This window comes from Hyaena hyaena, unplaced genomic scaffold (assembly GCF_003009895.1).
Source record: "Hyaena hyaena isolate Hyena2069 unplaced genomic scaffold, ASM300989v1 scaffold_30, whole genome shotgun sequence".
NCBI lineage: Eukaryota > Metazoa > Chordata > Mammalia > Carnivora > Hyaenidae > Hyaena > Hyaena hyaena.
The window spans coordinates 4,923,524-5,061,837 of record NW_024080662.1 but is presented as its reverse complement, the minus strand read 5'-3'; the positions used below and the strand labels follow the sequence as shown (position 1 = coordinate 5,061,837).

Here is a 138,314-nt window from a genome sequence, read left to right as displayed (position 1 = left end):
CGCGCTCACACCCTGGCAGACACCATGCCCAAGCCCTCCCAGGGCCAGACACCAGGCCAGCCAGGAGGCGACTGGAAATTCCGATCCGCCTGGGCTCCACAAACACGGTCTGGAGACTGCGCCCGCAGAGCCCATGGCAGGGTGGGGGAGCACGGTGGCCAATGGGGTAGTGGGATCCCCACCCTACCCTGCCTGGCTCTGCCCTCCCGACGCCTCTGCCCTGACGTTTTCAGTGGAATTTTCCATTTTATGGAGAAACCGCAGGATTGGGAGGGGAGGAGAGGGAGATGTTCTGAGCCCAAGACCCAACCCCTAGCTGGGCCCCCAGCCCCTGCTGGACATTTTCTCTCATGCTGAAAGGAGCCTCTCTGTCCTTTGAGAGTCACCTCTCCTGTCCCCTCCTCCAGGGCATTTTCCTCACTCCTCTGGACCACAGGTCTGCCCCAGTTCTGACTGCTCAACCCCATGTCCCCACTCACAGCAGGGGCTGTTCCAAGCAGGGCCATGCTGAGGCCTCTGAGGGGCACAAGGAGGGGATGTCTAGGCATCTTTGCTGAGTGACTGAGTGGAAGGCCCTCCCCAGGAGGGAGTGAAGAGGCTCCTTTCTTCCTCTGCCTCCCTGTGTCCCCCAGGGTGCAGCTCCAAGACCTGCAAGTGCCCTGACCACACCCTCCTGGGCTCGGTGGTCACCCCATCTGGGCGCCCACTACCAGGAGCCAGGGTCTCCCTGAGAGGCTGGCCTGGCACTGTGGCCTTCACCGATGCCCATGGGACCTTCCGGATGCCTGGAGTGTGTGCCAGCAGCCGGGCCAACGTCAGTGCTCAAATGGATGGCTTCTCTGCAGGCCTGGGCCAGGCCCAGGCCAATGGCTCTAGCTCTGCAGTGGTCACTGTTGTCCTTAATAAGTTAGGTAAGTGCCTCAAGGCAAGGAGGATGAGGAGGCTGAGAAGCTAAGAAGGAAGCTCTGGGTGACTCTTGGGAGGATGTGGTGCAGAATGAGGTCACTGGGGAAGAAATAAGATGTGATACAGCGACTGGAGAAAGCAAAACAAATAAACTATGAGAATTTGGAGAAGGCGCAATGTAGCGAGGTGAGACAGGGACTTTCAGGGGGAAACATCAAAACAGGGCACCATCTTGAGCAGCCATGGGGTGAACTTGAATGGGAAGATCATCAGAAGAGCGGCAGGTGAAACAGGGCATCCCTGGAAGGGAAAGGATGGGGACCTGCCCTTGAAAGATCTGTGGGGAGAAGCTGGGATGGGGCGGGACCTTTGCCACCTTTGCCCTCAGAGAAGCCCTACCTGGTGAAGCACCCTGAGTCCCGAGTGCGAGAGGCTGGCCAGAATGTGACCTTCTGCTGCAAAGCCTCAGGCACCCCCATGCCCAAGAAATACTCCTGGTGAGTGCCCTACTCCATGCCCAAGGGTCTGGCACCCAGCTTTGCGGTTTGACTGGATTTTCCGTAATATGTGGTGCCTCAGAGACTGGCAGAAAGCTGCTCCTCAACCTCCCTGGGCTGCATGCGGGATGAGGGACAGATGCAGCCCCTTCCCTGTGCTGAGGGCCCCCTGGTGTTGCCCACCTGCCACCCAGGTTCCACAACGGGACCCTGCTGGACCGGCGAGAACACAGGTACGGGGCCCATCTGGAGCTGCGGGCACTGCGCCCAGACCAGGCAGGCACCTACCACTGCAAAGCATGGAATGATGCGGGCACTGTGCGCTCGGGCACCGCCCGGCTTACCGTGCTTGGTGAGCACCCTCTGCCCCCCAACCTTGAGCATGCCCTGAAACTTGGCTGAGACCTTTCACCAGCGAAAACAACCCCAAATGGAGCCCCAGCTTCAGACTGCTCTCTGACCTTGCTGAGTCTGATCCCAGGCCCCCACTGAGCCCCTGGGTGGAGCCCCTGACCCCAACCCAGGCCCCCAACCTTGGCTTCAATGGAGCCCTTACTCTGATCTGATCTGTTTCTTGCCCTGCAGCCCCGGGCCAGCCAGCCTGCAATCCCCAGCCCCAAGAGCATCTGATCAAGCTCCCAGAAGACTGCGGTCAGCCTGGCAGTGGCCCCACCTACTTGGATGTGGGTCTCTGCCCTGGCACCCTCTGCCCCAGCCCCGCAGGCTCCAGCTCCCGGTGTGGGGACTCAGGGTCCCGCTGCTGCTCCGTTCACCGCCTGGAGAGCAGGGAGATCCACTGCTCCAACTATGTCCTCCCGATCAAAGTGGTGACTGAGTGTGGCTGCCAGAAATGTCTGCCGCCTCGGGGGCTGGTTCGGGGACGCGTGGTGGCTACTGACTCAGGGGAACCCCTGCGCTTTGCCCAGATCCTGCTAGGCCGAGAGCCTATTGGATTCACATCTTACCAGGGTGACTTCACCATTGAGGTGCCACCCTCCACCCAGCGGCTGGTGGTAACTTTCGTGGACCCCAGTGGGGAGTTCATGGACACTGTCAGAGTTCTGCCTTTTGACCTTCGAGGCGGCGGCGTGTACCACGATGTCAAAGCCATGCGGAAGAAAGCCCCTGTCATCTTAGATGCCAGCCAGAGCAACACAATCCCTCTTGGGGAGCTGGAAGAGGAGGCCCCGTTGGGCGAGCTGGTCCTCCCGCCCGGAGCCTTCCGCAGAGCCGATGGTGAACCCTACACCGGGGCTGTGGAGGCCCGGGTGACTTTCGTGGACCCCCGAGATCTCACCTCGGCCGCCGCCGCCCCCAGCGACCTGCGCTTTGTGGACAGTGACGGCGAGCTGGCCCCGCTGCGCACCTACGGCATGTTCGCGGTGGACCTCCGAGCCGCGGGCTCCGCGGAGCAGCTGCAGGCGGGGCCCGTGGCCGTGCGTGTCGATGCCGGCCAGATCCACATGGCGGGCCACGTGGAGGCCCTCAAGCTGTGGTCTCTGAACCCTGACACAGGTTTGTGGGAGGAAGAGAGCGGCTTCCAGCGAGAGGGGTCCGCAGCCCCTCGGGTGCGCAGGGAGGAGCGGGTCTTCCTGGTGGGCAACGTGGAGGTCCGCGAGCGGCGTCTGTTCAACCTGGACGTGCCCGAGCGCCGACGCTGCTTCGTGAAGGTGCGCGCCTACGCCAACGACAAGTTCACCCCCAGCGAGCAGGTGGAGGGTGTGGTGGTCACGCTGGTCAACCTGGAGCCGGCCCCCGGCTTCTCCGCCAACCCCCGTGCCTGGGGCCGCTTCGACAGCGCCGTCACCGGCCCCAATGGCGCCTGCCTCCCCGCCTTCTGCGACACGGACCGACCGGACGCCTACACGGCCCTGGTCACGGCCACACTGGGCGGGGAGGAGCTGGAGCCCGCCCCCTCCCGGCCCCGCCCAGACGCGGCCACGGTGGGCGTGGCGCAGCCCTACCTGGACAAGCTGGGTTACCGCCGCACCGACCACGACGATCCCGCCCTCAAGCGCAACGGCTTCCGCATCAACCTTGCTAAACCCAGGCCCGGCGACCCTGCCGAGGCCAACGGACCGGTGTACCCGTGGCGCAGCCTGCGAGATTGCCAGGAGGCCCCGGTGACCGCCAGCCACTTCCGCTTCGCGCGCGTGGAGGCGGACAAATACGAGTACAACGTGGTCCCGTTCCGCGAGGGCGCGCCGGCCTCCTGGACTGGAGACCTCCTGGCCTGGTGGCCCAACCCCCAGGAGTTCCGGGCCTGCTTCCTCAAAGTGAAGATCCAGGGCCCCCAGGAGCACATGGTCCGCTCCCACAACGCTGGGGGCAGCCACCCGCGCACCCAGGGTCAGCTCTACGGGCTCCGGGATGCCCGGAGCGTTCGAGACCCCGAGCGCCCCGGCACGTCGGCCGCTTGTGTGGAGTTCAAGTGCAGCGGGATGCTATTTGACCAGCGTCAGGTGGACAGGACGCTGGTGACCATCATGCCCCAGGGCAGCTGCCGCCGGGTGGCGGTCAACGGGCTCCTGCGGGATTACTTAGTCCGGCACCCCCCAGCTGCCCCAGCTGACGACCCTGCTGCCTTCAGCATGCTGGCCCCACTGGACCCTCTGGGTCACAACTACGGTGTCTACACGGTCACCGACCAGAGCCCGAGGCTGGCCAAGGAGATTGCCATCGGCCGCTGCTTTGATGGCTCCTCTGACGGCTTCTCCCGGGAGATGAAGGCCGATGCAGGCACAGCTGTCACCTTCCAATGTCGGGAGCCACCAGCCGGCCGGCCTAGCCTCTTCCAGAGGCTGCTGGAGTCTCCAGCAACAGCGCTTGGTGACATCCGCAGGGAGATGGGTGAGGTGGCCCGGGCACAGGCTCAAGCCACAGGTCCCCTCCGTACCCGCAGGGGCAGGACCCAGCAGTGACCTGGGCTCACGGCCTCTCTCCTCTGCCTTGCTCTGGACTCCTCTGTACCTGGGACGTCTCAGCCCTCTTCCCCAGATGCTCCCCCTGCCTAGGTTTCTGGGCCCCCCTCTCCCTTCCCCTGCCCAGAGTTCAGAGTCAAGACGGGAACTAGGAGCGTCAGGTTGTGGAGATGCCAGGCAGGGGACTGTTGCTGTGTGAGGCAAAATGGGCACGAGCAAGCATCCTGGGAGACCACTGGGCCGCTGACTGAGGTCTGGGGGGAATGGTTCCCGGCTCGCACGCTGGCTCTGATTCTATGTGTGTTTTGACCCTGATTTCAGATATTCTGCCCCTTGAGATTGCCGGCCTTCTGCCTGAAGCCCCCCTCTGCATGTCGCTGAGCTGGGTGCTTTATTGGGTCCCCTGCCCCAAGCTTTGTTCTAGGGGTTATTTATTGAAACAAAGCCCAGGGGCTGGTCATGGGGGTTAGAGAGGGGGTCCAGGCCCAGGGGAAAGTCACAGGCAAGGGCTTCTTGGTTCTGGGGCTGAGGGGCACAGTTCTCACATGTTTGGTGCTTGGAGACCCGCCAGGGGCGTTGGGGCAGGGAATCAATTAAAGATGCTTCATTTCCAACTCATGGTGTCAGTCTTGGGGACTGAAAATGGAAGCTGGGGCTGCTGGACCCAGACCTTGGCAGGCGGAAAGAGGCCTGGAGCAAACACGGACATGGGTGTGCAGGTGGCTCAGAGGCCTCCACGAGGGGCCGGGTGTGCCTCGGGCTGGTGTGTGGGGCCTGGTGGAAGCACACAGAAGTGTGTCTGTGACACGTGTGAGGAGACCCGACTCGTGGGCAGCCCGAGCCTCTGTGGCCCTGAGCACTGAACACGGTAGCGGCTGCCCCGGCCTCCTCTGAGCCTGGCCGGGTGCCCGAGGGCCGCGGCGGGCGGGGAGGGGCCCTGGCCGAAGCACATGCCCCAGGCGGCAGGAATCGAGCCTGCTCTGGACTTCCTCAGCCAGGGTCACGCTGCCCCACCTTAGGCCCCACCCAGCGGAGGCCCGGCCACGCCTTGGCCACATGGTGACCCGGCTGCCCAAGGCCGTGGCCCTGGGCTGTCTACCTCACCAGGACTCAGTCTGGAGGCAGCAGAACATCGCTTGCTGGCACTCTGAGTGCGTGGCTCCTCCTGGCCACACCCCCACTTTTCAGACAGTGGAAAGTGAGCCCCCGAAAGGAGAGGCGAAGGGCTGCCTGGGCCCTGGAGCAACTCCCTGGATGGGCCAACAGCCCCCTCCAGCACATGCTTGGGACCCCCTTGGCCCCAGGAAGGCATCAAAGTGGCATTGCTGGGGACCTGGGATGGGAGGCATTGTGTCCATCACCCCAGGGATGGGGTGACAGCGGAGAGTGGGGGTGCGGGGTGTTCCCTTAACCCAGGGCGCTCTGCACACACCCTCATCCCCCCACCCACTTACCTTTCTATCCCCCGCCTGTCTGCCCACCCACTGCTGTCTCCACCCCTCCCGTCCACACCACCATGTGCCTGTCCAGCATTTGGAGGCGTCAGCTCTGTGCCAACGTGGAGAAGGTCTGGCCTTGGCAGGGAGGTAAGGTCACGCACAGGCCCCGACACAGCTGCTGGGCCGCCACTGGGCCGCTGGCTCTTACCCAACTGGAGGACCCTCAGTCTGATGACTCTCAACCCCGCCAGCTCTCATGCCTTTGCTCAGGCCATTCCCTTCGTGGGAACCTCTTCCCTTGCCCAGCGGGGAGCCTAGGGGGCCTAGAGGGTCAGGGAGAATCGGACAAACCCAAGGGCTTCGGCCCCAGTCTCAATGGGTGGGCCTCAGAGCTCTGCTGGGGTCCAGGTTTGGGAGGCCCCGGGTGCCGGCGCCCCAGGCTCTCCCCAGATAGGCTACAATGCCCAGGAGTGGAGATGCCTTGGGAGCATGCGCGTTTATCCAGAACATACGGCATCTAGTCTACACCGCTAGCTGACAGGGAGGCTCTGAGGGGGAGGTCTTGCCCAAGGTAACCAGGGCTCGGGGCTGCCCAGTGGGGTCCTGGGGAACAGCAAGAGCCAGGGGGGCCTTCCCCCCGCAGCCAGCGGGTAAAGCTGGCTTCCAGGCTGAGGGTGATGAGGTGTCAGGCTCTATGGCCAAATACCTTTCATTGAGAAAGTGTTGGGGCTGTGGCTGCTGCCAGGCCTGGGGCAGCTGGGTTTGGGGCGGGCAGCTGGCCTCCCTCCCCTGGGGTGGGGCACGGGTGGGTGGGCATCCTCTTGAAGCCCCCCCCCCCCCAGATACCAGAGCCAGGACTGAGAGAGGCTCCCAGAGGGAAGTGGATCAGGGAGACGTTCCAGGGGGAGGGCACAGCCAAAGTAAGTGCTTGGCACAGGGCAGGGGCCGCAGCCTCCGCTCCTCCGCACCCCTGCCCACACTGTTTAAGAGGACAGCACTGAATTCCAATTTCCAGATGAGGAAACTGAGTCTCCAAGACAAGGAAGCCGTCACCCTGAGCTGACAGCCCTATGCCTCTTGCTGCTGCCTTGTGACCGTGTTGAAGCCAAGCGGGTGTCCAGCCTCACTCCCCCACACCCCCCCCTGGAATCTTGGCCATCCGCCTCCTGGTAAATCCATTGCTCTCCCCCCAAACTGGGGCTGCCAGGCCACACCCCCTCAGTCTGGGTAAGTTGGGGGCAGGAGCCCCCCCACCCAGAGACCCTGGCTCCAGCCACTCTGGGGTCAGCTCAGGGCACAAGGACGCCCTTGGTCCCGCCCACAGCATTTGAGACTTTTATAATTTTAGAACCAGGGGTTCTTAAAATTCCTAGCACTGTGAGTGGGAGGAAAATCTTGGAACAATGCTTAAAACAAGAGAGTCTTAAAACCGCAGAATCGAAGAGGAGGAAGATAATCATGAACGCACATTAAGCACTGACTGGATGCAAGCCCTCCCTCCTCCCCCAAGAACTAACTCACTTGAAGGGCATTTACTAGTTTTATTAATGTTTATTTATTTATTTTGAGAGAGAGAGATAGAGAACATGCGAGTAGGGGAGGGGCAGAGAAAGGGAGAGAGAGAATCCCAAGCAGACTCTGCACTGTCAGCATGGAGCCTGACGTGGGGCTCAGTCCCACGAACTGCGAGATCATGACCTGAGCTGAAATCAAGAGTCAGATGCTTAACCGACTGAGCCAGCCAGACACCCCTCACTTTAAGGGTTTTTAATGTACATTTATTATTTTGGGGTTCAAAATAGACTTGCAGGGAGGGTAGTTTTCACATACACAAGCCCCATTTCACATCTGAAATTTCCTCAGGGTCACAAAGCAAACAAGGGCACTGTGGGCTGGGGGTGGGGGAAGGGCAATGTTTCCCAGAGAAAGGGACATAAGCGCTGGGTCTCAAAGGATGGTGTAGGAGTTTGCCCAGCAGGTGAGGCAGGAAGGGCATTCCTGGAAGCTAGAAATGTGTCTGTGAAGGCTGGAGGAGGGTAACCTCAGGCGGGCATGGAGAGCAGAAGGCAGCACAAGGGAGGCATGTGGGGGAGATGAACGGAGCCTTGAACGCTGAGTAAGAAGCTTAAGCTATCTCTAGCAGGTTATCGGGAGCCCAAGAAGGTGCTGGAGCAGTGGAAGTCTGCACGCTTTCTCCTAACAAAGACTCCTCTGGAGCTGGTGCGGGATTCAGCTTGTTGGAAAGTGTTTCTTTCATGGGGCCGTAGTCTGCTTCTTCCCACGTGGCAGCCCCTGTGGGGTCCAAACGCCGGTGCAGTCCAGCGCCCCCTCCCCTTCGGCTGCCTCCTGTCCTGGCTGAACATTGCTGGCTCCTCCGCCGGGCCCGCGTGGACCTGGCGCGGCCACCCACCACTTCCCCGGCCCCGTCTGTCTCTCTCATCAGCCCTCGGAGTTGGGTACGTCCCAGTCTCAGACCCCAAAGACTGGAGCCAGCCTGGCGGGGAGACCTGGCTTCCGGCGGCTGGGGGGATGGTGGAAACAGAGGCAAAGCGCCAGCGGAGAGAGCAGTCCAGGTGAATGCTGCTGTCCTGCTGCCTGACCCCTCTCCCAGGGCCTGGGGCGGGGGGTCTGAGCAGGCAGGAGTGGGGAGGCCCCAAGGATGGGAGAAGACAAACGTCTATACGGTGTACATGCAAGGCAGCACACCCTGTCCCACCCACGGTCACAACCACCGTGTGACACAGTGGAGCCAGTCTCCCTCCTCATCAGTCCCAAGGTCACACTGTCCTCATCACCCCCTGTCCCTGTCCTCCCCAGATATGCCCTCCCACTGGGGACACCTTTTCGTCACCCATTTGGGTGATGCTGTCGCTCTTGATTATAGCCCCACATGCTGTCACCAACCCCCCAAATTGCAAGTGGTTAGACTTGCCGGATGTGCTGAATACACCGGACACACACCCTTACCAGCCCCCCGGGGGGGATGCACCCCCGACACGCAGGCACACGCCGCAGGGTCATGTGACCATGCGTGCAGCCAAGCGCACCTGAGCGCCATGTCGCATGGACACCCCACAGTCTCCCTGCACCCCCCTGCACTTGGGGGTGCTCTGACCCCCCAGACGGCTGGACGTAACCCCCCTCCCATGACCACAGTTCAGTCCCTCCAGGCACACTGGACCACAGCCGGACACATGTGGCACCTCCTACCCTTTTGGAGCCCCGGGGAGGCCGGGGGCCGGGGGCTGGGAGCTGGGGGAGCCTCAAGGTCCCAGAGGCCTTTCCTGGGAAGTCCTGAATCCCTCCCTGCTGACTCAGCCCTGGGGGCCAGCGGGCCGGGTGCTGCCAAACCTCAGGTATGTCCTCAAAGGCTGCCTGGTGGGGCCTCTATCAAGGCGTGGGAGGAGGGCTCCCACTCAGGACTCGGCCCTTCCCCAGATCCCGGCCTCCCCTATTGCCCCAGATGGTGCTTGAGCGTTAATGGTGGAGCTCTCGAATCGGTGCCAGCGTGGTGGGGGCTGAGGCCCGCTGCTCATACCTCTGGGTTTTTCTGGTTGAACGTTGGCGGAGCAGTGAGCTCCCAGCCGAGCCAGGCTCCCTCATAAGGGGCCCCTGCTCAGCCCACTCTCCCTGGCTTGTAAAGACGTGGCTGTCTCAGGTGGTCTGGGGGAAGCTGGCCTGGCTGCTTATCCTGGGACACAAGCATGCGCGCACGTGCACACACACACACACGTGCTCATCTATTCCTGTGTGATGTGTGATGTCTACATGCAGACCTGTGGATACAAATACGCTTGATCATGCATAGACTCAGCCCCTGGAATGGCCCTCACAGAGCCCCATTCTAAAGAACAAGGCCAAGACAAGTTCAAATATCCCAGCCTTTGCAGCCAGGAGCTGGGAAAACCGAGAGGAGCACCCTGGGAAGGTTTTCTGGGGAAAAGAGCATTTACTATGGACTTTGAAGGGTGAATAGGAGTTTTCCAAACCCAGATCAGATGTCCAAAACTCTTGAATACTGGTTTTAGAGTTTATGTTTTGTCCGTGAGGATTTTAAGCAGGGGACTGACACAGTCAGACAAGCCCCAATTCCTGACTTCTTCTTGAGGACCCGGCCTGGGCCTTCAAGGGAGCTCTTCAATCAGACAGGGGAGGCAGAGCCAGATCCAAGCAGGAGGAATAGAAGAGATCTCAGGTTTGTGAAGCACCTCCTCTGCATTGGTTTGGATCCTGTTAATAACCCTTCAAGGGTTCCATTATTATCCCCATTTTAAAGCTCAGGAAACCAAGGCTGAGAGAGGAGAGTACTTTGCCCAGGGTGCCATAGGGAGGTAAGGTGTACATACACTACCCTGGCCTCCTACCTGAAACTGGATGCTGACCTGGTCCCAAGCTGACCCAACAGTCTGAAGGACAGAACAGTGAGGCTCAACTAAGTCAGCTTTGCCAAGGATCACGTGTTTGCACCTGGCCAGGGAGCTTTTTTTTAAAAAAAATATTTAAAAAAAAAATTAAAAATTTTTTAAACATTTTTATTTATTTCTGAGAGAGAGAGAGACAGCATGCGCAGGGGAGGGTCAGAGAGAGAGGGAGATATAGAATCTAAAGCAGGCTCCAGGCTCTGAGCTAGCTGTCTCTAGCTAGCTGTTTGACGCGGGGCTCGAACCCACGAACTGTGAGATCATGACCTGAGCCGGAGTCAGACGCTTAACCGGCTGTGTTACCCAGGCACCCCTTAAATTTTTTTTAATGCTTTATTTATTTCTGAAAAAGAGAGAGAGAGAGAGAACGTGAGCAGGGGAGGGTCAGAGAGAGAGGGAGATACAGAATCTGAAACAGGCTCCAGGCTCTGAGCTGGCTGTTAGCACAGAGCCCGACATGGGGCTCGAACCCACGAACCGTGAGATCATGACCTGAGCCGAAGTCGGATGCTTAACCGACTGAGCCACCCAGGCTCACCAGGCTCACCCACTCATGGCCAGGGAGCTTTTACATATAAGCTTCTTCAGTAAGATCGTCCCCCATACCTTGTCATTTGGCTGCTGAGTGGCTTTAATAGGGGGCTTCTAGGCAGAGGGATGTCCAACTAGAGGCCTGAGGGTGCCCCTCCTCCCTTCTGGGAGGCCTGGGCCCCTGGCCTTGGCCCCCGTCTGCCGTCTGGCCCAGCTGAACACAAACACTTGGAAATGGCAGACCCAACGGAATCTAGGTTGTGGTCAGGCTGTGGCTAAAGAAGCCACTGGAAAAACACGCAGCCCACGGGGCCAGGCCCGGCTTACGTTTCACCGAGCAGGAGTGGCCTGCTGGGCGCCTAGAGCCGAGGAATGCTCCTTTTCTAGTTCTTTGGAACCTGTCATCTGAGCAATCTAGCTGCTGGGTGGTACCGCCCTCTGTCTCGTCAGGCTGTGACCTGCCTCCTAAGGTGTCCTTGAAGAATCAGGTCTCTTGGGTTGGCCTCCTGGTCCAGCTGCTGTTGAAGACCCCTTGTCTGCTTGCATGACCCTGATGATGGGGAGTTCACCCCTTTACGGCTATTATGCTCTGCAGCCAAGAGCCTGTAATTGGGCAGATTTCTCACAGGGAGCTCTGGCTCCCTTGACCACACAGAGGGGAGGCCAGGCAGCCTAAGCACCCCACACCTATACCCCTCTGTGGGTCCAACCCCTTCCAGGCCTCTGGATGACCCCCAGGCCCTTTGGGTTCAGTGTGGCCCAAGGGGACCCGAGTGTCTCTCTCCAAAATGTGCTGCTCACCTTGTGGCCATATTTCAGTGCTGTCTGAGCATCCCCCTGTCCTGAGCCACACGAGCCGGGCAGAGGGCCCATGCATCCACTGAGCACCCACTGCTGAAGCACTTTACTTACATCTCTTCTCTGATCCCTCCCAGTGAGGCTGTTTCTGTTACTGCCTCACTTGACAGGTGGGAAAATTGAGGCTCAGATAGTTAACTGGGTGTCCAGAGGCCACAGGGGCGGATACTGGACGTGGAAGCCTGTTTCCTACTGGCACCAAGATAGGAGCCTGGGCAACCTCGGCTCTGGGGCTGAGGCGCCCCCTGGAGGCCACAGGGGGAGCAGGTGGGCCTGAGTGTCTCCAGCTTTCCAGAAGCTCCGGTCACTCCCTTACTCACACACCCTCTACGACTCCTACGGTCCCTCTCATGGGGTTGGGGACTCTGGATGAACCCTTGCCAGGTCACCACAGAGACCCCTGAACACAAACCTTGAGTCAAACCTAGGCCCTGTCCCCTGTCAACTTCGCAGTCCCAGTTTCCCTCAGATGAAGAACAGCTGACCCAACAACAGCCTGTGCTTTTCAGGTCTTAGTGAACACAAGCTGACATGCAGTAGGTGCTCACTAACTGCATTCTCACCCTCAGTAAGTGTTCCGGGCTCCCCTCCCTCGGCTACAGCCACCCTCCAGAGCTTTGCAGTGATGTGGAGTGGGGGATGTTAAAACTCCCCAAAGCACCTAAATCAGGGTCTCAATTTCCCCACCAGTGTCTGAGAGGCTCCCGACTTCCAGGGCTCTGGTGTGGAGGGTCTTGAAACACCTCCTGGAGTTTTAGGGGAACAGAAATCTTTACTAAGGATTGGATACAGGCCCCCATCAGGCACTGGACTTTCTATCTTGAAAGCATGCGGGGACCATGAAACTGCCACAGTGCACTTAACTTGAGCCTGGATATACCTCTGCAACCTGGACTTGGGGAGCCCTCTAAGTCTTCCCACAAACTGGCCCAGGGGATCTGGAAGTTTCATCTAGGGCTTGGGCATGGAGAGCCTCCAAAATCCCGTGTGTGTGTGTGTGTGGGGGGGGGGGGCTCAAACCTCCTATTTCAAGGATCACATCCTTTGCGGAGGATGGGAGGCTGTGGCCATTTTTGGAGGCAGGAGACTGGGGCACGGGGAACGTTGGAGGGAAATCTGAAAGAGGTTTGGACCTGTGCTCCTCTGAGCCCAGGGCCTGGAGGGGGTGGGAGTCCGGAGCCCGGGGCAGCAGCCACCAGAACGCCGGTCTCTGACCCTTCCCTCCGTCCCAGATGACCCTGACGGCTTCCCTGGAGATGGAGAAGGCCCAAAGCCAGGAGCAGCTCCCGCGAGGGGAGGAGCTTCAGAGAGGTGGGGGGGGGGCAGGATCCGGGGGCGGGCCCCCCGGTAGAAGCTGAGCCCAGGGCTGGGGCCGACGGCAGGAGGAGGGGGGCCAGACGAGGGGAGGGAAGAGACTAGGGGTCTTGAAAGCGGGAGTCGAGCCGAGGTCCCTGAGAGGCGGTGGGTCAGTGAGGGGCGGGGTCTAGTTGGACAGAGACCAATTGCCTGCCATGTCCCCTAACTCTACCCCGCCCCAGGAGAGATCACGAAATTAAACCAGAAGCTGCGGGGAAACTTCGATCCATGACCAACGTGGGCTGATTGAAGTCGGAGACCTTCCCCCCACACAGATCCCAGCTCTCCTCACCCCTCAGCCCTCCCCAGGACTTCCCCATCGACCAGGCAGTCGTTAGGTTGAGGACAGAGAGGGGTCCCTTCCCCATGATTTCAGGGCAGTTACACCCCCCCCCCCGCCGCCGCTGCAACTGCTGGAATTGCCCCATCTCTACCCCAGAAAAGAATGAGGTGCAAGGCAGGAGACAGGACAACGCCCCAGTATCTTGGCCACCCCTCGCTAGACTCAAGTCCCAGGATGCTGGAGTCAGGGACTCTGAGAGATCAGGGTCTGGGAAGAGGGTCTGGGAGGGAGTGGGATGGGAGCAGAGAAGCGGTAGAGCAGGTAACTCTCGTCAAAGACGGGAAGAGAGGGCGGCCCGCCAGGCACTCAGTGCAAAGGCTCTGGGGGTGGGAATGCGTTATGGGACGGGTAATGAGGAGGTTGGCGAGGACGGAGATGACGTCGGAGATCGACCTTGCTGGGCTTGGGGGAGACAGACACAGGAGAGGGAATTGGATTCCGAGAGGGAAGAGAAGGGAAATCAGGTTAGCTAAGTAAATAGGCCGGGATCCAATTTACGTTGTAAGATCGCCCTCTGGCGGCCTCATGGAGAACGGGCAGAGAGATGGGGGAATCCACCCTTAAGTTTACTCCGGCAGTCACAGCCAGGCCGATCTTGGTCAGACGAGCGGCCTCCTGTCTTCCTGTCTCAGTGTTCCCTTCGGTGGAATGGGGACAAGATAGCCCAGACCTTCTGAGAGGGCTCCCTATGTGGACATTGTCTCAGCGCATTCTCACACGATTCCTACCTAGTCCTACTCTCTGTTCCCACTTCACAGAGGGATGCAGTGCAAGAGGCAAGCTGAATAGTAATAATAGTAAGAGTAGTGAATCAGGTCCCGTTTCTTGCCCTGAGCCCGGCCCTTTGTGTGGATCAGCCCTTGGACAGCACAGCCACAAGATGAGGGGGTCTTATGTCCTTGGTAGAGACAGGCGTCCAGACCCCCAGCTCTGTGCTCTCTGGCAGGGTCTGCGGGCCACGGCGACCCCTGGTGGTAGGTGGTGGGATGACTGGACCTCTCGCACCCCCACCCTTATCTCCTCTCTCTGTTGTGGGCGGCCTCCAGTTCCGTCTCCTGATGGGTCCCCTCTCAGATGAAAACCTTGATCATACACCTCCATGCCCTGTGATCACCCAGGTGGTGGGTGGGCAAATTCTGGCAGGGTTGGGGGGAGGGGTGCACACCTGGCCTGCTGTTGAGTGGGAGTGGGGTGGCCCCACCTGCGGGGAGAATAGATAGGATGCCATGGACAGAAGGTAGTTCAGCTCTGGACCATCAGGGTTGAGGTGCCTGTCACACAGCTGGATGTATTAGTTGTGTTCAGGAGAGAGAAATTTGGAAGTCCGGAGAAGACAGAATATGGCACAAAACCCAAGAGAGGATGTCATGGAAGACAGAAGGCTAGATTTCAGGAGCAGGAAAGAACTGCATTAGCATCAAGAAGTGACCGCCAGACGGAGCAGGGTGGGTTCAGTGGAACGATGAGACCACCGGCTGGTTCAAGAAAAAATCTGAGACTGGAGCACAGTCAGCTTGGGGGAGATTCCCAGCGAAGAGATGGCCAGGGGCCCGAGGATGTGGGAGGGAAGCTGGGGCAGTGGGCACCGGGGAAGTCTTAAGGGTGGGAGAGGGTGGGATACGCCAGGACAGGTTGTCTGGGCAACAGAGAGGTGTGAGGTAGAGGTGGGGGGTTTGGGCGTGGAAGACAGCAGTGACCAGGTGTTCTGAGGGACATAGACAAAGCAGCGACTTGCGCTTCCCAGCCTGGCACAGGAGCCCTGCTACGGCTTGGCCTCCGGCGCACGCGCGCCCTCTTGTGGCCATGCTCTGGGCTGCAGGCTTGGAGCTGGGTCATGGTGGGGGTTTTATATATATATATATATATATAATATATATAAAGCCACCTTCTCCAATGGGATATTCAATCATAAAAAGGAATGAAGCCCTGACTCACACTGCAACATGATGAACCTCAAAAACATGCCGAATGAAAGAAGCCAGTCACAAAAGGCCGCAGAGTGCATGATTCCAAGTTTATGAAACGTCCAGAACAGGCAAGTCCATAGTCACAGAAGGCAGATGGGTGCTTGCCAGGGGCTGGGGGAGGGGATGCGGAGTGACTGCTCATGGGGATGGGATGAAAGAACTAGATAGAGGTGGTGATTTCACAATCACACTGTTAATGTAATCAATGCCACTGAACTATTCACTTAAAGTGATTAAAGTGGCAAATTTTATGTTATATATATTTATCACAATTTTTAAATGTTTATTTTTATTTTTGAGAGCAAGAGAGAGCACAAGCGGGAGAGGAGCAGAGAGAGGGAGGGAGACAGAGAATCTGCAGGAAGCTCTACACTGTCAGTTTAAAGGCCAACGTGGGGCTCGAACCCACAAACCGTGAAATCATGATCTAAGCCGAAATTGGAGGCTCAACCGACTGAGCCACCAAGGCATGCCCCTTACCACAATTTTTATAAAGGGGACAGGGGCTCCTGGGTGGCTTAGACAGTTAAGTGTCCAAGTCTTGATTTCAGTTCAGGTCATGATCTCATGGTTGGTGAGATTGGGCCCTGGCTTCAGGCTCCGTGCTGACAGTGCAGAGCCTGTTTGGGATTCCCTTTCTTTTTTTCTCTCTGTCTCTCTCTGTCTCTCTCTGTCTCTCTCTCTCTCCCCCTATTCCCCCACTCACTCTCTCTGTCTTACAAAATAAATAAAATTTTAAAAATGGCCAGGGGGGTGTGAAGGCCCCTTTTCCCAGAGGCCAGCCCTGAATGCACCCCCCAGACTTCTGCTCCCATGTTTATTCTCCTTTTTCTCTAGAATGTAATTTCACTAGACCAGGGCCCCGGTCTGTCAGTGCTTGGGCTGCAGGGAACGAGGAGGAAGGCTGGTTAGACCTAGAGACAGGCACTCGGGGCAGGGGGATGGGGTCAGCTGCTACCTTCCAGTTGAAAACGATAGAAAACCCACACTGAGCCTTGCGAGGAGGAACGGCCACGGCTGCAGTGCGGGGCTGGTTCCCAGCTGGCACCTGAGCAGACCCAGCCAAGGTCAAGGGGCTGGCAAGGGAAGCCCACCTGCCAGTTCTAACCTCGGATGCCTCTCCTCTCCCACAACTGCCTGGACTGGCTGAGACCCCCACCCCCATCCCAGCTGTAGTTTCAGAGCTGCCCGGCACCCAAACAGCTCCAGCTGGCAGGGACGGGGTGAGGTAGTGCTGGGAGGGCATAGGGAAACCTCACCGCTAGCGAGAGGCCCCTGAGGGCTGCCCCTCGGCCACCTTGAAGCCTCGCAAGGCAGTGAGGGAAGAGAAAGGGCAGCTATGCCAGCCAGCGACTGCACAAACGCCTGGGGTGGGGGGAGGGTTTCCCGGAGCAGAGACCCCGAGCCAAGACGAGGGCCGTCGCAGATGTGCAGCAGCGGAAATGGGAACCAGCTAATGTTCCTGCCATGGCGCTTCCTTCACTGGAGGGAAATCCTGGACGCAGAGGCGGCGGCTGTCCCAAGCTGTCCCGTGTGGAGAGCAGCGGGTGCGCGAGGTGGGGACACGCACGCTGGAACACGTCACGGGCCATCTTGGAGGGATACCCTGCACTGGCTGGCAGAGGTCGCCGGTGGAGAAGGGGCCCGGCCTGGGCCAGCTGTATGCTTCCTGAGCGCGGCCTCTTGTACCGCCTGCACGCCAAAGTCACGTCCCTGCTCTTCAACAGCAACAGAGATGGAGTGTGGACGCGGTGTGGGGACGGGCCGGCGGCTGGGCCGAGCTCCTCTTAGCCCCCATGCTCGTTCCCGGAGAGGGAGGAGGAGGCAGGGGGAAGCGCCCATCCGCGGGCTGTTGCAGAGGAGGAGAGGGGTGAGGACACCCAAGAAAGTACTTGGGAAATTAATGGTCTTTGTTGACACGCCAGCTAAGAACGGAAGAACTTATGTCCACAGAGAAAAATACAAAACCACATTCCGGTAAGATGCTGAGCTCACAACAGACTTGAACAAAAGCACATGAAATGATACAGCAGAAGCCGGCGGGGAAGGCACGCGCACACGGAGGGACAGACTCACGACTCGGACACCGCGGGCTACCGCCATTGCCGGAAACAAATGTAGCGTGAACATCACCACCACGAAAAGAAGGCAAACGTTTTAATGGGGGAATTTGTGACAAGTCCTAGAAGAAACAAGGCACAGTCTTACCATAAAATTACTATTTAAAAAACCAAACTGAATTGAGAAAATGAGCAGCATCTCAGCTCATTTCGAATCCCAGCCAGCAAGCAATGGACCGCGCCCGCCATCTGCTGTTGGTTCTGGGTTTTTTGAGGTATAATTGGCTGCATGTGCAGTAGAAGGTTGAGAGCCAGCAAACTGTGGTGGGTCATGCAGTCCGCTGTCCTGCTCGTCCCCCAAACTTAAATCTGAGTTGATGCTGCCAGGGTCCCCGGAGGGTGAAGTGGTCAAGGCCGGGGGGGCGGCTCCCTGCGAGCTGCCCCTGGCCTGAGAAGACAGAGGCTGAGCGTCAGAAGGTCACCCAGGACACCGACGGCCCATCCCACCCCGCATCCCCGAGAACCAAGGAGAGGAGCCAGGAGACAGGGAACGGACCCAGGGGTCCCTCTTGGGTTACAGGTGGCCTCACCACCGGACCCCTGACGCGGATCTGCTTCCCTGGCAGAAGTGGCTTCCGCTGGTCACCTGCGGGACTCTGCTCAGGGACTGATGTGTCAGCGTGGCTCAGCTAAGGCCTCTACACATTCTGAGGGTGACGCAGACCCAGTCCAGCCTGGAGCTGATGATGGTCCCTGAAACTTCACGGCCAGATGCAATGAGCAGGAAGGGGCTTGGAACCCTGGCTGGACAGCGGTCTGGCTGGGCAGCCGGCAGGGTGACAGCCTCGGTACCAGGCCTGGGTCCCTGTCTGTGGCATGGGGACAGCCTCGGGATGTCTGTCTGCAGGGTCCCCTCCCTGCCATACGGAAAGCCCCACTGGAAATGGCTCTCCACGGCCGGCCTGTTCCCTGGCGAGTCCTGTTTGCAGCCCACAAGAGCAGGGCCGTTCCCTCTCCCGGCTCATGCTCTGGGGGCCGATTCTGAGCCAGCCGCTCCCAGGTGTGCAGATGTCACACCCTCCATGTGACCCTGAGTTCTAGGTCCCTCCTGAGTTGGCAGGAGACCACACAAGCACCTCTCCACCTTCCTCTCTCCAGCGTTTTCCTTATAGGCTGAGGCCTCCTGCTTGCACCCTCTTCCTCATCTGACCCCTCCAGGCACGACCCTGCCCTGTGCCCCACCTTGCTGCGCCTGTTTCCTCAACACGTGTCCCCAGGCTGTGGGCTTCCTGAGGGCACTGCCTCATCTGAGACATGGGGGTGCTCTGCTAAGAGCTAAGAGCACTGCTCAGTCTAAGAGCAGTGAGAACGAGGCCTGGGCTTGGGGGACACTCTGCCCTCGGACAGACACCCACAGGCTTGTGCTCCAGGAAGAAGGCCATGGGTGGTGAAGGGAGGGGTCCACTCGCAGGACTGAGAGGCAACAGACGTGTGCCTGGGTGTGGGACTGGCAGCCCAGACGTTCCTGGAGTGCACAGGGCAGAGGCGATGGCTTCCACCTGGGGGAGGGGGACTCAGCCCTTGACCTGCTCTCTTGGAAGAGCATCTGTGTCTGCCCAGCACACCAGACCAGACCGAGGACATTCCCACTCACTGCGTGGGGCAGATAGGACCCTGCCTCGTGGTCCAGGGAAGCCACGTTGGGACTTTGGCAGCTCTGGATCTCCTGGGGATGGTTCTAGGGGTAAGGATGGACCTCGTCTACCAGCTCCCCACTGGGGGACACCCACACCCCCATTCACTCTCATACTCACACCCCTTATCCTTGAGTCACTGAGCCCTGAGGAACACACAGAGCAAGATGAGGCTCGGCCACCTGGTGGTGCCAGAGCTCCCTGTTCAGCCTGGGTGCTCATTATGGGCTGTGGGGTTGCCATGGTGATGGGGCTGTACCACCCTGCATTAGGTCCTGCTAAATGGCTCCAGAAGGCATCCACTCCCTGCACCAACCAGGGGCTGGAGGTAAATCAGTGGAGGGCCACCCAGCACCACAGGGTACACCTGTGTGAAGGAAAAGGTGGGCGAAGGCCCTTCCCGATGCCGCACAGCCTTGAGCCTGCACGGACACATCACAGCCTCTTTAGGGTGACACTGCTTGTGGGCCAGGCCCTGGTGACAGCGGGATGCAGGGGAGGCACCAGGAGCCATGAGAGGGATGGGGCCCCCCAGTCCTGCCCAGCCCAACACACTTCCCAACACCCTGAGAAAGTTCCAGAGGGCATGTCTGAGGTGCCCATGGTCCCTGGCTCGTTCTCTTCCCAATCACCAAAACGGTCTGCACTCTGGCCTAGCTGGGCCCTGGGGATGGGGCCGCTGGGCTGTGGCAAGGCCAAGGCACGGACATGGTAGAGGGTCTGAGCCTAGTGAGCCTCCATGTTCCAGTGGTCAGGGGCCTTGTCTGCCTGTCCTCTCTCACCCCCTTGGGATACAGATATCCACTGGGAGGGAGGGCTCCATCCCAACAGCCACAGCGCTTGCCTTGGGCCCACTGCTCAGCAGCTACTGTGAGTGATGAATCCTGAGACTGGGAGTGAAGGGTACAGTCTTTACGAAGTGGGCCCCACAGGGCCCTGACCCTGAGGCAGCTCTGCCCGCCTGCAGCCATCAAGACGATGAACCAAGGACCCAATGGGCCCCTACCCGTTGCTGGGACCTCTGAGGGAGGCCTGTGGAGGCCGAGAGGCGGCTGGCAAGACGGCCCACTCCCAGGACCCGCCACCCACCTGGGCTCTGCACTTCTGCCCCAATATGGAGTTGGAGACCCCAAGGGCATCTTCAAATTGTGCCCTGAGACTCACCTGGGATTGTAAGCTGCCTCCCGCAGGGGCGGGGCGGAGAGAGGCCAGTGTCTGCAGGGTGACGAGCGTGTCCCTGGCACTGGTCAGCGGGAAGGGACCAGAGGAACCTGGAGGGGGTGGGAGGTGTCGAGACAGGTGTTCCAGCCCCCAAAGTGACAGAGACTCCTCAGGTGAGATCTCCCAGCCCCTCATCCAGGTAGGGGTGGTGGATGCAGCTCCCAGCATCTGGCTCCCCTGCCCCCCTCACCCCTCCCTTGCAGCCCCATGGGCACAGCCAGGCATGAAGTGCCTCACTCACCGGTGCTGGGTGCCGATGGGCAGCTGGCCTGGCTCCTCTGACCCCTGACTGCCATTTTAGTCGTATAAATGGTAGCCTCTTCTTGAAACTTCCCCACGTTCTTTTTATACCGAATTCTTTTGTTGCCAAACCAGTTGGAGACCTGTGGACACACAGAGAAAGAAGTCATTGGAAAAGTTGACCAGGAATCAGACGATGTAAACAGATGGTGGGTGCTGAGGTGCCTGTGCTCCCACTGTCCAGGAGGAAGGTGTCTGAGTGGCAACACGAGGCCTGGGGGCCAGTGAGAGGTGGGGACTGAGAAGCTGGCGCTGACTGAAGCGTGGACACAGGGCAGTGGCTGTAGCGGGTGGAAGTCACCCCGGAGCCGGCCTGCCCTATGGCAGAGGAGGGCCTGACAGCCAGATGCTGAGAGCCAGGGACAGGAAGTTGCTGGAAGGAAACAGGTACATTGGACACACGGAGAGACGAGTGTCCACTCCCTGCAGGAACAGACTGAATTCTGGATTCTTCTTCAGGGAACGTGGGACCCACAGAAACTCGCATCCCCAAGGACCCAGTAACCGCACCCTGGGAATCCAGTCTAAGGAAAGAACACACTGGATCCACAACTTATAAAAGGATGACACGGACAGACGACGGATGGACAGGGCACTGGGGAGGAGCCGAGTGCTGAGCTCAGTGCCTTCTCGCTTGTGCCTGTCGAGTCCTCAGGACAGCTGGGGACAGCTGGGGGCAGCCGCCGTCACAGCCATCCTAGAGAAAGGCAGTCTTGGCAGGCGGAGGAGCTGGCCCAGGGCCAAGTGGGCTGAGCCCCTCGGACTCCAAACCTGCACCAGGACCCGGCCAGGGCTCTCCCCGGGGGTCCTTCTCTGCAGCGGGGCTGTCCTGGGGACGGAGGGTGCTAGGCAACCTCCCTGGCCTCCGCCCACCCAATGCCAGTAGTGCCCCACCCGAGGGTTGTGACCATCACAGGGTCAGTGAGACCTGGGCCAGCGCGCCTTCCATGGAGACACACACAACTGGAAACACTTTAATATCCCACAGTAAGGCCTGGGGCCTGCCATGAAATACATGCGGTTTAACAAACAGTAATAGGGGCGCCTGGGTGGCTCAGCAGGTTAAGTTTCTGACTTCAGCTCAGGTCATGATCTCATGGTCTGTAAGCTCAAGCCCCGTGTCGGGCTTTGTGCTGACAGCTTGGAGCCTGGATCCTGCTTTGGATTCTGTGTCTCCCTCTCTCTCTGCCCCTCCCCTGCTTACACTCTGTCTCTGAAAAATGAATAAGCCTTTAAAAAAATTAAAAAGAAAAAACAGTAATAAACAAGTGAGTTACGGAGGCAGGGTTTCAATGACCTCTTCTCTATTTTTTAGTAATTTTTTTAAAAATTTATTTCTGAGAGAGAGAGAGAGGGACAGCATGAGCAGGGAGGGTCAGAGAGAGAAGGAGATACAGAATCCGAAGCAGGCTCCAGGCTCTGAGCTGGCTGTCAGCACAGAGCCCGACGCGGGGCTTGAACCCACAAACCATGAGATCATGACCTGAGCTGAAGTCGGACGCTCGACTGAGCCACCCATGTGCCCTGACCTCTTCCCTTCTAAAAGTTTATTCCTTTAATGTCCCTACATTATCTTCTGTGTTAACCATGAAAAGAAACAGCCCTGTGTGTGCTCCTGTCCCTCAACCAGTATCTCTTCCCTTCTGTCCCCAGGTGTGAGGGTGGCCAGAGCAGTACTTGCTCCCCACTTACCTACATGGAATGTGCTGGAACGGCTTTGTGGAACTAAGTTTGCACAGGAATGGCAGCAAGCAGTTTTCCATGTTAATTTAACTAGCAGAGTGCACTTCGTGTGGGGGCGAGGCAGGGAGGCTGGCCCTGTCCTGGGCAGAGAGGGGGCCCCGTGGCTGGGGGAGGAGCTGGTCCTGGGCTGGGGTCTGCACCCCAACCTGGGCACCTCAAGCACGTGTGGGCATAGCACAGGCTCTCAGATATCCTCTTGACCAGTGCAGCTCGGAGCCACCGGCCACCCCGGCCCAGTCCCTCTGGCTCTTTCGGCCAAGCCAGCTTCAGCTGCTGCCTAGGATTCCACAGTGCCCCATCTGTGACTCACCCGTGGTCCTGTTCTCCTTCCGGCCTCCTCAGCCTGCAGCTGCAGCCGGTTCTATCTTGAAAACGTCTGGGGCCTCACTTGTGACACCACTTGCCCTAATGGGGCCTCCTTACCTCCTCCTTGTGCCAACCTCACAGCTTGGACACCTGCATCCCGAATGCAGAATCCCCCATCTGTGGACTGTCAGCCACTTCAGGCCGTCCTGAGGCACGGAGGACCCGCCACAGTGGGGAGGGGCTCCTGGCACAGAATTCTGCTGCTGGCCAGCAGGAGTCACCAGAAGGTAGCCAGCGCTTTTCAAACTTTTGTTTGCAACTGGCCCTCCCCTCGGAAGAAGCCTAGACCTGAGACCCCTGTGCTTTCTGTAGGCGCGGGGCTCTGAACTGAGTCTGGCTGTCCTCCAGAAAACGGCACGAGGTGGCAAACCGGCACCTGACTTCAGCTCTGGCCTTGGTGCCGAGGACACGGGGCAGCTCCAGGGTGAACGCAGTCAGCTGTGTCAGCAAGGTCCTGCTGCCCGTGTGACCCTGTGGGGCTCCTGCTGGCCCGTGTCATGAAGTTGCAGCGAGGCTTAGCCCCAGGCCAGGGTAGAAGGTTCTGGCTAAGGGCACAGGCTCTGGAGGCAGCTGGCCTGGGCTGGAAAGCCAGGCCCTTCAACGACACAGCTGGGGGAGGGGCTGCCCCTGACCAGGGGTGGGGGGTGGGGGGTGGGGGGTGTGAAGCTCAGTGAGTTGGCGGCCACAGGCCACAGGCCGGGTGCTACCCCGTGGTGTGGCCTGCCCCAGCCCTGCACCCGTTAGCTGCCTGCACTCACCACTCCTGCTTTAAAGCTCCTGAGATGTTTCTAGGGCTCTCGTCTCAGCTCCACCCCCCCGCCCCCAATTCCACTGAGAACACTGGCAGTCCCGACCCCCAGGGTCTCCCAAAGTCATCCAGGTCGCACCCCTGATCTGTACCACCACTCCCTGTGTGGAGCCAGGTGTTGCCAGATGTACAACCCTGGCCACCTGGCCTGGAATACCAGAGAAACAATCCGAACTTCTCCCAGTACAGCTGAACGGGTACTTTGGCATGAGAGCCGGTCGGTCATTTTAAGTCCTAATTTTGCTCCCAGTTCTTTTTCTTCGCCTCTGCTTACCCCCTCGCCTCTCTCACACAACACAGGACATTCCTGTGATACAAGCATGATATTAGATGCTAAGGGCGCAATTCACCGAGTGCTACACTCTGCATGCCCCTGGCCTTGCGTCAGGGACCTCATGCACCACCTGTGTGCTCTGCACAGTTGGTGAACCTCCCTGGGTGTCCTCCTCCCCGAACATGACCTTCTCCCCATTCTATGTTCAGGGAGGCATGGCAGGCGAGGACTGTCACCTGGGAGACTGTGATGCCGCCCTTCCTGGCCAGTTCTTCTTTGGCTTCTTCGCTGGGATAAGGGTTGCTCAAATGGGAATAAAAATACTCATTCAGCACTTCCGTGGCCTGCTTGCTGAAATTCCGCCGCTTACGCCTGCAAAGACGGACATCCTCAGCCGGTGTGCATACACTGGCCTCTCGTGATGTCCCCTCGAGCCCGCCTGTGGTTTCCTAGAGGTTATAACAACAGCAGTCAACACTTCTAAATTGCCTCCTGAGAGGCTGTGTGAGGGCTGTGCCCACAGCCATGGCTGGAGCCCTTGGACAGGCTGGGAGGCCCCCAGAATTTAAACCCAAGCTAGCAGCAATTTCTTCTTCTTAAGAGCAGACCCTGGGGTGGCAGGCGGTGCTCAGGGCCTGACCTGGCATCAAGGAACCGTGAACGCAGGGTCATCACGGCCTCACAAGTGCTCTGCTTCAGCTGCATCTGGATGGCACTGAACTTGCCGTGGATGACACCGACCATGCGCTCGATCTCCCTGGGCGAGACGGGCCTCATCCTGCTCTGCTCCCGGAGAAGGTTGGTGACATGTGTGGTGAACTCACGGCAGGCCTGGGGTGGGGACACACACGCCAGCTTGTAACCACCAGCAGACTGGCTCGGGGTTCCATGAGGGACCAGCCACCTGCCGTACCCCCTTCCCCCCGCAGCCTCCAGCACAGGCTGGTTACAGAGACGTGAATGCAAAGGCTTTCCAGCAAAATTGGCCCCCTTTGCCATGAGGCCAAGTGCGTGAACTCCCTGGTCTGTGCCACCAAAGAAAGGCAGTTAGTGTTCCCTGTTTTGCTTTGACAAATGCGCATTCACATGATAGACACTCTTCCATGCAGAAAGATCACCTGTTCATATTTCTCTAGCTCAGAGTGGTAAATCTGTCGGATCTGGGACAGCTTGGCCCTGTAGTCAGAGTGCTCAAGGCTATTGTCATTTGAACAGCCACCTGGGGTTGCCGTGTTGGCCACTGCTGCTGGTCCTCCTCTTCCTCGCCTCTCAGGCCTGGAGACGCCCTCGGCCAGCAGCATGTTATCCAGGCGCATGAGCTGAGCGCTGGGGGGACATTCTTCTGGAATGCCATGGATGCTTAACACTAGATAAGAGAGATGGGACTGAGTCAGTGTCCGCTGTCAGAGCGAAAACAGTCACAACAGACTATCAGCACTGGCGTCCTATGTGAACACAGAACTCTTGAGGGGAAAGGAAGGCTTCCTTTTATCCGGTAACAGACACCGAGTCACCCACTTTGATAGTGGCCTGGGTGGGAGTCCAGCAGGTGAAGGCAGGCCACAGCTCAGGGCAGCCGTGCGGGCAGAGCTCAGAGTCCCCACCTGGGCCTGCATGGGAGGCCTGGACAGGGCAGGTTTGGGGTGGCACGCAGCACTGGAGAAGCCCGAACCGTGCCTGCAGAAGGGAGAGGAGGGCACGTGTCCAGATGCTCACACCAGGGGATGGACGTGACATTCACATGGACATGGGTGAGAATGCGAGGCTGGCGTCAGCGTGGCTGTGTTGGTGTGCCTGTGACTAGGCTGTTGTGTGTGACTGTGTGTGTTGGGGATGGGAATTGCTGCTATAAAGTCAGAGAGGAAAAGCTTGATCCAAAGGGTACCAGTGAAGATAATTAATCCACTTAGAAATTTTTTTTTTTTTTTGAGAGAGGGAGTGCACGCACAAGCTGGGGAGAGAAAGAGAATCGTAAGCAGGCCCCACACTCAGGGCAGTGCCCAATGCAGGACTCAATCCCACAACCCTGGGATCGTGACCTGAGCTGAAACCAAGAGTTAGGCGCTCAACCGACTGAGCCACCCAGGCGCTCCTCCACTTAGAGAGTTTAAGCAGAGAAACAAGACATTTGGCCCTGAAACTTGGAAGAGCTGTTCCAGCTGAGGTGAGAGGGTGGCCTGCTGAGGGGCAGGGCCAGCCAGGCAGGGGAGGCAGTGGGGAGAGCTGTCACCGTCCAGGCGGACACAGGGCAGCAGCAGGGCAGCTGGAGGGAGAGTCCTAGGATCCCCGACCACTGGATGTGGGTGTGAGAACAAGAGGCGGGGCAACTCCCAGGCAGTGGGTGGCACCACGTTCTCCCATGCGCAGCACGCAGAGTGGCAGGTGGAAAGGCTGACCCAGCCTGACCCAGCCCAGGTCCCTGGCCCAGGCAAGCACAGATATGAAGTTGCTGCTTACTGGGAGTTGGGACTGAGCTGACCAGTCTGGGCGGGAGACAGGTATTCGTGTGCCATCGGCACGTGGTGTGTTCGGGACATTGTTTGGATCCACCTGTGCCTGCACTTGTACTTAGGAGAAGCAGGCCACGCCCCCCGAATGCTGGAAAACCAGCATAAGGGACAGGCGAAGGAGGACATGGAAAGAATTATCAGGTAGGTGGAGGGAAACACAGAAGTAGTGATGGGGGTAAAATGCGGGCTAGGCGTTAGACCTCCGTTAATCTCTGCAAAAGCAGCTGTGGGGTATGGCAGGGGAGAATCTGACTAGAAAGTTCCAGGGGACTGTGGGAGCCAAGCAGTGCAGAGGGGAAGGCTGCTGCAGGGGCTGTAGATCCAGGCTCAGATCCAAGGAGGGGGGTCTTGCAGGACCTGAGTTTTGTTTCCTTTAGCCATAAGTATCCGTGGCTGCAGAGAAAGAAATAGGCGGGTGATCATTGCAGAGGTTGGGACAGGGGTGGGGGGGGGACGTCCTTGAGGGGAGGGAATGGGGAGGGAAGTAAGGATGTCCATCTAGTTCTGACTTTCCAGAAAAACAAAGTTTAAAGTGTTTTCTTAGCAGGGGTGGGGTGGGGGTGGGGTGCCTAGGTGGCTTAGTCAGTTAAGCATCCAACCTCATGAGTTCAAAGCACCACAATGGGCTCTGTGCTGACAGCTCAGAGCCTGGAGCCTGGTTCAGATTCTGTGTCTCCCTCTCTCTCTGCCCCTCCTTCTCTTGTACTCTTTCTCTCTCAAAAATAAATAAACGTTAAAAAATTTTTTAAGTGTTTTCTTGGGAACAGGCTCTTTTAAAACTATCAGCTATTGACTTAAGTGCTCAAATAAAAAAGGAATCAAGCCCTATCATAGATATTGTTTACATATCACGTGTCCCTCTCCTGGTCCTTGTTTAAAGGATTAACCTTTTCTGTCTAAAATGTACTTGTGAAAACTGAAAGAGCTTAGAAGATATCCTTGGAGGAATTTTCCTCGTGTGTGGGGACCCCTTCCATCTACTCAGTCCCACTGGGCGCAGTGGGGCACTTTCTGAAAGAACGGAGGGGAAAGTGACACCTTCATTGGTTCCACACTAGCCTTCCACTTTGGAGACCCAATTCTCTCACAATCTTACTTGATCAAGAGGCACCACATGTGAACTTTAGTCCCTGGGCTCAACCAGGACGGGGCTCACAGGGCTCACAGGGATGTCCACACCTGCCATCTGGTTCTTGCAGAGTTAACCTGCACTGCCTGGTCCTTGTACAGGGACCCCCCACCGGCCAATCTCTCCTTGCCCAGAGTAGGTAATGGAGGCCCTCCTGCTCAAGTCTGTTCTCAAATCCTATTGACTCCATCTCCTCAGTCAACTCACCATCCATCCCCTCCCTTAATGCCATTCCTAGGCCCTGCTGCGCTGACCCCTCTCCCTGCCCGCCATGATCTGCAGAGGAACGGCCTCTGTCTGGCCCATCCATCATGCACACCTCCAAGATGGGAACCTTCAAACACAGTGTTTGTCGTGCCAGTCTTTAGTTCGAAGACCTCAACAACCCCCTGGCATCCACAGGTAAAATCTGGAGTCTGACACTGGCCACTCATGGACTTGCCTCACATCTTTCCAAACTCACCTTTGTCAATGTTCCCTCTGTTGGGCCCTGCACGCGGCCCTTTGACAGCACGGCGGACACTGCTCCTGTCCCACGTTTATTTCACAGCTCCCCTCTGAGGGCCCGTGGCCCAAGCAGGGGATCGGGAGTGGGCCGAGAGGAACATGCAGGACCCAGCCCCTCCTCAGGGGACCCCCAGCACGCCCTGACGCCTATGGTGGAGAGGTCACCTCTTCGTCTTCCATTATGGCTTCAACTGAATTCGGGAAAAGATGGACGGGGTTGGAGCATGTGGCTTAGTGAAGGCATGTGTGTGCATGCAGAGGTGTGGGCGCACGTGAGGGTAAAGACGTGTGCACATGTGCATGCGTGACTCTGGGGTGATGCAGGGCGTGTGGTGATCTTCCTCACGTTCTTTTATTTATCTGACAGCAAGCAACTAAGAGCGCATCACAAGCCGGGTACCACACCTGGTGAAGAGTTTGTAAAATACACCATAAAAACATGGCACTTGCTGTTCTCAAATGAAAATTCTCAAATTACAGAGAATACCCAAGCCTTTTCTCATATCTCTCTATAGGTATGTATTTTCAATGTTTATTTTTTGGGGTGGGGGGAAGGGGCAGAGAGAGAGGGAGACACAGAATCCGAAGTAGGTTCCAGCCTCTGAGCTGTCAGCACAGAGCCCCATGCGGGGCTTGAACTCACAAACAGTGAGATCATGACCTGAGCCAAAGTCAGACACTTAACTGACTGAACCACCAAGGCGCCCCATCTATGGGTAGGTATTGATGCAGCCTATTTTGGAGCTGAGTTTTGAAATGCTGGGTAACATTGAAAAAGTACCTATCCTTTGATCTCCAAATTACTACCCTGAGGATGTATCCTTCAGGAACACTGGCACCTGCAGACGCCATATTCACAGGACGCACTCTACCTAGAGTGGCTGTAATTTTGAAAAACTGAAACCACCCAGATGCCCATGAACGAGGAGATAACACGCCTGTCACACCCCAGGCCTTGTGGTATTAACCATGCGCATGTCTTGAGGTCCTGCTTTGGTAAGCAATCACACACTATGGGCTTTCTTTCTTTAAGGCTGGACATTTTTGCAAATGAGTAAAAGCAAAACAAAAAACAAAAAAAGTTACCCCGCGCTTCGGTCACCATCGCCAATTATAGCTGTGGACATGGGCATACAGAGCACGTATGTCTGGCTTTCACTTTACCTGTTTGCAAAGTGCCTTTTGCCCTCCGTCAGCTGCCCCTCCAGTGCAGCTCTGTCCCTCCCTCAGCACCGAGCGTCTGTCCTCCCAGGGCCCGCCCTGTAACTGGCCTAATTATTGTCATTAGTTACTCATTACCGTCAATTACAACAAGCTCGTTCCCAGCAGCCCCTTCCAGAGCATCTCAGACGTGCTTCTCAGCTCCCACAAGGGCCCTCGACTGGTGCCTGGAAGGCCTTGGGGACCAGGAGCTTAGCTCAGGGACAATGTTTGTTAGAGGAACTTAGAAGAGGAGTAGGATCTCAAATAAACCCCCCAACACCCGCTCCCTCGCTGGGCCAACTGCCAGATTTCCTCTGTTCCCAACTTACTGAAGGTGATAAAAACCCTAGTAAATCGAACCATGAAAACTGTAATATTAACACGTTATGTTTGTTTTTTAAAGAAATACTATGGAACTGCAATGTTCACCTGGGGAAGCCCTAACTCTGGGGTGACTGTATTTGGAGACAAGTCCCGGGAGGAGGTGATTAAGACTGAACGAGGTTGGGGGGCATCTGGGGGGCTCAGTCGGTTAAGCGTCCAACTCAAGTCATGATCTCAGGGTTTGTGAGGCCCTCACTGTGGAGCCTTCTTGGGATTCTGTCTCTCTGTCTTTCTCACTTGCACTCTCAAAATAAATAAATAAAGCTAAAAAGAAAAAAAAAATTGAAGGAGGTTGTAAGGATGGAGGTCTCACCCTAGGCCTGTGGCCTTCTAAGAAGGAGAAGAGAGCCCTCCCATCCCCCCAGCCTCAGTCGGAGGAACAGGCGAAAAGGTGGCTGTCTGCAGGCCTGGAAGTGGCCCTCATCAGGAACCAAATCAGCTGGCACCTTGACCTTGGACTTCTAGCCTCCAGAACTGTGAGAAAATATGTTGTGTGAGCAGCCCAAGCAGACTAAGACAGGAGCATGAGCCCAAGTTGTTTTTAGTTTTCTCTCCTTAGGAGGGCAAAGGTAGGGCTGCCGGGGGAAGGCTCCGAGGGGAAGCCTCCTCGCCCTGACTCCCCCTTACTGCTTGCCCAGCCCGTGACCCATTCCTGAGTCCTGTTGCTTGGCAGCAAGACTGTATGGCAGCTTCCTCCCATGCCAGGGTAGGAGTCTGGGCAGAGCCACCTCTGGGACCCATACCCACACGGGAGGCAGGCTAACCCGCAAGTTGAGCCCCAGAGACCACCGATGCCCCTAAGTGGCCTGACCATGTGGCTGTGGGTGTGTCACCCTGCAAATATATAAATGAGTAATAGCCACAGCTCTCCCTGAGCACCCGATGGGACAGGGTGACACAGGACAGGCCTGGCCGGGAGCCTGTTGCCCTCTATGGGAAGGCCCCTGGGCCCTTGGAAGCCTGCCCCCCTCACCCACACTGTGGGGTCTCCACCCCCTCTGGCTGGCCGGCTGAGAGAACATGGAACTGAAAGGTGCCCTGAAGCTCAGTGAGAGGCAGCAACTGAACAGCTTTCTGAGGAGACTTTTTATTTTTTTAATGTTTTTTATTTATTTCTGAGAGAGAGAGAGAGAGAGAGAGCAGGGGAGGGTCAGAGAGAGAGGGATACACAGAATCCAAAACAGGCTCCAGGCTCTGAGCTGGCTGTCAGTACAGAGCCCAACACGGGGCTCAAACCCACAAACTGTGAGATCATGACCTGAGCTGAAGGTGGACGTTTAACCAACTGAGCCACTCAGGCGCCCCGTCTGAGGAGCCATTTGGTGACAGAAAGCCCAAGCCTGGTGTTGGGATGTCAGGGTTAGGGTCTCAAGCCCTGGAATCTTGAGAACACGCTCACACACTGAAGGAAGGTGAGGGGCAAGAGCAAGAGGTGGCCTGACTGTTTCAGGAGAACCTGAGTCCCCCACGTCCTTCCGAATCTGGCCCAGATAAGCTTCCTGACCTCCTCCATGGCCGCTTGCTCCCTTCACCCACTTAGCTCCAACCTGGCCAGGAATACCAAGCCCTTCCTGGCCTCTCAGACCCCTTCTCAGCCAGGAAGGGAAGATGTGCCCTCAGGCAGGTAGAGGCCTACCTCTACCTCCAGCCCTGATGCTGCACATCTGCCTCCGTGATCATTGTGTGAAACTACTCTGCCCACTCAAGACCATCACTGTCCTGTTTGCTGTTAGCACCCCAGCCCCTTGAGACATGCCTGGCTTCACAGAATCATGTTCTAGAAAGAGGAGCTTGTGCTAAGAAACCTCTCCCTGCAGGCCACCAGGCCATTTTATGGCTACCAGGCTCTCAAGGAAGACAGACCCCTTTCCTTCAACCAACCGCTTCAGAGAAGAGACCCAGGGAAAGCCACACCCACCGTATGCAGGCCTCAAGACAGGAGCTCACAAGTAAATCACGACCCAGCCCCATTCATGTTCAGACAGCTAAATGTCTAGCCAAATGACCAGCAAGCTGAAGCCAGCAGCATCTGTGTACATGTAGGTGCATAAATATGTGAATCAGAGCCAAGAGGCTTTATCTCTGCCCACAGGTGCTTTCAAACTACGTCAGTGTAAATAATCAGTGTAAATGAAAATCTATCAATGAAAGTCATCACAGAAACCTAAAGGAGAAAAACAGTAACTCAAAAGATACAAAAAGAAAAAAAATTGATTAAAACAATACCCACTAATGATAAAAACCCTTTGCAAACCGGGTGGCTTGGTTTTGGCTCAGGTGGTGGAGCATGTGGCTCTTGACCTTGGTGTTGTAAGTCTGAGCCCCACATTGGGTGGAGAGATTACTTAAAAATGAAATATTTTATTTATTTATTTATTTATTTATTTATTTATTTATTTATTTTTGAGAAAGTGGGGGTAGAGGAGCAGAAGGAGAGAGAGAGAGAATCCCAAGCAGGCTCCATGTCCAGCACAGAGCCTGATGTAGGGCTCAGTCCCACAGTCCTGGGATCAAGACTTGAGCTGAAATCAAGAGTCAGACATTCAACCAACTGAGTCACCCAAGGTGCCCCTAAAATAAAATCTTTAAAAAAAGCAACCCTCAGCAAACCATGAATAGAAAGAACCCTCCTTAACCTGATAACAAGCATCTCGTCAGACCACAAAGCACACTCAGACTTACTGGGGGCCTTTTAGAAGCACTGCTTCAAGTCAGACATGGGCCAGGAGATGTCTCCTCGGCTCTGTCCTCAGGTGCCAGTGGAGAGGATGAGACCAGGAGCCTGGGAGGGACAGACGGGCAAGGTAAGGACAAGAGACCAACTCAAAGGCTGAAGGATGTCCTTGTGTCACTGCAGTGGCCCAGGGACTCACCAACAACGGCCTCTCTCATCCCCCATCCCACCCATACTGGCCTCCAGGTTGGGTCTTCACTGCACAATGGCATTCTAACTGTCTGGCCACAGCTTGCCTCTCACACTAGTCTATCAAGGGCCCTTTTATATTCTTATTTCCTGGGGATAATGGCCCTGAGTTCGTAACTCCAAGTGAGGACACTTTTGAACCCAGCCTGTTGGGTTTTTTTGTTTTTGTTTTTTATTTCTGAGAGAGAGAGAGAGAGAGAGAGAGCAGGGAAGGGTCAGAGACAGAGGGAGACACAGAATCTAAAACAGGCTCCAGGCTCTGAGCTAGCCGTCAGCACAGAGCCTGACATGGGGCTCGAACCCACGAACCGTGAGATCATGACCTGAGCCAAAGTCGGACGCTTAACTGACTGAGCCCCCCAGGCGCCCCCAGCCTATTGGTTTTGAGACCTGCCTGCATTTACTTGTCAGGCAATGTATCCTTGGTCAGTTCATTTAAGCAGCACTCTAGATAAATCCTTACTGTAAGTCCCTGAACCTTCTCAGTCCCATGGGACCTTATGGAGACTATCCCTTTAACAAACACTCCTCTGAAATCATGACTGGCACACACACTAGATAGTTATCAAATTGAGGGAGTACGACACTATGCAAATCTCCATCGCTTCTAATGAATCCTTAATTAAAATATATCACAACCTAAGTGCTGAAGCCTCAACCAAGTAAGCAAATTAATTTTCATTTCACTATACTTAGGCATTTATTAAAACTCTACAGTTCTGTAGTAAACCACTATATGAAGTAAAAATGATACACAGCTTATTTAGGTTTGTGGCAACAGGCAAAAGGAAAAGACAGCAAAATACTATAATATACAACATGGCTAAGTTAAAGGTCTAGAAAATTGGTCCATGCTCTCCTATAGCGATAAGGCTTTGAGAACATTTAACAGCAACAGCTAAAAAAACCCCACTTCCTGATGATTTCTATCTACATTAAATGATTTCATTTTTTATTATTTTATTATTTTTTAAGTTTATTTATTTTGAGAGAGCGAAAGAGGGTGCACGTGTGAGCAGGAGAGGGGCAGAGAGAGAGGGAGAAAGAGAATTCCACGCCAGCTCAGTACTGTGAGCACAGAGCCCTATGCGGGGCTCAATGTCACAAACTGTGAGCTCATGGCCTGAGCAGAAATCAAGTTGGGATGCCTAATGGGCTGAGCCACCCAGGTGCCCCTATTATTTTATTTTAGGGAGAGAGAGCATGTGAGCGGGGGAGAGGGGCAGAGGGAGAGAGAGAGAGAATGAGAATCTTAAGCAGGCTCCACACTCAGCATGAAGCCTGATATGGGGCCCAATCCTACAACCCTGGGATCATGTCCTGAGCCAAAATCAAGAGTCTGATGTTCAACGGACTGAGCTACCAAGGCACCCCAACAATTCCATTTCCCATCCAAAGAAATGCTCCAATTTCAACTGAACAATATGTGAGCCATTGGGAAAGGCCTAGAAACTTCCAAAGCTATCACTCAAGGTATGATCTTTATTTTGCCGAGTCCTACATAGTGAGGTGACCAGCCCAGCGATATGCGCATCAACCACGTCCTACCCAATTTTCCAGGCTGGGAATCAGGTTTTGAGACCAGCCAAGGCCCTAATTACCCTAAAGGGAATTATCCCAGGAACTGATGTTAAGCAAGTTCTAAGTGACAAGACAAAGGAGTATTTTCTGTCAAAAAAGATTGGTCGTTCGCAAGCCATCACCATGTTTACTGATAGCTACTGGGAGCCAAGCCCCTGACAGGACTGGGCTGCACTGTGGGCACGCCTGGGCTTTCAGGGGCTGGCGTTCTGGCTCGGGAATCAGGAAACAAACCAGAAACAAAAGCACAAGATCATTTAAGTCAATGGCCACGCCCGAAGGAAAAACCTGAACAGGGTAGAAGACTCCGTAAGAAACTGGGACTTCACAAGAACCCGTGAGCTCCTGGCTCACTCTTCTTTTTTTTTTTTTTTTTTTAATTTTTTTTTTTTTATGTTTTATTTATTTCTAGGAGAGAGAGAGAGACAGTGTGAGCAGGGGAGGGTCAGAGAGAGAGGGAGTCACAGACTGAAACAGGCTCCAGGATCCGAGCTGGCAGTCAGCACAGAGCCCGACACGGGGCTCGAACCCACGAACCGCGAGATCATGACCTAAGCGAAAGTCGGACGCTTAACCGACTAAGCCACCCAGGCGCCCCTCACTCTTCTTGTAGGTACACCGGCAACCAAAACCCTTTAGCTCCTGAACTGGTTATTTTTTTAAAAGATTTTTATTATTTTAAAATAATCTCCACAACCAATGTGGGGCTCAAACTTACAACCCCGAGATCAGGAGTTACACACTCCACCGAGTGAGCCAGTTAGGTGCCCCAAGCTGTTTTGGCAACAGCTTTACTGAGATAGGATTCATGTGACATACCATCCAGTCATTTAAAAAAAATTTTTTTAATGTTTATTTATTTTTGAGAAAGAGAGAAAGAGACAGAGCATGAGCAGGGGAGGGGCAGAGAGAGAGAGGGAGACACAGAATCTGAAGCAGGCTCCAGGCCCTGAGCTGTCAGCACAGAGCCAGACACAGGGCTCAAACCCACAACCTGTGAGATCATGACCTGAGCTGAAACCAAGAGTCGGATGCTTACCCGACTGCACCTACCCATTTAAAGTGAGCAATTCAGGGCCCCTGGGTAGCTCAGTCAGTTAAGCATCCGACTCTTGGTTTCAGCTCAGGTCATGATCTCACGGTTCGTGAGTTCAAGCCCCACAGCTGGCTCTGTGCTGATGGTGTGGAGCCTGCTTGGGATTCTCTCTCTCCTTCTCTCTCTGCCCCTCCCCTGCTTGCATTATCTCTGTCTCTCAAAATAAATAAATACACTTTAAAAAAATTTTTTTTAATTAAGAGGCTTTTCACAAGTCACCCTGAAACTGGGGTACCAGGAAAGGACACTCCAAGCGACTCCCAGCTCTAGGAGATTCACTCTTAGCACAGCATAAGAAAAAGTACATGAGACTCGGCCTCGGGCACAGCCAATCAGAAAAGGGATTGGAGTTCCAGAAGAAGTCACACTGCAGTGTAATTGATAACGTGGCCTGAAGGGTAATTCACTGTTGGCATAAACCCAACCATAAGGCTGGACTTAACAGATCATGAATTTGGAATTGGAACAGACCTGACTAAGTGATGAGGAAGGGAAACAAAGGTAAAAAACCTGCCAGGTTAGGGGCACCTAGGTGGCTTAGTCAGTTGAGTGTCCAACTTCAGCTCAGGTCATGATCTCACGGTTTGTGAGTCCATTTGTGAGTTCGAGCCTTGCGTTGGGCTTGCTGCTGTTAACGCAGAGCTTGCTTTGGATCCTCTGTCCCCATCTCTCTGCCCCTCCCCCCGCTTACTCTCACTAAAAAATAAACAAAAACAAAAACTGAAAAACCCAAATAAAACCTGCTGGGTTACTCAAGCCTGTCAGCTCCTAGCCAAGCCAACAAACAGTGGTCAGGAAATAACAGGGTGTTCCCTTATGTTATGTGTTATTTTCATGAACTCTGAAAGGCAGCCATCTATGCTCCTGCAGCACAGAGGAGGCTCCTTGGCCCAAAGCAAGGCTGGCCAAGCCGGGTCTCCGGGACTTCTCATTCCTCAGGAGACAGTAAGCACAGAACTGACCAAGGAATAGACATGCACTTGAGACCAGCACAGGGGATGGTGACAGAGCAGAGAAGACAAAACAGGCCCCTCTGGGTGAAATGCCCACATGCCAGGTGGATTTTCAGTGCACTTCCTGTGCCCACGGGGTCTAACTTGCCTGCCCATCCCCAATCCAAGATCCCAATGCTTTTATAGAAGTTGGCACTCAAGTTCATTTGGAGGCAAAGTCTGACCTAACCAGGGTGTGAGAATGTTCCTGCTGTGGTGCTAAATGTCACCTTTGAAATGCAGGCTCTGCCTCAGAACTCAACACACCCGTGCCTAAAATCCCAGCTCTGAGTTCTGTGAAGCACGTAGACCCAAGGGCTTCAGGAAAGGGGCTGGGCTAGTATTTGGTCCTCTCAGCTAAATTCAAAACTCCAAAAACGGTTTATTTTGTTCTCTTAGGACAGCTCCTCTCGAGGCCAAGAAGAAGGGCTGTCTCAGGGAAGGATTCGGAAGGGAAGACGCATGCCTAGGGCATCGCTGGAGTTCAGAGGCCTCTGCGGGCAGGGACGCCCAGACACCCCTGACCTAGAAGATGTGCCAGCGCTCCCCCACAGGCCAGAGGGGACAGTGGGAGGCAGTGAGGAGGTAAGGTAGTGCTTCCAGGAATGCCTGCCAACACGGGGCTGACACAGAGGACGGATTTCTCTTCAGGATGATACCAAGTCAGGCCCCAGACACTTAATCTTCCCGAACCTCATAAAATGAACAGGATGAAAAGGACTTCAATTAATAGGTATCAGTCACCAGGAATAGTTCTTCATTCAGGAGAAACCTAAGGACAGTCCTAGAACACAGCACATCCCAGGGCCTGTGCTCACTGGAGGAGACAGATGGCAAAGGCCCACAACCATCATGGGTGCAGTGAGAGTGGCGGATGCACAGACGGCACTGTGGGACTGGTGGCTGCAGGCTGTGAGGCACAGGAAGGGTTCCCTTTCTGAGCCAGGACAGGGTGTGAAAGGGCGGCATGTGTCCTGGCTGTAGGTTACTGGGGTGAGATCTCCATAAAACAAGAGGAAAGTAAGCGTCTGCCCCGAGGCTGCTAGAAGGTTTCGCGATAATGCCGGGAAGCTTGGAGCTGCCTGACTGCCACCCATACTCCACCGATGCATACTGAGCTTTAAATGCTCTGCAGAAGGGGTGCCTGGGTGGCTCAGGGGGTTAAGCAGCTGACTTCAGCTCAGGCCATGATCTCACAGTTCATGAGTTTGAACCCCGTGTGGGCTCTGTGCTCACAGCTCAGAGCCTGGAGCCTGCTTCAGATTCTGTGTCTCCCTCCCTGTCCCTCCCCAGCTTGTGCTCTGTCTCCCTCTCTCTCAAGAATAAATAAACATTAAAATAATAATACTAAATTAATAAACAAATGCTCTGCACAGTTTTGGTCTTTGCCCTAAAGGCCTCTTGCAGACTTTAGCCAGAGGGGAATGTGAGGAATGTGGGTTAAATCAAGAAGCAGACATGCTGTGTCCCTGCATGAGGAGGCCCAGAAGGCCTGGCTCTCAGGATCACCAGTAACGTGGTGACCCACTGGTGCCAGGGTGCGTCATCAGGGCATTGAATAGTTTTCTTTGGGCTAATACTGGGTCATTCCTGTCACAAGGTTGGGAGAAGCTGAAGCAGAGCCGGGATCTTGTTTATTTTCCTGCCACTTGCATGTTGGGTGCACAGTGATCCCACAGCTGCACTTCCTGATCATGAGAGGAGAGACTTGGCCACATTGAACTTGACAACTCAGCCAGACCATGTGAGGTCCGGCTCATGGCAATTGCAGAAAGCTTGCACTTTCCAAGTTTGAGCAGCGCTGCCCCATTCTCGTGCCACCATGTCCCCAAACGCCTTATGCACCCCAATGTTTGAGCCAGTTGGTGGACAGAAAGCCTGATTTTCTGAAGAGTGCCCAGATCTGATGTGTGTGGATTACGCTCTGAACTCTATGGCCTCCTTGGGACTCAGCTTAGGATAAGTCAAAAGCCCCAAGCATGACCTCTGCAGCCTGGAAGGATGGATCAGGTGACAGCATGGTTTAAGACAGACACCTCAGCTTGTCCTGATGGCGGTAGGTATCAGTCCTTACTTTTTCTCCTGAAACTGTGGAGTCTGAAACTGATGGACCCCTGCACTCCTGTCCACACATAGAGAATCAGATGGAACAAAAAAGATGTGCCCAGATGGCACAGCCACAGCTCCCAAGAACTGGCTTCCTGTTCAGTTCCAGCACCTCACGGACGTGATAAACATCATCAAGAACTAAAGCTTCCAGGGGCGCCTGGGTGGCTCAGTCGGTTAAGTGGCTGACTTCGGCTCAGATCATGATCTCATGGTTTGTGGTTTCGAGCCCTGTGCCGGCCTCTGTGCTGACAGCTCAGAGCCTGGAGCCTGCTTCAGATTCTGTGTCTCCCTCTCTCTCTCTGTCCCTGCCCTGCTCATGCTCTGTCTCTCAAAAATAAATGTTAAAAAAAAAAAAAAGAACTTAAGCTTCCTGAGACAACAGTTGATTGAATTACTTTTAAAAGTTGTTTTGATTTCTACCAAATTCCATATTTGGAATTTAGCTATTTCACAGAGCTAAGCTGTTGTCCATTAAAACCCTCAGGGTCCCACACCTCCAAGGAGCTAGGATGGCAGAGCCAACCACTGGGGCAGCGGGGAGCCCTGGAAGAGCTTTTGTTATTTTTCCCCCAGGTTACAGGGAAGGGGACAGCACAGCCCAGCCCAGCAAAAGGTACCAACGCTGGCTGGTTTTTATCAAAGCGACCCACACCACACAATTCAGTAGTGCGGAGGAGCGTGTGACCAGAGCCGGCCTCCCAGGGGAGCGCTGGCATGTGTGGTTTCTTTCAGCCCACAGGACTCTCGGGCTTGTTGCTCATTCATTTGTAGGATGATCCAGTCGGTGCAGAACACAGAAGGGAGTGCTGTGCGGGCAAACTTGTTGAAACCCCTACAGAGCCCACCTCTGTGCTTCAGTCTGTAGGGTGAGGGCGCATCTGTGGGGGAGGGCGACCTGGCCCTGGGTGTTGGAGCCTGAGGAAGGCATTACATGGGAGCTGTCACAGCAGTGGCCTGGCAGGGGATGGGGTGAGGACTGAGGGGTGAAAAGAGGTCCACATTTGGGAGGAGGACTGGGTATACAGGGAGGGCAAGGAATAACTGATTAAATATGTAAAAGTACTGGGGCGCCTGGGTGGCTCAGTCGGTTAAGCGTCCGACTTCAGCTCAGGTCATGATCTCACAGTTCGTGAGTTCAAGCTCCACATTGGGCTGGCTGCTGTCAGAGCAGAGCCTGCTTGGCATCCTCTGTCCCCTTCTCTCTGCCCCTCCCCGACTTGTGCTCTCTCAAAAATAAATAAAACATAATGTTTTTTATGTTATCCTCAGTATTTTCACTTATTGTTTTATAAGTGAAACTTATAAACTTATAAAACTTATAAAACAATGAACTTATAAACTTATAAAACTTATGAAACTTATGCAACTTATAAAGCAATAAGTGAAAATACTGAGGATAACAGAAGCAGAAATCTAATTGTGAGGAAACAGCAAAATAAACATCAGATAAACCCAAATGGAGGGGTCTGCCTGTGATCTTCTAGAGGGTCAAGGTCATGAAAGCCAATAAAACATGGGTTGTCACACATGGAAAAAGACCAACATGACATGATGTATAACATGAGATCCTGGCTTGCATCCTTTTCTATAAAGGACATTATTGGGACAACTGACAAAGCTTAGATAAGGTCTGAGGATTCCATGCTAGTGGCGTTATCAGTGTCGTTCCCTGACTCTGAGGGCTGTCCCAGGGGGAATGCCTTGTTCATTGGAAACAAACACTCAGCTAAGTGTGCAGGGGTCATGGGGCATCTTGGCAGCCACTTATTCCCCAACAGTGCAGGAAGAAAATATATTTGCACTGTTCTTGGAACATTTCTGTAAATCTGTGATTTAGAATAAAAAGTTAAACACACACAAGCAACCTATGAGAACAGACGTACCCAAAGTACAAGGGCTCTGTGAGCCAAGCAGAAGAAAAACTTCCGGGTTACAAGTGCATTCGAAGGTAAAAGAATCAGGGATGAAACACAGCACAGATTGGCTTTTATGAAAAAGGAATGTGGTATAAAAACAGGAGAGAAAATGTTGACTGCTACCTGGGTTGGGAGCACCATGAAGAGCCACCATGAAGTATTTCTTTGTTTTTTTTTTTTGTTCTGTTTTGTTTAATTTTTTTTTTTTGTTTATTTATTTTTGACACAGAGAGAGACAGAGCATGAGTTGGGGAGGGGCAGAAAGAGAGGGAAACACAGAATCCGAAGCAGGCTTCAGGCTCTGAGCTGTCAGCACAGAGCCCGACGTGGCACTCGAACTCATGAACCGTGAGATCATGACCTGAGCTGAAGTCAGATGTCTAACCAACTGAGCTACTTAGGGGCCCCATGAAGTATTTCTTTGACCTAATAGGGTTCCCCACAAATGTCAGTCCCACCAAATGACCGAGCAGTTCTCAACCAAAGTGTGAAGGTTGTAGATGATGAAGAAAGACTGAGCCACAGATCAAAAGAGACCAAGGAAACAGGATGACAAAATGCAATGTGGGAGGGTGGACTGGAGAAAGGGCGTTAGGGCACAGACGGTAAATCTGAATAGTCTGTTGTTCGGTGGAAGAGCACTGTACCAAGGTTAACGCCTTGGTCTTGATCATCACGCCACGGTTCTCAAGGTGTTGGCACTAGAGGAAGCTGGGAGAAGGGTATAGGAGAACTCTCTTACTATTTTTCAACTTTCCCGCAAATCTAAAATTAATTCAAAATAAAGTGATTTTTATTTTAACAAAAGGATTTACAGTGGCAGGCGGCTTCCATGGGGATTACTTTGAATGCTTAAAACAATAAAATCATTATTACTCTACTTTTCTAATTCTATCATCTTTTTTAAAAAAATTATTTATTTTAAGAGAGTGAGTTGGGGAGGGGCAGAGAGAACAGGAGAGAAAGGACCCCAAGCAGGCTCAGCGCTGTCGGCACATCCCATGTGAGATGGGAACCCATGAACCGTGAGATGGTGGCTTGAGCTGAAATCAAGAGTTGGGTGCTTAACAGACCAAGCCATCCAGGTGTCCCTTATTCTTTTCTTTTTCCAAAACAATGGAATGCCACAGGCCTCTTAGGTCTCCCTTAAGAGCAATGCAGCTGCTTGTTACTTACTGGCAATAGTATTTCCAGTTACAGACTGCAAAATTAATGGGTGTAAGACACAACACCGATACACCAGAAAACAGGGAGCTGACAAGGCAGAAAGGAAGGATCTGAACCATCTACTGCCAAAGAGAGACGTGGAAGGCAAGATGGCTACATCAGGACCAGAGAGTGTGTGGTTGTCATGGTCCTGGAGCCACAAAAAAGTCATCTCAAGGGCCTACCTGTCTTTTCCTTGATCTCACAGAGCACACTGAAGAGAGCGGGCTTCATCCGATGGCAGTTCAGAGCGTGCTTTCTGAAAGAGAAGCAACAGAAGAGAGCGTGAGAAAGAGGAGCCACCCCGTCCAGGAGAGTAGAGATCCTTCATATGGACCCTGCCGGTTCTGTTGAAAATTGCTCTTGTGAAGTTACGGTACAAAAGCATTTATACGAATTTCACTTTGTAAAATTCAAATAGAGCAATGCACAAATATTCAAAACATTTCCTTTACATAAAGTTTTTTAAAAAAATGTTTATGTAGTTTTGAGAGAGAGAGCATGAGTGAGGAAGGGACAGAGGCAGAGGGGACAGAGGATGTGAAGTGGCTCTGTGCTGACAGTAGTGAGCCTGATGTGGGGCTAGAACTCAAACTGCAAGATTGTGACCTGAGCTGAAGTTGGATGCTCAACCAACTGAGCCACTCAAGTGCCCCACATGAAAAATTTTAAACAATGCAAATTTAAATAAAGCAAATAACTTGTCAAGGGCTATGAACTTTGGGGGCACCTGGGTGTCTCAATAGGTTAAGCGTCCGACTCCTGATTTTGGCTCAGGTCATGATCTCACCATTGTGGGATCAAGCCCCACGTCGGGCTCAGCATTGTACACAGAACCTGCTTGGGATTCTCTCTCCCTATCTCTCTTCCCCTCCCCCACTCATGCTCTGTCTGTCTTTGTCTCAAAAATAAACATTAAAAAAAATGATCCAGTGATTTCAAAGCTGTGTCCACACTACTGCCCGAGTGCGGCACTTTGATGCATAAGCAGAAACGCCAGCCATCCTACCCCGGTGTTGTGAGAGGTTAACTCAGTAGGTGTTTGCTGAGCAGCCACTATGTGCCATCCACCATTTTAGTGTCGCAGACACAGACAGATGAGGTTCCTACCTATGTGGCAGTCAAGAGGGAGGGAGCGAAAGACACCAAATGCATGCACAAACAAGACAACCCTGAGCCACGACAGGAGCTTTGTGGCAACCAACTAGAATGAGGGCTAGAAGGCCTATTGGAGTTTGCATATCTCTGACGTGACCTCAACGCTGAGATCAGAATGACAAGTAGTCAGGCAGGAAATGAGAGACTGAAGAGAGTAATAATTTAGGTGGAAGAAACAGCCAGTGCAGAGGCCGAGTGAGAACACACTTGGCTTTTTAAGAGACCAGGATGCTGTAGGATAAGGAGGGAGGGAGAGAGCCATGAGGTGAAGTTAGGCAAAGGGGGATCACCTAGAAGAGCCTTGTCAGTCAGGGGAACAACTCTGGCTTTTGTTTGCCGGTGATGGGGATTGGCAGAAGAATGGCCCCCAAAGATGTCCATGTGCTAATCCTCAGAATATGTTACACGGGAAAAAGAACTCAGTGGGTGTGATAAGGTTAAGGACCTTGAGTTGGGGAGATTAGCCTGGATTACCCAGATGGGCCCCATGTAATCACCCAAGTCCTTACAAGTGGACAACCTCTTCTAGCTGTGGGCAGAGAGAGATACGGTGACACAGAGTCAGAGACATTATGTTGTTGGCTCTGAAGACAGGGGAAGAAAACTACAAGCCAAGGAATGCAGGTGGCTTCCACAGGCTGGAAAAGGCAAGGAAATGGGCTCTCCCCCTATGGCCTCCAGAAGGAAGGCAGCCCTGCCAAGGAGAGACGCATGGTGGACTTGTAACCTATAGAAATGGCAAATGATAAATAAGTTTGTGTTTTTAAGTCACTAAATAGTGGTCATTTGTTACAGTGGCAACAGAAAACCATTACAGGAGTCAGGTAAGTGTCCAACTTGAGCTCACTGTCATGATTTCACAGCGCATGAGTTCAAGCACCACGTCAGGCTTGCTGCTGTCAGCACAGAGCCTGCTTTGGATCCTCTTCTCCCACCCCTCTCCGCCCCCCCACTTTCCCCCACTCTTGCATGCTCTCTCTCAAAAATAAACAAATGTTTAAAAATAAACAGAGCTGGACATTTAACCGACAGAGCTACTCAGGTGCCACAAGGAAATGCCAAACTTTTATAAAGTGGCTGCACCATTTTCCATTCCCATCAGCAACTAATTAGGGTTCCAATTTCTCCACATCCTCACCCACACTTGCTCTCTTTTATTATAGCCATACCAGTAGGTGTGAGGCAGTATCTCATTGTGGTTTTGATTTACATTTCTCTAAAGACTAATGACATTGAGCATCTTTGCACATGTTCACTAGCCATTCTTTTTTGGGGAAATGTCTATTCAAATTCTTTGCTCATTCTTTAATTGGGTGATGTCTTTTTTATTGCTGAATTGTAAGAGTTCTTTATATTTTCTGGATACTATATGCTTTGTAAAAATACGATTTACAATTTTTTCTCCCATTCTGTGAGTTGTCTTTTTACTTTCTTGATAGTGTCCTTTGAAGCACAAAAGTTTTTCACTTAGTGAGATCCAATTTATGTATTCTTTTGTTTGTGCTTTAGACACTAAGAAACTGTTGTTTAATTCAAGTTTATGAATATTTATGCATATGTTTTCTTCTAAGAGTTTTATAGGGCTAGCTCTTAAACTTAGGTATTTGATCCATTTGAGTTAATTTTTGAATTTTTTTTTATGTTTTATTTATTTCTGAGAGAGAGAGAGAGAGAGAGAGAGCATGAGCAGGGGAGGGTGAGAGAGGGAGGGAGATACAGAATCTGAAGCAGGCTCCAGGCTCTGAGCTAGCCATCAGCACAGAGCCCGACGTGGGGCTTGAATCCACGAACCTTGAGATCATGACCCGAGCCGAAGCTAGACGCTCAACCGACTGAGCCACCCAGGCACCCCATTTGAGTTAATTTTTGTATATTGTGTTAAGTAAGGATTCAAATTCATTCCTTTTTTCAATGTTTGTTTGTTTGTTTATTTATTTATTTATTTATTCTTGAGAGAGAGAGAGACAGAGTGTGAGCAGGGAAGGGGCAAAGAGAGGGAGGGAGACACAGAATTTGAAACAGGCTTTAGGCTCTGAGTTGTCAGCACAGAGCCGGATGTGGGGCTCAAACTCATGACCAGGAGATAATGACCTGAGCCGAAGTCGGCAGCTTAACCAACTAAGCCACCCAGGTGCCCCAATGTTTAGTTATTTTTGAGAGAGAGAGAGAGGAGCTGAGAGAGAGGGAGACAGAGAATCTGAAGCAGGGTTGGAGCTGTCAGCGCAGGCCCCAATAGGGGGCTCAAACTCATGAACCATGAGATCATGGCTTGAGCTGAAGTCAGATGCTTAACTAACTAAGCCAACCAGACACCCCTTCAAATTAATTCTTTTCCATGTGCAGATCCAGTTTTTCCAGACCATTTGTTGAAAAGACTATTCATTCTCCACTCAATGGTCTTAGCACCCTTGTAGAAGATCAATTGGCCATATATGTATGGGTTTATTTCTGCATTTTCAACTCTGTTCCACCGATCTATTGCCTATCTTTAAGTGAACTGCATTTTTAAAAGATCACTGCGGCTGCTCTTAGACTGGAATGGAAGGCAAAGGGTGGAACCAGGAACGCCAGTCTGGAGGCTATTACAGCAGGAATAGTCCAGAAATCCTACTGGCTTAGTTATGGTAGTAGACATAAAAAGCAGACAGATCTTGGGCTGCCTGGCTGGCTCAGTCAGTGGAGCATATGACTTGACCTCGGCATCCTGAGGTTGAGCCCCATGTTGGGCATGAAGACTACTTAAAAAAAAAAAAAAAGGCAGAGGGGTCCCTGGGTGGCTCAGTTGATTAAGCATCTGATTCTGGCTCAGGTCATGATCTCATGGCTCATGAGTTTGAGCCCCATGTCGGGCTCTGGCTGACAGCTCAGAAGCCTGGAGCCTGCTTCGGATCCTGTGTCTCCCTCTCTCCCTGCCTCTCCCCTGCTTATGCTCTGTCTCTCAAAAATAAACAAACATTAAAAAAATAATAAATTAAAAAAATAGGCAGATCTTTGACTTCAGCAATGAAATCAACAGGACTCCTGACAAACTGGTGTGGGGTTTGGGAGAAAGAGGTGATGCAAGGATAACGACTACTAGTTTTAGGCCTGAGCAATTGCATGAAAGGAGATACCATTAACTACCATTGGGGAGACTGGTTTAGGGAAGAAGGCAGCAGGTTCAGGGAAGAAGGGTCTGGAAGGCAGAGCTGTGCCTTGATCAGGTTACATCTGAGATTGCTATGAGCTACCCAAGAGGAGGTACATGGACATGAACACAAGGCTGGAGATAAGCAATATAAAGATGGGGAGTCATGGGCATAGAGATGGCACTTTAAGCCACAAGCCTTGAGGAAATCATCATAAGGGAATATAGATAGAAAGGGGTCTATGCCCCAGACCCAGGCCTGTGGACTTACAGAAGTCAAGCAGAGAAAACCCTGCAGAAAAGACGGGGACTGAATTGCCAGTAAGGAGGAACCAAGAAAAACAGTTTCAAGGAGAAAAGAGCAATCTGTGAGAAATACTTCTTAGAGGCAAAGCGAGAGAAGAATCCAGAAGAGACCTTGGATTTAGCCACCTAGAGGTCAGCAATGACTCATCAGAGGGAGGAGAGGGTTGGGAGAGAATGGGTGGGGGAGAGGAAGTAGAAGTAGCAACCTCAAATGCAGGAGAGGAAAGAAATGCAGGATGTGTTTAAAGAAAAGGTGTGTAGTATGTTTTGTTTTTCTTCTGTGTGTTATGAATGCTCTGACATCCTGGAGCTGGGAGAAACTGTCCCTCCCAGCACAAGCTAATTCCAGAGCTTGCCGGAGAGCATGCCTTTCCTACAAACCCCAATCCTAAGCCCATACCCCCAACCACTTTATTTTTTTTTTTTTTAATTTTTTAAAATGTTTTATTTATTTCTGAGAGAGAGAGAGACAGTGTGAGCAGGGGAGGGTCAGAGAGAGAGAGAGAGAGACACAGAATCTGAAACAAGCTCCAGGCTCTGAGCTGGCAGTCAGCACAGAGCCTGACGCGGGGCTCGAACCCATGAACCGTGAGATCATGACCTGAGCCGAAGTTGGACGCTTAACCGACTGAGCCACCGAGGTGTCACCCAACCACTTTCTTTATCCTCCTCTCAGCACCAACCAATACTCCCCCTGCCCTGAATTTCCAGATGGCCAGCTAACAGACAGTTAGTGACAGCTGCTATAGCCCAGAGCCTGCGGTAAGTATTTACACTGCCCAATCGTAAACTTGCTCAAACTTGCCTGCCCTGGTCTGCCCATTCCTTCCCTTGGAAATTATACTAAAGATTCTGGGCCATGCTTTCCCCACGCTCCCTCCTCCTGACGGGTTTTGGTGCTTCCCGGTGTGGCCCTGTCCCCTCCCCTCGGGAACTGTAAGTAATAAACTTCTTTCAAAGTTGTCTCCATGTCTGTCATCTTCCCATAGCTAATTAAGACAAATCCCAGCTACAAATCAAGATGGGGGGTGAGGGAAGTCAAGGGAGGTTTTTGGCTGTTGTTCTTTGTGTGTTGTTAAAGACAGAAGACACTTGCACATGTTTAGATGCCAAAGAACCAGCCTGGAGGGGGAATTTGATGACGTAAGAGAGTGAGGGTAATTGTAAATGCAGTGGTGTGTCCCTGTGTCCAAACATCTGTGAACTCTGACAAAGCACCATGGCATCTAGTTTAACATTTACTGTTATCGTGACTTTAAATCTTGTAATGCTATCATCTAAGTATCCAGTATTAAAAGATGCTGCCAAGGATGGATAATGTAACTGAAAATTGGTAACTTCATGATCGAAGTCAAATACAATGAACACTATGACGAAGGCCAAACATTTGCCACGACTCCTTACACTGTCAGTCTACGGGAGTGTCCTTGTTTCTAGGTGCCTTCCAAATTCATCCCCCCCCACCCTGTGGAATGCCTTTCAAAAGGCTAGATTTGGGGTGCAGGAATCAGATCTCCATCTCTGAACCTCAAATATGAAAATGTCTGTGGGTCATGGAGGAGGGCACTTGTGGGGATGAGCACTGGGTGTTATATGGAAATCAACTTGACAATAAATTATTTTAAAAAAAAAGAAAAAGAAAATGTCGTGGGGGATGAGATTTGATCTTCTGCAAATCTAAATCCAAATATTAATCTTCCTTATGCAGTGCACGGTAACTGATTACACTGGGTATTCAGCCTGGAATGTTTTCCTTCTATAGAAGCAGTATTAGCATTAATGAAATGGACTCCAGCTCGAGCCTGTTATCTTCTGTAAATGTAATTCTAAAAATGCAAGGAAAGAAAATGAAGTCAGCTGTTCTGCTTCCTAAAGGGAACTCTAGGAATGTTTATCCCCAGCTCAGTTTGCTGCTTAATGAAACATCGTACTTTAGATACAAGTATAAATAAATTAAAAAAATTTTTTAACGTTTATTTATTTTTGAGAGAGAGAGAGAGCGCGCGCGCGCATGCGTGTGAGCAGGGGAGGGGGAGAGAGAGAGGCACACAGAATCTGAAGCAGGCTCCAGGCTCTGAGGTGTCCCCCCGATGCGAGGCTTGAACTCACAAACCGCGAGATCACGACCTGAGCCGAAGTCGGATGCTCAATCGACTGAGCCCCCCCCCAGGTGCCCCTAAAGTACCTTTTAATACACACAAAATAATTTCACAGGATTTTTTGTCGTTTATAATGAAAAGTAAACAAATGTCTAAGCTTTGGGCATGATCTTGGCCTAGAGGTGATCAAGCAGCTGACAGAAAACTATCAATGACTATTTAAATAGAGTGGGGACAGTCCAGTACGGGGACAGTCCAGGATGTTCACAGCATTATGGACATTCCGAAGGTGACTCTTAATTAGCACAATCCTCTTTTCTTGTTACAGAAGAACCTGTGACTTGCAAAGAGACAAAGAGGATGTGACAGTCTTTCCCATGCTTATGTTACATTATCCACAGCTCCATCTAAGCGGACTAGAGAGCATCACCTGCGGGCCCTGTTGCCAGCTGCCGTGTCGTGAGAGCCAGTGGCAGGAACTAGAGGTAGCCCCCAGCTGTCAGCCAGCAAGAGAACAGGAACCTCAGTCCCATAACCGCAAGGAACTGAATTCTGCCAACAATCCCACAAGATGGAGGAGGACCCTAAGCTCCAGATAGGACCACAGCCCAGACAACATCTTGACTCCAGCCTCGGGAGACCCTGAGCAGAGGTCCCAGCTCAGCTGTGCCCAGATTCCCGACCCACGGAAACTGAGATCACAAATGTATGTTGTTTCAAACCACTAAATTTACTTTTTAAAAATTCTTTAAAAATAAGAGGGGAGGCGCCTGGGTGGCTAGGTTGCTTAGGCATCCGAGTTCAGTTCAGGTCATGATCTCATGGTTCGTGAGTTTGAGCCCTGCATTGGGGTCTGTCCTGACAGCTCAGAGCCTGCTTGGGATTTTCTGTTCCTCCCCGCCCCCACCTCTACTCCTCCCCCCCTCACTTGCCTCCTCTCTCTCAAAATAAATAAACTTTAAAAAATACCACTAGGGGGGCACCTAGGTGGCTCAGTCAGTTGGGCATCTGACTTCGGCTCAGGTCATGATCTCATGGTTTGTGGGATCGAGCCCTACATCAGGCTTTGTGCTGACAGCCTGGACCCTGGTTCAGATTCTGTGTCTTCCTCTCTCTCTGTCCCTCCTCTGCTCACCCTCTGTCTCTCTTTTCAAAAATAAATAAACATTAAACAATTTTAAAAACCACTAGGTTTATGGTAATCTGTTATATAGGAAGAGATCTGACACAACTGAAGAGATTGTAAGCCAGTCAACTGGACTATGGGAAGAAAAAAGGGGTCTATGCTGATATCCGTAGCAAGTACATGAGATGTTCTACCCAATCCAAGTATCTGCATTAAAAAACAAAATGTTAATGTTTATGAAAAAAGGAAAATTCCAATAAATGATAAATAATAAATCCTTTAAATAATTAAAGATACTTTTGGGGCACCTGGGTGGCTCAGTTGGTTAGCATCCAACTTTGGCTCAAACATGATCTCTCAGTTTGAGTTTGAGCCCTGCATCGAGCCCCACATCGGGCTCTGCACTTGGTGTGGAGCTTGCTTGGAATTCTCTTTCTCCCTACCTCTCTCTGTCCCTCCCTCCCTCACGCTATCTCAAAATAAATAAAACTTAAATAAACAAATAAAGGGGGCACCTGGGTGGCTCAGTTGGTTGAGCATCTGACTTCAGCTCAGGTCATGATCTCATGGTTCATGAGTTCGAGCCCCATGTTGGGCTCTGTGCTGAAAGCTCAGAGCCTGGAGCCTGCTTCAGATGTAGGCTCATGTTCTATCTCTGTCTCTCAAGAAATGAATAAATGTTTAAAAAAACAAATAAAGATAATTGTGAGGCTCTTTCTAATATTTTTAATGTTTTATTTATTTCTGAGAGAGACAGCATGAGCAGGGGAGGGTCAGAGAGAAAGGGAGATACAGAATCTGAAACAGGCTCCAGTCTCCATGCTCTGAGCTAGCTGTCAGCACAGAGTCCGACACGGGACTCAAACCCAGGAACCGTGAGATCATGACCTGAACTGAAGTCAGACACTTAACCGACTGAGCCACCCAGGTGCCCCTTGAGGCTCTTTCTAAATTAAATTAAATTAAATTAAAACAAAGCAGCACTGTGAATATCCTTTTAAAACCAATGCTAAGAATCTATAGCAAAACAGAGTTATATAAGAATCACTCCAGGGGCGCCTGGATGGCTTAGTTGGTTGGGCGTCCGACTTTCGCTTAGGTCATGATCTCGCGGTTCGTGGGTTCGAGCCCCGCGTTGGGCTCTGTGCTGACTGCCAGCTCAGAGCCTGGAGCCTGTTTCGGAGTCTGTGACTCCCTCTCTCTCTGACCCTCCCCTGCTCATGCTCTCTCTCTCTCTCTCTCTCTCCTAGAAATAAATAAAAATATTAAAAAAAAAAAAGAATCACTCCAGAAAATGAATGTATAGAGCTTTATCCTCTCTAACCTCATTTATTCAATATTTATAGGACAATTTATTTAGGAACTACTATATGCTGGTCACTATATCAGGAGAAAGGAACATGGAAATGAAAAGAACATAAGCCACATTCTGGCTTCTAGCAACGGTATATTATAGCTCCTAATTTTAGCTGGAACTTACTTTTACTTTTCCAAAATATGGAACAATCTACTTTCCTTAACAAGGTATCATTTTAAATTACCAAGGAGTTTAAAGATTTACTGAGATTTAAAGATATTCTGAGATATATTCTACCTCATAGAACAGGATACTTCTTGAAAAATCTTCCCTGAGGGGCGCCTGGGTGGCTTAGTAGGTTAAGCGTCCGACTTTCGCTTAGGTCATGATCTCGCGGTTCGTGGGTTCAAGCCCCACGTCGGGCTCTGTGCTGACTGCCAGCCCTGAGCCTGGAGCCTGTTTCAGAGTCTGTGACTCCCTCTCTCTCGGACTCTCCCCTGCTCACGATGTCCCTCTCTCTCTCTCCTAGAAATAAATAAAACATTAAAAAAAAAAAAGAAAGAAAAATCTTCCCTGAGAGCAACAATGATTCTAATGCCTTGATCAAAGATGGAATCAGATCTCCTTAATTATTCTCATTTCTAGAAAGATTTGTTCAGCTGACAAAAACCGTTAACGATATCATGCACCTCCCAGAGACAGACCTAGGTACAGAACAAAAGTTAGAAGACATGATGGGGCACCTGGGTGGCTCAGCTGGCTGAGCATCTGCCTTTGGCTCAGGTCGTGATCTCATGGTTCGTGAGTTCGAGCCTCATGTCGGGCTCTGTGCTGACATCTTGGAGTCTGGAGCCTGCTTTGGATTCTGTGTCTTCCTTTCTCTCTGCCCCTCTCCCATTTGCAATCTCTCTCTCTCAGAAATAAACATTAAAAAAACTTTTTAAATTAGAAGACATGAATTCTTAATAGAACTTGGATGGAAAGCCTAGAAATTCACAGAGGGTCCCAAGTTTGAGGAAGGAACAACAGCCCAGGACTCAGAGGCCAGCATTTCAAAATAAGGTTCTCTTTAACAGTGAAATTGGGAAAAATCATTCCATTAACAGAAGCCATCAATCACTGGTAAAGGTCACTCTAAAAACAAGCATAAAAGCAAAAGACCTAAAATGGTTAGATGAGTCGGGGTTGAGATTATATATGGATCTCCAAGTTCAACCATGGAAATTATTACAGTAATTTAGCAAAATGAAACCTTGGATCAGGAGCTAGTTTTGGCACCAGAAAAGGCGGGGGGGGGTAGTGGGATTCTTTCACATGACGCAAGAAAAAAATCTACAGAACTTGAATAAAGGAATGACCTTTAAAATGAATAAATTTAAGTCTGTGAAAAGCTCACTGTAATGTCCTTATTTCTTAATCTGTCCTTGGACTGGTTACAATCAATACTACTGCTAAATTTCTTACTCAAAACCACGACTTTTGGTCTCTCTCCTGCTCAGAAAGGTGATGTGGCTTTCCACTGCCCCTTGGCAAGGCATTCAAGGCACTTCACCAGCTTCTCTCTGACCCTCTCCGTCCTCTGTATTTGGGGAAGTCCTACTCCTCTTTTCCGTGCAAGACTCTGATGGCTGGCCTGTCTCATCCTGGATTCCTTACTCCTCACCCCCCTCCATTCCCTTTATTTATTTAAAAATTGTTGAACGTTTATTTATTTTTGAGAGACAGACAGACAGACAGAAGTAGGGGAGGGGCAGAGAAAGAGGGAGACACAGAATCCATAACAGGCTCCAGGCTCTGAGCTGTCAGCACAGAGCTGGATGCAGGGCTTGAACTCATGAACCGTGAGATCATGACCCAAGCTGAAACTGGGGTGTTTAACCAACTGATCCACTCAGGTGCCCCGTGAAACTTTTCTAAAACATTCTGCATGTTGCTTTACTTAATAAAACCACTTCAAAAGGGATTTTGCTGTGATCCTAGAGTTTAGATAGCTTTTAGGAAATTGTTTTAAAACCGTCTAAATTCAACTCCTAGGGAAAGTACTCTAGAGACAGCAAGACTTTCCTTTGGCACTAGACCAAGCCAAGCTGGGCATGTTAACCCTCAGAGCAAAGCTAAAACCTACAAGCAGGCTAAGAACAGAGTGCTGGCACTAGGTTGCTAGGATCTAATGAATCTTCTTAAGGATGATGAAAAGAAAAATTTCAACTCTGAAATTCTACTTCCCAGGTTTGGACTAGTATATCCTGTCTTGCTAACACTATCTAGCTTTGGGAAATTCCGAACCATAAATTCCTCCTCTGACTCCCCATATGCTTTGAACAGGCAGGCTGAAAGCTGAACGCTCACTGACATGCATTCCAGAACTGGAATATGGGGACACAGACCTTTAGAAAAGGGGCACACCATTCAGTTGACAGTTTATGCTTTGCCACTTGGGTAAGTTCTAAAGATAGTCAAAATGAGGTCATCTCTTTTTATTTAATAATTAGAATTTAGTCCATATTACAGGCAATGTCAATCTGCAGAAATATTGGAGGAATAAAGGAAGTCATGCAGATTTCCACTGGTAGAAAATATCTAGCATGTTGTATATGTAAAAGTCAAATTAAGAAAAAATTCAGGGGTGCCTGGGTGGCTCAGTCAGTTCAGGTCATGATCTCACCATTCATGGTATTGAGTCCCCTGTTGGGCTTTGTGCTGACAGGTAGGAACCTAGAGCCTGCTTCAGATTCTGTGTCTCCCTTTCTCTCTGCCCCTCCCCTGATGCCATGCGTGTGGGGTGTGTGTGTGTGTGTGTGTGTGTGTGTGTGTGAAAAATAAATAAACATTAAAAAATTAAAAAAAAGAAAAAAAATTCAGACTGGGGAGCCTGGGTGACTCAGTCGGTTAAGCATCCAACTTTGGCTCAGGTCATGATCTCATGGTTTGTTAGTTGGAGCCCCACATCAGGGTCTCTGCTATCAGCACAGAGCCGGCTAGGGACCCTCTGTCCCCCATCTCTTGCCGCCCCTCCCCCACTCATTTTCTCTGTCTCAAAATAAACTTTAAAAAAGAAAAAGCAAACATTCAGAGAAATCTTCTCTTCCTAAGAAAAGCTGTGAAGGCCCTTAATTGTAGTACCCTTTATGTTGCCTAAAAGCCAACTTCTGAATGTAATCTTTATAGTGTCAAATACATCACTCCATGTACCAAATTTTCTGCTTCTAAACAAATATAACAATGCCTATTCTCCACCATCTCTTTATTCACTATATATAAAGGGGTTTTGCCCTAAAAACCTATTCCCGCCCCCAGCAGTCACTTGCTATTACACTCAAGTTCTACAAACACAAATTGGGGCTGTGGTTTTATAGACACTATAAAGGAAATACAGAAGCAGCCCTGGAACTTCCACAACCTGATTTCCTTAGGTTGAAAATGTAAATAGAGCCTGAAACAACAGGGTATTATGGCCCCAAGCCAAGATTTTCATTAAGAAGAAAAAAAAATCAACTATTTTCTGAATTTTCTTCCTTCATTTTGAATGTTCTTTCCATATTGAGTAGGCAAAACGATGCTAATATGTGACCCTTGTGACTAATTTAAAATCCATATGCCCACAAACACAACTTAGGCTCCAAAATAACTTCATTTGTCAGATTAACCAACTACTAGGTAAACTGATTCATGAAAATAGAAATAAATGGGACACTATTATCTCCACTCTTGAGAGTTCCACCTCTCGAAGTGTGGTTTGGGATCCGTTGTGTTGGCACCCTTGGGAGCTTGTTAGAAATGTGAACTCTTGGGCTCCATCGGGACCTGCTACATTAGAACTTCCATTGCAGTAAGATTCCCACAAAAATCCCCTGCATGTCCAGCCTGAGAAGAACTGCACTAAAGCTCCACGATCCAGTATTTTCTGCAATTCTGGAAATGTTCTCTGTACTAATATGGTAGCCACTAGTTACATATAGCTATTGAGCACTTGAACTGTAGCTAGTGCGACTGAGGGACTGAGTGTTTAATTTTATTTAATTTGAATTCATTTTAATTTAAAAAGACACATAGTGAGTGGCTACCACATTGCACACTACAGCTGTCTGGCGGGTCAGTGTGCACCTGCAAGCAAAGGGTCAAGAAGTGACCACTACAGCCGAATCCACCAACCCAGAAACACATAACACAACTCGCCTGTCGCTCCAACACGCAGAACGACCCGAAGGCCAGTCCTCTTCAGCTGCCTCTCCCAGGACATTGGGTATGGGGCATGCATCTCCAGTCATAGTTTTTAAAACACATTTTAATTTATTTACTTTGAAAGAGAAAGCACAAGTAGGGGAGGAACAGAGAGAGAGGGGGAGAAAGAGAGAGAATCCCAAGCAGGCTCCACACTGTCAGCACAGAGCCCAACGTGGGTCTCGAACCCACGAACGGTGAGATCATGACTTGAGCTGAAATCAAGAGTCGGACGCTGAACCGACTGAGCCCCCCAGGCATCCCTAGAGCAGAGATCTCCAGAAGACACTGTGAGCATTCTGCTTCCTTTCTCAATCAGGTTTCCAAAATTAACCCCTCAGCTCTCGAGTCTTCATACTAATTTCTTAGAAATCTCACTACTAGACAAAAAAGGAGTCAACCGGCCTTTGATGGGAGGCAGCTTCTTGGCTCTGAGGCACCTGAGTCCTGAGGATCCCCAATGGATCCTGAACACACTGTTGGGGGTGAGGAGTTGGGGAGGGCCCAGAGCTTGCAACAGATTTTTATGACTCTGTTGCAGGGCCCTGGGAGGAGGGAAGGATTTTGGAGCCTGACAGTCTTGACAAAGGAGCACTTAATGCTAGTCTAACAACCCTCATAAAGGTAGTCATAGAAGCAAATGAAATAACCTATGTAGAAACTGTAAAATGTTGTAAAATTTATTATTATAAAAAAAAGGCTATGCATGATAGAGCAAAATAGTCAGGGCACCTGGGTGGCTCAGTAGGTTAAGTGTCTGACTCAATTTCCACTCAGGTCATGATAAGAAAGAGAGAAAGAAAGAGAGAAAGAGAGAAAGAGAGAAAGAGAGAAAGAGAGAAAGAGAGAAAGAGAGAAAGAGAGAAAGAAAGAAAGAAAGAAAGAAAGAAAGAAAGAAAGAAAGAAAGAAAGAAAGAAAGGAGAACATCATCAGTGAAAAGAAAGAAAGAAAGAAAGAAAGAAAGAAAGAAAGAAAAGAAAGGAAGAACTAAAGAAAGAAAGGAGAACATCATCAGTGAACGGTTCCAAATCAGAAAATGCAGAACTGTCCCTTCTTGAGGAAGAGCTTAGAATATAGCTGAAGCTCAGAAGATCATTCAGGAAGACTGGTTATCCCTCACAGAGGAAGTACCCAGCTGACTCAGGCTGAATTTAAACTAAGACGGTATATTCCAAAGTTTCTACACCCCACTATCTGTGTAGCCCAAAGGAAGAACAATACACAGTTCACTATTCTAAGACTATTCAGCTGTAATGACAAAATGAATAATGCACAAGCACTTGCAGCTGCATTTGAATAACGCAGAAAAGTGTAGGAAGAATTCAGGTTTAAGGAGAGTAGATGTACTTTCCCTCTTTAAACACACTTGTGGGGCACAAGCGTCTGTTTTCAGCTTAGGTCACAATCTCATGGCTCATGGGTTTGAGCCCCGCATTGGGCTCTGTGCTGACAGCTCGGAGCCTGCAGCCTGCAGCCTGCTTCAGATCCTGTGTGTCCCTCTCTCTCTGTCCCTCCCCTACTCACACTCTGTCTCTGTCTCTGAAACATGAATAAACGTTTTTGAGCTAAACTGACTCCAGGGGCTATGAAGGGATCAGCAGGTGTACTGAGAGGGCAAGATCAGAAAGACTTGCAAAAGCCTCACCCAGTTGCCTGATCGGGACAGACACAATCTGCTTCTCCTCCCGAGTTGATAATCTACCAGGCTGCACAGTTTACTATGAGGAAAAGACCCACCCAAGCTGTTTGCTCCAGAGTAGAGCAAATGATCCACTTATGCTGAAGACTGTTGTGACTTGGGTGAGTTCCTGTAAAGTCTACATCCAAAGAAATGAGGGGCAGATCTGAAGCTAGCAAGTCCTAAAACAAAAGCCTCAGGGACCCTTCTACCTCAGAAAGAAACCAGGAACTACCTATGCAACAACCAAGTTGTCATGCATGTGTAATGCTCCCCTATTCAATTTGCTAGTCTTAAAAAGAAAAAAAGAAAAAAAAAAAAGGCTGCCTTCAAGCTTAGCAAGGAATGGGGCACCTGGGTGGCTTAGTCTGACTTCGGCTCAGCTCATAATCTTGCAGTTCATGGGTTCAGCCCTGTGTCAGGCTCTGGACTGACAGCTCAGAGCCTGGAGCCTGCTTCAGATTCTGTGTCTCCTCTTTGTCTGCCCCTCCCCCGCTGACATTCTCTCTGTCTCTCTCTCTCTCAAAAATAAATGTTAAAAGCATTAAAAAAAAAAGAATAGCAAAGAAGAAGGGTGCCTGGGTCACTCAGATGGTTAAGCATCACACTCTTGGTTTTGGTTCAGGTCATGATCTCATGGTTTCATGGGTTTGAGCCCTGAATCAGGCTTGTCCTGACAGAGCAGAGCCTGCTTGGGATTCTCTGTCTCCGTCTCTCTCTATTCCTCTCCCACTCGTCGCTGTCTCTCTCAAAATAAATAAACTTAAAAAAAAAAAAAAAAAGAATAGCAAGGAACAGGTGATTGCACACCATTCTAAAGCCTCTCTAGGGGAAGGGGTCTGGATTGGTATAACAGCAGGGGTGGGGCTGTGATGGGGTGACAGATGCTTTGAGGAAGGCCACACCTGAGCAGAGCTCACTCCTTACGCAGCTCCCTACCTAGAACAGAAGGAACTCAGGGAGCTCCCCAAACACCCAAAGCACTGCCTCTGTGGTCCCTTGCGTGTGAAGAGCCCATTCTCCCCTCCTCAGCTCCTCCCCATCTTTCCAGAATCTTGAGTGCCACAACCTTCACTGTATGCTAGGTGCCGGGCATTGTGCACAGCCCTGGGAAGGATACAAAGGCAAGTATGACAAAGCCTGTGCTCTCAGACTAGCCCAGCAGATAGGGGATCACACATGGGCACCCTCTCCTGGCCCAGCTCTTTTTCTCCCCAGGTACCAGGAATCACCTCCGCTCAGCACACACCCGTTATGACAACTATTTTATAAATCTGTCTCCCCCACACCCCACTTCCCAGTGAGCTCTGACAGGGCAGAGAACGTCTTGGTTTCTCTAGCACCTGGCACAATGCCCCCTGAAAGCAGAATGAGCATAGTGAGGGAGGAGGGGGATAGCACCCCTAACTTCCCAGATAGAGGCTACGAAACTGCAGAGGGTGGACCGGCCACAAGCAGGGGAAACAAAGTCTGAAGGACAAATGCACGCCATGCCCACCTCTGCTTTGCCTCTCCCTTCCCGTGGCTGCTGTTCACTTGGCTTTGTCAGGACCCCTCCTCGCTTCAGGGCTCTGGTGACAGCACAGTCCGTACCGCCAGACCCTGGTCCTGTCCTCAGGCACCACCCTTCTCCCCAGAATACGCCCCACTCAGCAAAGCTTCCTCCTCCAAAAGGACTTCAGTCCTTTTCTAGTTTCTAATAACTTGAGAAGGAAGGCCCCAAACGCCTTGTCAAGCAGATGCTACCACTCCCAGCAGGCTGACAAGTGGTGGGTGGAGGCAAGTAGAAGTGCTCTTAAAACCGCCATGATTTTATCACGGCAAGGGAAAGAAAATCCAAACTCCTTCCTGAGACTTGTGTGGGCGTGTGCGATCTGGTTCCGACCTGTCTCCAAACTGAACTCAGGACTTTAAGTCTCTGGCTGGGCTTTCTTCCAGCCCTTTCTCCCCTCGGGCCCCCTACACCTCGCTTTGCACAGGAGGCTGTCCCTTTTCTTAGAGTACCTCTCACAGTGTGGACTTAGTTTTTGCTACTTGCTTTCTCTTCTTCAAACTATGAGCCTGAGAGCAAGGGCTATGTCAGCACCCAGCTGGGTGTCCCACACATAGTAAGTGTTCTAATAAATATTTGCTGAATTAATAAAAAGGGAGACCTCCATCCCTCCACCCAGCTCCGTCACTAGCCCTTTTTCCTGATGGTTCCCGCCCCAGGTCACCCTCATCACCTCAAACCTGAGTCCCACTGCCCACAACTCACTCTCCATGATCTGCCCTCACAACTTCCCACCTCGTAGATCCCACTAATGCATCCATTTAGCTGTCCATCCTTTACAAATCCCGTCTCTCGCCCCTTACACCCCGCAGCTCCCTTCTTACCCTTACACTCCATAAACCCCGAAACTGCTTTTCACCACATACCTCCCCATCCTCAAACTCCCCTTAAACCCATCCCTCTTGCCCCAGGTCAAGCTCCGAAAACTCATCACCTGCTGCTTAGTCCCATAAGCCTTTCGATCCGTCGCATTTTAACTTCATAAATCCCTTCGGACTCAGAACCCCCCCTTTCGGTCCTCCCTGAGCCCACACATCTCCCTTCCCAGCTCCCCGCCCAGAGATGCACCCCAAGCTCTCACTGTGCGCCCTGACCTCCTCACTCCTCAGGCCCCCCGTCAAGTCGGCCCTGGCCCCGGGGCCCGACCCCTTCACTCCTGCGACTTTGGGCGGCCCACGCCCCGGTGGAGCCCGCGCAGCACCTGGCCTGCGCCTCCTCCAGGCTCTGGTCGGTGATGGCCATGATCTGCTGCAGGACCTCGCCTGTGTCGGGGCCTGGCGGGGACCCGGGCGGCGGGCGGCGCGGGGCCGGGGGAGGCGGCGCGGGGAGCTGCGGACACAGCGGGGGGTCCATATGCTGCTGGGACCGGGCAGCGCTGGGAAGGAGCAGCCGGGCCTGGAGCTCTCACTGAAGTGCGGCAGCCAACCACCGCCACCCGCGCGCACTGTGCGCGCGCGCCCAAACCCCACCCCTCGCCGCCGCCGCCAGCCAACCGCCGCCGGCCAGGCGGCCGCGCACCGCCCACGGACACGCCCCTAACTGCCCCTTTCAACGGCCCAGTGCTGGGTTGCAGACTTCGAGTTGCCGAGGCAACCGCTCTTCCAGTCCACACTCCCCTCCTTGCCGAGGAAGGGCGACCACTACTTCGCTCTGCCTCAGGGGCTCTCTCCGCCCTTACCCGCCTCCCTCACCTGCTCAGAACAACGACTCCTGCTTAGAGACCTAAATCCTTCTTAGTGCCCCTCACGTCTCAGAAGCCCCGCACTTCCCTCCAGCATTTCCTCAAGAGACGCTCAAGTCTCCTTAGAGACCCCCCCATCATCTCCTCACGCTCTCTACTCCCCCACCAGAGCCCCCACTACTCAGAGCCTCCATTCCTCTAAGGTCCGCACTCTTCCTCAGTGACCCCATATCCCAGAGTCCCCTCTCTTCTCCCCCCACTCTTCCTTCAAGCCACCCCTTCCTTCTCAGAAATCCCTATGATTCTCAGATCCTCACCAACACTCACCATCCATCTCCAGAAGCCCTAACACCCAGACCCCTCCTCAGTCCGGTAATGGTCCCCTCAGTCTCGGCCCCATCAGATGGGTACTAGGGCTCCTGGCTCTTTCCACCAAGCTTTTTTGTGTGTGGTGATGGTGGCTGGAGGGTTTGAACTGAGTGATTTTCTCACTTGCAGAAATCAATTTTCCCTTCAAGGTCTGGCTGACCAGTGATCTCACGTTTATTCATTCCATCTACTGCAGTCTGGGCCTAGAAAACCCTAGCACACGGGCACTGAGCTACTGAAGGATGCTTCCTGAAGGTCTGCTCTGAGGTGTACTGCAGGTAAGAGGTCTCCACAGGTCTTGGTTTCTAACCATTAGAACTCACAGCATCAGAGCCACTTCGAAAGCTCCCGGATTAAGGAAACTCGACATCTGGCCCCAGTAAGAGGAAGTACTAGAAGTTGTGGGGACTCTGGAGAGCTGTTGCCCTGTACAAAGTTCAGCAGCCCTGCACGTGAAGCCTCAAAGTTGTGTGTAATTTTGGTGTCTCTCAGAGAACAGTGGTGGGGGCAGAGGGTTGAAAGCTTTAGGGACCAAAACTTGAATGGAGAAGAGGTCTACAAAAGAGGGAAAAACCAATGGGACAAGATACCAAAGGAGACCAGAGGAGTGTGGGTTAGAGCCTGGAGGATACTGACGCAAGAGTGTCCAGCTCTGAGCAAGTGAAACATAAAGCTGCCTTTGGGAGGCCGTTGGGTTTCCCATCCCATAGGAAGTGGCTTTGACACCTGAAGTGACATGTCTGTCCAATAGGCCTGGAGTCCCACAGAAGCAAGGGCTGCATCTTTCAAGGGCCTGTGCCCAGGCATATGGCAGAAGGGTCATCATCTCTGAAGATTTCAGGCCTCAGGCCCTAGAAGACATGTTGCCCACCTTGGATCCTCAAGTATCCAGCATCCCAGTTCATTCCTGCCTCCTCACAGAGCTGTCTTAGGGCAGGAGGAGTTTTCCCAAAGGGAGAGACAGTCCCATGTAGTGAAGAAGGGACCTAGATATTTTTGGTTCTTCAGCAATGTGTGCTTTAGTGATTTAAGACTTTGGCCTCCAATGGAAGGCTGTTATTTAGCGTGTGAACCTTAAGAGGCTATAACCTTGTCTCCTCCTCTCCCGGTGAAGAGGAAGCAGAGAATCCAGATTCTGGTCTACACTGTATCTAGCAGGGTGCCTTTATGAGCATCTGAGAGGGAGCTCATCATGGCCTGTCTGAGCCTTGAGGGGCCGTAGGGTGAGATGATGAGGAATACCAAGCTGAGGTTGTGACCAACTCTTGACTTTGTGGGGAATCCAAAGCCCTTTCCCCAGGTGCCTCTCTTGTCCCTTGATTCATCTCTGTGCCTTTTGAAGCTATGCAACCACAGGCCAGATGGCAACCCCTCTGAGCTACTGTCCTGTGAAAACAAGTGTAATACTTGCACCACAAGATGTAAGTGATGATTAAATAATGCAACTCCAGTGCTATTCAGAGTGCCAGGGGCATTGGAGGAGCCTGAGAAATGGGAAATGGCAACTCTAAAATGCTGCATCCTGCTCTATGGACCACACTCCCCCTGGGCTGGTGGCGTGGGTAAGGGGATGGACACACCTGACTGTTAATAACCTGGACTCAGACGAAAGGGCAGGCAGGAGAAACAGTGCTCACACAGGCTGGAGACCACTGTGGGCTCCAGAGGACAGAGACAGATGGGGAGGGGGTGAGTTCGAGGCAGGGCAACAGGCAGAAGAGACTGAGGAAAAGAGAATGGATGTAAGACCTCCAACAAGAGAGATGGAGTAGGGCACCTGGCTGGCTCAGTTGGTAGAGCATGCGACTCTTCATCTTGGGGTTATGAGTTTGAGCCCCATGTTGGATGTAGAGATTACTTTTAAAGAGAGAGAGAGAGAGAGAGAGAGAGAGAGAGAGAGAGAGATGGAGTAACCGCCGTGCAGAGATCAAAGAGGAAAGAGAACAGGGCTGAGAAGGTCCCAGCCTAGCCCAAGCCCGAGCTGAGGTGGACAATTCCGGGACACAGGGACAGACGGGACTATCTGAGTTGATGACAGAAAATGCTCTGGAGGCCTCAATGGAAAGAAATGCTTACTCCTTATATCATGCTCTCCCCCACAGACCCCCTCAGTTCTAACAGGGACAGACAAGACCCCAGAGGCCACAAGGGGCCACAGATCTTCTCCCAGCTCACACTCAGCACCCCTCAGTCTGCGGCCCTAAAGAATCAGCTTCAGGCAGATGGTGCATCCACGGTCCATGTTACCCTGTTGCACTGGGCGGAGTGGCCTCATCTCTCCCGTCTTTGACACCCATATCACCACAAACAAGGAAGCAGTCCACAGGGTTTACCAGGGATGTGCAGTAAAAAATAGAAAATGTCAGTTAAAACCCTCCGCAACCTGAGATGATTGACGAGCAAGTTCCTGGGTCCCGTCTGACTCTCTCCTGGGCATTTGGAGGTGACCCCACATCCCCAGGCCCTCGGGGAGCCACGGCTGTGTGCCTGGGGGAGGCTGGCAGTGGAGTGGTGCCCCTGCAGATGGAGGGTCTGCCTTTAAGTCTGTCCTGCAGATTGAGGAGAGCCAGGTACATCCACAAGTGGTCAGGGGACACGATCCGGCATCTGCTGCACCCCAGTGAAGTCCCAGGTTGGCTAAAGGGTGGAGTCCATCAGGGGGTGGCCATTCTCGGGAAGCATGATGCGAGTGCTGGCCCCCGTTCGGGTGGAGGGCGTGTAACGGGCAGACTCGTGGGTGGACTGGCGAAGGCACAGGCAGCAGAGGAGGCGGCGGAAGGTGCGGCGCATCTCGGCGTCTCGGCACGAGTACACCACGGCATTGACCAGTGAGTTGGCCTCAGCCAAGAGCAAGAAATACTTCTCCACAGCCAGAACGTTGCAGGACTTGCAGCCCAGACCATCCAGGAGCAGCACCACCTGGCCCGGCGTCCAGCAGACCACGAACGCCCCTGCAGGATGAAGTCTGAGGTGAGTGGAGCCGGCTATTGGGGGGCCCGAGCCCCACAGCTCAGAGCTCAGGGCTGGAGGGGTCTCCGGAGCTCAGACAAGAGCCGAGTAGTTTTCAGGGCAAGAGAGGCCCGATACTTTTCTCTGATTTGTCTGCCAGAGGGATACCTTCCCTAACCAGTACACGGTAGCCAGGGTGCTGGGCATTTCTACATGGAGACTGGTTCTGTGGGGGAAAGGAGGTCACTGGGATAGGCCAGTTACATGGGGTGTGGGGAAGGGGATTATAAGGAAGAGGCACCCTTGACTTTGGGGTATGGGAGTGTATCCTCCTGGGGTACACCTTGCCGCCTCCCCCACTCAGATTACTTGACAGCCAGGCTGACCTCATTACTCCCTGCTAAGAACTCTATAAGGGCTTCCCATGGAACTCAGAACAAAATCTGACTCTTGCCTGTGCCCTTCGAGGCGATGCTGACCTTCTCTCCTGCTTCTCTCCAGCCACACGGGCCTCCTCTCCTCTCTGGAGGCACTGGCCCAGTCCCACGGGGCTCTCACCTTCTGTCCCCTCTGCTTGGAACTCTTCCCTTCCCCGGCTTTCAGGTCTCTGCTCAGAGGTCACCTCCTTGAACATTCCCCACTCGAATCATCCCCTCCCATGTCTTGTGGGAGTTGGGGGTGGGGGTGGAAAGCAGGGTTCCTGCAACCCAGGGCCGGCTGAGGGCACTCACTCACCCAGAATGATGACAACGGTCTTGACCAGGCTGAGTGTGGTCTCTCGGTAGCGAGGGTGGCAGCTGACATGCTCCGCCATGCGCTGCACCCTCCGCCTCACATAGAAGAAAATGCGGGTGTAGACAGCCACCATGAGCAGGAAGACAAGCAGGCTGGACAGGGCCCAGACGGCCAGGTAGGAGCGGCTGAGCAGGGGGGCCATGCGTGAGCAGCGGTCCAGGGCACAGAGGCAGTGCCAGAAGTGGGCGGGCAGCAGCCCCAGGCCCAGCGCGGCCACCCACACCCCCACGATGAGCATGACGACGCGGCCACGGGGCAGGCGGCTGTGCAGCTGCACGGCCATCACGCTGCGGTGCCGCTCCATGGCGATGGCCAGCAGCGTGGCCACTGATGCCGTCAGACTCGTGTCCAACAGGCCCTGCCGCACAAACCAGCCCTCCACCGAGAGCCGGGCGGTGCGAGGGCCCGTGTGAAACATGAGGAAGAGGTAGGCCACACCGGCAAAGAGGTCGGCGGCAGCCAGGTTGCCCAGCAGGTAGTAAATGGGCTGGTGGAAGCGGCGGTTGGAGGCAATGGCCGCGATCACCAACAGGTTGGTCAGCAGCACCAGCACGCTGACAGTCAGCCCCAGAGCCACCACAACTACATCCTTGGGCCGCCAGTGGGAGCTGAGCTCCTTGCCACTGTTGTTGTAGAAGAAGCCGATGGTCTCATTGTAGTAGCACTGGCCCATGCTGACCATCTGGGGGCACAGAGGGAGAGGTCAGTGCAGGTGGCATTTGTTGGAAGGACACAGGAAGGAGCAGCAGCCAGAGGGGAGGGTCAGGACAGGCAGGGCAAGGGTCTCAAACTCAGATGCCTCAGGGTAAAGTGGCTGTGGTGGAGACCAGGGTAACCTGGAAAAGCAAGCTACAACAGTGGGCTTGGGGGGGGGGATGGGCAGCGGTTGCTTATTTACTACTAAGACGCTTACAAAGATACTCCCAAATCAAGTGATTGGCTTTTTAAAAAAAAAAATCTGAAGCAAAATGGGCGCCTGGATGGCTCAGTCGGTTAAGCAACTGACTTGTTCAGGTCATGATCTTGTGGTTTGTGGGTTCCAGCCCCCTGTTGGGCTCTGTGCTGAGAGCTCACAGCCTGGAGTCTGCTTCAGATTGTCTCCCCCCCTCTCTCTTTGCCCCTTCCCTACTGATGCTCTCTTTCCCAAAACAAATAAACATTAAAATTTTTTAATGAAAAAAAAATAAAGAAGCAAAACAAGCCAAACAAACAAAAAACCAACAAGAAGTCATCAGCCCAAGCGCCGCCAATCTGTACTGGAGGTCGGGGGAGAGAGGAACAAAGGGGGCGTAAGCTGTGAAAGTAGGTGAGGGAGGGTCTGTTTGGTGCAGGGATCATTGCAGGGAGCAGAGCCCAGGGGACGGGTGTGCGCAGGGTGGGGTCACTGCTGTCCGTGCTAGAGCGTGGAGGTGACCAGGTCGTCCAGAATGGACAGCGAGGCAGCCCCAGAAGTTGGGCGGCGGGTTTTGGGCGCGAGCGCTCCCGAAGCGGGCGGGGAATCGGGCCAGTGGGTCCGAGGACCCCGGTACCGTCGCTGACAAAGGGGGCGGTCAGGGAGGCGGCGGCCGGCCGGGCCTCCCGGCGCCCCCAGGCTGGAGGAGGAGCTGGGGGAGAGGGGAGGAGGGGGGCAAGGGGCGGGGCCCGGGCCCTGCAGGCACGTGCCGCGCCCTCCCTGGGACCCGCGCCCACCTACCACCGGCAGTACCCTCCTCGCTTGGGCCTCCCGTCACGCCGCAGTAGGGTCGGCCTCCCTGGGGGTCGGGGCAGGCCCCAGCCCCATAGCCTGGTGACCGCGAAGGGGAGCGGAGGAGCGTTCGAGTGCGCTCGGCGCCGGCAGCCAAGAGAGGACGGGAGGCGGGGTCCCACCTCTGCCTAGGCGCGGCGCCCCGCCCTCGCCACCTGGGGAAGCCCCGCCCCGTCTCTGCCACCTGGGGAAACTCAGCGGTCTCTGTAAGGACAAGGTCTCCCGGAACCTCAGCACCCCCCCCCCCATTTCCTCCAGGCCTCACGGCCTCTCGGTCGCCCCTCTCCACTTCCGGCGCGGGACCCCCGCCCTCGTTCTCGCGCACCCCACACGCACGCAGTTTCGAGCCTTCCGGGGGCTGAGTCATTCAAGGCCCAAGAATTACCGCAGTGACCTCGCGCAGCCTGGGCGCAGCTCCGGGTGGTCTCAGGGTCCGCACCCCCACCCGGCCACCCCGCCCGCTCCCTGGCGTCCAATCCGTCGCCGAGTTCCAAGCCACGCCCTGATCCGACTGGGCTCCCACAGCCGGGACCCCCGCCCCGCCTCCGTTTCTTGAGAACTCAGCTACCGCGCGCAGCGGCCTCCGGTGCCCCTCGGACCTCTCCCGCCCCAGGTGACCCTCGGGGAGCACTCAAGTTTCTCGAAATCCCGCCCCCAAGCCCTCCACCCCCGGCAGCGCTGCGCGCTGCCCGCTGCCCGGCCCCGGCTTGTGGCGGCCCTGGGCTCCCACGGCCCAGAGCACATAGCCCCATTGTCCCAGTTATCTGCACTTTGTTATATTTGTTTGATTATGCAGGACCGGATCGGGGACGTGGAGCTCCGGGAGGGCCGGGCCGGTGTGACTCAGCCTGGTGCCCGGGCCCAGCCGGTACTGCCTGTAGGTGCTCAAGGATGTTTGGGGATGAAAGAGGGCTTTGGTTTCTCTGGTGGGTAAAGTGGGGCCAAAGGATTCTGCCCTCATCTATCTCTCCCATCGCCTTCCCCTGGCAAAGAAAGACACTCCAGGGTATAAAGGACACAGTTTATTCTGAGGCCATCACACCCCAGGTACCACCAGGATGTTGAGTTTGGGCTGCCCACTCCCAAGCGTTGGTCACCTGAGGTCAGCTAAGAAGGCAGAAAGAGGTAGGGGAGTGGCCACAACCAAAGTAGCAAGAGGCACCCCTGTCCTAGGGGGCGGATGCCAAGGATCCCATGACCTGTATTGACCCTGAGTATTGGCCCTGACTAACCTCTGAACCTGAGTGGCCCTGATGTTTGGCAAGGGCCCGTGTCTAACTGAGAGATCCTGATATATTGCTTCCAAAAGGGTTTTAGTACCCGAGGCCATGTAGTCTTGCCTTACAGGAACTCTCCAGACCCCCAAGACTGAACACCTTCTGAGTCCTTTCCTCCTTGGTCAGAATGCTGGCATGGTCAGAGATGGTCCTCAGCTTCCTCAGGTTGGGGGTCTGGGCAGGAGGTGGCTGTGGGCACAGCCTCGCTGTGTAGCTTGGAGAGTAGCCTGGCTGTCTCTTGGGTGATCTCAAAATGCTTGGGCAGCTGGGTGCGGCGCAGAGGGCTGCCTTCAGGGGGAGAGGAGGTGACGGGGCCAGGTCCCCGCCTCCGCAAGCTCCCTCGGGGCACTGATGCCACAGGGGTCTCCTCGCACAATTTGGAAGCCACCAGGGCCAAGCTGGATAGCTGGTGGGTGACGGGCCGAACGCCGCCCCGGGGATACTTCACTGGCTGGCGACTGAAGTGGCCACGGGATTGTGTTCCCAGGAGTGAGTCCTCTGGACCTTGGCTGGACACTGCGGGTTGGGGTGGCCAGTGCTGAGCATCCCTAAGTCCTCAGGATATCTCCCCAGCTAAGCCACCCCAAGCAAGGATACCCCTACAACTCCTGGGTGCCCCCCAACATACTCACCTTCCCCTCCTTCCTCTTTGGTGTCCTCAGTCACTTCTTTCTGGTCACTCTGTGGAGCTGGAATCTACAGGAACAAACCCAAGACCAAAACCTCAACAATAAAATTCCAGTTCTTTGAAACTCTTGGGGACCTGAGGGTTTGTTCCTGGACATGCAAAAGGTCTTTGGCAGGTTTGGTATCTGGAGAGACAATGCCCTTAACAGTGGACTGCTTATCCTCTCGTGCAGAGCAGTGTTCTTAATCTCGACTGTGGGCTCCGTGAAGGCAGACACACCCTTGCTCAGCAGAGGGGCAGCCCAGGGAGTGACTTAGCCGTGTCCACATTAGGACCGGGGGAGCTACTTGTCTCCATCCTTCTCTGCAACCTTGCACCTGCTTTGTAGGTGATCTGTATATCCTTCAGTTGATCCTTTGGCTAAATGCTAATAGCAGCTGGAGTTCTTTCCTCCTGTCCCAAACGTTTTCTGAACCATTCCATTTCTCAGAGACCCAGAACCCACTGACTGCTCCTTTGCCGGCTCCGAGTTGCTGTTGGTGGGGAGGTCCATGTTCTAAGGAATGGTGTGTGTAGCACGATCTGAGGGACAGGGAAGCCCCCTGTAGGAGTCTCCTCTATAAATGGTTTTCACTAACGGTGTCTACCTCTCACGGCTGTGCTGAGGATGACAGGAAGCTTATGAAGTGCCCATGCATAGTAGATGCAGTCTATGTGGCATTAAACAGATGCCTCTTTGGCCTCACTTTCTACCACTTTCTCCTCACTAATTCATTACAGCTCGGGGCTGTGCCCTAAACACACCAGTCATGCTCTTACCTCAGGGTCTTTGCACGGGTTGTTCTCTTTGGAACACCCTTCCCCAGATCTCCATATGGCTTATTCCTCCCCGACATCGTCCAGTCTTTGGTCAAATCCACCTTCTCCGTGGAAATGGCCCACAGAATCCTTTTACTGCTACAAACTGCCCTCCACCTCTCCTTGGTGCCCCCAGTGTCCCTTACCTTATGCTACCCTTTCTTTTCTCCATAGTACTTGTCCCCTTGTAATGTTCTACAAACTGACTTTGTATCCTATTTCTTTTTTATCGTTGGTTTCTTCCCCACTAGAATGCAGTCGCCGAAAGGATGGGGTCTCTCAATAATTTACTCACTGATGTATGTGCAATGCCTGCTATAACAATGCTTGGTACACACTAGGTGTTCAATAAATACTCTGTTGAAGGAATAAATGATCACCCTTGTTAATAACTGCAGAGCTGTATCCTGTTGTTCCTCCATTATTAGCCCCACCCCCGCTCGATTCCTCACTTTTCCTTCCAGAATGAGCACAAGGTAAACAAGGAAGGGAGAAAGGGGATGACAGAGAAAGTTTTAAAGGCAAAAGAAGGAAGGGAGACAGGAGAGTGAGAGGCTTAAATGCAGAGAAGGCCCTCCCCTGCCTGTGGGCCCAGGGGGTTCCTACCTCAGGAGGCGTAGCTTCAGGATGCTTCTCCAAGGTACCGTGGGGCTCAGGGTCTGGGTTGGGGTCTGAGGTTAGGACTAAGGGCAGGGGATCTGGGGCAGGGTCTGAGGGTGGTTGCTGGGGGTTGGTTGTGAGAGCTCCGGGAGCTGGACTGGGGTCTCGGGGTGGAGGCTCACTGGCCACGGGGAGGTCATCCATCCCAAAGATTTGCTCGTAGTATACGATGAGGAACTCGACGAGTTGGGCCTGGTGCCCAGAGTCTAGTAGGCAGGTGACAGGGCCAGCACCTGCTGCCCCTGGACCATCCGGTGGCCGCAGCAGCGTGGGCCCAAACACAATGCCCAGGTTGTTGGCAGACATCTTGTTTTCCTCAAACTGTGCAGCCACCCTGGGGACAGTATGAGGAAAAGGGTCAGGGCATGGCATGCACGGTCACTGGTCATCCGGGAGGAGCTGTAGGCCAGGCTAGCGGCAACTTGCCCAAGTCCTGGGTAAGTGGTCCCAGTCATTGAGACTGGCAGCTGCATGCCTGGCAGTGGAGATTAGGGCCAGCACCCCAAGTCTGGAGTCAGGTATTAAGATTCAGAGCTCAGAAAGCACATGCAAAGGTCAGAAGTCAGTGGCAGAGGTCAGTCCCAGAGATCAGTAGCCATATGTCCAGGGATGGGGTCACAGATCCATGCCTTAGGTCAGAAATCACATTTCAAGGTCAGGGACAGTGCACACCTGAACAGATGGGCCACCAGGTGTCGCAGGGTGTTGTAGTTAGAGTCAGGCAGCTGCACCAAGAGGGTCTTCAGCGAGCGGATAACCTCAGGGCTGGGGCTGGGGGTCCCAGGGTCGTGCCCAGGGTCTGCATGCAGGGTCTTAGCCAGAGAGATGAAGGCGTCGTAGAGGTGGAAGGGGACCACGGGGTCAGTGAGCTGAGGGTGGAATGGTGGGAGGGACATGGGTGTGGGTGGGCTGCAGAGAGGCCTCAGCCTGAGCCCGCCCGGCCCCCTACCCCTGAGCCACTGAGTACCCACCTCCTGGAGGAATCGCTTGAGGACACTCGAGACGTCGTGAGGTGAGTTTCCTGACATGTCCACCAACCCTCGGCCATTCTCGAAAGCCTGGCACAGCCGCTCCACACGGACTCGGGACCCGCTGATCCGATAAATGCCCTGCGGGGCAGGGGCAGGAAATGGACATCTGGCTTACAATCCACCCATCGAGAGGACCAGGTCACTACTGGGGGTGGTCAAGAGTCAAGGCGGCACCTGCACACCCAGGGCACGCTGTTCTATCTCGGCCGTACACCTGGTGATCACAAAGGGCACCTCCTCCGGGAAGTCTCTGGGCAGCTGCAGGAAGTCAACCCCAAAGAGGGGAGTCCGGACTGGCAGTCGCTTATGTCCACAGAGGATGAGTAGAGTCTCCAGACACCGCTTGTGGCAGGTCAGAAAGCACTGAGGGGAAAGTTATAGGGTCAAGGTCAACAGAGGTCAGCAGGGGAAGAGAAAGTGGTAGGGATCCTCAGGGGGTAGGGGGCTCATAGGACATCTTTAGATCAGGGCAGGTCCCAAGGGCAGAAAGGTCATAGGGATTTCAGGTCAAGTGCCTGGGGTCAGGGAGGTCACTGGGGTCATAAGAGGTTATTGGTTCATGGGCCCGGGCCACACCTCCTCACACTCAATCCCATTGACCATGAAGGCTTCACATTCGCGGCACTTGGCTGGGCCCCGTAGCCGCCGCAACCGGTGGGTCTGGGCTGCGCCAGATAGTGTCCACTTCCTGAAAGGGCTTCCTGAGCCGTTCTCCAGCCCATCTCCCAGGTCTGTGGGGACACAGGGTCAGGGGTGCCTGGTCTGCCCCCCACCATCCCCCACCTGCTTCCAGCCTCACCAGGGTCTCGCTCCTCAAAGTCATCTGAGGACTCAGTGCCTGTGGATGCCACCTTCACCAACCGCCTTGTGCCAGGGCCTGGAGTCATAGGGTCACAGAGGTCGGGGGTCACAGGGGTCATTAGGAAGCTCCAGGGCTAAGGAGATGGTCCTGGTTTTTAGGCTTTCCAGAACCACCCACAGATGCCCTTGAGGAAACGGTTAGAGATCAGGAGAGAAGTCAAGGCAGAGCTTAGGGGTTGGGGAATGGGTCAGTGGTCTGGGGGCTGGTTCAGAAATTGGCTCAAGAGATTGAATCAAAGGATATAGGAAATAGGCCAGGAGTGTAAGTAGGTCAGAGTCAAATGACAGGTTAGAGACTGAGGGTCAGAGCCTGGGCAGGGTCTGGAGGACGGTTAGAGGTAGGGAACGGGTTAGGCCCTAGCCCCACCTGGGCTGGAAGTGGGAGAGTCTAGGGACCGAGACTCGCTGCTACCGCCCATGCTGTCCACGTCGCTGCCTAGAGTGGGGCCTGGAGTCCCTAGAAGGGAACAGGTCAATTAGGATGGACCCCTGCCCCAGCACCACTCTCACCCACCCCTCATCGCACTCACCCTGCCAGCCTGGGCCTACATCCTCGCAAAGACCTGCCTCGGCCGCACTCTCCTCCAGCCGTGGGGGTAGGGGGCCAGAGAGCTTCTTTCTTGTGTCCAGAGGGGAGCTGAACGGGGAAGATTGAGGGCTCTGAAAACCTGGAATCTGCCCCGGGATGACATCACCTAGGCACTGCAGCTAGGACCCAACTCCAAGCCCTTGGGTCTGCAAGCCTTGACACCAGTGAGCACCCAGTCTGGTCACCCTGAAGTTCAGACTCTCCCAGAACTGGGACCCCTCCCCCAAAACAAGATCCTTGGGTACTAAATCCAAGAACTCAAAGCCTCATTGAGTTTGACGCTGAGTACTCAGCCTGGTGGCTCCAACAGCCTGAAACTGTGTCTCTGGAGCTCATTCCTGACCCTGCTCCCGGGGGGGCCCACCTGTGTACAGCGGGCACGAACTCCTGGAAGGAGAAGGCAGGCGGCGGAGGTGGTGGGGCCTCGGGCCGCAGCGCCCTCACATACTCGTGGTAGCGCTGGCCAGGCTCAAAGGGCTCACAGCACTCAGCCAGGGCAGAGAAGGCACGGGGACCACGCTCCGCTTGTGCCCCTCGAAGCCCTAAGAGTCCCAGGGTCACCTGTGGGGTACAGACTACAGTGAGAGAGGAGCAGAGCCCGACCTTTAGAGACACCAGCACGGTCAGGGTTTGGGGGCAGCTTAGGGAGGGGGGCGTGATCAGAGCCCAGCCCGGATGGGGTGGGGTAATGGCGGGGCTGGGGGTTGGCAGGACCCCTTAGGGGTGACACAGAGAGGCCAAGGTGCCCTCAGGGACTGAGGGTGGAAACTGGCTGTCTAGGGAGTTCTGGTGCCCTGGGGAAGGGTTAGAGGCAGGGGGCCCTCAGCGGGGGGGTGGCAGTGGGAAAAGGCCTCACCCGCCTCAGGACTTCGTCCCCCTGCAGCACCAGCTTGCGCACATGCGACACGATCCGCTGCTTGGCGGCCTCCAGGTCCTGCTGCCGGGCGTTGGCCTCGCGGACACAGGCCTGGTACAGCGCCAAGGCCTCCTGCACCTGGGGAAACCGGGGTTGGGGCCCTTGTGGGACAGAGCGTTGGGGGAGGGTGCACCGAAGTGCTGGGCAGGGGGGCACAGGGCCGGGTCCCCACCTTGGCCTGAGCCTCCTCTCGTGATCGCCGCCGCCGCTCCTGCTGTTTGCTGGGTCCTGGCGAGGCCTGGGGCGCCGGGTCCTCAGGGGATGCCTGGGAGCGAACCCACAGGTCCTCGCTGCGCTGCAGGTATTGCTGCTGGGCCCTCCGCAGTGCCTGCACCGCCTCGTTCTGGGGTTGTGGGGGGTGGGGACAGGGACAGAAGGGGACAGATCAGCACCTGTTCTCGTCCACCAGGCCGCACGCAGCCACCCATCTTGCCAGGCCTCACCATCCGCTTCTGCTCTTTCAGCCACTGCTCCTTAAACTCTTTCCGCCACTTCTCGATCTCAGTTCGTTTGGCTGCCAGGGGCTGGCAAGGAGGGCAGACGGGGGGTGCTGCCTCAGGGCCACCAGTCTTTCTGCTTCCCACTACCGAGTGCCTTTCATCCTCTGTACTCTTTTCTGGGTCTGCACTCTCGCCACCCCCTCCCCCTTCCCCTGCAGTGTCCCCACCTCAACCTTTCTAAAGCCTGGCCCCAGAGATGGCAAAGCTCTCTTCCTGTGAACACTCAGCGCCTTTCCCCCCAAGCCCTGCTAACAAACAAAAGCACAGTTTTGCAACTGTACAGGAAGCCTGGTTTGAATCTCTGCTGGGTAACCTTGGGCAAGTTCCTCAGCATCCCTGGGCCTCAGCTTCCTCATCAGCAAAACAGCATGGATGGGAACCTTGCCTTCCTACTGGGGAGGTGTGAATGGAATGAGACCTGCAGCAGGGCCCCCTCACCTGGGAGTAACTTCTTTTCTGCTGGGCCACTGTTTCCATGGCCAGGGCTCCCAGGCTGAGGTCGTGTTCCAGAAACAGGGTGTAGATATACTGCAGTGGCATGTGGCTCTGGGGTGGGAGAGTAGGTGTTGGGGGGTGCTGGGGATATAGGGGGTCAGGGCGGGGGGTCCGGTCACGGCTACCTGCTGGTGGATTGCCACCTTGCCAGCCTCGGCGATCTTCATGATGCTTTTGGTAAACTCTAGCTCTGTAGGGGGAGACAGCAGGGGTCTGAGTTGGGCAGGGGATGGGCACTGCCTGGGGTCTGGGGCAGGGTAGAAGGGACCCTCACCAAGGCTGGCTCTCTTCTCGGTCCAGGCCAGCAGCTCCTTGGCATAGCGGCTCCAGGTCTTGGCATACTCCAGTGCTGCATCCACGCCTCCCTTGGTCCGGATGAGCCGCAAGTCCAGTTCCTCCCCTGCAGCAGGAGGGTGGACCTCTGACCTCTGAAACCCTGAGCTTCTGTGGAAGCTTTCCCTGAGCCCCAAGACCAGACCAGTGACCCCTATTCTACACCCTGTGGCTTCCCCAAACACCCTTTTACGATTTTGTCCAGGTTGCAATTTTCTACTGATTCTCCACCCAGACTGGGGACTACCTGAGGGCAGGGGCTCAGCTCTGTCATGTACTGTTGTTTCCCTGGCACATAGAACAGGCAGCTGCTGGGGCGCCTGGGTGGCTTAGTCGGTTAAGCGTCCGACTTTCGCTTGGGTCATGATCTCGCGGTTCGTGGGTTCGAGCCCCGCGTCGGGCTCTGTGCTGACTGCCAGCTCAGAGCCTGGAGCCTGTTTCAGAGTCTGTGTCTCCCTCTCTCTCTGACCCTCCCCTGTTCATGCTGTCTCTCTCTATCCTAGAAATAAATAAAAAAAAAAAAAAAAAAAAAAGAACAGGCAGCTGCTGATGACTTGTTGGGGGGAGGAGTCCTTCCTGCCCCCACTCCCCTGGTCTCAAAGCCCTCCTACCTACCTGTAAGGGGTGCAGGGCCCTCCAGGGAGAGGCCACTCCAAAGGCTGGTTTCACTGGTCTGAGTGGGAGGGAGACAGCATTTAGGAGCAAGTGGGGCAGGGGCCTCAACCCCCTAGAGCCCCTCCTCCTGGGGGCCCCCTCCTCCCTGCCTCATTGGTCCCGCCCTTCACCTCAGTGGTTGTGGGGGTCTTGTCAGACTCTGGCTCTCCTGAAAGCACGGGGTCTCCAGACAGCATCTCAAGGGTCCTGGGAGGTAAGGGTGTCAAGATGCCACCCTCCACCCAGTCTGTCCTGCCTAGTGGTACTGGGGGGGCCCCAGGGCAGTTTGAGTGATGGTCCTGGACATTATCTCTGTGACATCTCTTGTATGTGGGAAGTCTGGGTGGTTTTGGGGGGAATCAGGTGACTTTTTTTAATGGGACTTGAGAGAGTTTGAAAGGTCCCAGGTAAATCTGGGGTTTAGAGGGTGGGATTCTAAGGATCTCAAATGTTTTAAGTGGTTACAAGAAGAATACATGGGGCGGGGGGGAGTCCTAGGATGATTTTGTGGATTTCTAGTGGATTTGGGGGTTGAATTTTGGAATTTTTCAGGTGTTTTGGAGGGACCCACTTTAGACTTCTCAGGTTATTAGGTAGGGGATCCAGATGTTATAGGTTCCTAGTGAGGCACATAAATGATTATAGGGATTTGGGGGTGGCCCAGGCTCAGACTCACACGTTCCCCAGTGAGATCTCTAGGTTGTCCAGGCTCCGGAAGATGTCACTGTACCTCTTCCTGCTCTCTGGAGCCGGGGGTAGCCCTGGGGGAGGGGAGTGTCACACATGGGCCAATGAAGCCTCCCTCCACTCACAGCACCGCCACCTAGGTAGGCCCTTAGCGCCTTAGCGGGTTGTTTTGAAGCAGGCGGGTGGGGTGTGTGGAGAGACAGAAAGTGTTCTGATCCTGCAGACAGCGAGGGAAGGGGGGTGGGTGGTGTCAGAGTCAGGATGGAGACAATGTGGCCTGGGGTGAAGCCAGCTCAGGGCAGGCAGATGGATCAGGCACAACCCAACACAGGGACAGCTGCTCAGAGGAACAGAGACACCCACACACACATGGGCCCAGAAGCAAAGCAGCAAAACAGATGCCCCAGATGCAGCCCCACTGTCCCTGGGGAGAGAGCCAGCTTGACAATGGAACCACATGGACTTCAGGCCAGACAGATGGAAATACACGTGGGAGAGGCCGGCACAGAGCCTGTGGCACAAACACATACAGGCAGACTGAAACCAGAGGAACATAAAGACCGTGACACTCAACATGCACAGCAGAGACACAAAGAGAGCCGGAAATAAAAGTCGGACCTTGCCACATTTCTGCCACAGTTCCCCTTCTAAGGGGCTCAGATCAGCAATGCCCCCTCCTCAGTAGGGATCCTGCTTCATCGCCCTCCCCAGTGGCGGCGGTCGTGACACCCTGCCCCCCATCACAAATATCAGAAGCAGAAGCGGCCACTTCCCCTTCCTGGGCTCCCTCCCCCAGGCATCCGGGGTGAAGACTCCAAAGGGGGAGGGGGTCAGGGAATGGTGTTCTGGGCCCTTCTAGGCTTGGGGGTCCCCACAAGGGAGGATTCCTGTGTCCTTCCCATTCGGGACTCCTTTCCCTAGTCTCTGGATGGAAAGGGACAGGCGAAGCGCCTCAGTTTAGGAGGTGGGGTACAGTTGGGGGAGGTCCCTCTCGGATCCCATATCCCGGACCGCCTACCCGGCTCTGCAGCGTCCATGACCAGACCCGAGGATCGCTTGGCGGGGACAGGGTCCGGGATGGGATCTCGCGCTCGCAGGGCCCAGCCCCGATTTCCTGCCGCGCCGCCGCCGCCCGGGTTCTGCGTAGCCCCGCCCAACGGAGGCTACGCCCGCGAGCAAACACGCCCCTGCTCAGCAGAGGCCCCGCCCACGACTACACCTCTGTCCATCGGCCACGCCCCTGAGGCCCTGAAGTGTGTACCGCGCCCCCTGCCTGAGACGCTGGAGATGCCGCGGGGCCAGGGCTGGACACCCCTCGACTCCATCCCAGCCAGGGTTCTCCTCGCCAGATCTTGGCATGGCCCCAAAGCCCCAGCACACTCTCTGGTCCTGGCCTCCTGCCCCTGAATCTTCCACTCTCCATGACCCAGGGACTTCCCTGCCCAGGGTCCTTGGACCCCTGAACCCACCCAGGCTCCACAGAGCCTTGGACCCTCTGGTGGAGAGGCCTGATGCTGGGACCTATTCCAGCGGATCTGAAGTCCCCCAATGCTAGAGGGGCTGGAGACCCCTGGTTTGGGGCACCCGGAGTGACCTTGAAAGCTGGATCAGGCTCTTGAAGCCAATTACAGTACAGCCAGAAGCACCCCTAGCACCTCTCTCAAGGGGTCTGTGACCCCCACCCGAAGCACCCCAAGAATCATTCCCAACAAACAAATCCTAAGTAGAGTGGTCACCACTGGATGGCCTCAAATCGTCTCAAGGACTACGAATGATTACAATGGCCCCTCTGCCTGGTGGGGTCTGGCACCCCTACACTTGCATACGCTTTTGTCTGTGCTCAGGGCCCATGTGATGCTCACAGGCATTCGTAGCTGGTCCACCACCCTTTCCCTGCTTTGGATCCCAGGGCTTTCCCTGGGCTGTGGGCCATCCTGCTGAGGACAGAGAAAAGGTGAAGATGGTAAACGGCCGTGAGCCCGTCACTGATAATCAGCAGGGAGGCAGAGGTTATCAAAGAAGCCTGGGACTGGGTCCCCTGGCTGTAGGTCCTCACGTGCGGCTTATCAAAGTTATAAAAATGCACCCATACCCTGTACTCAGTGGAATTTCTAGCTGGAAAGAAAGACATCACGTTTAGGACTTTTACTTCCTAAGGTTTTTGGCTGTTGAGAAGGTAAGAAATCTCCACTGGCCAGGACTCTGCTCTCATGCTGCCTACTTCACAATTCCTGAGTTGCAATGAGTGAGTGCCCTTTGAAAGGAAGGACAGGGGCAGTTCAAGGGCTGAGCCAGGTGCAGAGCTGGGCTGTTACATGAGATGGTAATGGCACTTGTGTGGCACAGGACCCCAACGAGTATGACCCGAGCTAGTATTTGCAATGATTCGGATTGAACTTCCTCCCATCTAAGACATGAGAGAAAGGCACGCTGTTATTTTACATATTATTGAAAATGCCATTGATCCCCAAACTCCGCCACCGCACCTCCCCCCCCACGCCTAAGGGACTAATACATGAAGCTGAGACCACAGAAATATGGAGGTGACTGTCAAATTAGGAAATCCGCACAACTCTCTGGACTTGGAGCTTGGCCCTTCTAAGTGCTGAATGTATTATAGAGGCTGTCAGTAATAACCTCATGGCTCTTGGGGAGGGTGCCAGGACCCTACTCAATGACCGCCCAGTCCCACAATGCCTTCTGTGGTGCAGACAGAGGTAGAGACAGGGCTTCTGAAAATCATGAATGCGGCTTTATTTACCAAAGGTGCCAGCCCAGGGCTGGTTCTGCCAGCCAGGCCCTTAGATGGCTGTGGGGGATGGGGGATGTCCCAGCTCAGATCAGTCCTAGTGGCGAGGCCGAGCCAGCCTTGCCACGGGGGCAGTGTTCCCTCTTGGGGCTTCCGCCCGACGGCACCAACATGGGCAGCAGGTGCCGGCACCGCCATCTCAGGAAGGCACTTTCAGCTTCGGGGTCCCCAGGAAGAACTGCAGGACACGGTCGGCCAGGAGCGCCAGGCAGAAGTCTAGGAGCAGGACCTGGGCGATGACCAGCTTGAACTGCAGGGTTAGGGAGCACCGGTGAACTGCAAGCCCACAGTCGGGCCCAAGCCGAGTCCTGGGGCCACGTCCACTCCACAGGGCCACTCACCTCCACAGGGATGTCCACGAGGCCAAACTGACTGTTGAAGTCAGGTGAGGAGCCAAGGAGCAGGCCCACGATGGCCAGGAGGGACACAGCCAGGCTCCACACCAGGGGCCTGTTCTCTGGAAGGCTCTCCATGAACGGTGGGCCCTGTGGGGACAGATGGATGGCCAGTCAAGTGCTGTGGGGGCCTAGAAAGCGGACAAGGTGAACTCAGGCACGGGCTGGGCCTCACTTTGTAGTTGATGGCAAACGTGGCCATCTGCATGGCCATAGCCATGATGTACACGGTGCTGTTGACCAGACTCGGCTCAAACTCCTTGTACAGGTCCACAAACTGCTCCTGCCTGCAGAAACACATGGGACAGGGCCGCTCTGGGACTCTCACCATCCCTGCAGAACCAGGGCTGTGCCTGGCTGACTCCACTGCCTGCCTCTGGTCAGGGCAGTGTCTGCATGTGTGCCCTCCACCGCAGGGACCCCGCCTTCCCTGGGAGCACTCTGCCCCTCCCCCACCCCGAGGCCGGGACAGCACTCACTTCTCAGGGCTCCGGGCCTGGGCTTCACTGTACAGGTAGACGAGACTCAGGAAGTGCACACAGAACTGGAGCACAACCGTGAGGACAGTGTACAGGTTGAAGATGTTGGGCAGGGGCCGCTCTCGGGAGAGAGTCTTGAGGGGCTGTAGCAGCAGGGTGGGGGGTCAGGGTCCAGGCTCACCCTGGGCCTACTCGCCCACCCTGCCTCCTAGTAGGGCTCGTGCAGAAAGCAGTCCCCAAATCCTGGAGGTTATGAGTCAGTACCGGGCCCCAGAGCCCTGCTTGTCCCCCAGTGCCTCAGCCCAGATGTCATCGCAGCCTCAGTCAATGCCTACACACCACACAGCAGCCACAGGGCAAGTAAAGTCCACCCTTGCTCTAGAATAAACCAAAGCCCTCCCTGGGGCCTGCTGAATGTGCACAATTGATGCAACCCACCTCCCACCCTCTCCAGGCTCCAGGGCCTCTTTGCGTCAGCCCGGGCCCATCCACGACCTTTCTGCCCACGTCTTGGCCGGTCCCCTTGTTCCGCAGGCATCACACAGGCTCCCCCGAATGACCACGAGGCTGTACCCCGTGGCCTGTGACTCACTTCGTATTTTTCATGACACCACACACTTTGAGTGATCTTGATCATCATTTTTCCCATCTGTCCTCTCCCTGCCTGTGGGCTCTGTGTGGCCCACCTGAAACCCCAGCTGGCACAGTGCTGGGAACCGTATGCCACTCCGGGGAGTTTCGGCATGTACCTGTCCTGTCCCCACATTCTCATCTGGGACGTGGGGATGATAGTTCCCACCCCGAGAGCTGCTGTGAGGACAAACGGATGACACGTGGTGGGGTCTCTAACAGCCCACCCTGCTAGCTCAAAGAGGCAAAGGGACTCCCAGGCTGGGGAGGGAACCCCTGCTTTGCCCAAGTCTCAGCCCACCTTGGAGCGGGAGATGAAGAGGAAGCAGCCGGCCAGCAGCAGCCCTTGCAGCGTGGCCTGGAAGTCACTGAACTTGACACCCTCCAGGTAGAGAACACTCTGGCTATAGGCCAAGATGAGGGCATTGAGGGCCAAGATCTTGAACATCTGCAGCGTGGTCACCAGTGTGCAGCGGCCTTGCTTGATCACATGGCAGACTGTGGGGGGTGGGGGAGGGGAGGAAGGCATGGGCACAGGTGCCAACCCAGATGGGCCTAGGGTGCGCGCACACGAGGGGCTGGGGTGGGACTCACTGCACTGGATAGAAGACAGCTTGGAGGTGAAGGGTGCAGCGATGCTGGCGTCCCCCAGCTTCACTATGGGTGTGCTCTCATCCTCCAGTTCCCGCAGCACCTGGCTCAGGCGGTCCTGTGTGGTGGGCGGCAGGGGTGAGGCATGGCCAGCAGGCGGTGCCGGGGCCCGCCTCCTGAGACTCACCCGCTGGGAGGCCAACTGCTCCTCGGGAGGTGGGAGCCCCGACCTCTGCTTGGCCCCCCTGGAGGTGGCCCGGACTCCACTGTTGCTCAGGATGGGGCTGTCTCGGGGCCGTCGTCGCCGTTCAACGACTCGCTCGGGGGCATTGGCCAGGAGTGCCACACCTGGGGGGGAGGTGTGCGCCTGTGTCTGCAGCCAGAGGGAGCCTGCCACTCCAGGCCCCGTGCGGAGCGCAGGGGGCGGTGTCTGCTCACAGGAGCCCAACCTCCCGAGTGTCTCAGGGAGCTTCTCTCTTACTTTCTGCATTCAGGAAGCAAAACCCAAACACACCAAACACCAGAGGGATCAAAATGAACGGACTCCCAAAGTCTACTGCCAAGGATCGTGATTTCTATGACATAACAGGTGATAAACATCGTAGTCAATTAGTAAAGCAGTTAAGAATTTGGAAAGTGCTACAAGTACGTCAGATCAGTTTTTTAACGTCAGCCCGACAGGGGCGCCCCGATGGCTCAGTCAGTTAAGCGTCTAATTTCAGCTCAGGTCATGATCTCACGGTTCGTGGGTTTGAGCCCTGCGTCTAGCTCTGTGCTGACAGTTAGCTCAAGAGCCTGGAGCCTCCTTCAGATTCTGTATCTCCCTCTCTCTCTGACCCTCCCCTGCTCACGCTGTCTCTCTCTCACAAATAAATAAAACATTAAAAAAAATTTTTTTTAAACATCAGCCAGACGACTACATTCTGTTGACGGAAATCCAAAGCTATGAACCCTTGACAAACGCCTCAGCTTCCGTCTGTGCATCCCCACTTGTCCTGTCTCTCGCTGGCCTTTGGCTCTCGGTGCCCACACGGTCCCTACACAGTGCCGGAGGGCCTGAGCAAACCCACATGGGATCTCCCTGGCTCCCTCTGCTCCCAGAGGCCCTGATGCCTTCACCTCACCTTTCCTCAGACAGCCGTGACCCTTCCAGACCTGCAGGTCCTCAGAGCCCCAATCTCATTGGCCCCTGCCCGCCGCCCCACCGCCTCCTCACAGAACTCACTCAGCGACGTGGCTCTGACGCTATGCCTAAGCCTGTGCTGGCAGAACAGCAATGGAAGTGACAGTCCATCAGCTTGAGGGACTCACCCACGTCAGCATGCTTCAGGGCACCGACATCATTGGTGCCATCGCCACACATGAGGGTCACGTAGCCTAGCTCCTTCAGGCTGGTGATGACAAACTCCTACGTGGGCAAAGATGGGCGAAGTGAGGGCTCTGTGCTGCCCCCAGGGCCCCGCCTGCCCCTCTGCCTCCTCGGTACACACCTTCTGTTTGGGGGCTACGCGGGCGAACACCTGCACATGGGGGATGAGGCGAAGCAGCTGCTGGGGGTCCTCGGACTGCAAGTGGGCCAGGCCGTCACCCGTGAGGCACAGCGCATGCTCCAGGGCCAGCGCCTTCGGGGAGCCCCTGGCCAGGGGCAGCACAACACTGCCGTCGATAGAGCGCCACTCACAGGGTCGACCTGCAGGGCCAGAGTCCAAGGTCAGGGAGGGTTCTGCCGCTCAGGAACTCCCCCTCACGTGGACCCCACATACTTGGTCCTAGTCTCCTCTCTCTGAAGCATGTTCCTGCCCTCACCCATCTTTTATCCCTCCCAACTGGGTCCACATCCACAGCCCACGCCACTGGCCTGAGACCACATGCTAGCTTCAAATCCAGACAGCCTCACCTCAGGAGCAAGGCACCCCTGCCCCTGGGGCCTGCCTGAAACCATCCTCTCCTAGGGCCTCGACACCCTGAGTCACTTCCTCGGGCCAGACACTGCTTGCCAACCACTTCCTCTCTCTAGATGGCTGGCCCAGATGTGGACACTGAGTGACAAGGACAGCTGAGTGAGCCACACTGAGTGGCTCATCCTGGGCTGTTGGCTAGGAGGGAAACCAGCCTCCATGTGGCTTTTGTTGTGACTGTTTTGTTAGAGCACTTTATCTGCCAATCAGCAGTCCCGACAGGCACCTCTGGGCCACCTGCCTACGATCCCTGGGTTCTGGAAGACTTCAGTGCCCAGGGCTGGGACAGAGACGACTGAGATCTGAGACCAATAGCACAGACTGGAGGGGCTGGGAGATTCTAGAATCCAGCGCAGTTCCCAAAGCTGCACCCTCCTCTGATGTGCAGCCTGGTGACGCTCCAACACAGGTCATTCCCGACATCATCCCTTGGTGTCTGACAGACCCCATACCCCACCAGCCGGAGATGCTGGGGCTGGATGTGCCCCTCAATGGACTCTACCCTGAGGCCCCACTTGCAGCCAATGTGGTTACTCAGGAATGACCAGAGGCCATGAACTCTGGAGTCAGGACACCTGGGTGCAAATCCTCACAGTATCACTGAGCAACTGAGGCGGGTGAGTTTACTTCTCTATGCTCGTCTATTAAGTGGGGGTCCTAACAGCTAACCTTGCCAGCTTCCTCCTCTGTGGTGTGGAAACAAGGGCACAAGGACCAAGGTGGCAGCGTGCACCATACCCTCCGCCTGGGGTCTGGCCATGCCGGCATCCCTGTACTCAGGAGAGCCCTCACTGGGCACAGGCAGCCTGCCAGCCCCAAGGCAGGTGTGAGGGGAAGAAACACGGGCTGGGTGACGACAGCCAACCGCCCTGATTGTAAGCCATCACTGACCCTGGAACCAGCGGCTGCCCACAGGCTGCTGGACACACAGGTGTGGAGCTCCCTGGCCACAGAGCCCAAGCGCGCCGATGAGGCGTGGATACGTTCCACAGGCCTGCGTCACAGGATGGATGACATCTGCATGCTCTCTCAGGCCTGACATGCAGGTGGGCCACCAGAGAGCTGTTCTTGGACCAGGGCCCTGCGGCACCTCACCTTTCTCTGTGGGAGGCTGCAGAATCAGCGTTTGTGCCTTTTCAATGAAGTGCAGCTCCTGAGCCACATGGCAGGCAGTGAGTGGGTTGTCGCCTGTGATCATGACCACCTGGGAAGAGAACACGGCTCGGTGGGGCAGGGCCCGGCAGTCCAGGACTCCAGCCTGGAGACCTGGCGACTGATTCTCCTCTAGAAAAGGCCACAGCATGAGGTCTGGGCCTCCTAACGCCGAACAGGCTTCCAGGGGCCACAGCCCATCCCCAACTTGGTGGTGTTTTACGCAAACAACACATGCATGCGTGTCCTTCTGTAAACACTCACGGCCTTTTCTGTAATACAAACTAAGAACCAGCTACTGGTGTGGATGCCTGTGGCTTGGTAGCTGTCCCAGGCAGAGGGGAACAGAGGCTCCAGCCTTCACAGTTAGAGCCCAGGGATAGGAAGATGGGCTGTGACCGCTGAAGGCCAGGTGGACGCTGTTCACGTCACCACCTGTGACTGCTCACTCTCCTCCCACATCCTAAACTGCATCCCGAGTCCCAAACTAGAAAACAGAAACCACAGGACAGATGGATGTGACCAATCTGGGAAGTGCCTCCGTATCTGCTGTCCTAGCTCCAGCTCTTCCTGTCTTGGATGGGGTGGTGTGGGGGAACTGCCCTTGCATCCCAGGGATGCAGGGCGCCAAGGAAGCAATTGAGATGGGCGGGTGCAGGCTGGGTCCGAAAGCATCCTCAAGTCTGGAACAGTGTGGGCATCAGAGCCGTCATACAGCTCAGCTGAAATCTAAGACATCCTTGCCACTGAGACCCAGACACCCACTCACACCTGCCCCACTGAGAGGACTGTCCTCTGCCATCATATGCTCCTCTCTGGAAGGAACAAAGACCCCCCCCCACCTGCCAGGCCACCCTTGGGGCCCAATGGGAGGGGTGCCGCAGCCATACCCGGTGGGACGCATTCTGGATCTCACGGATCACAGCCTTGGAATCGGCCTTGAGCGGGCAGGAGACCACAATGAAGCCGACGAACTTGAGGTTACACTCCAGGGCCTCCCGTTTGATCTCCCGGGCCTGTGTGGGGACATAGGGGTGCCTTACAACCCACCCTCCCATCACTTCTGAGCTGAGGGTCAGAAGCTGAGAAGTGGGGAGGAACCCATGGGGTCTCAGCAAGTGCTGTGTGGTCCCCCACCATGGGGCCTTCATCCCTATGTGGGCAACAGCAGGGCATGGAGCCCGTGACTCAGCTTTGCAGACAGCAAAGTCAGACCCTCCTTTCTTAATCGCTGAGCACACGCTCACCCTCTTTATCCTATCAGAAACCCCAAACCCCTGCCCTCACAGAGCCTGCCTACTACCAGAAGAGGTGTAAAATAAAGTCACAGAAATCCGAGAACTAACTGCCGTGAGAAACGGAAGCAGGGGAATGAGACAGGCTCAGGGACTGGCATTGAGCAGGGAGGCTCTGAACATAGAGCCACAATCTGGTGTGCACCCTGGAAGGATTTCTCAGCTGCCAGGTGTTAAGCGAACTGGATGAGGGCCCAGGTAGAAGCAAATAAAAGAGAGGTACTGACAGTGGAGGGAAGGAACCAATGGCCAGTGTGATGACATAGGCTGTGAATGAGAGCTCGAAGTGCCCCAAGACCACGTAGTGACAGGGTGGTTGGATAGGGTAGGGGCAGAACTGGGCTGAAGACAGGAATCTGAGGTGCTTCCTGGTGATCCCGGGGGAAGTGTGAGGATCCAAGGGTGTAGGGGTAGGAGGCTGGATGGAGGCGGGGCCTGGTTGTGCTCTGTAGGAAATGGCTGGAGTCAAGATGGTATGGGGTCCCATAAAGGACGGGGCACACAGTGGAGGAGAAAGGGAGCAAGGACTAAGTGCCACCCAGGGCCTCTAAAGGTGAAGACCTGGGAAGAGGAAGAAGGAACCGGGCCTGCTCACGGTGGTGCTGTGGGGAACAGAAGGCAGGGAGGACAAGGGGTCAGCAGGTGGGGAGCCTGGGCCCTTACCTGCTGGTGGGTGAGGTGCCCCAGCTCCTTGTACCCCAGCGCCAAGACTCGGGCTCCTTCCCGGGAAATCTCCGTGTGGATGTGGTGGTAGTCAGGTGGGCACTGGGCGAACTGCAGGGAACGCGGGGGGATGTCACCGACCGCCCCGCGCCCCCCTTCCCCCTGGGCCGGGGCTGGCTCACCATGGAGTGCAGGGTTTCGGGGGCCCCCTTCACAGCCGCAATGTAGCAGAGATCAGTGGAGCCTAGCTTCTCATAGGAGGCGAGCACGGACATTCGCTTTAGGGCACTGGCAAAATGAAAGCGCTGGTGAATTTTCAGCCCCTGAGTTTTAATACTTCGGGGGAATACTTTCTCATCTGGAAACAAATAAGTACGAATCCTGAGGGCCTTCGCTCCAAAGAGGCAGCCAAGCCCCCCACCTCCCCCTTCCACCCCTCTTTCCCCACCCCAGACCCAGGGCCTGCAGTGGCGGTGGGGGGGTCTCCTCACTCCAGGTAGGGTCAATGCCAAGAGAACTGTGCTCAGAGGACCCTGCCTGTGACTTCTGATAGGGTGGGGCAGTCTCCATGGGCGTGAACTGTCTCATGTCAGAGTGGAGCCTGTGCCCACCCACCTCTGGGACCATCACAGTTACATGCCTGCCTGCCTGGACACACAGGCATCTCCGAGGGGTACAGCCCGCCCGCCACCCAGGGATACAAGAACTGGGCCCAAAGCTCCAGCCCCTCACCTTTGGTCAGTGTCCAGTCCACAGCTGTCAGCATGGCCTTCTCGAGTGGATCGCCCACAAGGGTGCCATCATCCAGCTGCATGAGGGAGTGGCACGAGGCCAGGGCACGGTGTGTCTCTACGGGGATGTTGGACACAGGAGTGACCTCCTTGCCATCTCTGCAGAGAGGAAACAGCTTGTTATGGAGTGGAGGGACTTCTGGGACTGGCTAGCCAGGATGAGGGACGGGCCTCTGCTGTGCCTATCATTATGGGGGCTGAGGTGCGTGGTCTTGGTCTGCATGCGAATTGTGCCCGTGTCAGAGACACCTCTAGGGGTCATGTGGCTGCTTGGGGTGGGAGCTGAGCCTCCACACTGCTGTCACATTGAGGAGTGCACAGGGAGTACCCTCCTCTGCTGCCTAATTGGACTTCTGTGGTCCACTGTGGGGGGTTCCGGGTGGATGCCGTCTGTCCCGAGCTCCCAGAAAGCCACCTGCTGGGCAAGAGCCCCAGGACCCCCATGCTCACCTGAGCCCGGCCACCCCACGAACGACCAGGCTGTCGCTAGTCAAGGTCCCGGTCTTGTCGAAGCAGCACACCTCTACCTTGCCAGCGAATGGGATCCGGAAGGGCTCCGTGCAGTACATGTCTGGGAGGTGGGGAGCCAGGGTCAGGTGCTCTGCCGGGCCCCAGCCCACTAGGCACCCAGCCCTGTCCCTGGCACTCACAGAGCTTGGCCAGGGCGATGAGGGAGGTGTTGACAGCCAGAGACAACTCGATGGGCAGCTCAGGGGGCACGACCGAGGTGAGGATCAGCGTACATTCCAGAAATAGCTTGTAGCGGTTCCGGCTGGGGTCCTTGGTGCCTGTAGAGACAGGGCCTTCCAGTCTGGGAGCCATGGGTACAAGGCCCGGCAGACAGGTGAGGGGCTACATGCATACCTTCAATCCACACGTAGGCGGCTGCTGCGATGGCAAAGACCAGGAGGAAGAGGATGAAGATAAAGGTCTCCAGGTTGTTCGCGGTCACCCTTTTGACTCCAAAGAGGATGGTGCGAAGCAGCTTGCCCTAGAGGAACAGAGGGTGAGCGGCCTTTCCTGAAGGGGGGGGGGGGGGGGNGACGACTACATTCTGTTGACGGAAATCCAAAGCTATGAACCCTTGACAAACGCCTCAGCTTCCGTCTGTGCATCCCCACTTGTCCTGTCTCTCGCTGGCCTTTGGCTCTCGGTGCCCACACGGTCCCTACACAGTGCCGGAGGGCCTGAGCAAACCCACATGGGATCTCCCTGGCTCCCTCTGCTCCCAGAGGCCCTGATGCCTTCACCTCACCTTTCCTCAGACAGCCGTGACCCTTCCAGACCTGCAGGTCCTCAGAGCCCCAATCTCATTGGCCCCTGCCCGCCGCCCCACCGCCTCCTCACAGAACTCACTCAGCGACGTGGCTCTGACGCTATGCCTAAGCCTGTGCTGGCAGAACAGCAATGGAAGTGACAGTCCATCAGCTTGAGGGACTCACCCACGTCAGCATGCTTCAGGGCACCGACATCATTGGTGCCATCGCCACACATGAGGGTCACGTAGCCTAGCTCCTTCAGGCTGGTGATGACAAACTCCTACGTGGGCAAAGATGGGCGAAGTGAGGGCTCTGTGCTGCCCCCAGGGCCCCGCCTGCCCCTCTGCCTCCTCGGTACACACCTTCTGTTTGGGGGCTACGCGGGCGAACACCTGCACATGGGGGATGAGGCGAAGCAGCTGCTGGGGGTCCTCGGACTGCAAGTGGGCCAGGCCGTCACCCGTGAGGCACAGCGCATGCTCCAGGGCCAGCGCCTTCGGGGAGCCCCTGGCCAGGGGCAGCACAACACTGCCGTCGATAGAGCGCCACTCACAGGGTCGACCTGCAGGGCCAGAGTCCAAGGTCAGGGAGGGTTCTGCCGCTCAGGAACTCCCCCTCACGTGGACCCCACATACTTGGTCCTAGTCTCCTCTCTCTGAAGCATGTTCCTGCCCTCACCCATCTTTTATCCCTCCCAACTGGGTCCACATCCACAGCCCACGCCACTGGCCTGAGACCACATGCTAGCTTCAAATCCAGACAGCCTCACCTCAGGAGCAAGGCACCCCTGCCCCTGGGGCCTGCCTGAAACCATCCTCTCCTAGGGCCTCGACACCCTGAGTCACTTCCTCGGGCCAGACACTGCTTGCCAACCACTTCCTCTCTCTAGATGGCTGGCCCAGATGTGGACACTGAGTGACAAGGACAGCTGAGTGAGCCACACTGAGTGGCTCATCCTGGGCTGTTGGCTAGGAGGGAAACCAGCCTCCATGTGGCTTTTGTTGTGACTGTTTTGTTAGAGCACTTTATCTGCCAATCAGCAGTCCCGACAGGCACCTCTGGGCCACCTGCCTACGATCCCTGGGTTCTGGAAGACTTCAGTGCCCAGGGCTGGGACAGAGACGACTGAGATCTGAGACCAATAGCACAGACTGGAGGGGCTGGGAGATTCTAGAATCCAGCGCAGTTCCCAAAGCTGCACCCTCCTCTGATGTGCAGCCTGGTGACGCTCCAACACAGGTCATTCCCGACATCATCCCTTGGTGTCTGACAGACCCCATACCCCACCAGCCGGAGATGCTGGGGCTGGATGTGCCCCTCAATGGACTCTACCCTGAGGCCCCACTTGCAGCCAATGTGGTTACTCAGGAATGACCAGAGGCCATGAACTCTGGAGTCAGGACACCTGGGTGCAAATCCTCACAGTATCACTGAGCAACTGAGGCGGGTGAGTTTACTTCTCTATGCTCGTCTATTAAGTGGGGGTCCTAACAGCTAACCTTGCCAGCTTCCTCCTCTGTGGTGTGGAAACAAGGGCACAAGGACCAAGGTGGCAGCGTGCACCATACCCTCCGCCTGGGGTCTGGCCATGCCGGCATCCCTGTACTCAGGAGAGCCCTCACTGGGCACAGGCAGCCTGCCAGCCCCAAGGCAGGTGTGAGGGGAAGAAACACGGGCTGGGTGACGACAGCCAACCGCCCTGATTGTAAGCCATCACTGACCCTGGAACCAGCGGCTGCCCACAGGCTGCTGGACACACAGGTGTGGAGCTCCCTGGCCACAGAGCCCAAGCGCGCCGATGAGGCGTGGATACGTTCCACAGGCCTGCGTCACAGGATGGATGACATCTGCATGCTCTCTCAGGCCTGACATGCAGGTGGGCCACCAGAGAGCTGTTCTTGGACCAGGGCCCTGCGGCACCTCACCTTTCTCTGTGGGAGGCTGCAGAATCAGCGTTTGTGCCTTTTCAATGAAGTGCAGCTCCTGAGCCACATGGCAGGCAGTGAGTGGGTTGTCGCCTGTGATCATGACCACCTGGGAAGAGAACACGGCTCGGTGGGGCAGGGCCCGGCAGTCCAGGACTCCAGCCTGGAGACCTGGCGACTGATTCTCCTCTAGAAAAGGCCACAGCATGAGGTCTGGGCCTCCTAACGCCGAACAGGCTTCCAGGGGCCACAGCCCATCCCCAACTTGGTGGTGTTTTACGCAAACAACACATGCATGCGTGTCCTTCTGTAAACACTCACGGCCTTTTCTGTAATACAAACTAAGAACCAGCTACTGGTGTGGATGCCTGTGGCTTGGTAGCTGTCCCAGGCAGAGGGGAACAGAGGCTCCAGCCTTCACAGTTAGAGCCCAGGGATAGGAAGATGGGCTGTGACCGCTGAAGGCCAGGTGGACGCTGTTCACGTCACCACCTGTGACTGCTCACTCTCCTCCCACATCCTAAACTGCATCCCGAGTCCCAAACTAGAAAACAGAAACCACAGGACAGATGGATGTGACCAATCTGGGAAGTGCCTCCGTATCTGCTGTCCTAGCTCCAGCTCTTCCTGTCTTGGATGGGGTGGTGTGGGGGAACTGCCCTTGCATCCCAGGGATGCAGGGCGCCAAGGAAGCAATTGAGATGGGCGGGTGCAGGCTGGGTCCGAAAGCATCCTCAAGTCTGGAACAGTGTGGGCATCAGAGCCGTCATACAGCTCAGCTGAAATCTAAGACATCCTTGCCACTGAGACCCAGACACCCACTCACACCTGCCCCACTGAGAGGACTGTCCTCTGCCATCATATGCTCCTCTCTGGAAGGAACAAAGACCCCCCCCCACCTGCCAGGCCACCCTTGGGGCCCAATGGGAGGGGTGCCGCAGCCATACCCGGTGGGACGCATTCTGGATCTCACGGATCACAGCCTTGGAATCGGCCTTGAGCGGGCAGGAGACCACAATGAAGCCGACGAACTTGAGGTTACACTCCAGGGCCTCCCGTTTGATCTCCCGGGCCTGTGTGGGGACATAGGGGTGCCTTACAACCCACCCTCCCATCACTTCTGAGCTGAGGGTCAGAAGCTGAGAAGTGGGGAGGAACCCATGGGGTCTCAGCAAGTGCTGTGTGGTCCCCCACCATGGGGCCTTCATCCCTATGTGGGCAACAGCAGGGCATGGAGCCCGTGACTCAGCTTTGCAGACAGCAAAGTCAGACCCTCCTTTCTTAATCGCTGAGCACACGCTCACCCTCTTTATCCTATCAGAAACCCCAAACCCCTGCCCTCACAGAGCCTGCCTACTACCAGAAGAGGTGTAAAATAAAGTCACAGAAATCCGAGAACTAACTGCCGTGAGAAACGGAAGCAGGGGAATGAGACAGGCTCAGGGACTGGCATTGAGCAGGGAGGCTCTGAACATAGAGCCACAATCTGGTGTGCACCCTGGAAGGATTTCTCAGCTGCCAGGTGTTAAGCGAACTGGATGAGGGCCCAGGTAGAAGCAAATAAAAGAGAGGTACTGACAGTGGAGGGAAGGAACCAATGGCCAGTGTGATGACATAGGCTGTGAATGAGAGCTCGAAGTGCCCCAAGACCACGTAGTGACAGGGTGGTTGGATAGGGTAGGGGCAGAACTGGGCTGAAGACAGGAATCTGAGGTGCTTCCTGGTGATCCCGGGGGAAGTGTGAGGATCCAAGGGTGTAGGGGTAGGAGGCTGGATGGAGGCGGGGCCTGGTTGTGCTCTGTAGGAAATGGCTGGAGTCAAGATGGTATGGGGTCCCATAAAGGACGGGGCACACAGTGGAGGAGAAAGGGAGCAAGGACTAAGTGCCACCCAGGGCCTCTAAAGGTGAAGACCTGGGAAGAGGAAGAAGGAACCGGGCCTGCTCACGGTGGTGCTGTGGGGAACAGAAGGCAGGGAGGACAAGGGGTCAGCAGGTGGGGAGCCTGGGCCCTTACCTGCTGGTGGGTGAGGTGCCCCAGCTCCTTGTACCCCAGCGCCAAGACTCGGGCTCCTTCCCGGGAAATCTCCGTGTGGATGTGGTGGTAGTCAGGTGGGCACTGGGCGAACTGCAGGGAACGCGGGGGGATGTCACCGACCGCCCCGCGCCCCCCTTCCCCCTGGGCCGGGGCTGGCTCACCATGGAGTGCAGGGTTTCGGGGGCCCCCTTCACAGCCGCAATGTAGCAGAGATCAGTGGAGCCTAGCTTCTCATAGGAGGCGAGCACGGACATTCGCTTTAGGGCACTGGCAAAATGAAAGCGCTGGTGAATTTTCAGCCCCTGAGTTTTAATACTTCGGGGGAATACTTTCTCATCTGGAAACAAATAAGTACGAATCCTGAGGGCCTTCGCTCCAAAGAGGCAGCCAAGCCCCCCACCTCCCCCTTCCACCCCTCTTTCCCCACCCCAGACCCAGGGCCTGCAGTGGCGGTGGGGGGGTCTCCTCACTCCAGGTAGGGTCAATGCCAAGAGAACTGTGCTCAGAGGACCCTGCCTGTGACTTCTGATAGGGTGGGGCAGTCTCCATGGGCGTGAACTGTCTCATGTCAGAGTGGAGCCTGTGCCCACCCACCTCTGGGACCATCACAGTTACATGCCTGCCTGCCTGGACACACAGGCATCTCCGAGGGGTACAGCCCGCCCGCCACCCAGGGATACAAGAACTGGGCCCAAAGCTCCAGCCCCTCACCTTTGGTCAGTGTCCAGTCCACAGCTGTCAGCATGGCCTTCTCGAGTGGATCGCCCACAAGGGTGCCATCATCCAGCTGCATGAGGGAGTGGCACGAGGCCAGGGCACGGTGTGTCTCTACGGGGATGTTGGACACAGGAGTGACCTCCTTGCCATCTCTGCAGAGAGGAAACAGCTTGTTATGGAGTGGAGGGACTTCTGGGACTGGCTAGCCAGGATGAGGGACGGGCCTCTGCTGTGCCTATCATTATGGGGGCTGAGGTGCGTGGTCTTGGTCTGCATGCGAATTGTGCCCGTGTCAGAGACACCTCTAGGGGTCATGTGGCTGCTTGGGGTGGGAGCTGAGCCTCCACACTGCTGTCACATTGAGGAGTGCACAGGGAGTACCCTCCTCTGCTGCCTAATTGGACTTCTGTGGTCCACTGTGGGGGGTTCCGGGTGGATGCCGTCTGTCCCGAGCTCCCAGAAAGCCACCTGCTGGGCAAGAGCCCCAGGACCCCCATGCTCACCTGAGCCCGGCCACCCCACGAACGACCAGGCTGTCGCTAGTCAAGGTCCCGGTCTTGTCGAAGCAGCACACCTCTACCTTGCCAGCGAATGGGATCCGGAAGGGCTCCGTGCAGTACATGTCTGGGAGGTGGGGAGCCAGGGTCAGGTGCTCTGCCGGGCCCCAGCCCACTAGGCACCCAGCCCTGTCCCTGGCACTCACAGAGCTTGGCCAGGGCGATGAGGGAGGTGTTGACAGCCAGAGACAACTCGATGGGCAGCTCAGGGGGCACGACCGAGGTGAGGATCAGCGTACATTCCAGAAATAGCTTGTAGCGGTTCCGGCTGGGGTCCTTGGTGCCTGTAGAGACAGGGCCTTCCAGTCTGGGAGCCATGGGTACAAGGCCCGGCAGACAGGTGAGGGGCTACATGCATACCTTCAATCCACACGTAGGCGGCTGCTGCGATGGCAAAGACCAGGAGGAAGAGGATGAAGATAAAGGTCTCCAGGTTGTTCGCGGTCACCCTTTTGACTCCAAAGAGGATGGTGCGAAGCAGCTTGCCCTAGAGGAACAGAGGGTGAGCGGCCTGGGGGGGGGGGGGGGGGGGGCGCCTCCAGCATCTGAGAGCACCAGGGTCAGATTCTCCCTCTGCTGACGGTGAGAGGGACTGCCCTGGGCCCACCAGTGAGTCCTACAGCCGTGACACAGGGGATCACACAGGTATGTGGGAGACTACAACTCAGCTAAGGGCTACAGGGACCAGTGGCCAAAACCTGGGGGTCAGGGAAAGAGGCACTGAGTTTTCCAGCGGGAGGTCTGGCCATCACCTCTACCAGGCAGCCCTCATACCATCTTAGTGACGAGTTCACGAGCATGCCTCCACAGCCCATCCCAACGTGTGCGGCAACAGCCCATTCCCGGTCTGTGCTCCCCACCAGAAGCTCAGCTGAGGACAGCGGGCCTGGTCTAGGGCTCGCCTCTGCACCCTGCCCCAAGCTGGTACCCCGTCAGAGTAAGCCTGTGGTGGGGATGTTCTGGGGTCTGTAAGCACCACTGTCTCAACTGTCTGTCTCCTGCCCCGGGGCCCACCCTCCCCAGAGCCAGACAAGGGGCCACACCTGGGATGTGTTGAATCCGGTCCTGAGGACGTAGGCCACGCACCCATTGTCAACTGCTGCCGAGACAAACAGAACCAGCATCACTGTGTCTGTTCGGCCTGACTGCCGCACGGCCAAGCAGACATGGAACGGTGGGGATGGTGGGGCCAGGACACCCTGGGCCTCCCCAAGGCACCTACGCTTCAGGCCCGTGGTAGCCTTCTGTGGAGGAATGTGCTGCACCACCTTGGTGCCCCCAAAGATGACATGGAGGCGGGAGTCGGCCTGGAGGTCCAGAACCCGGTCAGGGCTGAGATCTTCAATGGGCTCCTGAAGAGAAAAGAGAGAATGGTGAGGGCGCTCTCACCTCGGTCTCCTTCTCCATCCCTGGTCTCTCAGGGTGGGCCCGTGGGGCTGGGATGAGCCACTCTGACCCTCACGGGGCTCCCAGCCTGACCTGGTCTTCTCCCCGCCAGCACGTGCAGTGTCCACTTCTCGGGGTTCCACAACTGGCCTCACTTCGGGTTCAGGCTCTCCTGGTTTCCCTCCACTCACCCTAGTCTGACATCCCTGGTCCTTGGCCTGGATGACCCCCGATGACCTTGGCCTCTCTCTTCACCACCCAGCTCCCCTTCGTCCAGGGTGCAGACCCTCAGGAGACCTGGCAGCTCCGTTTAGGCACCGCAGCTCCTCTGGCCTCCTCTAGCCGTGTCTAGACAGCACCCCGGCGTAGCCCCCGGCCCTCTTGCTGCTCCGCGAGTGGGGCAGTGAGACACGTGAGAACACCGAACACGACCCCCACTCCCCACCCAGCACCTTCATCTGTGGCACCGACTCCCCTGTGAGCATGGCCTCGTCCACAATGCAGCGGCCGCGCAGCAGCAGCACATCACAGGGCACTAAGTTCTCCTGCGGGGAGCGGCCTGCAGGAAGGGGTGGCAAGGTTGGACGGAAGCTGAGAGCCAGGGCTCCCGCCAGGACAGACCAGAACCGGGCCTCACCAATTGACACGATGTCTCCGGGAACAATCTCGTCACTGGCAATGGGCCTCCACTTCCGGCTGCGGTAGACCTGGGTAGAGGTGAGGTGCACTCAGCCCCAGCTCTTGAGAGCGGGCACGATGCAGGGGCACCCCTAGCGTTGCCCTCACCCTGCCCTCGCTCCACGCCCACCCCAAGACCGGCAGGCGTCCCCCGCCACCCCCCCATTTCCCTGCTGGCCACACCTGGATCATGTGAGGCTTGTTGCCCATCTTCCGGATTTCTGACATGTTCCTCATCTGCTGCTGCACCAAGGAGGCCTCGAAGGCCACAAGCATGGAAAGTGTGAAGACGCTGTAGTACCAGTACTCATCCAGACACCAGAGCCCCACGCAAAACACCTGCAGGGCACAGCCTGTGTGTCCACACCCCCGCCCGGCCATCCGCAGGAGCACACGAAGACAGACACCTGCGGAGGCTGGGAAGGCACACCAAGGGCTGTCCCGGCCACAGGCTCAGACCCGTGAGGGCAGAGGGAGATTTTCAAGTGTGAAGACACAGACTGCTCTGGCTGTGGAAGGCCCAAGGAGCAGGGTGGGGAAAGAGCCCAAGCTGCAGCTTACCTGGAACACAAAGAAGGGTGCTGTGGCTCTCTCCTTGAACAGCTCCGAGAAATCAGGCACCACCATCTCGGCCCTGCAAGAGACCAGGCCCCACATCATGTTCACAGCGTGGGGCCTCAGGAGCCCCCTGGGAAACAAGGAGCCAGGAGGGACAGTCCACGAAGCTGTGACAAGCATGCTAACTGCTGCCAGCTCTCTGTTCCGCAGAACCCAGGTGAAGCTTCTGAATCAGCACCAGGCTGTTCAGGCAGCCACTCATTCAAGCAGGGCTAGCGCAAGACAGAACCGGTCATCGGGCGGGGTGACCAGCAGGCGGAGAAGAAGCACCTGACGATGGGATGGGGGCCCTGAGGCTGCGCAGAAGAGGCCTGGCTGTGGGGTACTGTGGGGTCCCCCAGGGCCTGAGCCCCACCCAGATCTTGAAAGGGGAGGTCTGGAGCTCAAATTTTCCCCAAACTCCCTCAATAAAAGCCCAAGAATTCAAGGACTGGGGCTTAAGGGTATGTTCCACGGCACGGCGTGTGGTAGCCCAGCCTGGCCAGGGGACGAGCCAGGTCAGACTGGGTCATCCTCACCCTGCCCTTGGAGATGTGTCCTAGATGTGAGAAAGAGAATCCACTGTGATAGAAACAAACGACAACAACCAGGGCACATCCCGTATTCTGTCAGGTGACTTTGCATGAGGCAGGAAGGTGTGAAAGGGGACATCCCATGCCACCATCAAGGCTCGCCTCAAGCAGGGAAATAGGTAAAACTTTTCTTATCAATCTTCCCATTCTATTGCAGTTTGAAATACCACATCTGTGTTTTTCTTAATGTTTAGTTATTCTGAAAGTGAGATAGTGCACGTGCCCATGCATGTAAGCATGGGGGAGGGGCAGAGAGGGAGAGAGACCCAGGTGCCAACCGCCCCCCCCCCAACCTGTTGCCACCATCTGTAATTTTTAAAAAGCAATGAAGTCAGGGAAGAATTCCCTAAAGGTTCTGAGGATTTTTCAGGTGGAGGATGATCATCATGGGGGCAGGGACAGGGGCTCTGAAGCCCAGCTCTGCCCCCTCCCAGTCACATGCTGGCACCGGTGATTTTGGTGACTAAAGAGAGGAAGTATGTACAAGGCGTCTGGCATCTTGCCTGGTACAAAAGAGAGCCATGCTGGGCACCTGGGTGGCTCAGTTGGTTAAGTGTTCGACTTCATGGACACTTAAGTGGCTCAGGTCATGATCTCACCGCTCATGGGTTCGAGCCCTGTGTTGGGCTCTGTGCTGACAGCTGAGCCTGAAGCCTGCTTCAGATTCTGTGTCTCCCTGTCTCTGCACCTCCCCCGCTCGTGCTCTGTCTCTCTGTGTCTCTCAAAAGTAAATAAATGTTGGGAAAAAAAACTTAAAAAAAAAAAAGAGAGCCATGCTGATCACTAACAATTCCTTTTACCACTCTTCCTAAAGTGCTGAGAAAAGTCCGAGGACAATGGCGACAACTTGTACTTAAGAGAAAACAAAGAGAAACAGGGGCGCCTGGGTGGCTCAGTCAGTTAAGCATCCGACCTTGGCTCAGGTCGTGAACTTGAGGTTTGTTAGTTTGAGCCCTGCATCAATTCTCTCTCCCCCTCTCTGCCCTTCCCCTACTTATGAGTGCACGCACGTGTTCTCTCTCTCAAAATAAATTTAAAAACTTTAAAACAACAAAAAACTAAAAAAATAAATAAACCAGAGAAATACTATAATAATTACAGAACGAGGACCGACAGCCAACTCCAGGGTTTCGGGCCAGGCTCCCTGTCAGAGCTGCGCGCGCTCCCACTGGAGGGCCACCCAGGGTCCCCGTCAGCCGGCCAGTTCAGGGGAGACAAGACTACAGCACATTTCTCAAAAGGTGCCCGCCATCTTCACCTGGGATGTACTGTTGAAAGGGTGATCTCCTCCAGCCCACGTCCCAGGCACCCTGACTCGGGAGTGTGGCGGGACGGAAATGGGAAAGGGGCCACAGGCAAGGCCGAGTGGCTGTGCTGTGACGGTGGGCGGAGCACCACGTGGGCAGCCTGGCACTCACTTGTTGCTCCCAAACTTCTTCTCAGCTGCGCGGATCTCAGAGTCCTCCTGAAGGCCTCTGTTGCTCTGGTAATACGAGAAGGCATTTCCCACGGGAAAGGCCACAGGGAGGAAGCGCTTCTTCTCCAGGTCGTCGTAGGAATACTTGATCTTCTGGAATTCGAAGGACAACACCTCTCGCCCGTCTTCGCCCTGTGGGAGCAGGTGCGCGCGCACGCGCGTGTGTGTGGCAGAAGCCCCTAACCCAGGCGTGCCTGTCAGCGCCTGCGAGGCCCCCCACCCCCACCCGGGGCTGGGGGGCCCAGCAGCAGGTGCCTACCTCATCCCGGTGGAGGGCCACGAGCTCAGTGGAGCCATTGTTGGGGGTCGGCACCACCTTCACAAAGGTCGCTTTGCTGGCGTCGTACTCCTGTGAGGGGCAAAGTGCTGCAGCTAAGCCCTTCCCAACCCCCAGCGGCACAGCCCCCACCGGGCGCAGATCACGCCACTGGGCTCTGGGGGCTGGCCTGTCCGCTCCCCAATCTGTCACGGAGATACAGGCGCTGCCTCACCATGCTGCTAGTCTCCTACCATAAATTCAGAGTGACGGACAGCACCGGATGCTTAACTCCAACAGGAAGGCCACCTGCTCGAGATGCAGCCTCAATGCACATGGGCCCAGCCCGGTCACAGCCCACTGGCCTGCTACTGCTGTGCCTCCCCTCCCTTAACTGTTCATTCCCTGTCCTGTAGTGACAAGGGCCGACAAGGCTCACTGCTGCTGTGCCAGCCCAGTCAGCCCCTGCGACGCGTATGCTTGTGCCAGGACGTGCCAAAGAGTGACCCTCAGAAGAAAGGCCCTGCCCCTTGGGGCATTTGCGGACATTGAAGCAGGTGGAAAAGAACGACAAAGACATAACGATGAACTCTGGGAACGCCACAGGGAAAAAAAAGTGCAAGGCACTACGCAGGGCCAGCCCACACCAGGGACACTGCGGTCATTTCAGGTTCTCACTGTGGCGCGGGGAGGTAGGTGTTACAGCTCTCACTTTACACAAGGGTGAACTGAAACCCAGAAGCTCCCCATCTGAGATCTCTGATCCTAGATCTGCCTGTCCTAACCCCACAGTCACTTAGCTCCTCCTCGTTCTCCATCCCTGGAGAGGAAGTAAATAGTCCCGTTTTTTAGCTGCAGGCCAAAAGTCAGCTAAACGTCTGGGGGAGCAGGTGGTGTCACACTGCCTCCAATTTCCCTCCGTTTTTTTTTTTGGTCACTGGAATCTTTCATTGTACTGACCTGAAGCCACCAAGCCCATAAGTTTGAGCCCCTCCCCTGGCATAAGGCTTGTTGGGAATACGGAGGCTTCATTCTTTCAGAAGAGAAAGAGGACCCAGTCCGTGTTTGCAGTCAAAGTAGACTTCTCTTTCTGCAGCCCTTAATGCTGTTCCCTTTCCCTCTCTTTTCAGCAGACACACGCCTGAGATCAAAGGGGAGAATGGCTGGACCTCAGCGCCTATGGCTCCAAACATGGCAGCGTCATCCGAGGCAGGCCCAGAGGGCGGTGGTGCAGTCACTGATAGTAGCTGCTGACCCAGGGGAGCTCTCCCTATCCAGATCCCAGCGGTTAAAGGTCAGAAGTGCTACCATGCTTCTAAAAGAAGTGTGTTCTAAAAGAAAGAAGTCCTCACTGTTACACCTCATCTTGCAGGCAAAGCTAAAGAGACTAAAAGCACTTAAAGTCACTTGCTCACAAATTGCTCCTGCTCCTCTTAAATGCTTGCTACGATCAATGTGCATTTCAACCTAATTTTGGTCGTAGTATGTGAGGGCCTCTAAACACTGGACAACAGAGTTCTCAAACCACGGTTCACATACGGGGAAACTCACCCCCGCAGGTCTAGCATCACACTCTGAATACCAAGATAGGAGACAGACAGGGAAAGAAAGTAGTACCGTTTCCAGAAGCAACCTAGTACTTAACAGTACGGTAGCTAGCATTAACAAGCCATATCAAAGAGCGACATATGCCGGGTCCTACGCTGAGCTTTTTCTAGAGATTACCTTACAAAACCTAAATGACCACAGCAAGGAGGGATTCCAGAAAAAGGGAAATAACCTCTATAAGGGTCGCACAGCAAGTCAGTAGTGGGGGCAGGATTTGGCCACCCCCAAGAGGGCACCGTTGGGAACTCTGGACCAGCAAATGGGACGCCCAGGATGCAGTGGGAACCGACACAAACGTCGTGACTGAGACCCGCCGCAAGGTTCGACCGAGCCGAGGGTCGGGCTCGTGCCCGAGTACTTACCGGGGTGCAGGTGAGCGCGCAGTGCGCGTGCACGGACCAATGCCCCGAGAGGACGGTGAGCGCGTGCGCGAGGCAGATGCTGGCGAGCACGAGCAGCGCGGCTTCGGGGATCTGCACCCAGCTGCTGCCCCAACCCCAGCAGCCGGCGGACGCGGCGCCCAGCCAGGCCGGGTAGAGCAGCCCAGCGAACGGCAGCACCGTGAGGCGCCGCAGCAGCGCCAGCCGCCGGTACGGCCACACGGCAGCAACCAGCTCGTCACCGCTCGCTATGAGCGCCGGCCCGGCGGCGAGGAGGGTGCGCGGCTGCGGCCCGGACTTGGGCTGCCCGCCGGGCCGGGCCCCGCAAGGCCTGGCCCCGCAAGGCACCGCGTTGCCCACCGCCGCCGCCGCCGCCGCCGCCATCTTTCCCAGCGCCGCGCTCGCTTCCGGGCAGAGGCACCGCCTCGCTTCCGACGGTTTACTTCCGGTGAACCCTGGGCGCCGCCATGGCAGCTGGGGCTAGGAGAGCCGGACAATTGTAGAAGCTGCGACCGGAAGTGGTTACTCAGGGCGCCGCCATGACAGGCTGGGGCCGGAAGGAGAGTTAGGGCGTAGCCATGACAGAAAAAGTCTTGAAAAGGCTAAGGCTGCACCCGCCGCCCTGCCACGCCGGACTGAGACCGGAAAAGACGAGGCTAGGCGGGCTGGACCCCACCATGACACCTAAACCGGAACAGGGGAGCCCTTGTTCTAGATTACCGAGCAGTGGCCTGTTTGGGTATCAGGGGCGGAGCCTGGATGCTGCGGAGGCGGGGTCAAATACTGAAACGCCGGCATTCTGGGGGCGAGGCCCGGATACGCTGAAGGGGCGGGCCTTGTCGTGGGGGCGGGGGTTGTTAGGGGCCGGGTTCCTTGGTTGGTCTCGGCGTCGGAGAGGTACCTCTATTTGGGTTCTGAAAGAGGGCCGGTGCTGACAGGCATACAGGACACAGCCACAACGCACCTGAGCGATCATTACTAGAAGTAATGATTACACACACACACACGACGTTACTACTTTAACATAAAAATACGAAAAATTGTTAATTTGCAGTTACGTATATTGTGAAATGTTTATTCCTGCTACATAAGTGCTCTTGTTTGAGCAAAACCATAATAGGGCTAATTAACAGCGGCAATTAGTAGTATTTGGTAGTACCAATAGAAAACACGGTTTCTCAAACAATATGAGAAAAATGCGTAACAATGCTTTTGTGTTTCTTTTTGTCCTCTGATACAGCAATTTATTTGGCTTACTTATTAAACTATAGGATATTTATATTTTGTAGGTTATATTGTTATATATTCTTAAGATAATTGTAAGACTTTGTAAAAGGAGAACTGCCCTAGAACTTAGTTAATATTTAATTTTTTTAATTTTTCTAAATTTTTGAGAGAGTGAGCAGGAGAGGGGCAGAGAGAGAGGGAGAGAGAAAATCCCAAGTCGACTGCGCGATTAGCTTAGACCCAGATGCAGGGCGCCAACTCACAAATTGTGAGATCATGACCTGAGCCAAAATTGGATGCTTAATTGACTGAGCCACCCAGGCGCCCCTTTAGTTAACATTCTATATTTAATGTAAGTAATGATGTTTCTTTCTGTCCCATTACACAGTAGGATATTTTTACGCTTTCAGTTTTCTTTTCCAATAATACTTACCTGAGTGGACTGTAACCTTTGGACAGCTTTTTGTTTTATATAATGATAAAACTAACGCAGTCCAAGGTGATATCACTGATTTGCTTCCCTGCTTCTATCAAGCCCACGATTACTCTTAGTGTCATTCCAATGTGATAACATGAAACTAAATATTAACTAAAGCCTTTCAGAATGGATTTTGTCAGGTTTTTGACTTGTATGGGTTAGTTTCTAGATCTTGAAAACAGGGTTTGTTAACTTGTTTTGAAGGCCAGCTATTCGTCGATCAGGTTTTTGCATCTATATGTTCATAACGTTGCTATCTATATCCAAAATGTTCACTATTTTTTAACACTCTTGAGCACATTGGGTGTCATCATAAGTTAAACACTCCTTTCTCAGGGACAATTGTTTTTAAGCACATAGGTAATTTGAAAGTGTGAAATTATTTTTGAGAGAGAGGCAGAGAGAGAGGGAAATGGAGGATCCAAAGAGGGCTCTGTGCTGACAGCAGAGTCCAATGCAGGGCTTGAACTCACAAACTGTGAAATTATGACCAGAGCCAACTGAGCCCAGGTGCCCCTTGTTCTTGATTTTAGAAAGCTTTTAACCCTTCACTAATGAGTATGATGTTGGCTGTATGTTTCTCATATACAGTCTTTATTATGTTGAGGTATATTCCTTCTATACCCAATTTGAATGTTTTCTATCATGAAAAAATGTTGAATTTTGTCAAATGCTTTCTCTGGATCTGTTGAGATAATCACACAATTTTTGTCTTTCATCTTATTAATGTGGTATATCATATTTATTGATCTGTGTGTGTTGAATCATCTTTGCATCCCAGGGAAAAATCCCATTTGGTTTTGGCATATGGTCCTTTTAATGTGCTGTTGAACTTGGTTTGCTAATATATTGAGAAATGTTGCATCTATATTCATCAGAGATATTGGCCTGTCTGCACGTATATACTTGACAGGTGGCAAAACAATACTCCAGGCATTTCTTAGGTTGCACTTTTATTTTTTAAGTTAATATACGGTACCATGTCATATTTGATAGATTCCATGCTTCTGTGTTCTGGTACTTAGCACAATGTCTGGCCCATTGGGAGGATCAGTTATTTACTGAAAAAAACCAATAAAGGTTAACAATATTGATTCATTCTACCTAACTGAAGTTCCTTGAGTCATATATTTTTAAATAGATAAAGGTTTTCACTGAACATATTAATAACGTGTTTATGTCAATATTTTCAATGATTCCTCTGCTGTCTTTCAACAAATATATTTTTAAAAAGTTTATTTTGAGAGAGAGCCGAAGCAGGGGGGGGCACAGAGAGGGAGAGGGAGAGAGAGAATCCCAAGCAAGCTCCGAGCAGTCAGCTCAGAACCTGAAGCAGGGCTTGATCCCATGAACTGAGAGATCATGACCTGAGCCAAGGTCAGATGCTTAACCAACTGAGCCATCCAGGTGCCCCTCAACTTCTACATTTAAGGACACTGCAATGGACATACCAAGTTCTCTGGCTTATGGAAGGGAGAATCTACTCCAAAGAGTATGGGCAAAATTTGTAAATAAGAAATAAAAATATGATGAAAACTGTCTTTCCCTCAGCTTTATAGAAGTTGATAACAGGGGGCCTGGGTGGCTCAGTCAGTTAAGCAGGCCAACTCTTGATCTCAGCTCAGGTCATGATCTCAGGGTTCATGAGATCAAGCCTCCTGCATCAGTTCTACACTTAACAGTACAGAGACTGTTTGGGATTCTCTCTCTGCCCCTCTTCTGCTTGTATGCATACTCTTTCTCTCTTAAAAAAGAAGTCAATAATGTACCTTGTTGTGTCTTATGCAACAGAATATTTCCCTACTGTGTTAAAGGAAAACCAGAGCTGGACAGTAGTAGTTAAAGCAGTAAAATCAAGTTTTATTCAGGAATTACTGCAATTATTTAGGAATTACTGCAATAGGGGAAAAAGAGACCTCAGTAGAGAACTGGAACCCATCCCCAGTACAGCACAAAGTGGAGTTTTACAGCCAAGGAGCAGGATTGGGGTCAGAAGCATCTACTGATGGAAAATTACTAAGAAAAACCTCAGGAATGGAAGGATTCTAGTTAAGCAGATTTAACAGGATTCTTGCTGCAGGCAAGCCCGGGTGGTCAGATGTGGCACAGAGGAAAACCCACAGTCTTTTCACCTGTGAGCCTCCCTTACTATTCACACAAAACACTTTTCTTCCACCAAATGTGTGGTCTTTTCCCCTTAGACCAAGCACTCCTCCATGACAATGGAGTGTCCTACAATACAACTCAATTCTGACACTATCCAGAGCATCAGATTCCATAGCTTAAGGGTTTCGTCCCACAAAGCAGCCTCCCCACTTCAGATGCTGATCCAAGTCCAGAATATCACCTGTGCTTCTGACTGATTGGCTATAGATTGGAAGTTCCAACAACTCCTTAGGTTCAGTTCATTTGCTAGAGTGGCTCACAGAGCACCGGGAAACACTTCCATTTACCATTTATTAAAGGATGTGATAAAGAATACACTTAGATGAAGAGATGCATGGAGGAGCAACTGGATGGCTCAGTTGGTTAAGTGTCTGACCTTGGCTCATGTTATGACCTCACGGTTTGTAAGTTAGAGCCCCGTGTCAGGCTCTGTGCTGACAGCTTGGAGCTAGGAGGCTGCTTCAGACTCTGTGTCTCCCTTTCTCACTCTGTCCCTCCCCCACTCACACTCTGCTCTCTCTCCTTCAAAAATAAATATTAAAAAGAGAGAGAGAGAGATACATGGAGTGAGGTCTGGGAGGGTCCTGAGCACCAGAACTTCTGTCCCCATGGGGTTGGGGTACATCACCCTCCCAGTGTGGATGTGTCCACCAATATGGAAACTCTCTGCCATACTATTGGGATTTTTATGGAGGCTTCCTCATGTAGGCATGACTGATCATTAACTCCATTTCCAGCCCCTTTCCCCTCTCTGGAGGATTGGGGAGGGGTTATGGTGCTGAAAATTCCAAGCTTCTAATCATGGCTGCATCTTTCTGATAACAGTCCCCATCTAGGAGTCATCCAGGAGCCCACCTAGAGTTGCCTCATTAGAACAAGACATTCCTACAACCCAGAATATTCCAAGGAATTTAGGAGCCCTGAATCAGGAACTGGGGTTAAAGACTGAATATTAAAAAAAGAGATGCTCCTAGTGTCTAAGCACTTAGGAAATTAACAAGGCTTTCAGGAGCTTGTGCCAGGAGAACTGGGGACAGAGACCAATATAGATTTTCTTTTGTTTCACAGATACCAAAGGTGGGGGATGACATTGAGGGTGGAGAGTTCTCTCTAAACTGACTTGGCAAGGTTCTTGCTACAACTGGGTGATGCAGGCCAGACAAGGACAGGCTGCAAGGTCCAGGCCTAGAGGAGAATGACTCAAGTTTAGACAAGGAGAGTCTCTGTCACTGACTATTGTGAAGCCAGTTAAATTGCAGTATCATTTTGAGACCGATCATGCAGAGTCTAAAGAAAAAGGAATTATTTTAAGTATAGACATCGTGGCTTTCTTTAAACATCAAAAATTATTACAGATTTCCAAACTAGACATGAAAAGGCCACTGAAGCATCCTTTAGGTTTTAATTTCTAGTAAGATAAATATCAATTACTGTAAGACACGTAAACAAAAAGGCCTCTGGGGGTGTCTCCCTATCCCCCTCCACACACACTTTTAAGAGTAAAGGGTTCCTGAGACCCAAGTAAGAAAAATACTGTATCATCCCCAGGCTTGACAGGCCCATTTCTTGCACCGACTTTAAGAAGAGCCATCGAGAGAAAATCCCAAGTACCTCTCTGTATCAGCCCTTGGCCAGGCCTACATGTTTTGGCTACTTTAGGCCAGGAAGCTGGTGTTTGGGGCCCTGAGGGACTTTTGACCCCAGTTTTGCTTTTTCCCTTGCCTGTTCTTTTTCTTTTTTTCTTCCCTTTCCCATCTTTATTTAGTTTGTTAGTCCTATGACAGGGGACGCTTTTAGTTAGTATTGCTGACAGTAACTCACTGAGCAGCAGGGCCTTGCAGCCATCCCTGTGACGGGGGGACCCACACTCAACAACTACCATCTCTTCCAGACCATTGGCTGGGACAGCTTTGCCCAGGTGGGGTTGGTCTGGCACAGCCCAAGTGGGACAGAGGCGTCCATGAAGGTCATTAACAGGAGTCAACAGGGCTCCTCCAGCCTCCAGAGACTATTCCTTGAAGTCCAGAGCATGAAGGCCCTGAATTACAACCCCCGAGTGGTGAGACTACCTGAGGTCACCGGCACCACGGAAGGACTCAACTTGGTCATGAGTGCACTAGCGAAGGACAGGTGTTTGTTTACCTACTGCATCGTGCTTGCATGAGAAAAGGGGAGCCCCGAGGCAGATTCTACCAGATGGCGTCCACCGTGTAGTACCACCACCAGGAAGGTATTATCCACAGGGACCTAAAGCCAGAGAGCATGCTTTTGGAAGCTGACCTGAACATCAAGGTTGCAGACTTTGGCTTCAGCAATGAGTTCACTGTAGGCCATAAGCTGACCACCTTCTGTGGTAGACCCCCTTACACCCAAAGTACAACAGCCTCGCAGTGGATGGGTGGAGCCTGGAGCCACCCTCTATACAAGGACTGTCCAGTGACCAGCAGGTCCCTGCCTTGACAGGACTTCAGGGAGCTGTGAGAGTGGGTGCTGAGCAGAATATACCACATTCCCCTTTCCCTGTCTGTGGAGGGTGGGAAACCTACTAGAGAAATTCCTGACCCTCAGTCCCAGTGAGAGAAGCGCTTTAGAGGAAACCATGAAGGACCCATGGATGAACATGGTCCATGAATTGGAACTAATAAAGCCCTACAGTGAGCCACTCCCTGACTACAAGGAGCCCTGGCAGAACTGAGGTGACGTTACCCGTGGGCTATGGGTGGGACCAGATCCCAGGACCTGCTGCTGGGCCAGAATTAAAAGTGATGGCCAACTACCTGATCCTAGGCTGCAAGAGCCCCATGGTAGAGGGTGGACCGTTGCTGCAAAGCCTCTGCCTTCAGCTGATCCTGCCAGTGGCTGCTGTCCTTCCCCCTCCCACAGGCGTCAGCCCAGGGTCTCCGCCAACCCAGGGGAGGATGGTTTCGGTGAGCCTGCCGCTCCCACCTTTGCTGTGCTCTGTAACTCAGAAAGTTAGTGGCCTGGGGAGAAGGCCTGGGAGTCAGTGGAAGGCCAGCAGCCCAGCCAAAGTGCCTGCCAGTCCCCCACCAGGAGACAAGGACCATCCCTCTCCCCAGCGTGGCCTGGGGCCTTCCCTGCACCCACAGCATCAGCAGCAGTGGTGACACCCCACACGGAACCAGCTGCCCCCAGGGTTTGTCCTGCAACTGGCAATTCCCTCCATGCTGGGTGGCCCGGTGATGGGACCCCAGCCTCTCCCTCTGGCAACCCCCAGGGCTGACTGGGCTGCTGGGAGCTTCTTCAACTTCCTACTCAGGCAGAAACCCATGTTTCAGGCTACCCAGAAAGAATTGGTGTGGCTCTTAAACCACAGTGAAGCCAATGAAAGCTCACATGGTGGATAGCCAAAGAAGGGACAAAACCAAAGACTGTTTTTATATAGGGAGCAAGAAGACCCTGAGCTCCACAGAGCCCAGTGGCAAGTGTGGGAGGTGGGCCAGCGCTGAAGCAAACAGCTGTGGGGATGGGAGTGGGGCAAGGAGCTTGTGTGCGGGGACACTGAGGACCACAGGCAGGGAAGGATGGCAGGTGCAGACTGCCAAGGTGGTCTGGATGGGATTCAAATCAAGGGAGTACCTGTGCTTCCATAGCATTCAAAAGCACTGAATCAAAAAATAATGGTGAGCTTAAAGGATGGCTGGGTGCCACCGGGGAGATAAGAGGAGAGGCTGGTCCTGGCTGTAGGCAGGTCCTCTGTCCCAACCTGGGTGAATCTTCAGAGACTGGACGGTCGTCCTGGGGTACTTCTCGTCTCCTGTTCTTCTCTCTCATCTTCTGTGTTTATCAAGGAGGGGAGATGCTTCTGTAGAAATAAACACAATAAAAAAAATTTAATGGGAAAGGATTTACATCTATTTTCTTTTTTTTTAAGATGAGGAGGAGGACTTATTGGTGAGCATGAATAGGGAGGAGCAGTGCCAAGGTTCTCAGGAGCACAGAGCCTTCCATTTGTCCAAGGGACCATGATCAGGGGGTTGATCCCGCAGCCATCTGAGGTGAGCCGATTTTCAGCCACCATGTCGTCAAACTCGTCTGTGTTAAACTCAGTAAAGCCCCACTTCTTAGAAATGTGGATTTTCGGGCAGCCAGAGAACTTGAACTTGGCCCTACGTAGGGCCTCAATCACATGCTCCTTGTTCTGCAGCTTGGTACGAATGGACATGATCACTTGGCCAATGTGGACCCTGGCCACTATGCCCTGGGGCTTTCCAAAGGTACCCCACCTACCTGTTTGGAGCCTAAGTTGGAGATAGCTTGAGGCCAAACCTCAATGTCCATTGGAAAGGGCCGTCTCCAAGGTACCTTAGGGCAACCCGTACAACCACCAAGGAGGCTGCTGTTTGCAGCCATTGCACACTGGGCTCCCATGGGGAAAGAGCACAGTTGGCTTACTTGGCTGCATTGACATCTATTTTCTGAGATGCCTTTAAATTTTTTTTAATGCTTATTTACTTCTGAGAGAGAGAGAAAAAGAGCGAGACAGAAAGAGTGAGGGAGGGAGGGGCAGAGAAAGAGGGAGAAACAGAATCCAAAACAGGCTCCAGGCGCTGAGTTGTCAGCACAGAGCCTGACACGGGACTCAAACTCGCAAACCGTGAGATCACGACCTGAGCAGAAGTTAGGTCCTTAAAGGACTGAGCCACCCAAGTGCAACTGACTTGCTTTTACTGCTGGATTGTGGGAGGTGATTATTGATATGACTGGTTATCATTCGTGTTTGTCTCAGAGAACACAGGGTTGTCACTTCCTTAGCAGGTTTGATAATTGTAATATTAACACCAACAATTAACAGTAGCATTTACTAGTGGCCCTGTCTTTCTACACCATTTCAATTCCTTTTAGGTAAAAGTGCCCATTTACCAGACTAGGAAGGTTGAATGGGGTTAAGCAGTTTGTACAATCGCAGAGTTGGTGAGTGGCAAACCCTGTGTGAGGAGCATGGGCTTTGGATCCCGCATCTATGGTCTCCCTTGGCTCAGGTCTGAGGCCTCAGCAGTCCTGGTTTTGACATCCTCTTGAGGTTGTTACATGAAGTATTTTAATTAATGGATAATTCAGTAATACAAGCGATGGAACCAACCACTTGTGCGGTAATCTTCAGAGCTTCTTGTGAATTCACTTGCTTGCAGGCCCCTAACTCCTCTGCATTATCAGGGCACACTCCTGAGTACAATTCTACCTCAAAAAATGTGAAAGAAAAATGAAGTTGTCAGGAGTGCTGGAAACAGAGGTTGTATTGAGCCCTGTTCTGCCCGAGGGACAGTACCTTGTAGGCCCTTTAGCACACAAGTGGAGCCCCTGGTGTGGGAGCCTGATTTAAATCTAAACAGATCTACGGTGGTGCCTAGCAGGGTGGCCTTCCCGCTCTTCTCCTGCCCTGTGTCAAAATCTTACGAGCTAGAGAGCAAATATAGAGTGATGTCTTGCAGATGAACTCTTGTATATTTAAAATTCACTTACTGGACTCAGGAGCCCTTTCCCCTATCCCAGTCCTTTTTATTCACGTACAAGTTACCTAGAACTCGCCTGAGTACACCAACTCGCTCCAGAGCTGCTGGGTCACATCTCTGCTCAGGCACCCACTGCTATGGCAGATCTATATATTCTCTCAGGCATGGGGGACAGCTCATTTAGGATGAGATCTGAGCTTTTTCCAGAGGCATGCTGCTTGGTGAGGTCACTGAAGAGTTCTGGAAGGGTCCTTGATTGAAAATTTGGAGGGAGTTCTTTTTTGGCATCTCCCCTGGGTTGAGGTGCCATCGTGTGGCCTAAGCCTTCTCAATTGTCATAGTCCTGGCACATAACAGTGCTCCACAAATAGTGTTTCCCCTTTTTTCCTGCAAGGGAGTTACAAAAGGGGAATTGCAAGGAAATTTCAGAAGAGACTGCTATGTATAGCCAAGGTGAGGGTCGGGAATGTTTTGTGGATGAGGCAGATTTAAAGCTGAGGCCTGACCAGAACTTTTAGAATCCTAAGTCCTCATGTGAGGGCCATCATTTTTTTTTTCCATTGCAGCTGCTCGTGCCGGTTTCCAGGCTGCTTGTGGTTGGAAGGCCGTTTTGAGCTTGTGTATGACACAAGAATATCTTAACATTTTCAAAATTGAGCATCTTAATTTTTTTAAATGTTTATTTATTTGAGAGCACAGGCGTGAGTGGTGGAGGAGCAGAGAGAGAGAGAGAGAGGGAGGTAGGGAGAATCCCAAGCAGGCTCCATGCTGTCACCAAAGAGCCCAACGCAGGGCTCAATCCCATGTACTGTGAGATCATGACCTGAACTGACATCAAGAGTCAGATGCTCAACCAAATGAGTCACCCAGCAGCTCAAGCTGGGCATCTTTAAATTCCCTACTTCCGTTACTTCTAATTGCATTGCATATGGGCCAGAAATGTTAATTGTCCAATCTTTGTCCTTCTTTATTTACTAAATATGTATATTTTTTGTTTTTAAAATATAATCAAAGGTACTTCTTTTTCTTTGAAGTTGGCTTCGTTTCTAAACATTCACTTTGTTAAGACATTCTTTTGGGTGTATGCAGATCAGTTACATTTTCATTGTTTTGTATGCTTTTGTGTTTTTTTAAACCATTTTGGGCCCTTCATTCTCTCTTAAAACATTTCCTTCCATGTCTCCCATGCTCTAGATTCTATGATTTACTATCTATTTCTCAGTTAAGATGCTTTCAGCTCTAGATACCAGAAAATCTGGGGCACCTGGGTGGCTCAGTCGGTTAAGCATCCGACTTTGGCTCAGGTCATGATCTCACGGTTCATGGGTTCAAGCCCCCATGTCGTGCTCTGTGCTGACTGCTCAGGGCCTGAAGCCTGCTTCAGATTCTGTGTCTCCTTCTCTCTCTGGCCCTCCCCTGCTCATGTGTTCGCTCTAACAAAAATAAATATTTTTTAAAAAAATCTGACACACAATAGGATGAACAAGCAAGGAGAGGAGAGAGGCCAAAAAGGTAGGCAGGGGCCAGGTTATCTGGTATCCAAGCTTTTATTTTATAGCAATGAGAAGTCAGTGAGATGGTTTAATGGGTATAGGAAAGAGTGGAGGGGGAGTGGGGATGTGTGTGGGGTGGGGGTTGGCGTTAACATATATCATGTTTTTCTTTTTTTTAAAGTTTATTTAATTTTGAGAGAGAGAGAGAGAGAGAGAGAGCGAGCATGTGGGAGAGGCAGAGAGGGAGGGAGAGAGAGAGTCCCAAGCAGGCTCCATGCTGTCAGCACATAGTCTGATGTGGGTCTCGATTCAACAAACCATGAGACCATGACCTGAGCCAAAATCAACAGTCAGCGGCTTAACCGACTGAGCCACCCAGGCGCCCCTGTTTTTCATGTGTTTTTAATGGAGCCCTAGAGATGCTGACTGGAGAATGGACTGCTAGTTTGGAAGGCAGTCTTTGCGAAAGACCAGTAAGAGAGAATGGTGGCTGAAACTGGTTGTAGAAATGGATGCAATGAGAAGAGGCTGCAATCAGGATGCATGCCAAGAGGACCTGCTGGAGGACTGCATGTTGGGTGAGATGATGGCTCCTGAGTGCTCCCCTCAGAAAAGAGTCCCAGGCCTAGGGGTTCTTGGTAGATAGATGGTATTCAAAGCGGGGAGCCTCTGTAGGTTCACTCTGACAGAGCCCACAGAAGGAGAAGGGGGCTGAGAATCCCAGAGATCTGATGAAGAAGGAGGCGCAATAAGAGGAAGACAGAGTAAGATGGGAGGGAATTGGGGGTGGAGGGGCTTGGGAATCCAGAAGAAAGGAGGAACAAGTGCTCAATCGTGTTTCAAATGCAGCTATAAGACCAAGAGAACAAAAACTGAATCTTGAATTTAGCAAAATGGAAATCATTGGTGATCCCATGAAAGCCATTTCAGCAAAGTGGTGTGGAGGGAAGCTGGAATGGAATGGGTTCAGGAGAGGAGAGGTAGCCTGAATGGAGCAGAGGAAAATGGGCAATGGAGAGGACTCTGGGGTCAAAGGACGTCTGTGTTTAATGCACATTAGGGCACCTTTGTATGCTGATGTTCTCAAGGGATCATTACTGACACAGGACAACAGAACTCTGAGGTCATAATCTGAAAGACTTTCTCAGCCCCCTTGAAGTTATAGCTGTAATGTTTAAAATCACTGGTATTTAGGGTGCCTGGGTGGCTCAGTCGGTTAAGCATCCGACTTTGGCTCAGGTCATGATCTCACGGTTTGTGCGTTTGAGCCCCACATTGGGCTCTGTGCTGACAGCTCAGAGCCTGGAGCCTGCTTCGGATACTGTGTCTCCCTCTCTTTCTGCCCCTCCTCTGTTCGCACTCTGTCTCTCTCTCTCTCTCTCAAAAATAAATAGATATTAAAAAAAAAATTTTTTTTAAATCACTGGGATTTGGGCACACCTGGATGGCTTCGTTGGTTAAGCATCTGACTTCAGCTCAGGTCATGATTTCATGGTTTGTGGGTTTGAGCCCCACATGGGGCTATCTGCTATCAGCACAGAGCCCTCTTCAGATCCTCTGTCCTCCTCCTTCCCCCGTTATGTGCACTCTCTCTCTCAAAATAAATAATCTTAAAAAATATATTAAAAAAATAAAATAGGATTTTTGCCATCTATTTCATAATACAGACATAGAATATACCCCCAATTAATGTTTTCCGGGAAGAATGTTTTTGTTTTTAATACACAGCATAGCAGTTATTTCTCTCTCAACATTGTTAGCTGATGTGTATATAACAGTTTCTATTGAGTCTTCAAAAAAATACATTTTAAACGGTTTGAGAAAATGTTTCATGTCGCTTCCAAATACAACCCGCAGGCCAATCACACTAGTCACTTTGCAAATCTCTGGAGGGCAAGATGTACGATATCTGATGCTATTGATCTACAAGTAGCCACTGCTACTGCATGCAAAGCAACTTTATGCTATTGACTATATTATATTTTTAATTTAATTTTTTAGTAAACTCTATCCCCAACACGAGGCTCTAACTCCTGACCCTGAGATCAAGGGGCTCTAGTGACTGAGCCAGCCAGATGCCACAAAATTGATGGACTTGCTATGCCTTATATTTTTTTCTATTTAAAATAATGGAAACTAAATTCTCCTTACAGTTTCTTCTTAGAGAAAGTCTGACACTTCAGATTATGAACAATCACTAATGGCATATGACTTTCCAGCCTTGTCTTAGGCTTAAGTTTTCAATTACTTACCTTGGAAATGACTTTCACTTCTTCCAGATCTTCTAATAGTATTGATGCTCCAGAAAGTCCTGCCACAGATAGTTTGCTGTTTTGCATCCTTCCTGCACAGAATTGGAGCTGTGCATAAACTGGTTGGAGATGTGTGCAGCAACGTCGTAATTGGAGTTAATCAGAAAAACTAAATAGAAAAATGACTTAAGAAAATTATCACTATAACCCCCAACAGCAACAGACTGTTTTAATGATTCTGCAGTTCTGACAGGATATTTAAAAAGGGATATTTAGGGGCACCTGGGTGGCTTAGTAGATTAAGCCACTGACTCCTGATTTGGGCTCAAGTCATGATCTCAGGATTCCTGAGAATGAGCCCTGGTGCGGCTTTGCATTGACAGCGTGGAGCCTGGTTAGGATTCTCCCCGCCCTCTGAAAATAAATATTTTAAAAAGGGGGGGGGGGTTGCCTGGGTGGCTCAGTCCGTCAAGTGTGGGACTCTGGATTTTGGCTCAGATCACGATTTCAGTTTGTGTCTAGGCCCGGAGCCTGCTTGAGATTCTCTCTCTGCCCCTCCCCTGCTCATGCTCGCTCTTTCAAAATACGTATATAAAAAAAAAAAAAAGATACTTAAAGGGATTCCAAAGGAACCCAGTGGTAGGGCAGAAACTTTCCTCCACAAACTTTCCCGACGTTTTGGGAAAGATGAATGGGAGCCTCTGGTCCAGCTGTCCGGTGTGAATTGGGCCAAGAGGTCCGAAATCGAATAATCAGCCAGTGCTGGGAGTCAGAGAAGTGGCTTGGGCGTGGTCCCCCAACCCCTTAGGAGGTCACTGACCTGAGAGCCAGAATTGTCGTTGTTTCCTATGGGTAGCGTGGAGCACTCGGCGTCTCCACTGTGATGGTTCTTTTCACAGCACCGCACTGGTCCCTCTAAGAGACCGGACTAGGTACTGGCCGGTCAAGCACCCAGAGGTCCAGGAGGCTGCTCTCAAGCAACCACACGACCCGCGGCCCATAGGGCCGACTATGGGAGCCCGGAGAGACAGAGGTGATGGCGGGAAAGGTGGCTTCCAAAAGGCAAGTTCCAGGTTTCCAGGTACCGGTATTTCCATTTTAGCCGACGAGTTTACGTTTCAAATACCGGCTCAGGAGCTTCCGCGTGGACTCCAAACGGCTTCACCAACGGCCAGCCCTTCGCCAGCCGTTAGCCCCACCCCCGCCCGCGGTACTGCGCATGTCCGAGGGGGCGTGGCCAGTGGGGACGGGGCGGGAAGGGAGGGGCGTGAGACGGTGGAAAGGGCGGGGCGTGCTGAGTTCCTGGAGACCAGGTTGCATCCCTAGTCTACTCGCCTCAGGCTTCCGGAGGTGTGGCACTTGCTGACCTTCGAGAAATCCAGCTTTGGCCACAACAAATCGCGCCATCGGAAATTCGTGAAGATGCTGTATCACGATCGCAGCTCGAGTCAGGCTGTCCCAGGCCCGCTGGGCCGCGCTGTGTCTCTGGGGGGCGGGGCGGGAGGCGGGGCCTCTCTTCCCAAGAGAAGACTGAGGCTACTTGCAGGGTTGAACGACTACAACTCCCAGGATGTGCCCGACGTTGGGTACTCATTGAGGTTCAGGGTCTTCTGCTTAGATTTTGTGGGCCTGACACTTTGCTTACCCAATTCCCATTCCAATGTTTTGGAGTAATTGTTTCGTAGGAGCCATTTGGTTGTTTCTGTATCTTGCAGTGTTTTTAGGGATTCCAACCTCACCAAGTCACTATGCACAATAAGTACAATAGCTACCTACTTGTAGCTGTCATGTCTGTCTTCTCCAATGGAGCTCTGAAGAATCCTAATTATTTGTAGCTCCTTTCATTCCCATACGCCTGGGGCCGCTTACAAACTGGGCAGCTCATCTTTGGTCTCATTGACCTTATCCTTTTCATCTATTTTGAAATCTAATTTGCTAATACAATGGACACTGACAGGCATTTTTTAAAAGTTTATTGGGGCGCCTGGGTGGTTCAGTCGGTTAAGCGCCAGACTCTTGGTTTCAGGTCTGGTCATGATCTCACAGTTGGTGGGTTCAAGCCCCATGTTGGGCTTTGTGCTGACAGTGCAGAGTCTGCTTGGGATTTTCTTTCTCTCCCTCTCTCTCTCTCTGTCCGTCCCCCCACCAAATAAATAAATAAACTAAAAAAAGTAAGTTTGTTGCTGAAAAATTCTATTGCCAAGTACTTGTCCTTATGGAAAGAAAAAGGAGAGCTTAAATATATTTATTGAAAACAAACAGTTCATTTTCCTGTCCTGTTTCCCCAGATATTTTGTGCAGTCATATCACTTAAGAAAATAGCAATATTTTATGGAACAAATTATGATCTGTTTTAAATATTGGAAGTCCACAGAATATTTCATTTTGAAATGGGGTGCGGAAAAAAAAGGTGACCATCTCTGAATTGAAATCCTATCTAAGATTTGTTCATGCTTCAACAGTCAATCACTGGGCATTAGCAATAGGCTACATATTGTATAAAGTGGTACTTTCTTTCCTTTTGGGAAGTACTATATTATAAATGAAGTAAGTACATTATGTTTAAATATCAGGAAACTAAAATTCCATATTGAAAAGACTATAAATTGAACAGAATCCTATTTACCAAGCATGCATTCCTCTTCTTCTTCTTCCTCTTTAATTTTAAACAGAGTGTGTGTAAGGAGGGGAGAGGGGGCAGGTAGAATGTGTGCTGTTACTCAGGCACATGAGTACAATCTTTTCGGATAATTATAAATTTTTTTAATGTTTTATTTATTTCTAGGAGAGAGAGAGAGAGAGAGATAGCGTGAGCAGGGGAAGGTCAGAGAGAGAGGGAGTCACAGACTCTGAAACAGGTTCCAGGCTCTGAGCTGGCAGTCAGCACAGAGCCTGACGCGGGGCCTGAACCCACGAACCGCGAGATCATGACCTAAGCAAAAGTTGGATGCTCAACCGACTAAGCCACCCAGGCGCCCCATCTTTTTGGATAATTATAAAAAATCTTTGGGGCGCGTTGGTGGCTTGGCCAGTTGAGCGTCTGACTGTAGCTCAGGTCATGATCTGTTGTGAGTTCGAGCCCCACATCAGACTCACTGCTGTCAGTGCAGAGCCTGCTTCAGATCCTATGTCCTGTCTCTGTCCCTCCTCTGCTTTCTTTCTCTCTCAAAAATAAAAATAAACATTAAAAAAAATAAGGAAATCCTCATATTCTCCTTCCCAGTGCCATTCCCTGCTTTCATTAAGAACCTCACAATTCTCGAGTGTGAAATGGTTTAATAACCTCTTGGGAGTGTTAAGTGATTAAATGAGCTATTACTTAAAATGCCTTCTTGGGGCGCCTGGGTGGCTTAGTCGGTTAAGCGTCCGACTTTCGCTTAGGTCATGATCTCGCGGTTCGTGGGTTCGAGCCCCGCGTCGGGCTCTGTGCTGACTGCCAGCTCAGAGCCTGGAGCCTGTTTCAGTCTGTGACTCCCTCTCTCTCTGACCCTCCCCTGCTCACGCTGTCTCTCTCTCTCCTAGAAATAAATAAAAAAAACATTTAAAAAAAAAATGCCTTCTTACAGAGTAAGAAGCCAATAAACTGAAGCTACAGGGACATTATTCGTTAAAATATCAGAGAATCTTGATGCAATGTCCAGCATTCTGAATGATCAAACAGGCTTTTATGTGGAACTTGGGGCCAGTAGGTGTGGCCTGTATCATCTCCGCACAAATCAGGCATCCATTACAGATATGAGGACAGGCAGGTGTAGCTTCACACGCCAGAGGCTCCCAGGACTGCTGTACTTCCTGTAGGGTGAGGTCTCTTTCCCTCTAATTTCTATGGGACCTCCCAGCTTGCGTTGTTATTGTTTCTCCAGTACTTCCTCCTATCTCTCTGCTCGTGGAGTAGCAGAAGGCTCACAATGAATTCAGGTCTCTCCATTCCTTCAACACTGGCCACAGTTTTCTTTTCTTTCTTTCTTTTTTTTTTTTTTTTTTTTACAAATAGTTTATTGTCAAGTTGGTTTCCATATAACACCCAGTGCTCATCCCACAAGTGCCCTCCTCCATGCCCGTCTCCCCCTCTCCCCCCGACACCCATCAGTCCTCACTTTGTTCTCAGCATTCAAGAGTCTCTCATGGTTTGCCTCCTTCCCTTTCCCCCACTATTTCCCCCCTTCTTCTCCCCCACGGTCCTCCGTTAAGTTCCTCCTAATCCTCCTATACGTGCAAACATATGGTATTTGTCCTTCTCTGCCTGACTTATTTCGCTCAGCATAATACCCTCAAGGTCCATCCATATTGCTACACATGGCCAGATTTCATTCTTTCTCATTGCCATGTAGTATTCCATCCTATAGATAAACCACATCTTCTTGATCCATTCGTCTTTTGATGGTCATTTAGGTTCTTTCCATGTTTTTGCTATTGTTGAGAGTGCTGCTATGAACATTGGGGTACATGTTCTCCTATGCATCAGCACTCCTGTATCCCTTGGGTAAATTCCCAGCAGTGCTATTGCTGGGTCATAGGGGAGTTCTATTGTTAATTTTTTGAGGAACCTCTTCACTGTTTTCCAGAGGGGCTGCACCAGTTTACATTCCCACCAACAGTGTAGGAGGGTGGCCATGGTTTTCTAAATTTTGCTCTGCCTACTATATTCCTCCTCAATGCATATCCAAAGTTAAGGAAACAATACATTCTACAGATTACTTCTAGTTTCAGAACAAAGATTATTTACAAAGGGGCAACGATGGGTGGTTTGGAACAGGATAAAAAGAAGTATTTTCTTCCTATTTTTTAGAGTTGTACCAAATATTCAATTGTATTGAATTAAAATTGGAAGAAAAAAAGGCAAAACTGACTGTTTACTGTCCCTTCAAGCCCAATTCTATAGAAGTGACTCTTTGTCCTGCTCCCTCAATTCTGCACAGACTTCACGTCAGCACTGTAACCCTGGACTGACTGAACTCACCTGCTGACACACCTGCCTTCCCAACTAGACATTGAGTATCTGCTCCTGCTCATCCTTCCCACCTGTGTCCAAAACACGGCCTAAATCACTGCATTCATAGATGTAGTTAAGGAGTCAGTCACTTGTTTTTTTTTTTTTTTTAAGTTTGTTTATTTTGAGAGAGAAAGAGAGTGGGAGAGAGAGAATCCAAAGCAGGTTCCTTACTATCAGCACAGAGCCTGAGTCAGGGCTTGATCTCACTAACCACGAGATCTTGATCGGAGCCGAAATCAACAGTCGGATGCTCAACTGACAGAGCCACCCAGGTACCGCAGGAGTCAGTCACTTCTATATCAAGGCCATGGTCTAGTTAGAGAATTGTAACCTCTCATGTCCCTTCTTTGCAAGCATAGCCTTCATGGAGACTGGGACACATTAGTACAAAGGTTGGAAGGGAACTTATTTCTATCACAGAAACAGGGGATGATGACTGGAGCTCAGAGCCTTGGGTAACTTGCAGATGCGTTCAGTCCAAGGGGAGACACCTTCCTATCTACTGGAAACAAGTTTTCAATTCTGGAGAAAGAGAAAGGCTCTACTGACCTGCATATCACAAGATATTTCATGAATAGAAGTAGAACTACAGAAGAGTTGAAGAGTGTGACATCCCAGGGACAAGGCCTCTATCAGCTCAGTGTATCACCCCCCTCAGGAAGCTCAGTCTCATCTTTTCTCCCAAATCCCACTCATTAAGCCCATCTCAAACTAGAGAGTTGCGTCCCAGATACTGTTGCTGACCTCTCTTCCCATAAGCAATTTTCTCGAGTCCATGCCCTTCTTGTTCTAAAGTCCACTTGGGCTTCTGAGACTCTTCTGCCACATTATCCCCAGGTTTGTACCCTAGAAAAGAGTAGAGATTTTTCAAATCTCCAGGACAAGCCAGCTGAACCCTGCTTCAAAGGGAGCGACTTGGAGCAGGTGACAGCAATCATCAAAAGGCTCTAGGCCTTAGGGTAAAGCCCAGAACTTGGCAGTGGAGCAGACCTCTAACATTGAATGCACTCTTTCAACTTTATACATGAGGAGACTCAGCCTGGAGAGGCCAGGTGACTTGCCCCCCCCCCCTTCACATATCCTATGACCTTGCACCCAGGAGTAAAGTGCCTTTCGCACTGCATTGTTCTGTGTGCTTGTCTTCTTCAACCCCTTTACCTGCTAAGATAAGATTGGGATGAACATTAGCTAAGCTCCAGTGTGGAGAGGTGGTTCTCAAACTGTGTTGCACCTTAGAATCACTTGGAGAGCTTAAAATAATTTTGATGTCTGGCTGCACACAAGACCAATTAAGTCATAACTTCTGGGCTGAGTTCCAGGCAACTGGGGTGCTTGAACCAATGCAAGTAGCTTGACTTGTCTGCCCAGGAGTGGGGAAGGGTGGGGAGCGACAAGTGGCCTGGTGGGTCCAGTACCCTTCTGGCATCCTGTGGGCCTATGTTTCTGGTAGGTGGGAGGAGTGAGGCAGGGGAATTGCTTGGCTCGACTGGGATTTAGGACTGTTTACAAGTGGGGCCTGTACCTACCAGAGAATTTTGATGGTCCACAAATTATTTCTGCATCCAGATGAGCAGGACCAACCACTAAGCTCTCTCAATGCTAACATTTGGAAATCAACACCCTCGCTGCTTGGCAACAGAGGAAGAGCTATGTTCCCCAAAACTCCTCCCTGTCCTCTAGGGGGTATTCTGAGAGTGTCTCTGATGCAGACAAATGTCTGCTTTGGGTAAAAGCCAGTGGGTGAGGGGTGGCTGGGTGGCTCAGTTAAGGGCCTGACTCTTGGTTTTTGCTCAGGTCATCTCATGGTTTGTGAGTTCAAGCCCCAAGTTGGGCTCCATGCTGACAGTATGGAGCCTGCTTGGGATTCTCTCTCTCTTCCTCTCTCTCTCTGCCACTCCCCTACTCTTTCTTTCTCCCTCGCGCCCCCTCAAAAAAAATATATCTAAATAAACTTTTAAAAAGCCATTGGATGGATGGTTTAAACATAGGTTTGAAAGCTACTGTTTTGGTAAGGTAGAAAACTGCAGTATTTAAAAATGAAAAGCCAATGTTATGGTTTTATTTCCAAATATACTAAGATGAACTGATAAACTGTTTCTTGCAGACATTTGTAAGAATAAAAGCCTGGGTGGCTGAGTCAGTTGAACGTCCAACTTTGGCTCAGGTCATGATCTCAGGGTTCCAGAGTTTGTGCCCCACATCCTACTCACTGCTGTCAGTGTATTTTTTTAAATGCTTTATTTATTAGAGAGAGAGAGAGAGAGAGAGAGAAACAGCATGAGCAGGGGACGGTCAGAGAGGGAGACACAGAATCTGAAACAGGCTCTAGGCTCTGAGCTAGCTGTCAGCACAGAGCTCAACAGGGGGCTCGAACCCACAAACTGTGAGATCATGACCTGAACCGAAATCAGACGCTTAACTGACTGAGCCACCCAGGCACCCCTCACTGCTGTCAGTGTAAAGCTCACTTTGGATCCTCTGTCCCCTTTTCTCTCTGCCCCTCCCTTGCTTATGTTCTCCCTCTCTCAAAAATAAATGAAACATTAAAAAAAAAAAAAAAAGCCTGGGGGGGGAGGGGGGATGGGCATGGAGGAGGGCACTTGTGGGGAAGAGCACTGGGTGTTATGTGGAAACTAATCTGACAATAAACTATTTGTAAAAAAAAATTAAAAAAAAATCCACCTAAACTATGAAAAAAAAAAAAGCCTAAAATCTAATGGATAAAGAACTTTGACATTAATTTATATTTTCCTATGGGGCACCTGGGTGGCTCAGTCAGTTAAGCATCCAATCTCAGCTCAGGTTCCTGAGCTTGAGACATTTGGTGAGCTCCAGCCCTGCTCCAGGCTCTGAGCTCTCTCTCTCCCTCTCTCTCTGCACCTCATAGGATTCTCTCTCTGCCCCTTGCTCACTTACGCTCTCTAAAACTTATATGTTCCTAAGTGTTACGTTCATTATAGTCTGAAACTGGGGCCTATCCATGTATAGGGCAGGACATATATGTATATATGTATCTCTATGTGGCTTTGAGATGTGTGTCCTTATTTGGTAGGTGACAATTCTCCTGCAGCACACATACTTTATTTCCTTTGGAGAAGTTATAACATTTGTTCATCCTAAGTGTAAGCAAAGAAATAATGTTTTGGTGGGTTGGGGCCTCTGTGATGTGCCAAAGAAGAGAGGTAGTTGACTAAGGGGGCTGGCCCCTGGCTCTCTGGGCTCCTGTTTCGCTTGGACACCTGGGAAGCCCTCATTCATTCTTTACCAAGTAACAGGGGACCTAGAGGAGCGGTGGGAGCGGCTCTAGGTGATGCCCTCCATGCAATTCTCTACATCATAGGCATGGATTACCTTCAAAGATCTCCAAAAAAATTTTTTTTTCTGATTCCTTTAGTTTTCCTAGGCTTCTTGCGAGGGATGCCACAAACTAAATCAGCCTAACAAAAGATTTTATAGAGGGGTACCTGGGTGACTCAGTCAGTTGAGCAACTGACTCTTGATTTTGGCTCAGGTCATGATCTCATGGTTTGTGAGATCGAGCCCCATGTTGGGCTCTGCACTGATAGTGCACGGCCTGCTTGGGATGCTCTCTCTCCCTCTCTCTCTGCCCCTCTCTAGCTCACGCTTTCAGTTTAGAGATTTGTGAGCTTTGAATTCTGTGTCTCCCTCTCTCTCTCTTTGCTCTTCCCCTGTTCATGCTCTCTGTCTCAAAAATAAACATTAAAAAAAAAAAAAGGAAACACCACACTGGGTGTAAATGATACAGAGTCAGACAACTGTTTAGAAAGGCTCTTGAAATAAGGGGAGACAACTTACAAGCGGCTACTTCAGTTCTGCTACCTTTTGAGGATTTGGGGGCAATGACACATGATGGAAACATACTTTCTACCTTCAGTTACTGACGACTCTTAGGAGCCTTGCTGCTGAGTTGTCTCCATGATGTAGTGCAGATGTTTTCACAGTATGTCCCCTCGGGTGCCCTGGAGTAGCTTCACTTTCATCTGTTTCATACGAACAGGGGGCAAAGCAGACATTGTTCCAGGACTAACAACACCCAGAAGCCACGGAGGGAGAGAGGGATGAACACGAAAGAAACGATCAAATCCAGTGGCGCAGTAAAGCGATTCTACAGAGAAACGGCGGAAGGAATTCATTGCTTCATGGAACAGTGCTCCCCCCTCCCGTGTTACGTGTTTGCATAAAAGAAAAGCAATCTGCTTTTAGAATAGATACTGCAACTCAAAACTTGGATTTTGGCAGGCTGGAGGATTTTTTTTTTTTTTTGGAACGCATTGCCCCCTAAAGAGCTGATTTTTATTTTTTGCCTGGAGTAACTTCACTTGAACGGTGTCTCTTTCTGGGAGGGGTAGGAATTAACCAGCACATTCCAGAGTGAAGACCATCTTCCCTTTGCTGAGGACTTGAACTGACCATTCTGATGTAGGAGCACTAAGACTCCAGAATGTAGCCTGGAGAGAAATACATTTTGTTTAAAAAAAAAAAAGGACAACAACAAAAAGACCTGCCTTCATTGAAATGCTTTTCTGTTTAGTAGAAACTTCCCAGGGCCACAAAGACTTAGCCTTCTGGGCTGCAAATAAGGCTCCAATGCTACCAGAGATGGGCAGGTGGGAACTGCCTTCAGGCCTGCAGACAAACCTCTCAGGAGCCCTGGAATTCAGGGAGGGCCTGTCCAAGGAAGGTAGATTCATTCAGTTGGTAGAAATAGTACTATGGATTTTATTTTATTTTTTAAATTTACATCAAAGTTAGTTAGCATAGAGTACAACAATGATTGCAGGAGTAGATTCCTCAATGTCCTTTACCCATTTAGCCCACTCCCCATGCATTTTAATCTTTGAAGTTTTAAAAATAATAAATTTAATTTCTGAAGAGGTTGATATATATATGCATGTTTCAAGAACCTAAAAATATAAAAAGACATGGTGATGGGCCTCTTACCACCTCCCTTCTTTGCCCAGGATCCCCTACCCTTCATAGTTAGCCCCTGAGGCTGTTTATGTATATGCAAGTAAATACACGCGCACATGCGTGCGCGCGCGCACACACACACACACACACATAGGATATATATATTTCTCCTTCATTCCTCTCCCATTTAAAAAGTACAGGTGGTGGAGCTCCTGGGTGGCTCAATGGGTTAAGCATCTGACTCTTGATTTCGGCTCTGTCATAATCTCATGATTTATGAGACCGAGCCCCGAGCTGGGCTCTGCATGGCAGTGGGGAGGCTGACGGATTCTCTCTCCCTCTCTCTCTGACCCTCCCTCCTTCTCTTTCTTCCTCAAAAGAAATAAACATTAAAAAATACAAAAATGAAAGCACAAATGCTGGTGGCTCAGTCAATTGCTCAGGTCATGATTCCAGGATCATGGAATTAAGCCCTGAGTCGGGCTCCATGCTGAGCATAGAGCCTGTTTGAGATTCTCTCTCTCTCTCTCTCTCTCTCTCTCTCTAAACAGTACAAATGGTAGTGTACTAGCTAGGCATTGTGTTTTTGGTTTGTTTATTTTTAAAACTTTATTTATTTATTTATTTATTTATTTATTTATTTATTTATTTTGAGAGAGTGCAAGCAGGATAGGGGCAGAGAAAAAAAGGAGACAGAGAATCCAAAGCAGGCTCCAGGCTCCAAGCTGTCAGCACAGAGTATGATGCAGGACTTGAACCCACAAACTGTGAAATCATGACCTGAGCCAAAGTTGGATACTTAACCAACTGAACCACCCAGGTGCTCCTAGGCACCATTTTAATTTTGTTCCTATTCATTTGACAATGTCTTATAAGTCATTCTAAGCATTCTATCAGTATATAATTTCCTTACCCTTTTCTGCATGGGAATCTACCGAATAGATTTACTAGAATTCATTTTCCAAGTACGTTGGAATAAACACTAATATTCAATGATCTTTTGATATTCCAAACAATGCTGGAAGGCATAACCTTGGCCTATGTTATTCTATTACTGATAAATCTATAGGATAAATTTCTTTTTTTAAACTTCTTCAATTTTTAAATGTTCTTTTAAAAAATATATTATTGAGAGAGAGAGAGTGAGAGAGAGCAAGCGAGCAGGGGAGCAGGGGAGGGGCAGAGAGAGAGGGAGACACAGAATCTGAAGCAGGCTCCAGGCTCTGAGCTGTCAGCACGGAGCCTGATGCAAGGCTCGAACCCACAAACTGTGAGGTCATGACCTGAGCTGAAGTCCTTAATGGACTGGGCTACCCAGGCGCCCCTCTACATTGAGATTTATGTTGCGTCTGTATAAGAAGGAAAACTAAGGGGCGCCTGGGTGGCTCAATTGGTTGAGCGTCTGACTTCAGCTTAGGTCATGATCTTGTGGTTCACAAGTTCGAGCCCTACATTGGGCTCTGTGCTTACAGATGGGAGCCTGGAGCTTTCTTCAGATTCTGTGTTTCCCTCTCTCTGACCCTACCCTACTCTGTCTCTGTCTCTCTCTCAAAAGTAAATGAAATCATTAAAAAAAAAAAAAAAAAAGAAGAAGGAAAACTAGGCTACCATTAAATGGATGTCTCTTAGGAGGCAACATATATTTCTGTGCAGTGAGAATGTCATGGAGCCTGCTTGAGAGAGCAGATGAGTAACCAAAGCATGGATTTCACTAGAACAGGGGGTCAACAAACTTTTTCTGTAAGGGTCAGATAGCGAATATTTTAGGCTTTATAAGCCGTATGGTCTCTGTCACAATTTTTTGACACTGCCCTTGTAGTGTAAAAGCCTCCACAGATAAAAAGTAAATGAACAGGCATGACTTGTTCCAATAAAACCACTTTAAAAACAAATAGTGGGCTAGATCTGGTCTGTAGATCATCGATTCCCAACTTTTCTATGAGAGAAGCAACACGAAATGTTGTGCTATGTGTGTTTCATGAAATCAGCTACCACTCAACATGCACATCTGTATTGTACATTTCATATAACTTTGCAGAGAAGGAAAGCTGATTAATTGGCAGTTATATTTAATGGAGAGAAGCAATAATAGTATTGTGCATTGGGTGCTACGTGTACCCTGAGGTGGGAAGAAGTGTGTGATAACAGCTATTTATTTTTCAGAGAGAAATTTACAACTCTGTGCCCTGTTTTCTTTATATAACCTGCGGAGGGGAATAAAGTTAGGTGCACTACTCTCTCATGTAGAGAAGCAACATATATCTTTGTGGATGTCTAATTCTTTCTTTGACCACCATGCTCTAATTCTTCCTCCCCGCACCATGGTTATTATCTTTTAATTGTGTATTGAGATTGGAGGTGTCTCACCATATCTTTTAATATTTAGTGTCTCAAAAAGTATTCTAAAATCTAGCACTGACTGTGTATTCTGTCTTGCCCTCTTGGGAGGGAGATCTGAGTTACTAGTAAGGGTATCTTACTTAGATGAAAAAAAAATATATTTCTATTAGTGATATTTCTATTAATACATACATTAACAGTGTGTTCTAAATAGTGTGTTCATTTGGCCTGCTTTGCTGAAAAACAAACAAAATGCCCAAGTTTTCAATAACCGTATCACACAGAGAAAGGAAATTCACCTCCATGGACTATATGTTTCCTACAACCTGGTTGGACTAAAAAAGCTGAATTACTAGTATTTTTTTCTTTTCTAGAGACAAACTGTTAGGTGCGTAGACTTTTTTTTTTTCATATATTCTCCTTGCAGAAGTGAATCATTTGAGAAAACAGTAAGCTATGATATTTACATTTTTCAATTTCTCAAAAATACAATTAATCTGAACTTTACTTTTGTAGTTGATTAATGGATTCAATACATATTTATTGAATACCTTCTCTGCCAGATATTGCTAAACACTGCGATATGATGGTAAGTAACAGCTCCACATTAACTGGGTAGGGTTCTGCGGAGATGAATTGGGTCCTTCATAGTTGCCTATGGGTGGAATGTTACCCGTTTATATCTCCCTAATAACGTGTGAAAGTGGACAAGTGTGTGTATTTAGGAAGGAAGCTAGAGGGGCGCCTGGGTGGCTTAGTCGGTTAAGCGTCCGACTTTCGCTTAGGTCACGATCTCGCGGTTCGTGGGTTCGAGCCCCGCGTCGGGCTCTGTGCTGACTGCCGGCTCAGAGCCTGGAGCCTGTTTCAATCTGTGACTCCCTCTCTCTCTGACCCTCCCCTGCTCATGCTGTCTCTCTCTCTCTCTCCTAGAAATAAATAAAACATTAAAAAAAAAAAAATAGGAAGGAAGCTAGAGCTGGAACTACTCATAGGGGTGACAGCGGAGTATAAACACTAGTGAAGGTCAAGTAAAGATTTGAACTGGGTCTTGAAGAACCAGTACAACTTGAATGGTGGATGCGGCAGAGAGTAGGTGGAAGGGAGGGAGAATATACCAGAGGGGCAAATCCCAGAAAACAGATCCAGGGTCAGGGACAGCCCAGAGATTTCAGGGTGCCAATGGGAATGCATTTATGATAGAGAAGAGAATATGAATGATAGCAGAATAAGAGATATTGCTGGGTCAGGTCAGTGTGTGAGGGCCTAGACTGGGAATCTATTATTCTAACTAAGGGATCTTAATCAGGGTCTAAGTTTTTAGCATATCTAGCGCCTTGGTGAGACAGCCTATTCCTACTCCTACCCAGCACTCTTTCCAACACTAATGACCCCATCTACAGTCCGCCTGAGGGACGATGTGGTCACTACGTTCCGAGCAGAGGTACTCTTTATTGGGACATCAGGCACGCGGCCGTGTTTTGGAGGGAAACCAGGCCCGAATCGTTGCCTCTGAGGGCTCCATCGAGACGCTCCTCCCGCGTCCTAGAGAAGCAGCAGAAGGATACGCCAAACAAGGGGCGAGGAGCCGCGGATGACGCACTACCGGCCGCGCCGCTGCCTTTCCGGCCTGGCGGGTAAACCTGTTTCCTGGGCTCGCGCTCACCTGTGGGACAGTAGTTGCCGCCCGCGGGGAGTCCCCGGACCTCACGGTGAGCGGGCGGGGCCTTCGGGAGGGGAAAAGAGCGGCTCCGGGCGCCCTGGGCCGGGGCGGCGGGCGGAGGCAGGTGTGCAAAGCCCGCCCCGGCCCCGATCCCCGCCCCACCCCCCACGCCCCCAGGTTGCGTCCCGCGCGTGCGGCCCGGAACTCCCGGCGGCCTCCGCACCGGGCCCAGCACCGAGCAGACGTCTAAGAAAATGGTGGAAGGGATGAATGAGTGATGACCGAGTGATGGGTAGGTGGGTGATCAAGAGCTAGGACCCGTACCCGTGTTTGGAAACCAAGTCCCGGGGCTCAGAGTTCTGAGTCTGAGTACCAGCTACCCCCCCCCCCCCCACCATGAATACTGCAGCTCAGAAACATTTTAGGGACTGTCGTAATAGGAAACGGCAGTAGTGTAAAGGGCACCAGGTGGCTAGTCGCGAGTCTCTGAGTTATAATTCTTGAGGCTACAGAGGCTCTTTCTTGACCTATAAAGTTGGACTGTCTAGTAGTCAGTTGACAGCACGTATGTGACAGCACGTACGGAAACGTCAGTGTCTTGCTACAAAATTTTACTCTCCATTACGGGCCAAATGGGATCCAGAACTCAGGGGCGGGGCTCCAGAATGAGTGAGTTGGAGCCTAAAATGTGCCAACATGCGTCCAGTCTAATGCTGGAAGATACAGATGTTAGCAGATTTTTGTGACAGTATCTTAAACTACACTTATTTAGCACTTAACATGTATCAGGCACTGTTGGAAGCACTTACACTAACGTAACATTCACAACAATGTATTACCTGTAGTTTTTAATGAGGGTGCTGAGGTGCGGAAGGGATAGATGACTGTCCCCGACACATTGCTACTAAGTGACCCAAGGTGCAGAAGAGAGTTAGACTGTGCTGCTTGCAGCCCGCATGAGTAGGTTACTTTTGGCCAACCGACAAATCCAAGAAGGGCTTCAGAGAGGAGGACATTTGAGTGTGGTCTTGTTGAAAGAACTGTGATTTCAAATTCGTGGAAAAGCCCGCCTGGCTTGCCCATAATCCTTTCACTAATTATTGAGAGGTAAGGAGGTGGCAGCGAGGAGAAAGCTTACAAGGTTTGAGGAGAGGGCTACCTCTCTATTACTTTTAACAGGATTAAGATATTAAAAGTTTCTTTCATTTTACCCTTCACCATAATTCCCTCTCTCCCCCAAACCTGATTCAAACGATCCTTTTATCATGTTAAAATCACTGACAACCACACTGTTCTACACCAGGCATTGGTGGATACACTTGTACATTCCTTTATGGGGAATTTATAGATGAGGAGTCAGTAGACTATGGCCCATAAGCCAAATTTGATCTATCACCTGATTTTATTAAAAAAAAAAAGGGGGGGGGGCCGCCTGGGTGGCTCAGTCGGTTAGGTGTCTGACTTCAGCTCAGGTCATGATCACATGTTTCGTGGGTTCGAGCCCCGTGTCGGGCTCTGTGCTTGCAGCTAGCTCAGAGCCTGAAGCCTGCTTCAGATTCTGTATCACCCCCTCTCTCTGACCCTCCCCTGCTCACGCTCTCTCTCTCTCTCTCAGAAATAAATAAAACATTAAAAAACTTAAAAAAAAAAAAGTCTTACTGAAACACAGCCAACTTCATTTGTTTCCATATTGTCTACTTCCTTTTTTGAGACTACAAAAGGAAAAGTTGAATAGTCATGACAGAGAGAGACCATATAGCTCATGAAGCCTAAAATATTTACTTTCTAGCCCTTTACAGAAACTATTTGCGATTTGACACAAACTGCTGACGGTCTAGATGACCCACACTTGGAGGAGAGGGTTGTCACCAAGACATCTTCCCTTCTCCTAATGCTTGACCCCTGTGGAATGCCCGCCATGTGGAAGATACTTTATAAGTGTTTTGTATGAATTAACTCATTTAGTTAAGGATTCACAGAATGTTAAAGCTGAACGGACCCATGGATATTATCTAATTTGTTAGTTTTTTCAGATAAATAGCTAGTCATATAGGCCCATTCACATGGGCTGTGACAGTAGCTTCCTGATTCTCACATCAGTTCACTTTAATCTTTCTCTGAATGAGAGGCCAATACCATACTCATTGGATGTGGCATTTTGATGACGTTGTTGCTTTCGTTTCTGGAGTTTTGGCTGTGAAGCCCGTGAGCAGGAACTATCATTTTTTTTACATGATTATTTCCCTGACTATAAAAATAATTCATGCTTGTTGTAGGGAAAGTAAACTATATAGAAGAGCATAAAGGACAAAGAAAGTAACCCATTAAATGACCTAGGGATCAGTGTGTTAACATTTTGGTGGATTTTCTTCTGATCTTTGTGTTTTATATATACCTGTGTGTTAATAATAGTTTCTGTTTATTGAACGGTTACTTCGTGCTGGTATATGTATGCATATTTTTTATTTTAGTGTTTTGTATTCTGGTTTAAAAACATTTTTTTAATGCTTATTTATTTTTGAGAGAGAAACAGAGCACAAGTGGGGAAGGGGTAGAGAGAGAGGGAGACACAGAATCCGAAGCAGGCTCCCAGCTCTGAGCTGTCAGCACAAGAGTTTGACTCAGGGCCCAAACCCACAAACCATGAGATTATGACCTGAACTGAAGTTGGATGCTTAACCAACCGAGCCACTCAAGTGCCCCCCAAATTGATCTGTTTAAGATCTGTTCTTCCAGGGGGCACCTGGGTGGCTCAGTCGGTTGAGTGTCCAGCTTCGGCTCAGGTCATGATACTGTGGTTCGTGGGTTCGGGCCCTGTGTCGGGCTCTGTGCTGACAGCTAGCTCAGAGCCTGGAGTCTGTCTTCGGATTCTGTGTCTCCCTCTCTCTCTGACCCTCCCCTACTCTCGCTGTCTCTTTCTCTCTCTCTCAAAAATAAATAAAACATTAAAAAAAAAGATCTGTTCTTCCAGAGTATGGTTCTTATATTAACAACCATTACGTCTATTTATCAAGACTGATTGTTCCAATTAGTGAGGTCCAGGTTTTTGAGAGCTGTTAATATGTCCGTGAGCCATTACTGTAGCAAAGTTAAAAGGTATACCTTTGAAGTTTTAGATTGAGATTATCAGTTTCATTCATGAGCTAAGGCAGGAACCCTGAGAATTAGATGCTGTGTTTCCTTGCAGATTCATTCACTAAAAGGTTCTCCAGCACCCATACACAAAAGTTTACAAAGTTGCCAGATTCTGCTTCTCTGCCCTCACCCTATTCCAGAGCAGTAACTGCTGAGAATCAGTCTTCCTCTGGAATCATTGAGAACCAGACACTGTGATAAGCATTTAGGATATTTGTAGTGAACAACGCAAACAAGCCCCATGACTTCATGACACCTAAGAGACTAGCAGAGTGAATACATCAGCATTAAGCAAGCATTTAGATAATTTTTCTAAAGTCAGATTTATGTAATTTTCTCTTGTTCCTTTTTTAAAATTAAAAAAAAATTTAATGTATATTTTTTGAGAGACAGAGACAGAGCATGAGTAGGGGAGGGGCAGAGAGCGACAGACACAGAATCCGAAGCAGGCTCCAGGCTCTGAGCTGTCAACCCAGATCCTGACGTGGATCTCAAATCCACTAACTGTGAGATCATGATCTGAGCCAAAGTTGCACGATTAACTGGCTGAGCCACCCAGGCACCCTGATATGTGTACACTTTAATCCCTATCACCTAGTTCACCCATCCCCTCCCATCACCCCTCAGGGAACCATCAGTTTATTCTCTGTACTTAAGAGTCTTTTTCTTGTTTACCTCTCTCTCTCTTTGCTCATTTGTTTTGTTTTTAATGTTGATTTATTTATTTTTAAGAGAGAGGGAGAGAGGCAGAGAGAGAAAGAGATTCTAAAGCAGGCTCTGCACTGTCAGCACAGACCCTGATGCAGGGTTGATCCTGCAAACTGTGAGATCATGACCTGAGCCGAAATCAAGAGTTGGGTGCTCAACCAACTGAGCCACCCAGATGCCCCTCATTTGTTTTGGTTCTTAAATTCCATGTGAGTGAAATCATACAGTATTTGTCTTTCTCTGATTTATTAAACTGAACATACTGTCTAGCTCTATGTTGTTGCAAATGGCAAGATTTTATTCTTTTTTATGGCTGACTAATATTGTGTTGTGTACATATACTATGCCTTTATCCATTCATCTATTGATGGACACTTAGGCACCTTCTATTTTTAACTCTTTGAGGAACCTCCATACCATTTCCCACAGTGGCTGCACCTGTTTGCATTCCCACCAACAGTGCACGAGGGTTGCTTTTTCTCCACATTGTCTTCAACATTTGTTTCTTGTGTTTTCAATGTTTGGTTTTGTGCTCTCCTGTTTTAACATATTGTATTTTCTCATGAATATTCTTTGGAAATATGATTTTTAACAGTTACAAAATCTATCATATCCATATGCCATCAGTGTTTATTTGCCTGTTGTTTTACAGTTATATTAACAGTGTGATCTTTGTACATAAATTTCTGTGACCATCTCTGGATTACATGTTTCCCTTTTTTCTCTGATTATAGAAACTGTTTATTCCTACAGAAAAACTTTAAAGCATTATACAAATATAGGCCTTAAGACAAAAGTTTACCAGAATCCTGTTCTTCAGAGATGATCATGATTAACAATTTGATACATATTCTTAGAGATTTAAGTTAGTTTTTTAAAAAAGAAAGCAAAATATAGATAACAGAAGAAATTTGGGAAGTAGAAGAGAAAATCATTGGTAATATACCATATCACCATAGTGATTGATGATTAATTTTCCTTGATTTTATTCATATGTACATTTTAATATATATATGATATACTTGGAAATTTAATATCTTGCATGTTTTTGTTTATATAGAGCATACTTTTCCAAATGATCACATATTTTCATTTTACATTATTTTAATATGTGTATAATTGCCACCCCGTGGAAGTACCATGATTTGCTAAGCATCAGTGTCCTTGAGTAGAAAGGTTGTGTTTTCCAACAACATTGCAGAGTATTTTTTTGTTTACAGGTAACAAAGAATACAGCTTTTTTCTTCTTTGAGAAGTTTCTTCTTTCTGAGAAAGTTTTTTTTAAAAAAATTTTTTTAATGTTTTATTTATTTCTGAGAGAGAGAGGCAGCGTGAGCAGGGAAGGGTCAGAGAGAGAGGGAGACACAGAATCCGAAGCAGGCTCCAGGCTCTGAGCTAGCTGTCAGCACAGAGCCCAATGCGGGGCTCGAACCCACGAATCGCGGGATCATGACCTGAGCCAAAGTCAGACGCACAACCAACTGAGCCACCCAGGCGCCCCAAAAGGTTTTTTTTTTTTTTTTAATCTTTATTTATTTTTGAGAGAGAGAGAAAGACAGAGTACAAGCTGGGGAGGAACAGAGAGAGAGGGAGACACAGAATCTGAGGCAGGCTCCAGGCTCTGAGCTGTCAGCACAGAGCCGGAGGCGGGCCTCGAACTCACAAACCACAAGTTCATGACCTGAGCCAAAGTTGGCTGCTTAACAGACTGAACCATGGAGGCACCCTGAGAAAGGTCTAATAGTGTAATTACTCGGTTGAAGAATACAGGCGTTCTGTAGTCATACTGAGGACTTTAAGGACCTTCTCAGATAGATTGTAGGTGTTGTATGTACTTAGTGAATATTCTTTTCTGATTTCCTATATCCCCAAATATTGATCCCAGTATTCCAGCTGCAAGTTAGCCTACAACTTCGAGGCCTAATATATATTGCATAAGTACCTCTAGAAGGATGGTACCAGTTTACATTCCCATTGCTGGTGTATGAGAAGCTCTCTTTCCCCATACCTTTGCCAGGCTTTTTTTTTTTTCCTTAAAAATTTATGTTTGTTTTTTGAGAGACACCGAGAGACAGAGCGTGAGCTGGGGAGGGGCAGAGAGGGAGTCACAGATTCCGAAGCAGGCTCCAGGCTCTGAGCGGTCAGCACAGAGCCCAATGAGGGGCTCGAACTCACATACTGTGAGATTGTGACCCAAACTGAACTCAGACACTTAACTGAGTCACCCAGGTGTTGTCCAAGGATGTGTTTTTTGTTTAAACAGCAGATATACCCATGTCACTTTTTGCCCCCAAACCATTTCATATTCCTTTGGTGGCTTTCTACTCACTTTAAGGTAAATTCCCTAAAATGGTTTGCAGGGTTGTATTTGATCTAGCTTTTGCTAGCCTTGGGCTTCATATTTTATTTTTGTGCTTAATACTTTATCTTACTGGATCTCTTTTTCATTTTTCCAGATTTGTGAGCACAATTCCATTTGTGTACCGTTTCATATCTCTGGTATATTCTTTTCTGCCCTCACCTGTCTCATTCCTATTGGTCTCTTTTTCAGGGCGGCTTTCTTTCCAAGACTACATCAGGGCCCCTTTGCTCTACATTCCAGCATCTCATATTTCTATTTTTGTAATTCCCATAATTGTAATTACACTTTAATGTCTTTGTGCAGCTGAAATGTAAGTTCTGGGCAGGTGGGGGCATGTCTGACTTTTTCTTCACTGTTTAACTCTGATTATACTGAAACCCCACTCTACTTCATGGTCTTCTGTAGGATTGTGTTGTGAGTTCTTTCTATGCCCCTCTTCTAGAATGGGATCTGGAAATCCCAGATAGGATCCTCTTAAACCTTTACAATTTAACACAGAGGCACAGACTTTGATGTGAATACCACAGTACCAGCCTTATGTATTTCAGTAGACTCGTGCCATTCATACATGCATTTTGAGTACTTGGTTACGGTAAAAATCATCTCTCTGACTTCCTTTTTCCTTCCAATAATGCTGTGGATTCTACTTTTCACTTCAGGGTTAGATGGAGAGACATTTTTGGATGAACAGTTGTGATCCAATATTACAAACATGAGAAACTCTCTGTACTATTTTTGCAAATTTTTTGTAAGTCAAAGATTATTTCACAACTTAAATGAAATTTTTATTTTTTCAACTGCAGCCTACTCTCTTAATGTTGAGCTGTGCCAGAAGAGAAACTGTGCAGTTGATGTGACATCTGGAAGAAAGGGCAATTGGTATACCTCTACGTTGTACGGACAGAGAGAGTTCCCTCACTACTCTCCAGCTCCATAGCATATAGTGGTGATGAGTGGATCAGACTTAAAGCATTAGCTTTATTATGAGACCATTTCCCTGTGCACCTTTTAATTATTTGGACTTTTCTTTTTTTAAAATGTTTTTTATTTATTTCTGAGAGAGAGAGAGAGAGACAGCGTGAGCAGGGGAGGGTCAGAGAGAGAGGGAGACACAGAATCTGAAACAGGCTTCAGGCTCTTAGTTAGATGTCAGCACAGAGCCTGATGTGGGGCTCGAACCCGCGAACCACGAGATCATGACCTGAGCTGAAGCTGGACACTCAACCGACTGAGCCACCCAGGTGCCCCTGTTTGGACTTTTCATACAGATTGTTGTATAAAGACAGAGTGCACCTATTGACATGAATACTTATATCCACTTCATAGGTATTTTTGTCATTGTAAATAACATTCTGATTTATTCACCCAACGCTTGAGTGTTTGCTAATGTGTCCGTCTGGCTGTCACTTTTCACAGAGCTGACAAATGGAATTTGTGAAGCTGGAAGGCTGCAAGCCTGAGGCCATTTGTGCTGATGCAGTCACTGTGCGATCTAGACGTTTTGTGTCAATTATTAGATGACATTCCTAGGCAATAGTTCTTTATCATTTTCCTGTTTACTGGGACAGTGATATCCCCTCCCCCACCTTTTTTCCCCTATGAGCAGGGCTCCCAGTTTTCCAACTCTGAAGTGTTTTCCAGTCAAAGCAAAGAGAAGATTTGTGGATGTTGAACATGCAAGGAGCTGAAGAGCCAGAGCTCGGAAGAGAGGTTTGTCCAGGTGAGTGAGCAAGGGAGAACCAGGGGGAGAAACTGGGGCTTTGGAAATTGTGCAAGAGAAACTGACTGAAACTCAGGAAGGAAAATTACCCTGTCCTAGAGGGATGTTGGGGGCCACTGGGGGAAGATGTGGGTGAGCATCTCCTGGGGCCAACTTTCCCCCAGTACTCATTTTGTCTCCTTTCCAGTACGCGCTTGGACACTTGCCCACGGTCCACTCTGAATACAAACCGTGCCCTGATCTTAGCTTGGTATCATTCGTCATTTTCCCCGCATTTCTGTTGTCTCTGGTTCTCTCACTTCCTGTTTCTTGGGGTTCCTTATTAATGGTGATCCCCGTACCCTAACACCAATCTCTTGCACCACTTAGAATTGAATGACTTGCCCTACTTGCTTTTATCAGTCCTTACTTCTATGCCATTGCTGAGACATGTCAGAACAAGGCCCCTCTGGGGCGCCTGGGTGGCTTAGTTGGTTAAGTGTCCGACTTTCGCTTAGGTCATGATCTTGCGGTTCATGGGTTCGGGCCCCGTGTCGGGCTCTGTGCTGACTGCCAGCTCAGAGCCTGGAGCCTGTTTCAGTCTGTGACTCCCTCTCTCTCTGACCCTCCCCTGCTCACACTGTCTCTCTCTCTCTCTCTCCTAGAAATAAATAAAAATATTAAAAAAAAAAAAAAAAAAAGAACAAGACCCCTCTAACTTCAGGGGCTTCCCTTCCCCCCTCCGCCCTGCACAAGAGATATTCACTCTAATGTCTTCTTTCAGATCTGATGAGCAAGTCTGTTCCAGAGCAGGATGTCTCTGAAACTGATTCACCAGGGGTAGTAGCAAAGAGCCTGCGAGAGGATACATACCAGGATACTACATTTGAAGAAAAATATGCATGTGGGAGCGTGAAGGAAAACCCTTCCGGAGAGCTTCCAGGACCACGTCTTTTCAAAGAAGGAGGTTTGGGGGGAATAACTTTTATCCGCAAGGAAGTATCTCCTGAAATGATTAGCCAAGAATATAATTTTGAGAGAAGCTTGCTTTTGACCTCAAGCTTTGTTACACATCTCAGGGTTTCTACACAAGAGGGCCTACATCAGTGGGAGACAAGTAGCATACACACCAGTGAGATTTCAGACCAGAGTAAATGTCCAACCCTCTCTCCGCAGAAAAAGTCTTGGGAATGTAATGAATGTGGAAAAACTTTTACTCAGAGCTCATCCCTTACCCATCATCAGAGGACTCATACTGGAGAGAGACCCTATGCATGCGAGGAATGTGGGAAAGCCTTCAGTCGTAGCTCCTTCCTTGTTCAACATCAAAGAATTCACACCGGAGTAAAACCATATGGATGTGAGCTGTGTGGGAAAACCTTTCGGTGTCGATCATTTCTTACTCAACATCAAAGAATCCATACTGGAGAGAAGCCTTATAAGTGTAACGAATGTGGGAATTCCTTCCGCAATCATTCCCATCTCACTGAACATCAGCGAATTCACACTGGAGAGAAACCTTACAAGTGTAATCGATGCGGGAAGGCATTCAATCAGAACACACACCTCATTCATCATCAGAGGATACACACTGGTGAGAAACCTTATTTATGCAATGAATGTGGCTCTTCTTTCCGTAAACACTCAAACCTTACACAACATCAGAGAATTCACACTGGGGAGAAACCCCATAAATGTGACGAATGTGGGAAGACTTTCCAAACAAAGGCAAACCTCTCTCAGCATCAGAGAATTCATACTGGAGAGAAACCCTATAAATGTAAGGAATGTGGCAAAGCCTTTTGTCAGAGCCCCTCCCTTATTAAACACCAGCGAATTCATACTGGAGAAAAACCCTATAAATGTAAGGAATGTGGCAAAGCTTTTACTCAGAGCACCCCACTCGCTAAACATCAGAGAATTCATACAGGGGAGAGACCTTACAAATGCAGTGAATGTGGTAAAGCCTTCATTCAGAGCATTTGCCTCATTCGGCATCAGAGAAGTCACACTGGAGAAAAACCCTATAAATGCAATGAATGTGGGAAGGGCTTTAATCAGAATACCTGCCTCACTCAGCATATGAGAATTCATACTGGAGAGAAGCCCTATAAGTGTAAAGAATGTGGGAAAGCCTTTGCTCATAGCTCATCTCTTACTGAACATCATAGAATGCACACTGGTGAGAAGCTCTATAAATGTAGCGAGTGCGAGAAAACTTTCCGCAAGTATGCACACCTTAGTGAACACTACAGAATTCACACTGGTGAGAAGCCCTATGAATGCATTGAATGTGGAAAATTCTTCAGACATAGTTCAGTCCTTTTCAGACATCAGAAACTTCACAGCGGTGAATAACCCAGGCGTTCAGGTTATGACAGCTTCTCTAGAAAGAGTGACTAGGAATCTGGCTGGGGGCAGAGAGGCAGGTACGTTTCCTGGAGGGAGCACTGACTGTTACACTCAGAAGATTATTTCTAGTTATGGAGGCGGGAGCTTGGAGAATGCAGAGCATTCAGCCGGGCATCTGGGAATTCAGGGTAGAAAGAAAGTTCCTGCTTTTCAGATAAATCCTTGCTGCTTGCCACTCTTCCTCCTTGTGACCGTCATATCTTGAGGTGCCATCTGTTAAGTTGGCACTTGTGTTTCCCTTACTGCACTCCTGCCCCCACCTCCCCAGCTTGTGACCCGTGTCCTCTGGCCAGTAGGCTGAGGTGCTTTTCCAAACGTTCAGTGTGAAAGTGGCAAGAGTTCTGAGGTAGTGCTCCGTGGCCTTGAGGTGTCTGAGGCTGCTCTGAAAATGCCATCTGTAGACGTAGTCTCATGAAGGCGAGGCAGAAATAAGGGAAAACAAAGACTCCTTATTCATTCACTCAACAAATAAGGGGGTACGTGGCAAGAACTGGGCTTATGTCTACAGATATGTTCGTGAAGAAGGTTTTTATCAGGGTGAGGGAGATCTTTCCTGATCCTTTCAAGCTGGAAGGCAATTTGGGGCTAAAATGGAAGTAGGAGGTCAAGAGAAACTTGAGTGAAGCCAGTTTGTGGAAAGGGAGTCAGATCTGCTCAGAGGTCCAGGAAGAGGAGCATTGACTTACCCAGGAGGGAAATCGCATGTGGTAGGCTGCTGGTGCTGAGGGACAACATCCAAACGGCTGTCAATGGACATTTAGGCAGGAGAAACCATTAGTGATGAAGACGGCCTTTTAGGTTGGCTGGATTCAGGGCTGCTGGACCAGTCCTGAAGAGAATGTCAGTCATTGTAGTGGGGAGGGCTAGGTTTCATTTAATTATGCCATTTGTGGCTATAAACAGATTAGTTAGGTTTCAAATGTTTCCGTTTTTATTGGGACTGTCTTATTCTTGGATATTTTACCTTTCCCTGCAGGTTAGGTGTAGTTAGGGAAACACCGTCATGGGAACAATTTGGAAAGGGTTCTAGAGATAATCACCTCTTTTTCAAATCCTTGAATATTGAGACAGTACAGTTAGCCACTGACTATGACAGTATTTTATTCTTTTAAAAGACTTTTTTTCCTCCTTTATTTCCTTACTCCCTTTCATGATCTTAATTGCTACCCAGAGCTTGAGCTCTGAGAGATGAGGTAAGGATAGCCTTTGACTGGTATTTGGAATACTTTCTGTCCTCTGAAGTTTATACTAGTTTTAAAAATAATGACTATTAAAAACAAAGTCAGTTGTTTCTGGAATGGTTGGTTACTTAGAACTCAGTATTAATTCTTTTTTTCCAGAGCAACTGCCTTGTAAGTAGTGGTTTGAGCTATTAATTACCATTGATAGGAATGTGGCAGAAATATCACTGTCTTCCTCTCTAGCTGTAAACATTATATTCAAAACCTGCCACAGGGCAATTAATAATCGAGTAAATCAATACTTTATGGACAAAAATAACCCTGTTAAAACTTTATGTTCATGAAAAATTATATTATTGAAAGGAAATATTGATGTACTTGTACTTTATAAATGAAAATAACACTATAGAATTCATTGCTGGCACATAGTATATGTTCAATAAATATTTGTTGAATTAATATATTTCAATCAACTTTTGCCCACCAGAAGCTTTAGCAACTTCCTGGGTTATGTAGTGTTTAGAGTAATATTTATACATTACTATCTTTGGAGCTTTGAGTTGAGATTAGAGAGATTTGGAAGAGTTTTCTTAAGGAAGAAATGGGAAATCTAAGGATGAAATATCTCCAAGTTCTTGTTCGAAAGATTTTCCAAATTAGAATAGACACAACTCTTTTTTTAATGGTACCACTTTTTGGTACCGTTTTCACTTCCTGGGA

At 51.9% G+C, this 138,314-nt stretch overlaps 6 protein-coding genes, 2 long non-coding RNA genes and 1 pseudogene across 14 annotated transcripts in view; 3 read left to right on the top strand and 6 right to left on the bottom strand.

The window, feature by feature from the left end:
- CILP2 (cartilage intermediate layer protein 2) overlaps window positions 1-4,938 on the top strand; it is an 8,630-nt gene extending 3,692 nt beyond the window's left edge. Inside the window, exons 5-8 of the mRNA XM_039228025.1 lie at window positions 633-911; window positions 1,295-1,403; window positions 1,598-1,755; window positions 1,989-4,938. Coding sequence (XP_039083956.1) covers window positions 633-911; window positions 1,295-1,403; window positions 1,598-1,755; window positions 1,989-4,324 — 2,882 coding nt within the window. The 3' untranslated portion in view covers window positions 4,325-4,938. The remainder of the gene's footprint in view (window positions 1-632; window positions 912-1,294; window positions 1,404-1,597; window positions 1,756-1,988) is intronic.
- Window positions 4,939-17,379: 12,441 nt separating this feature from the next.
- PBX4 (PBX homeobox 4) lies at window positions 17,380-59,251 on the bottom strand. 3 transcript variants are annotated; one of them, XM_039228204.1, is made up of 9 exons: window positions 59,028-59,251; window positions 41,447-41,520; window positions 24,824-25,071; window positions 24,346-24,536; window positions 23,942-24,077; window positions 20,456-20,597; window positions 20,158-20,264; window positions 19,702-19,883; window positions 17,618-17,747 (listed from the first exon to the last, which is right to left on the bottom strand). In XM_039228204.1, the coding sequence occupies exons 1-9, from the start codon at window positions 59,177-59,179 to the stop codon at window positions 17,708-17,710; spliced, it is 1,272 nt and encodes a 423-aa protein (XP_039084135.1). In that variant the 5' UTR covers window positions 59,180-59,251; the 3' UTR covers window positions 17,618-17,707. The 3 variants fall into 3 exon arrangements, with proteins under 3 accessions (XP_039084134.1, XP_039084136.1, XP_039084135.1); XM_039228203.1 differs by lacking the exon at window positions 19,702-19,883 and having other exon boundaries at window positions 17,380-17,747; XM_039228205.1 differs by lacking the exons at window positions 19,702-19,883; window positions 41,447-41,520; window positions 59,028-59,251 and adding an exon at window positions 32,121-32,168 and having other exon boundaries at window positions 17,380-17,747.
- A 175-nt stretch (window positions 59,252-59,426) lies between these two features.
- LOC120229327 lies at window positions 59,427-61,332 on the top strand. 2 transcript variants are annotated; one of them, XR_005527711.1, is made up of 3 exons: window positions 59,427-59,879; window positions 60,026-60,154; window positions 60,628-61,332. It is a non-coding gene; the product is annotated as an uncharacterized LOC120229327 (long non-coding RNA). The 2 variants fall into 2 exon arrangements; XR_005527712.1 differs by having other exon boundaries at window positions 60,006-60,154.
- A 1,081-nt stretch (window positions 61,333-62,413) lies between these two features.
- LPAR2 (lysophosphatidic acid receptor 2) lies at window positions 62,414-65,444 on the bottom strand. Its single transcript, XM_039227996.1, has 3 exons — window positions 65,314-65,444; window positions 63,561-64,302; window positions 62,414-62,827 (listed from the first exon to the last, which is right to left on the bottom strand). Exons 2-3 carry the CDS (start codon window positions 64,300-64,302, stop codon window positions 62,514-62,516), a joined length of 1,056 nt encoding a protein of 351 aa, XP_039083927.1. The 5' UTR covers window positions 65,314-65,444; the 3' UTR covers window positions 62,414-62,513.
- Window positions 65,445-66,371: 927 nt separating this feature from the next.
- LOC120229304 (GEM interacting protein) lies at window positions 66,372-75,982 on the bottom strand. Of its 2 annotated transcripts, XM_039228225.1 has the most exons (21): window positions 75,872-75,982; window positions 74,843-74,927; window positions 74,298-74,373; window positions 74,128-74,185; window positions 73,454-73,579; window positions 73,305-73,369; window positions 73,123-73,230; window positions 72,628-72,708; window positions 72,357-72,527; window positions 72,125-72,262; window positions 71,633-71,829; window positions 71,210-71,316; window positions 71,047-71,136; window positions 70,618-70,695; window positions 70,395-70,549; window positions 69,993-70,181; window positions 69,759-69,896; window positions 69,460-69,656; window positions 68,734-69,121; window positions 67,274-67,337; window positions 66,372-67,157 (listed from the first exon to the last, which is right to left on the bottom strand). In XM_039228225.1, the coding sequence occupies exons 1-21, from the start codon at window positions 75,888-75,890 to the stop codon at window positions 66,781-66,783; spliced, it is 2,907 nt and encodes a 968-aa protein (XP_039084156.1). In that variant the 5' UTR covers window positions 75,891-75,982; the 3' UTR covers window positions 66,372-66,780. The 2 variants fall into 2 exon arrangements, with proteins under 2 accessions (XP_039084156.1, XP_039084157.1); XM_039228226.1 differs by lacking the exon at window positions 75,872-75,982 and having other exon boundaries at window positions 74,845-74,928.
- Window positions 75,983-77,583: 1,601 nt separating this feature from the next.
- On the bottom strand, window positions 77,584-99,469 carry ATP13A1 (ATPase 13A1). Its single transcript, XM_039228083.1, has 26 exons — window positions 99,068-99,469; window positions 97,101-97,190; window positions 96,783-96,973; window positions 94,736-94,808; window positions 94,358-94,513; window positions 94,134-94,203; window positions 93,949-94,055; window positions 93,333-93,462; window positions 93,154-93,209; window positions 92,471-92,597; window positions 92,257-92,394; window positions 92,057-92,177; window positions 91,548-91,705; window positions 90,998-91,173; window positions 90,816-90,926; window positions 89,748-89,873; window positions 88,801-88,909; window positions 87,238-87,437; window positions 87,059-87,155; window positions 79,945-80,105; window positions 79,761-79,875; window positions 79,468-79,664; window positions 78,537-78,679; window positions 78,233-78,344; window positions 78,004-78,147; window positions 77,584-77,912 (listed from the first exon to the last, which is right to left on the bottom strand). Exons 1-26 carry the CDS (start codon window positions 99,467-99,469, stop codon window positions 77,802-77,804), a joined length of 3,621 nt encoding a protein of 1,206 aa, XP_039084014.1. The 3' UTR covers window positions 77,584-77,801.
- A 6,849-nt stretch (window positions 99,470-106,318) lies between these two features.
- Window positions 106,319-113,328, bottom strand: LOC120229357. The gene is made up of 3 exons (XR_005527715.1): window positions 112,993-113,328; window positions 112,173-112,341; window positions 106,319-106,779 (listed from the first exon to the last, which is right to left on the bottom strand). It is a non-coding gene; the product is annotated as an uncharacterized LOC120229357 (long non-coding RNA).
- LOC120229407 lies at window positions 107,263-107,379 on the bottom strand (annotated as a pseudogene).
- Window positions 113,329-126,058: 12,730 nt separating the features above from the next.
- Window positions 126,059-138,053, top strand: ZNF502 (zinc finger protein 502). 3 transcript variants are annotated; one of them, XM_039228266.1, is made up of 4 exons: window positions 126,059-126,146; window positions 133,106-133,251; window positions 133,909-134,022; window positions 134,786-138,053. In XM_039228266.1, the coding sequence occupies exons 3-4, from the start codon at window positions 133,968-133,970 to the stop codon at window positions 136,357-136,359; spliced, it is 1,629 nt and encodes a 542-aa protein (XP_039084197.1). In that variant the 5' UTR covers window positions 126,059-126,146; window positions 133,106-133,251; window positions 133,909-133,967; the 3' UTR covers window positions 136,360-138,053. The 3 variants fall into 3 exon arrangements, with proteins under 3 accessions (XP_039084197.1, XP_039084198.1, XP_039084200.1); XM_039228269.1 differs by lacking the exon at window positions 126,059-126,146 and adding an exon at window positions 126,355-126,389; XM_039228267.1 differs by lacking the exon at window positions 133,106-133,251.
- Window positions 138,054-138,314: the final 261 nt, after the last annotated feature.

Bases quoted from the DNA above. Each gene is read 5' to 3' on its own strand.
- ATP13A1 (XM_039228083.1), bottom strand. From the start codon at position 99,469: ATGGCGGCGGCGGCGGCGGCGGCGGTGGGCAACGCGGTGCCTTGCGGG. The intron at 94,204-94,357 runs GTGTGGCCAGCA...ACCTCTACCCAG, and splicing joins ACAAGCCTCACATGATCCAG to GTCTACCGCAGCCGGAAGTG. The intron at 92,598-93,153 runs GTGTGGCCCCTT...CTGTTCCTCTAG, and splicing joins CCGGATTCAACACATCCCAG to GGCAAGCTGCTTCGCACCAT.
- LOC120229304 (XM_039228225.1), bottom strand. The intron at 73,580-74,127 runs GTAGGTAGGAGG...CTCCTGCTGCAG, and splicing joins GGGCCCTGCACCCCTTACAG to GGGAGGAACTGGACTTGCGG. The intron at 71,830-72,124 runs GTGAGGCCTTTT...TGTACCCCACAG, and splicing joins GGGACGAAGTCCTGAGGCGG to GTGACCCTGGGACTCTTAGG.
- ZNF502 (XM_039228267.1), top strand. From the start codon at position 133,968: ATGTTGAACATGCAAGGAGCTGAAGAGCCAGAGCTCGGAAGAGAGGTT. The intron at 134,023-134,785 runs GTGAGTGAGCAA...GTCTTCTTTCAG, and splicing joins CGGAAGAGAGGTTTGTCCAG to ATCTGATGAGCAAGTCTGTT.
- PBX4 (XM_039228203.1), bottom strand. From the start codon at position 59,179: ATGGACCCCCCGCTGTGTCCGCAGCTCCCCGCGCCGCCTCCCCCGGCC. The intron at 25,072-41,446 runs GTAGGCCCTTGA...TCTCTTATCTAG, and splicing joins TGAGATCAAGGAAAAGACAG to TGTTAAGCATCCATGGCATT. The intron at 20,598-23,941 runs GTGACAGTCCTC...GTGTGTCCACAG, and splicing joins GCGGCATCACAGTCTCCCAG to GTCTCCAACTGGTTTGGCAA.
- LPAR2 (XM_039227996.1), bottom strand. From the start codon at position 64,302: ATGGTCAGCATGGGCCAGTGCTACTACAATGAGACCATCGGCTTCTTC. The intron at 62,828-63,560 runs GTGAGTGAGTGC...TTCATCCTGCAG, and splicing joins GACCGTTGTCATCATTCTGG to GGGCGTTCGTGGTCTGCTGG.